Below are 144179 nucleotides of genomic sequence, written 5' to 3'. Positions count from 1 at the left end.
TAAATTTGCAATTTGCCAAAACCAGGTTTATGCTCATCACTTGTGCTGCAAGTGTTTGCGTCTGAATCAACGCAACAACATCCCCTTCCCCGGTGTCCTGGCCAACAATCCCCGAGATAAAATCGGTCACTCACTTCATGGCTGTTTATGGGATTTTGCTGTATCAAAATCGACATCTACAAAACACACAGTAACTGCGCTTTACAATAAAATCCTGTGAAGTGTTTTGAGATGTCTTGACAATGTGCTAAGGCGCTATATTAAACAAAAGGATTATTATTATGTACTTGCGCAATTGGTACCTTAAACTTTAAGGCAAAACTGTGATACTGGCTAAGACGAGGTGGAATTCTGGGTCTTGGTTGGATTCTCTTGCCTTAAGATTTAAATCATCTTTACTTTCCCACACTTATCTGTAGCAAGGCTTACAATTATAGATATGACAGCAGAACATTTAGCCTATTGAACCTTGGCTGAGGCTGTTCCTTCACTGCGTTTGTGCCAGAAGGTGGGTTTGGATGAAGAAGACCATTCAACCCATTTGACCTCATCAGCTCCAGAATCCCGTCCCCCCATCACATCACAGGCAGAGCCTGTGTTCTATAAGAGTTCCAGCATCCTGGGACTCTTACTCTCTCCGTAAAGAAACAGCTGTGAAGTAAGCAACTAATTTTATCCGGAGGGTTGTTGGCTCAGGCCAGCCCGAATAGGGAAACAAATAAATCCTGCACTAGGCTGCCTCCCACATCCCTCAGACAACCCCATACCACCCTGTCCACTCCTTCCGCTCAGCGGGCTCTGGCCTGCTCCATGCCCCCACCCATCGCTAAGGCCTTCAACACATCAACCACCCTTCCCCACCGCCAATCCATCCACCCGGCCATCAGCTACAGCACGGGTTAGAGACACAGTAAAGCTCCCTCTGCACTGTCTGTCTACACTCCCAGGTCAGGATTAGAGACAGAGTGAAGCTGCCTCTACACTGGTGTCTGTTCTGAAATTGCCCTTTGCAACCCTGAACCTGTATCCTCTTGCTCTATGGTCTCACTGTGTATTTTGTTCTGGGTTTAATTTTCAATCCCATTTACAATGTTACACACCTCTAGTCGTCTTCTCTCAAGGCTGAAGCACCCCCCACCCCAGCGTATCTAATCATAGCTCATCGCTCATTTCTCTAACACCGGGGATCATCCTTGTTGCCCTCCTAAGGCCTGAGCAACCCCTTATGTCATGGTGGTCAGAATGTGAACAGTATTCAAGGTGCAGCCTGACTAGACACTGTATGGTGTCTGGGGATCTCAACTCCAAATGGGAGATTTCCATTGTGTTGTACCATTAATGGGTCATCCTATCGCATCTCATGTCAGCTCACTGGGGTGCAGGAGCTGTGAGCTGTGACAGCAAAGACAAGGCTCTGATTAATGGAGACTTCACAATGCACAATGCCGACAGAAACAGAAACAAACTGATTTTAAACCCTCTGGAAATATATTAAAAAGAGAACTTCTATGTTTCAGGGCAAAGGTGAAGGGGGCTTCTGTCTTTCTCTGGAGGGTAAAACCACAAGCATTTCACACCCGGTTGTTCATTAACTACAGGCGTCTCTTACACCGTAACACAAAGTTATACAACAACAAAATTACGTTTATATAGCACCTTTCATGTCAGGAGGACATCCGAAGGCACTGGACAATCAGTGTTTCAGACCTGAGCTGGGGGTCGGGATCGGAGAGAATGGAGGGCAGGGGGGAAGGAGGCGAATGAAGACACGGTCGAAGAGGAGGGTCTTAAGACGGATCTTGAAGGAGGAAAGAGAGGGGGCAAGGCGGAGGGACTTCGGGATGAAGTTCCAGAGGATGGGCAGAGTAGCAGAAGGCCCACCCATTGATGGTGGGGCAGGCAAGGTGGGGGACATGAAGCAAGCCAGAGCCCACTGAGCAAAGGGAGCAGACAGGTTTGTAGGGGGCTAGGAGGTTGCACAAGTAGTGGAGCAAGTCCATGGAGGGCTTTGAAGGTGAGGACCAGGATCTTGAACTGTATCCTCTGAGTGGTGAGAAGCCAGTGGAGGATAGGAGTGATAGGTCACCGAGCCTGGTGCGGGAGAGAACACGGGCTGCAGAGTTCTGGATTATCTGTGGAGTGTGAAACCATGAATGGTGATGTTGTCAGCGCCTGAGATGAGGAGGCGCTGACGGGAGCCAATCAGGAGCCTCGGTCTTGTTGACATTCAACTGTAGAAAGTTCGCTCTCATCCAGGACTTGATGTCTGACAAATATTCTGTCAGCACAGAAGTGGTCCTGGAGTCGAGGGTGGAGGCAGAGAGATAGAGTTGGGTGTCATCTGCATTCATGTGGAAGTTGACCCCATGTCTGTGGATGATGTCACCAAGTGAGAGCAGATAAATATTGAAGAGGAGGGGACCAAGGACAGAGCCCTAAGGAACTTCACATGAGATGGTGCGGGGCCTAGAGGAGAAGCTATTTGTGGAGATGAAGTCTAGACGGTGTGAGAGGCAGGATCTGAACTATAAACACAGCCTGGCACCTCCCTACCTCTCCAACCTGCTTACTCCCCACTCCACCACCCAATGCCTCTGCTAGGCTGGCTCCACCCTCCTGTTTGTCCCTTGTCCCCTCCTGTCCACCATCGGCAGTCGTGCTTTCAGCCACTCTGCCCCAACCCTCTGGAACACTCTCCCTCAATCCCTCCACATCACCTTCCTCTTCTACCGTGCTTATGGTCACCTCCCCTCTCCCCCTGGCTCGGCGTCAGGCTCCGTCACTGTTAAGCACTCCGAGACGCTACACGAAGAGCGATATGTAAATGCAAGTTTTTGTTGTTGTAGAGTAACAAAAGTGACACACAGTTACACTGATTTGTTGAAGTTATGTTAAAGATCCCACAGTGCTATTGGAAAAGAGAGGGGAGTTTCTCTCTCTCTCCCCCAGTATCCCGGCCAACAATCCCCCAAGGTTAAAATCAGTCAGTCACTCCATGGCTGTTTGTGGGGATGTCGCTGTGCGCAAATTGGCTGCGTTCGCCCCCAAAACACAGTAAATAATGTGTCAAATGTTAATGCAAGGATCATTATCTCAAGATCACAAGATTGGTTTGGATGAAGAAGACCCTTCGGTCTATCTGATCTCATCCCCCACACGACACCTGCCTGACTGTCCCCTGCCTCATAGGATCGAGCTGCTTTTTAAGCAAGTCCCAGCGCCCTGGCCTCAACCCCGCTTCATGGTAACTCTACTACAGTCATTAATTAGCCTCTGGGCAAAGAAACACTTCCTGGTGTCTGTCCTGAAATTGCCCCTTTACTGCTCTAACCCTGTGTCCTCTTTTTCTGCATCTGATAATATTGATCTGGGTTTAATTTTCAATCCCATTTAAAATGTTATACACCTCTATAAGGTCCTCTCAGAGACACCTTTTCTGAAGACTGAAGAGCCTCCCCCCACCCCCCCAGCTTGTGTAACAGTTATATAATGAAGGAGGCTCGGCTATTAGGCTGGGTTAGAGGGGTCGGAGGTGCATTCCCGAGGCGGGTCTGCTCTAACAGGCACAGGTTTGCGATTTGAAAGCAGCGTAGCCTTTAGTGACAGAGCAGCCAGGAATCCATCTGTCTCACGTCAGATAGGAATGGAATTCATTATAAATAGCGCACAGCTCCTTGAAGTGTAGCGAATCATTAATTTTGTCTGCGTCTTTGACAGCAGAAGACCTGAAACGCTATCGTTTGGTGCCAGCGTGAACAGCAATTAAGAAATGTGTGCCTTTGACAAGATCAGCACATCCTTCTCTGAGCAGCTAAAGAATTTCTGAGCGGAAATAAAAGGAAACGTGTGTTTTTTTTCTTGCAACTTCTGTCTGGTTTGAGAATTGTTTAGTGGAACCTTGTCATTTTAATGTCTACCTTGAACGTTAGAAACCCACAGATATCAATCATATTTTATTTTATTGTGTTTTATTCGGTCGGCTGGGTGTCTGACACATGCACAAACGCATCATCGTGCTTAAGCGTCTCCAAACCAAGCTAAGAATTCTATCCATCCCACCTACACATGGAAATTCCCGTGTACTGTAATAGAATGGAATGCTCTCTTTCTCTCTTTGTCTCCTGCTTACCTAATCCCAGAGAGTGTAAGGCGCAGGTTGGGGAACCCAGAGAGTATGTGTTAGGGGGGAACTGCTAGACTGTAATCAGCTTACACTGCCCATTGAGAGATCACTAGCAAGATTTCCCCCGCTGGTTTTCCAGCTAGGAGCACCCAACCCGTCAGAACTTTGGTCATAGGGTTTAACGGGTGCCGTGTGGGCAACAATCAATCATTTTAAAGACAGACCGACGGAGAGACAGAGAGACAGATGGAGGGATAGATAGAGACAGATGAGAATGTGATCTCAAATCCCTGATATGCAACTTGAACCCACAATCTTCTGACTCCAAGGCGAGAGCGCTACCACTGTGCCAGGATGGTACCTTTCACCTTGTGACTGTATGAGACTATGAGTTGAGATGGGAGCGTATGGCTCTAGTCAGACACCAGTATAAAATTCCGCGGAATACAGTGACCTCCTTCTGTGCTGCAATTTTCTGGATTCTCTGATAAAGATGCGTGTCTCGCCTTTTGTTTTGTTAGAGAGAGAGAGAGAGAGAGAAATAGAGAGAGAGAGACCTGCTGAGTGATAGCCTAAGGGATTAAATGTAAACGCTGACAAGCTCCAACAATTCTGGCTTCAGAGAGGAGAAATCAGACAGTGGGTTTTGAAGTCTGTCTCAAAACACTTTCCTTTTTACTCAGCTTGATTGCACCGTCAGTTACAGGCATTCACTCTGTGCATTGTTCCTAAATCCATTTGTGGAGTCTCGTAGGGTAATGGTGAGCAGGCTCTCCTCCCAAGCGAGAGGACCCAGGTGGGGCGAAACCCCTTGGCAAGTTTCCTTACTCCATACATACACACGCCCCTGTTTACCTAGCAGTCAGTAGGAACCCGGTTGTTAGTAGATTGGCAGATCGCTTTCTGGGGTAATAATAATTTGATCACTCAACCTACGATTGTTTGTGGGGACATTGCTGTGCGCAATTGGCTGTCGCGTTTCGCCCACAAATATACAGTCAATTTATTTTACAGTATATTCTGTGAAGCTCTTTGAGACATCTAGAAGACGTGAAGAGCGCTATATCAAATGCAAGTATTATTATTATTAACGTGGGGGTATATGGGTTTGAACCGAGGATCTTCTGGCTCTGAGGCGAGAGAGTAAGCGACTGAGCCAGGCTGACCCCACGATTGACAGGAGTATATCAAAATAAAAGGTGTGGGACAGAGTGAAGGCTCGCTGGCCTTTATGTGGGAGCGGCCACAGTCACTGATGGGACTCTTAGGGCAGAAACAGTGGAGAATCCAAACAGCACTCACAGTCTAATTGTCAGGTTGCGTCAAAATGGCTGGAGACACTTCACAGGTAATTGCTGTCAGACCTTGTGGGTAATCGCTGCCAAACACACAGACTGCACACTGTGCTTTTTAGGCAAACGCGGTTGCTTTTCTGTGAGGCCTTTTAAAAAAAACTACGCAGGAGGTGAATGGGAAATGCTTACAGCAGCGTTTAGTGATGGAGTGATTGATACAGTATTGGACCGTGTGTCAGCCTGGTTCTGTCGATAAAGCTCTCGCCTTGCAGTCACAGGTTGTGGGTTCAAGTGGGTTCACGTCGGAGTTTTAAGCATAGTCTAAGCTGATGCTCCAGGGCAGTGCTGGGGGGAGCGCTGCATTGTTGGAGGTGCTGTCCTTGGGCTGAGACGATAAATTGAGTTCCCGTCTGTCCCTTGGATGTTAAAGATCCCGCGGCGCTATATGAAATAGAAGGGAGTTTCTCTCTCCCGGTGTCCTGACCAATACTCTCTCCCCACCCACTCTGAATAAAATTGGTCCTTGACTTCATGGTTGCTATGTGTATATTGGCAATGAGAGAGGGAGGGGAAAAAGAGAGAAAGCGAGAGAGGAGGAGAGAGAAATGAGGGAGAGAGAGAGGGGAAGGGGAAAAGAGAGGGAGAAGGGAAAGGAAGAGCGAGAAAGAGGAGTGAGAGGGAGAGCACGGGGAGAGGGATGGGGGAGGAGGGAGAGAGTGCATAAGTGAAGGGAGTGTTTGGCATGTAAATTCCATAAGGAAATTTTGAAGCATCTTGCCATAGGGTAATGTGACGTAATTTCACAGATTATTAATAGTTTCACAGATTTCTGTGTCAGTCAGAGACCCTGAAAATTAGCAACATGGTAGTAATCAAACAGAGCCTTATACCTGAGCGAGTTTTCAGATTCACTGTTAATCTGGAGTCCTGTGGCTCAGTGGTTAGAGCACTCGCTTTGCAAGTGAGAGACCTGAGTTCAATTCCAGGCAGAGGGCGAAACCTTGGGCAAGTTTCCTTACTCCACACAAAGCCTAATAATAATCCCTCCAAAAAAAATAAAAATAAATTGGTCATTTTCAATCTACGACTGTTTGTGGGACATTGCTGTGCAAAATTGGCTGCTGCGTTCGCCCACAAATATACAGTCAATTCACTTTACAGTGTGTTCTGTGAAGCGCTTTGGGACGTCCTCCCGACGTGAAAAGCGCTATATCAAATGCAAGGATTATTATTATTATTATCTCCGCCGCACAGTAAATTATTCAGCGCTAATATGACTGACCTTCAACCAATGTCACAGCCCAAGTAACCTGTGTGTCAGCCAGGCTCAATCACAGATAAAATTGGTTACTTAACATCCACCTGAACAGGGGGCACAGACAAGAGCTCAGTTTAACCTCTCATCCGAAGGACGGTATCTCTGACAATGCAGCGCTCCCCCAGCCGGTTAGACTATATGAGCTGAAACTCCCTGACGTGGGGCTACATGGGGATAGAGTGCTACCACTGAACGAGGCTGACATCAAACTGTTCCTACAGGAGTCCTGCTTGTACATATTGGGGGGGTTGGGGGGGGCGCAGGATGGGCGAATTGGAGGAGGGGAGCAGCGCAGTTTGTGCCTGGATTGATGGATGTATAAGCCTGGCTCCCTGTGATAGCGGCAACTTAATGGAGTGAGAATCTGATCTAGATTTAGATATCGTTGTGAATTCTCATTAAGTGGGAGGCAGTGGCAAGGCTGATGTTGACCTAATGATCAGTAACTGTTCCTCGGCTCCCAGTAATTACAGAATTTTCCCCTCCGCAGGCACAACAGGCTGGGCGCATAGGGCCTTGTCACAGCTTCTTATTCAAGTGGAAACCATACCAAACGTCTGCACTCTTCCCTTTGCGGGCACCCGCCTGCTTCCTGTGCCCACTGGTGACCAGGCATTCAGCCTATCTATCCTCCCCTCTCTGCAACTCCATCCCAGAGTCCCTCCCTCCCCACTCACTCACTCCCTCCCTCCCTAGCTCACCTCCTTCAAGGTCCATCATAAGACCTTCCTTTTTGATTGAACCCGGGTCCACTCACTTGCGAGGCAAGTTATAACCACTACACTACAGGACTCCAAACTTCTTCACACAGAGGACGCAAGAGTGTGGACCTCAATGCCGGGAGCTGTAGCTACAGCAGCAAGTGTCAAGTGTTTAAGAAGAAAGGAGAGTAGTAGAAGGGAATTGAGGGGCGTAGGAGAGGGGAATAGAGGGGTGTAGGAGAGGGGAATAGAGGGCTGTAGGAGAGGGGAATAGAGGGGTGTAGGAGAGGGGAAGAGGGATGGAGGAGAGGGGAAGAGGGATGGAGGAGAGGGGAAAAGAGCAGTATAGGAGCGGGGAATAGAGGGATGGAGGCTCGTGTAGAGAATGCCTTATTGTTCCGCGTTGCGTGACTCTGTCCGCTCCCTGGCGCCGGGACACAATGTAGGTGTCACAAAAATAAAAAGCAATGGAGTGAAAGTGGGAGGATTAATGAGGTATTAAAAAATAGTGCAGCACTGCTCGCTCTCTTGCTCGCTCTGCCAAACACAAGTTGCAATCATTCCACATATCTCCAATGCCAACTGAAAGCAGTGATCCACACTGACTCTAACACAGCACTGGGGGAGAGGCACAATGTCAGAGACATCGGCCTTCGGATAATAATCATTGCATTTGATAAAATCTTTCACTTGGTTCATGGCTATTTTGGGCGAGAATGTTGCTATTGCAGAAATAGCTGCCGCGTTCGACTACGAAATACACAGTCACTACACTTTACGCCAAGCTCTTGTTCTCTTTCCCCAGTAAATAACACAGAGTTTAAATTGGGATTTCTTTTGACAGGATCAGCCACCGCTTCCCTTCTTCCTATCTTGGCTCAGTTTCCCCCACAAGACTCAGTCTCTCTGCCAACTTAAAGCTATCTCGAGTGCTGTGGAGGTGTTATATATATATATATATATATACAGATACAGTACATATGAATAGCTCCCAGCTCTGATCGCTGCCTCAGTTCACTACTGCCTCTTGACATGATGAATGACAGTGAGGGATTTGCTGACTGCTGCGAAACAATAACCTTGTCATTGAATTGAATTGAACTGCGTAGGCAAACAATGCCTCTCCCCCCTCCCTCCCCACCCCTATATACATGAAAGCTATATACATGAGCGGCAGGTGAAAATACCATGGGGTGTGGTTAGGGAGTCGCTAAGAAACATCCAGTTAAAGGGGAGGTTCCCCTTTAAGACAGGTGAGCCATTGGCTTGACTGTCAGATTTGGATATGGGGTATGGTGGGCGGGTGGAGGTTGGCTGGTGTTTAACCGGTGCTTGGCTTATGAATGATATCAATGGAACCCAAACCGTCAGCACAGCTGCTCACACTTCACTGAGTTGCTATCGCCGCCAATGTTAAGTTGTTAAAATAACATTTGGAATACATTTCGCTCAACAATTTCTGGAAAGTCTTTCTCTCTTTCTTTGCACCTCAGAGCGAACCAAGCCAATGCCCTTTGACCTCAACACAATGACCTCTGACCCCAACAGCTTTTCAACTTATTGCCCACTTTATCGCGAGGCACAACCCAACGATACATCAGGAGTCATCCTCAAAGGCCTCAAAGCCACACTGTGCTATCGGCTAGCAAGGTTAGCATCATGTTATTACAACAACAACTTGAATTTACACAGCGCCCCTCACGCGGGTAACATCTGAGTGCTTAACAGTGATGGAACCTGACAATGAACCGGGGAGAGGAGAGAGGTGACTGAGGTCGAAGTGCAAACTGTTCAGGTGAAGATGGGCAAGGCGGAGAGTGACAGAGGTTCAGGGTGTAGTGACTGGCAGCATGGCCGCTGACGGTGGAGCAGAGGGGCCGAGATAAATGTAAAAATCTCTGAGACTGCTATTGGGGTTGTTGGGGTGAGAGAGAAGCTTGAAATGGGGTAAAATCAAGATAAAGAGATGCTGAAATATTATATGAGCAGCTGTTGGGACGCCAATGTACTGATTTAATAATGATGTAGGTTATTAACAGATTTCTCACAAGACTAATGGCTAATCCATTCCCCTATTAGAACTCTAGAAATTTACACACAGAAGAATGCCATTCGGCCCATCGTGTGAACTGATTAACAACCGCAAGGTTCCTAATTACTAGGCAAACAGAGGCATATGGAGTAAGGAAACGTTTCGCCCTGCCCGGGAATTGAGCCCAGGTCCTCTCTCTTGCGAGGTGAGTGCTCTAACCACTAACCTACAGGACTCCACTGTAGGGATGTAGGGACTGTGTGTTTTGTGGGGGACGGCAGGAGCCAATTTGCACAAAGCGACGTCCCACGAAAGGCTTCAGAGAGACAGTAACTGCTTGGTCTCTTTCAGATTCCTGCTTGGTGCGTTCTATCCCTGGGGAGAGTAGGATTTTAGTGGAACTATCCAGTGTCTGGGCTGATTCACTCCACACCACAAAAGAGCCTGGGACCTCACTGTCTCCCATTAGTTTTGATCCGAGCTGTCACCTGCTAACTGATCAACGTGAAGCAGCTAATCTGACAATGGGATTTCTTGGTCAATCCCTGGAGACTTGAAGAGGGTTCAGCTCCTCCTGTGGTTTCTGCCTGTCTTCCCAGTCCTATACGGAAACACTGACTCACGTCTCGATATAAGACTGAGCATGGCTTGCAAGATGAGCACTCTAACCATACGCTACAGGACTCCAGAGGTTAGGGCCACAGGGTGCGAGGAACGAGAAGGGCAGGGCAAAGGGCAATCACCTCGCTATGGAGAAATAATTTGACATTAACCGAGATCAAGTCACATTGAGCTGTGTGAATTAACAACAGACACGAGAGATGTTCTCAACCCAGCAGAGAATCATCAATTAAGCCAATAATTAAGGGTCCAACAGCCTCCCAATGACTCCACATCACTTGTGCAGTCAACAAGCGTGCAATTAAAGATCCTTTCAAGTAGGGCTTAATTCCTTCCGTCAGGAACAAAAATGCTGAGTCAGCAATCTGATCTACACAGCCGAGCCGCACATCCAAGTGATTTATTCAGCCCATTTGTGAGGCAGCAGCTCCACAATACAGTTATTCTCTCTCGTAAGGCCCAATAAGAGAGTGAGTCTGGTTTAAAGGACTGCTGTTATCACACTGTGAACACTGCGCTGGATTAGCATGTGAATGGCCAGATCATCAGGCCATGAATATAATAGCAACGTATTGTTACTCACTGACAATAAGTGTGCTCACAATGTGGGCTGCAAAGAGAGAGTGAGAGAAAGACAGAGAGAGAGAGATGGAGAGAGAGAAAGACGGGGAGAAAGGGGGTGAGCTGACAGGACTAGAGGGTTTGTTATAAAAAACACAAATCTTGCGACCAAGTTACAATAATCCTTGCCTTTGACAAAAAGTGCAATTGTCACTACACGAGCAGTGGCTGTGTGTTTTGTCACTCACTACAAACACACCTGTTTACCGGACAACACTACCACGTGACGTATGAATGGATGTGACTTTTCTTAGTATATTTGAGCGTCTTAAAATAGGTACTTTCTGCAGGAGATTGACATTTTGTTCACCAGGCATTTCCCCCCCAATGCTCGGGTCATGACCCAACTGTGCAGCGCCTTGGGACGTCCTCCTGACGTGAAAAGCGCTTTATAAATGGAATCTTGTTGTTGTTGTTGTATGTTGTCAGCAATTTCTGAATAGTCTTATTAACAGTCGCAGTTGCCCTGATGATTATAGGAACTATGTTTGTTTTATACTGGATTATAGAATATAGAAGAATTAGAGGGGATCTTACAGAAACCTTTAAGATCATCAAAGGCCATGATAGAGTAGATAGTGGGAGATTGTTTCCTCTGGTTGGAGAAACTAAAACCAGGGGTCACAACCTTAAAATCGAAGCCAATCCTTTCGCACTGAGTTGAGGAAGAACTTCTTCACTCAAAAGGTGGTGAATGTATGGAACTCACTACCCCAAAGGGTTGTTGATGCTCAGTCCTTGAACATATTCAAGACTGAGAGAGATATATTTCTTATTGCAAAAGGGATTAAGGGATATGGGGATAAGGCAGCGTCAGGTTATTAGCTGGAGTTAGATTAGAAGATGAGCCATGATTGAATGGCGGGGCAGAGGCTCGAAGGGCTGAATGCCTACTCCTGCTCCTACATGTTATGTTATGTTATACTACCACATTATAATAATTATTATTATTATCATTATTATTGAACCTGACAAAAATTATGTTGGAAAAACTGAAAGACCTTTCGCTGCTATGAAAACTCTCAGTTCTTTGTCCAGTTTATCTGCCAGTGACGTAACCCCTTCCCGTTTCCACTGCTTTTCCTCTCTGTATCATCACCCTCCTCGTCAGCTGTGACTTGCTCAAGAGACATTGTTTGTGGGCGGGGATGTGCTATAATCATCCATGTTCGTGGGCTGTTAGATTTATGGCAACCTATGCTGTTTTAGCTGGTTAAATTCCAGCAGTTATTCCAACACACAATCTGGGCTCCCCAAGCCTTGGCTCTTTCCAACCCGCGCCTAATACTTTCCGGAATTAGGTAAGCAGGATGCTTCCCTTCAGGGAGACAGTCTGCATTCCATTCCAACAATCTATCTCTGGGATTTCCACGTGTAGTTGGGATGGATGGAATTCTCAGTTTGGTTTGGAGACTCTTAAGCACAGTGATGGGTTTCTGGATAGCAGCTTCTGACTAGGCTTATTAACAGTTCCAGTTGCACCGATGATTATTATCATTGTTAACACTACATAAGTTTCAGATGAAAGTAATTAGCCTGGCTCAGTCAGTTGTACTCTCTCTTTTGGGTCAGAAGGTTCGGGGACTTTGAGCTAACAGGCTGGGAAGCCTTGCTGTCAAAGATGCCAACCTTCCGACGAGAGACCGAGAGAAACAGAGACCAGAAGTGAAGAATTACCTATCAAAACTGGATTCATATACATCAAGTTGTGTCAAAACACTTCACAGGTGACTGTGTATTTTTGTAGGCGAACGCGGCAGCCAATTTGTGCACAGCAGTGTCCCACAGACAGCCATGAAGTGAATGACCAATTTGTCTGGATGATTGTCAGCCAGGACACCGGGAGAGAGAGAAACTCCCTTCTCTTTTCATGTTGTGCCACAGGATCTTTAGCATCCGCCTGAACAGGCACAGATGGGGAGCTGGGTTTATACATCTCATCTGAAGAATGGATATTTCCAATCAATGGTGGAGGTGTTCCTCAAGCTTTGACCATTCCCAACATGAGCTGGGATTGGGAGAGCAGGGCTACTTCCCTCCAGGGAGAAAGAGAGAGCACTCCATGCTAGTTAAATAGAAATTTCCACATATCAGTCATTTAGTTTGGATATTCATAACATGGCGATGGGTGTCCATGTGTATCTGACAAACTGAGCTCCCCATCTGTGCCGTGTTCAGGTGGACATTAAAGATCCCGCGGCGCTGTTCAAAAAGGGAAGGAAGTTTCTCTCCCCTAGAATCCTGGCCGACAAACCCCCACAGAAAATAGGTCACTCACTCCATGCCTATTTGTGGGACATTTACTTTGTGCACAGTCACTACATTTTACAGTGTATCCTGTGAGGTACTTTGGGACGTCCTCCCGACATTATAAGGCGCTGTATCAAATGTAAGGATTATTATTATTAAGGACTCACTAACAAAGGCTTCAAAGAGAAAATTATTAATTTGCTGTAATTGGAGCAAAATCTGGTTAGTTTGGCAGGAAGTTTGCGATTTGTTGTCATGGCAACAGCAATGGACCAGGATCTTTGTATTGGTTCCCCCGCTCCGCCTGATTAACCAATGGAATTATCTTATTAATCTCAGCCAGGTAGTGCTGTCTCCATAGCAACAGAGAAAGATGCCAAAAATAAGCAAGAGGTCCCCATAGAAGCCAATCTAGCCTTAACCATTCCCAACAGTACCCGCCATTGTTTCTACCTTCTCTCCAACACACACCTACCCTCCTCCCCAATACATGGCAGTGTTTGGGCCTAAAGCCACCAGCAGGAAAGGTGATGCACTGGGTGGAACATACCATTTCCCGGGGTGGGGGGGAGTGGGGGCGAGGGATCCTTCCCACTCTGCTCCTGTTAACCCTGTAACCCAAAGCCCTGACGGGTAGGGTGGTCCGAGCTGGACAAGCAGCAGGAAAGCTTTGCCAGACAGCGCGCTCTCTCTCTCTCTCACTCAATGGCAAGCTGTGTGATTTTAGCTGGTTACACTCTAGCAGTTACCCCAACGCACACTCCGGGGTCCCGCCAAGCCAACCTGTATAGTTTATTATTATATATATGTGGAGCTACCATTTTGGTTTGTACCAGGCCTGATAGCTTTTTCCACTTGCCCATTCCCATTACTCCCTCCTATTGCCTCTCCCATTGCTCTCTTTTTGCCCACAATACAGTCATTCCATTTCACAGTAAATCCAGTGAAGCATTTTTCTCAATGACATGATAAGGCACTCTATCAAATGGGAGGATTATTAGTATTATGATTATTATTATTATAGTCACTGCACCCCAGGAAGGTCTTTTCCACATTCAGGATACCTGTATTCCAGTGGCAGAGGAGTCGGGAAAGAGGAAAGGGTTAAGGACGAACGGTGGGAATGGTCATACTGAGGTGAGTTGAGGAGCTTAACGTTTCACACCTAATGCTGGTTATTAGAGTCTTGCTGTCAGAGACTGTGGTTAACGGGCAGCACAAACAGGCCTTAATATTAATATTATTATTATTATTAACAACATGACCATTGTGAGCAGGAGGGGGACAGACAACCCGCTGCCTTCACTCAAGTGACTGGAACCGTTTCCACAATATTAATGTGGGTTTGATGAATCGTTTCCTGCTTTAGTTGGGGGCAAGTGAGTCGAGAGAGAGTAAGTTGAGAGAGAAAAGCTTTCTGCTGCAATTAATTCTTTCCTTTCTGAGTTTCACAAGCTCATGAGATGGGTTTGGATGAAGAAGACCCTTCGGCCCATCTGATCTCATCCCCCCACAACACCCGCTCCACCGTCCCCCCCATCACATCATCGAGCTGCTTTTTAAATGATTCCCAGCCTCCAGGCCTCAACTCCCCCCACCCGTTCTTGGTATCCCTGTTCCTGTCGTTAATTACCCTTGTTGCTTCCTAAAGTATACACATTGGGCAGAAATGGGCAGGAAGACACAGGAAGTAAAGTGAAATGTAAGTATGGTGGGTTAGTTTTAAGACAGAAAATGCAAAAGCAATAGTATTCACCATGTCCAGGCTTGATTACCCTTACTCCCTGCTTGCTGGACTTCCCAACTCTTCCCTCCACAAACGGAAGACTATTCAGAACTCGTGTGCTCTCCCACACCAGATTCCATGACCCTATCACCCCTACCTTGGCCCAGCTCCACTGGCTCCCCATCCTCTAGAGGATCGAGTTCTAGATCCTCGTCCTCACTTTTAAAGCCCTCCACGGTCTTGCTACTCCGTACCTCTGTGACCTACTAAACATTTACCAGACTGTTTGTTTCCTCTGCTCTTCAGGCTCTGGCCTGCACATGTCCCCCACACTGACCGCTCAACCATCGGCGGGCTGGCCTTCAGTTTCTCTGCCCCTATCCTCTGGAACTGCATTCTGGAGCCCCTGCGCCTCGCCCACTCCCTCACCTCCTTCAAGACCCTCTTCTTGTACTGTGCCTTCAGTCATCTTTACCCTTCTCAACACTCGGCCTCCACCCCGAGGTCAGCTGCAAAGTCTGAACTAACCAGCACCTTGGGCCAATGTGATAGACGCTGTGTAAATGTAAGTTTGTTGATGGTGTTGTTATTAACATTCTAATCGGTAGATTAATGGGGAGTTTAGGAGGAATTTCTTCGCACAGCGGCTGTGAGAGTGTGAAACTTACTGCCGGGAGCTGTGGTAAAAGCAGAAAGTGTCAATGTGTTTAAGAGGAAATGTAGTAATGAGAGAGAGAAGTGGGGTGTAGGTCAGGGAATAGAGGGGAGTCGGAGAGCGGAATAGAGGGGTGTACAAGAGGGGAATAGAATGGTGTGGGAGAAGGGAATAGAGGAGTGTGGGAGAAGCGAATATAGCGGTAGGAGAACAGAATATGCAGTAAAGCGCAGTGACTGTGTGTTTTGTGTTGTTGTAGTTGTTGTCTATCTGCACTGAAACGGCCATTTTATTTCAATATCATAAAGATCCCCATTAAGTTACACTGATTGACACTGTAACAGTTAAACTCCAGCTAAGTATACAAAGAGTTTCAGGGTCAATTGCTGGCTGCGGGAGGAAGTGCGTGGAGGTGAGCATTAAGTGGGTATTAGCTGGGGATTAACTGAGTCCAACTACAGAGTACGCTTTAATTGAAAGTTCTGACTTCTACATGCAAATGATAAGGTTAGCCGTGCCAGGCACACTCAGCTTTAATTCCCTGTTAATCCCAGCGTCAGTGAATCAATCAACTGTAATACGCTCCCTGTGCAACGGCAACACTCACTTGCTCTCCCATCGATAGCCTTCAAGACTAAGGCCATGTCAGGGACTTTCAGCTCACAGTCTGAGCTGACGCTCCAATGCAATGGTGGGGTGAGTGCCACGTTGATAGAGACGTTGTCCTTCGGCTGAGAAGTTAAACCAATCTCATCTCCGCCTGTGCCCTGTTCAGGTGGACATTAAACATCTATTGGAAAAGAGTTTGTCTCTCTCTCTCCCTTGTATCCTGCTAAACAATGGGTCACTCACTTTATGGCTGTTTGCAGGATGTTGCTGAGCATAAGTTGGGCTGCTGTGTTCACCAGGCAAAATATTTCATGATAATAATAACACGACCTACATTTGAGGTACAAGATGCCTCAAAGCGCTTCACAGGTTATACTGCAAAATACAGTGGCTATGATTTTGTGGGCAAACACGGCAGCCACCTTTCACACAGCAGTGTCCCACAAACATCCATGAAGTGAATGATTTTATCTGGGTGATTACCAGCCAGGACACCGAGAGAGAGAAAGAGAGAGAGAAAGGGGGAGAGAAATCCTCTTCTCTTTTCCAACAGCACCACAGGATCTTTAACATCCACCTGGATAGGGCACAGACGGGGAGTGAGGTTTAACGTCTCATCTGAAGTATGGCACCTCCATCAATGCAGTGCTCCCCTCAGTAATGCGCTGGAGTGACAGCCTGGACTAAATTTGTTTCCAAGTGCCGAGGCAGAGGTTTGAACTCACAAATTTATGACTCGGAAAGAAGAGTGCTAACTCCTGAGCCGGGCTGACAGCATTACATGGTCTGTCTTTACCCACTTGAGCATTGAGGAGTCATAAGCTTTAATTCTGCTCTTACTTATAGCTTCTGCTCGGAAGTGTGTAACCCCGATAAATGTATTAAAAGGAGCTAAAAATTCAGTTATACACTTAGTAGGAGTACACACTGTTACGAAAGCAGAGATAAGGTGTAATTTTGGATAACACTCTCTACAGAAACTGGATTAATATTCTCAGCACGTCACCTGTTAGTGTGTGAAGAAGCATCACGGTACAACTTTTATACGCTCCTATTGGGGAAAAAACTGACCTAAAAATGACTGTATACCACAAGGAAGCTGGTTTTGCCCTTAGCTCTCAGCCTTAAGTGCTTTTCACATCGAGCAGAGAGTGCAATACTCGAAAAGGGAAGGGAGTTTCTCTCTCCCGGTGTCCTGGCCAACATTCCGCCTCCCCACCCCACTCACTCTGTCCCATCTCCCCCCAGAAAAAAATCGCTCATTCACTTCACTAGTGTGTGCAAACGGCCCACAAAACACGCAGTCACTCCACTTTGCAGTGAATGCTGCAAAGCGCTTTGAGACATTCTCCCGACAAGATAAGCACTGTGTAAAATGCAAGGATTATTATTTATTATTAAAAGTATGTAGTCTTCTTTTGGAAGCAAATTTCTTTGTAATAACTGAGGAAAAATGACTGCGTTTCTAGAAATATTGGCAGAATATAATTTTTTTAAGACAATCATTTTAATTTTTTATGGCAACAAACATAAATTTTGAAGACAATAAAGTTACATATTTAAGAACATAAAATACACAATCAATTCACTTTACAGTGTATCCTTTGAAGAAGCGCTTTGAGATGTCTCAACAGCATGATAAGGCCCTACATCAAATGCAAGGATTATTATTATCATTGAGACAATAATCTTACATTTTAAACGCAAGAATCTTCCATTTTTAGGACATTAGTTGTAAATTTAACAGACAATTGACCGACAGCTTGATATTCCTGCTCTCTTTCTCTCTCTCTGGTTCTCGCTCTCTGGTTCTCTCGCTCTATCCCATCCTTCTTATTAAACCTGGCTTATCTCTGCCTCGCACTCCCCCATCACTCCCAGCTCTGTTCCCTTTGTTCCGTCCAGAGCTGACAATTTGCCAGGAAAACCGAGCACAAGTTCTAACAAAAAGCCCGTTTAATAAACGGCTTAGAAAATGTATTTCACAGCAGGAGTCTCATTAGTTACTTTCACCACCTAATCGCAAACTCTCATCATCAGCATTAATTCCCACTAAGAACTCATCAAACTCTGAAATATTATCTGCCTCCTGGCACTGCAGCTCACTCCTTGCCACAGAGAATGTGATTTTTTTTTTAATTTCATTTTTGCAATTTATTTTTACTTGAGGTAATGATACGAGGTGCAAATGGGTTTGATTTCCCCAAGACTTGTTTCTTATCGGTCGGGCTGGCACAGTCCACGGCAACGCTGGGGGGGGAAGAGGGGGCATTGCATTATTGGAGACGGCCTCATTCCAATGACGTTACACCAAGCTTCCAGTCTGTACCCTGTACAGGTGGTCACTAAAGATTTCCTGCAGCCAGGTTCAAAAAGAGAAGGGAGCTTCTTTCTCCCTTTGTGTCCTGGCTAGCAAGATAAAGATGTGCTGTCAGCAGCAGTGCCCTGGAGTACTGCGGACCCACCTGGCTCAGAAACCGGACTACTGACAACGAGAGAGTGAGAGAGAGATAGACTGCCACAGAGATGTAAAACATTTTGCAATACTATTGAAAAAGTAAACTCATAAATACTTTCAGGCACAGCAGAACAAGACGATGCAGGTTTAGTTGCAAAGGGGCAATTTCAGTACAGTCACCAGGAGGGACTCAGGTTTATATATTGTTGTAATTAATAATAATAATAATAATAATCCTTGCATTTGATATAGCGCTTTTCACGTCGGGAGGACGTCCCAAAGCGCTTCACAGAATAGACTGTAAAGTGAATTGACTGTATATTTGTGGGCGAACGCGGCAGCCAATTGCGCACAACAATGTCCCACAAACAGTCGTAGATTGAAAATGACCAATTTATTATTGTTTTATTTTGGAGGGATTATTATTACCCAAACTGTCACATGTATCAATGCTGTTGGGCTCTGTATGAAGCAGAGACTGGATGCTGGTATTTGGGAAGAAAGGAAATCAAATAGCCAATGAGCCATGATGAAGGAATAAATGACTGTAAAAGGGTTACTGGGAAGTGGGGGTTGAAGCCAGGATGCTGAGACTCATTTAAAAAGCAGCTTGATGCTGTGATGGGGGGAACAGGCAGGGGTTCTGGAGGTGATGAGATCAGATGGGCTGAAGAGTCTTCTTCATCCAAACCAATTTTGTGATCATGTAAGCAAGAGTCTAGATTGCTGACGCACGGGTTGAGCTCTGAGCATTTGAGACCCAGTTTCAAGAGTACTCCTGACTGAGCCAAAATGACATCAGTTAAAGAAGGAAGGGATAGGATCGAGCTGAGTTCAAGTGTGACTTGAGAGGCAACAAGGAATAATCAACAGCATTTTGGAGCTCATTCGCCCGCACACTTTAGTTAGCAAATCTTTACTGTGAGAGCACTTAATGTGGATTGACTAGATGCGTTTCAGAGGCTAAAATCTTAAACCTGTCTCAAAGCAATCAAAAACAAATTACTCAGTTTTCACGGAAATATCTTTGCCTTTACACTTGGTATAATATCCTGGAAAGCGACTCTCTCAACCAAAGGACTTGATTATCTTTAAGATAAAGCTATAAATCTCAATTTTACACACTGTTTCACCTGTCGAATCCCAGTCCTCAGTGCATTCTCCAACCAACCGTCACGGCCTTATTCAGAACAGGAGCCACTGCAATTGCTTTCTATCGAATTCAGATAATAATAACAATAATCATCCTCTCATTTTGTACAGCGCCATTCACGTCAGCAGGACGTCTCTAAACACTTCATAGGACTTTACTGTGAAGCGCAGTAACTGTGCGTTTGTGGGTGATCGCGGCAGCCAATTTGCGCACAATGACATCCCACAAACACCCATGGAGTGAATGAGTGATTTTACCTGGGGGATTGTCGGCCATGACACCGGGATTTGTTTAGAGCTATCGCGGTCTGGAATGCATTGCCTGAAATGATGGTGAAAGCAGATTTAATAATAGCTTTCAAAAGGGAATTGGATAGATATTTGAAAAGGAACAATTTGCAGTGCTATGGGGTAAGATCGGGGGAGTGGGAATGGTTGGTAGCTCTTACAAAGAGCCGGCACGATGGGCCGAATGGCCTCCTTCTGTGCTGTGAGATTCTATGAATCCTCTGTGGTGCTTTGGGATGTCCTCTCAAAGTGAAAGGTGATGTATCAAATGAAGTATTATTATTATCATTAATACTATGAAGCGCTGCATCTCTTTTGGGGGAAAGAGTCACATTTAGAGAAAGTCTTCCACTCGGTGCTGGGCCTTACAGCTCTATCATTGCTGCTAAATCAGGGCTGTGCTCCATTGCTCAGCTCCCTGGAGAAGTAAGGCAAATAACCAGTGGTGGGGAACAAACAGCCATTTTTATTATTAGCTTGGGCTTTTCAAATTGAAATCAATCAGGTCTGCGATGGAGCACTTTGGCTGAACTGTGTGCTTGCAGTTACTCAGCTAACTAGCAGCCCTGTGGAACCATGTTACGCTTGTCACAGGCAATCTGCCTCTGCATTGAAACAGAATGAAGTGCTTATTTTATTTATTTCCCATCCTTTACTATGTGTGTGTGAGCGCATATATAGATATATATATATAGATAGTTTAGTGCTCATTATTTGAGGCGAATAGTCGCTGTGTGTCAGTCTGCCTCGGTTGCTGTGTGCCCGCCTGGCTCAGTAATAGCGCTCTCCCCTGTGAGACAGAGGTTGTGGGTTCAAGCCCCCACGTTGGGTCTTGTAATTACACTGTTTAAGCTGACTCTGCAGTGCTAGGGCAACTCTGTGTTGTCAGAGGTGCCGGCTTCGGATGAGATGTTAAACCCAGCTTCCCCACTATGTGCCTGTTCAGGGGGATGGTAAAGATCCCAAGGCGCAATAGGCAAGGAGAAGGGACTTTCTCTCTCTCTCCCTCTCCCAGTGTCCTGGCCAACAATCCCACAGATAAAATTCAGTCACTCACTTCATGGCTGTTTGCAGGTCACTATTCGCTGTGTAGAAAATGTGCCTACCCATCCCCATTATTGCCCACAGAGAATAACCCTAAGCATTGCTGACAGTGAATGGCATGTTACTAGTGATGCTAATATAGTGACGATTCTCCCCCCGATAAAACGAAGCCCATGTGGTGCTGTATAATTGAGCAGAAGCCTGACAGGCAGCAGCGTGCTGGGCGATGGGTGTAATGGGAGTTGCGGAATGTACGATAATTATTGTCATTATTAATCACCCATTAGACCTGGAATCAATTAGAGCTGTAATTACAGGCTGATTGCTTAACACAGCCGCATGGCTCCCAGCTTCGCTGGGAGCTCAAACTCTCTCCGACCACTTCCCAGCGGCTGGATCTATGCTCACTGCCTCCCCTCCCAACCCCCCCAGGTTTCTATCTAAAACATGTCAGCCTGGCTCAGCCGGTCACTCTCTCGCCTCTGAGACAGGAACCTTTTGAGCTCATGGTCTAGGCTGAAGGACCAGTGCAGTGCTGGGGGGAGGGCTGCATTGTCAGAGATGCCGTCCATCGGTGAGACTTTAAACCAAGCTCTCCATCTGTGCCCTGTTCAGGTGGATGTTAAAGATCCCGTGATGCTGTTGGAAAAGAGAGAATGGAGTTTCTCTCTCTGGCACCTCTGACAATGCAATACTCTCCAGCGCTGCATTGGAGCGTCAGCTTAGACGATGTGATTCCAAGTCCTGAAGGGGGGCTCAAACTCACAACCTTCTGACTCAGAGGTGAGCGATCTACCAACTGAGCCAAGCTGAAACACAGCACTGTGACACTGTGCCTGCACAAAGTCACTGCCCTTCACAGCAACAACAACATTTGTGCAACACTTTGAGGCGGTTTGACCTTGTATATCAAATGCAAGTTGTACTTCAATTATTAACAGTGGAAACAATCTTTCCAACAGATTTGCTCCACTCTATCAGATAAAAGCACACACTGCACCTAATTGCCCTTTACTGAGGCTGTTAGAGTTTGTCTTGTCCGCTGAATGGAAATGTCACACGAAGCCAGGCGGAATATTGCAGCACTGAACTGAACAGGCTACTTAAAATCTGAATGTGCACTAATGATACCTCCCCCTCCCCACAGTGAAGCCACACATCTTAAAGGGCAATGCACACACACTTTCTCCTCAGTTTCGTTCCTCTCTGTTTTCCTTTCCTTAACCGTTCCTTAACTAAGCCCGAAAGCAGTGACTGGAGAGCTCTGAACATGGCTGTTCCTTAGGCGTCAGGACGGCTCAGCCGTTTCCTCTGGTGCCTCGAGAGCAGAAAATCAATTCCCACCCTGAGACTTTGAGCTCACAGTCCAGGCTGACGCTCCAGTGCAGAACTGAGGGAGCACTACATTGTCAGAGGCGCTGTCCTTCGCATGAGACATTAAACCAAGCTGCCCATCTGTGCCCTGATCAGGGGGACATTAAAGATCACGCGGCGCTGTTGGAAAAAAGGAGGGTATTTCTCTCTCCCGGCCGACAATCACCCCCACATAAAATCAGCCACTCACTTCAGTGTTGGGCACTAAATGGCTGTCATGTTCACCCACAAAAAGCCACAGGCATTCACTTTGTGGCTGTTTTTGACTGCCCTGTTCCTAACTCTTTGGAATTTGGTAAGCAGGACGCGTCCATCCAGGGAGAGGGAGAAGAAGAGAGACAGCCCAATCCATTCCAAACATGGGGAAATTGCCACAAGTAGTTGGCATACATGTGTAAGAACTCTCAGTCTGTTTTGATGCTCTTAAGCATCAAAAGTGTGTCAGACTTTATGTATGGCATAATATAATAACTGTTTTATAATTATATCAATACAATATTATTACACAATGATGATGATAATAACTATTATTTATCAATAATAATCCTTGCATTTGATGTAGCACCTTTATCACGTCGTCAAAACGACGCAAACGTCTTCACAGGATATATTATAAAAATTGAATGTGGGCGAAATTTGGTGGGATTGGAGATTGCAAACAAGAGAGCGAGAGAGAGAGAGAGAGAGATGGCTTCTTTACACTCAGCCTTACACCGCAGGTTTATCGGGTTGGGTCCATACACCACTTTGAGCTGTTAATCTAGGCTGACACTCCAATGAGGTGCTGAGGGACGGTTCCTGAAATAGCCTCCAGACATTTTTTCTCTTGTGTTTCCCTGCTGACATCAAAGCAGCAAATCAGTTTTTTTTTCTCCCCTTGCCACCTGCCTTGCTTCCTTCAAGGCCCATCTCAAGACCTTCTTCTTCGTCCATGCCTTCGGTCACCCTCCTACCCCCATCCCCAATGCCCTCCACTCTTTCTGGTCCCAATCCCCAGCTCGGGTGCCAACCCTTCACTGTCCAGCCCTATTCAGGTGGATTTTAAAAATCCTGCGGCACTATTGGAAAGAGTTTTCTGACTGAGAATCCCCCAGATAAAATCATTCACTGACTCACTCCATGGCGGTTTGCAGGACTTTGCTATATACATGATTGGCTGTCGCATTCATATGCTAAATACAAAGTCACTACACTTTACAGTATACGCTGTGGGGCTCACAGGGAAGACGATCCCTGTCACTTACAGCAGATAATGATTGGAACCATAGTCAATCAGAACAACAACAACAAGATTACATTTCTATAGCACCTTTCACATCGGGAGGACGTCCAAAGGCACAGAAAACTCTTAGGGTTAGGGTGATAGTAATAATAATCCCTGCATTTGATATAGTGCCTTATCACCCAAAGACGTGATAAGGCACTATATCAAATGCAGGGATTATTATTATTATGCTCATTGAGATAAGTGTGTAAATATAAAATATTGAAATAAGTGCGTAAATGTAAAATATACAATACTGAGATAAGTAAATAGAAATAGCTCCAAGTAGAAATCCAATGAATATGAGATATTAGGAGTGTTGGGTGAGCGCAGCTGTCTGGCTACGTGCGGTATAAAAGCTTCTCACTAAACCCCAATGCTGACTGAAGAAACCACTGCAATTTGTTAAAATCTAAAACTTCTCGACTCCCCATTCATCACACCTCCTGACTGACTCAGTGAGGAGCACTCTCACCTCGAGACAGAAGGTGTGGGTTTAAGCCTCCCCTACATGTTGGGGACTTTGAACACACACAGTCTAAACTGAACATCCAGCCCAGTGCTGGGGAAGAACTTGGTTGCCAGATGTCCTTCAGATTAAGCATTAAACCGAGCTTCCTGTTTAAAGATCCCGCCGCACTCTTTTTCTGAATAGCTCCACAAGATCTTTAACATCCACCGAGACGGGGAACAGATGGGGAGTGAGGTTTAACGTCTCATCTGAAGGTCGGCACCTCAAACAATGCAGTGGAGAGTCAGCTTAGACTATATGAGTTTCATGTATTGTATTGCATGTATTGGACTCACAACTTTCTGACTCAGAGGCAAGAGTGTAAGCGACTGAGCCGGGCTGACACATGCAATCCTTTGTGCACAGGATATAATTAAAGACTGTCTTGCATTTATTACTGGAGAAGCCCACACAGGGGGATTCAGACTCGAAACTCAATACTGAAAAGTCCCTGACATCTGCAAATTGCTTTTTTATTTGGTTTTAAATAAATTATTTGGAAACCCAAATATTTTTAATTTAAATTTTAATATATAGCGTCTACTTGCTAAATTAATTACATACCATGCCAGCCTTGGACTACTTGTAACTTAATTCATATTTTATGTGAATCTGAAAACCCCACACCCTCATTATACATCTGTTATATCCTCACTGTAACACTGTCTGTTACACCCCTCATTGTAACCCTCTCTCATACACCCCACACCACTCACGGTATCTCACATTGCTACCCCCAGCACTGCACTGGAACGTCAGCCTAGACTATGACATCAATGTCCCGGGGTGAAGGAGTGCTTATGCCCACGACCTTCTGACTCAGAGGCGAGAGCGCAACCTGTTGAGCCGGGCTGACACTAGGCTCCAGCAGAGGGAAGTGTGGATAGACAGACCTGTGAACAGCCGATTAGAGAGAAAGAGAGAGAGAGAGAACACCATCGCTTAGTTTCCATTACTTTAAACAGGTGCTGTTTGCAGAATTGCCATCAGCCGTTAAGTAATCCAGGTCACCCCGTGTAGCGCTCAGATGAAGGCCAGGGCAGCCACGTTTGACAAACAGCATTTACTGAATCAGACGAAGTTAACAAGTACCTAATGAATGTCTCAAACACTCTGAAAGGATTTGAGAAGATAAACGGTGAACAGTTCTGCCGGCTAGTTGGTGATCCTTTAACAAGAAAAACAAGCTCGGGAATCTTCCATTGGAAAGAGTTAATGGGGAGACTAGAGCAAATGTTTTCATCATAATAATCCTTACATTACAGCATCTTTCATTCCGGGAGGATTTAATCCTTGCATTTGATATAGCGCTTTTCACGTCGGGAGGACGTCCCAAAGCGCTTCACAGAACTCACTGTAAAGTGAATTGACTGTATATTTGTGGGCGAACACGGCAGCCAATTGCGCACAGCAATGTCCCACAAACAGCCATAGATTGAAAATGACCCAATTTATTATTGTTTTTGGTTTTTTGGAGGGATTATTATTAGGCTCTGTGTGGAGTAAGGAAACTTGCCCGAGGTTTCGCCCTCTGCCTGGAATTGAACTCAGGTCTCTCACTTGCAAAGCGAGTGCTCTAACCACTGAGCCACAGGACTCCACGAAGGATGTCACAAAGCGCCTCCTCACAGGATAATAATAATAATCCTTGTATTTGATGTAGCGCTTTTCACGTCTTCTACGCGTCTCAAAGCGTTCACAGAATATACTGTAAAGTGCAGTAACTGTGTGTGTTGTGAGTGAACGTGGCGCCAGTTTGTGCACAGCGATGACTACTTCCCCACCCACCACACACAACCTGGGAGGTTGAACCAATAACCTCTCAAGAAGCGAGAGCACTACCGAATGAGCCAGGTTGACACACAAGGAGTGTTTGGGAGGCAGGAGAGGGGAGATGGGGTGCTGATACTAAACCCGCTCTGGGATGCTACCCTGTGTGAAGGTGCTATATAAATACAAGTTGTTCAAATGCAAAAGCCTCCTTTTCAAATCTCTGCATCTCACCCAGACCATTCATCCAAATAACACACAGTCACTACACATTGCAGCAAATCCTATGAAGTGCTTTGAGATGTCCTCCTGCCGTGAAAGGCGATGTACCAAATGCAACAGATGATTATTACAATACAATAAAATACAAGGTTACATTTACTCATCGCCCTTCACGCAGGGCAGCATCTTGGAGTGCTTAATAATGGCGGAGCTGGGGAGAGGGAAGGTGACTGCCTGGCCACAGTTGAAGAAGAAAGTCTTCGGAAATGAAGAGCAGAACCAGATGAAAGAGATTTTCTCTCACTCTCTCACTCGCTCTCTCCCTCCCAACCTCCACCTCCTCGTCGCACAGCGACATGTAGGAAAGATGAAGATTGTAACGCATTGAAACAAAATGAAAAATTATAGAGCCAGAGAGAAGAAATTATAAGGATTTGGGGTCGAGAAAGGTTGTGTTTGCCAGGAGAAAGCAATAGGCTTTAATCTGCGCAGAGAGAAAAATAATACACCAGCGGAGGGCGAAGGGCAACTGCACAGATGTGGTAGATCAATAATAATATGAAGAGCTTGAAACACACATCAAGGCAAAGCTTCTCTGCTGTCGCAGCCTGTTTATTCTCGCTCTCGGTTCAAGTGTGCTTTTTGGAGAGCAGGAAAATACACAGTCGCTTGTGGGGGGGAGGGGGGAGACTTGAACCAGGAAGAGGGAGGTCGGAGGGGGGTGTGTGGTGGAGGCATAAAAATCTATGTCCTCCCGGCGTGAAAGGCGCTATATAAATGTAATGTTGTTGTTGCCGGCTTTCTGCTCCCACCTCTCTTCCATACGTCTGCTCTCACCTCTTCAATTCCACCACCTTACCTCGCCCCCTTCCGTCCATCTCCCTGCTCCCCTTCACACTTACCCATAGTGTAGTGGTTAGCGCACTTGAGAGGACCCAGGTTTGATTCCCTTGCGGGACAAAACCTTAGGCAAGTTTCCTTACTCCACAGGCCCTTTACCTCGGAACCCATGTTGTTAGTCGATTGGCCCATTGTGTCTGTGCCGGTTTCTTTAAGAGTAATCCTGTCAGTCCCATTTACCTGCCCTTTTCCTAATCCCTCCCTTTCTCCCTCCTTCTCCTCACTCCCTCCCTTCTCCTGTAGTTTACTTGTATCAAGTGCTGGGACAGGAGAAAGAAGCATTCATTCATTTTCTGTCCACTGACCCAGGGGCTTGAGTCTCAGAGTCGGGAGCTGCAGACTGAGCCAGGCTGTCTGTCCCTTGTGTTTGACCCCGGGTTGGAGAGTGAATTACATTTAAGGAATGACATGTGCTGTTTGCTCGTCAGGGCAGTGTTACAGTGATTGTGTAACCTCCAGAGAGATTGGATTATTTGAGGTTCGCTGAAGTGTATAATGATCAGTGAGTGAAAGGATCAGACCATGTAATTGAGTGGTGGTACCTGAGTCAACGGTAGCTAAACAAGCCCACACATTCTCCGCTTCACTTACACAGGTTAACTGTCAGCCTGGCTCCGTCACTAGCGCTCGCGCCTCTCAGTCAGAAAGTCATGGGTTCAAGACCCCACGTCGGGGACTCTGAGCTCACAGTCTAGGTTGACGCTCCTATGCAGTGCTTAGGGGGAATGCCACATTGACAGAGGTGCCATCGTTCGGATGAGACGTTAAACCAAACTCCCCCGTTTGTTCAGGCTGGTGTTAAAGATCCCGCGGAGAGGAAACAGGAGTCACTGTCCCCTGGTGACCTGTTTGATAATTTTCCCTAGATTAAAATTTGAATTTGAAAAGGCTGCCCACGAAATACACTTCACAATAATTCCTGAAAAGCGTTTTGAGACTTTAAAAGGTGCTGGATCAAATGCTTGCACATTCCATCCTGTACACAGTAGTCACCGTGCAAAACCTGTCTTATATCTCTCTCCGGTTTCCACTACTGCAACCCTACCCTCTGGAACTCTCTGCCTCAATCTCTCTAACTCGCCCCCTTTTATAATCATCTTCAGATCACGCCTGAATCTTATTGTTATTATTATTTGTTTCTGTGACAATAGTATTATTGTGCGCAATTGGGCTGCTGCGTTTCACCCACAAAATATGCAATCAACTCACTTTACAGATATTCTGTGAAGTGCTTTGAGACGTCTCAAAGACGTGATAAGGTACTATATCAAATGCAAGGATTATTATTATTATTCTCTTCAACCGTGCCTACAGTCACCTCCCCTCTCTATTCCCCCCCGGCTCGGCGTCAGGCACTTCTAAGCTCTCCAAGACGTTACCCCGCGTGAAGAGTGCAGTGTAAATGCAAGTTGTTGTTGTTTTAAAAGGTTCCATCACAACTCCTCTTATTTTGTTACGTCAAAAAGCTCACCCCACAAGTTAACAATTAAATGTATTTATAGATGTAAATTGGACCCAATTAGTTCCATTCACCGCTTCCTACAGACCATTCTGCAAGCACAGAAATTTACAGGTTTGCTATTAGGTGAGAATGGTATTTTGGAGCAAAAGTAATTTGTAAATGGGATTAGGTCCAATTAATATAATTAATTAAGCAGGGTGACTGAGATAGCTGAGATACAAGGCGGATATAATAATAAATAATAATCCTTGTATTTGATATGGTGTTTTATCAAATGGTCGATACGTCTCAAAGAGCTTCACAAGATAAACTGTAAAATGTAGTGACTGTGTATTTTGTGGGCGAAATGTGGCAGCCAATTGTGCACAGCAGTGTGCCACAAGCAATCATGGATTGAGTCAATTTACTTTACAGTATATTCTGTGAAGTGCTTTGTGATGCCAGAAGACGTGAAAAGCGCTATATCAAATTCAAGGATTATTATTATTATTATCAAATACAAGGATTATAAGGGAGAGAACGTGAGAGAGACTCACAGCCACCAATAACCTCCTGCAGTGAGCGCCACCCCCCAACCGGAGGAAACAGCCACACAGGAAAGCTCAGTGGACAAGGGAAGATTAATTGGGTGGAATTGATAAAAAAAGAGAAAGCATTTTATCAGATGGAAAATTAGCAACCTGATGCCTAGATTGGGGAAGGTGGCAGCGTTCCCCGTGTCTGAATCGCGTTTCCATTGAGATCCTCCACTCCCCGGCTGCTGACAAGGCAGTAATTACCCTCCTCCCCCTCCACCCACCTCAAACTCCTTGCCACGCGAGATTACAGCGGCTGCTAAAGCACTCAGGAGAGGCCTGGGGGATCAACTGTGTGAGTGAGCAGCAGCTCGATGGTACGATGAGGGTACGGGCAGGTGGGTTTCTGGAAGTGATGAGAACAGATGGGCCAGAGGGTCTTGTTCATCCAAACCCCATCTAGGGATCAAGTGAGTTTCTCTCCGATTTTAAAACGCTGCAGTTCTCGTAATCTTACTATTTATTTTATTTTTAGACCAACGGGGAAGCGTTTACACAAAGCACTTCAGATGTGTCTGCATTAAACCACTTCACATGGTGCTGAAGGCCAGAGGGTTATTCACAGTTTCTTATCTGTCTTCGCAGCTCACTTTTAATCCAAACCTTTGTTGGGTCCCACTCTTATCAAATCCAGTCTGACATTCCTATGCAGTGCTGGGGGGAGCACCACATTGTCAGAGGTACCGTCCTTTGGTTGAGACGTTAAACCGAGCTCCCCATCTGCGCCCTGTTCTGGTGGATGTTAAAGATCCTGCAGCGCTAATTGATAAAGGATTGTGATTCCAAGTGCGGACATGGGGCTTGAGCTCACAACCTTCTGACTCAGTTGCGAGAATGCTACCCACTGTGCCAAGCTGACATGCCAAGCCAATATTTGTGGTTCCCAACAACAACAAAAAATTACATTTACATCGAGAGGATGTCACAAGGTGCTGCACAGTCAGGGATTTGCACCCAAGCTGGGGGTTGTGATCAGAAGGGATAGAGGGCGGGGAGTGTGGGGGTAAAAGGGTGGCTGAAGGCGCGATCAAAGAGGAAGGTCTTCAGATGAGCCTTGAAGGAGGCAAGGGAGGGCGCGAGGCAAAGGGACTGTGGGATAGAGTTCCAGAGGACGGGGGCAGAGAGGCTGAAGGCCTGACTGCCGATGGTGGGGGGTGGGCGGTGAGGGGCGCAGGCGACATGAAGCAAGTTACAGGGAGGAGCAAGGTCGTGGAGGGTTTTGTAAGCGAAGATGAGGATTTTGAACTCTATCCTTTGGGGAGCCAGTAGAGCTGGGCAAGGATAGAGGTGATAGGGTCACGGAGGCTGGTGCATAGACACAGCAAAGCTCAGCAGTATTCCTCCAGTAAGTGGAAAGGATCTTATTTGAGTCTGTGTAGCGGAAACTCATTAATTGTAATAATATTTAGCCCTGATAATGATTGAGCAAAATCTGCATTTAATATCCTGATTAAGAGTTGTAGATAATTTGCTCACGCTGAGTAGCAGAGGAGCAACTTTTGTTCTGTGCTGTTAGCTAATTACAGCCTTTTCCCTCTGTATAATTGTGACATTTCGTCTGTGGCTGTGGAGATACCACATTAGCTCAGGGCTGAGTATGTGTATATGTGTGTATCAGACTGGTGTTGTTGGAGCTCAGAGTCAGAAGTTTATGAGTTCAAACCCCTCGTCGGGACTTGGAACTCACATCTCCAGGCTGAAGCTTCAGCACAGTGCTGGGGGGGGGGGTGTCAAATTGTGGGAGGTGCCGTCCTTCGGATGAGATGTTATATCGAGCTCCTCGTCTGTGCTCTGTTCAGGTGGACGTTAAAGATCCCTTGTTGCTGTTGGAAAATGGAAAGCAGTTTCCCTCTCTCTCCCGGTGTCCTGGCTAATAATCCCCCAGCTGAAACTAATCGTTTATTTGACACTTACATTTGAAACAGCAGTGACGACATTCAAACATTTCACAGCGCCTCACAGGATTTACTGTAAAGCACAGTGACTGTGTATTTTGTAGGTGAATATAGCAGCCAATTTGTGCACAGCGATGTTCCACAAACAGCCATAAAGCCATAAAGAGATTTTATTCGGGGATTATCAGCCAGGACACCAGGAGAGAGAGAAACTCCCTTCTCTTTTCCAATAACCCCACGGGATTTTTAACGTTCTCCTGAAGAGGGCACAGACAGGGAGAGCTTAAACTATATGAGTTCCAAATCACGATGTGGGGGTGGGGGGGAAGGGGTTTGAACCCACATCCTTCTGTCTCTGAGCCGAGAGTGTGTGAGTTCTAACAAAATAAAAGTCTTTGAGTCACTTTCAAAAGGTGTTTCGCAAATGCATCACTCCCAACGACCCAAAGGTTCATTTTGTTGCGAAACAGGAGAGCAGATTATCGAGGGTTACATTAGGTTAATTAGTAATGGATTATCTCCCCTCTTGTCGACGAGCCAGTTAAGAGGAGACAGTTTGAGAGTTTGAGATAATCACAAAATGAATTAAAGGGGACAGGGTCTCGGTTCCGAGGACGCTTGGAATGCGGAATTCTCTGCCACAAACCTTGATCATAGATTCACACACCGTACAGCTCAGAAACCGCTGGTGTTTATACCCCACACGACTGCCCATCCTCAATGCTATCCCTCGTCCCATATCCCAGGTTTCCCCCACATCCCTCGAATTATTGTTATTCTATCAGTGAAGAGAGCTCCAACCCAGAACACCCCGGCACTCACAAGACTACAAGATTGGTTTGGATTAAAAAGGCCCTTCTGCCCGTCTTATCTCATCCTAAAACGAAATGCGGAGAAATGTAAGAGAGAGGGGGAAGGAGAGTTGCAGAAATTTAGATCTTGTAGCTTTGGAGGGGAAAGTGAAATGATTGCGGAGGGACTGACAGGGATAAGCCCTGATGATGAATGGCTGTAAAGAAACATAGGCTGCTGCACCTTTAATTTGACTCTCACAATGTCACTTAAGCAATCTGCATGTTCCTCATTGTCAGCTCTGAGCTGTGTTGTTACATGTGAAACATAAAGGTTACTGTTATGTAGCAATGCCGTTGTCAGCTAACACAGGCCTTTCACGCACACACCCCCAGACCCCCTCTCCCTCCACACCACCATACTTTCAGCCGCTAAGCTCCCAACCTCTGCAACTCCCTGCCTCTACCCCTTCCTTCCCACCCCCTCTTTACCTGTCTTTAAATCCCACTGTGGGGCTCTCAGAAATTAGGTAAGCAAAGAGAGTTTGCATATTCCATTCCAATACACACGAATCTATCGGCGGGACACATGAAACTCTCAGTCTGGTTTGGATACTCTTAAGTAATGGTGATGGGTCTCGGCATGTCAGACAACCAGGTGACCGAAAAAAAGCACAAGCGTTAAAATAAGTAAGTAATCCCTTTTATTCCAATCCAACTGCACATGGTGCGTGGACTGAAAAACGTGTCTCAAGGTTTCTCAACTCAGTTAATGAGCTACTGGATAAAATGGTAGCGCAGCCTATTTAAATTGAAACAATAAATCATTTGAGATCCAAGCTTGCACATTGCGGTGTGACAGCTGACATTTTTTTTCTCTCTCTGACTCTTTCTCTCTCTCTCCCTCCCTCTCTCTGACTCTCTTTCTCTGTCTCAAGGTATTTTTGGGTGCTCATTGTTTGAGAGAAAGAAAACGTCAAGTTTTCGTCAAAAAGAGGTCCGTCCTTGTGACGGCACTGAATTCACAACCTGTTTGCTTCTTGTTTAAACAAAGGATAAAGTGCTACATGAGTTACTGTGGTCCCACTCGTGTGTCAGCCCGGCTCAGTGGGAAGCATTCTTGCCTACAAGTCAGAAGGTTGAGGGTTCAAGACCCCACGTCAGGGATTTTGAACAGAGTACATGTTGACACTCCAGTGAAGTGCCTGAGCTCCCAGTCTGCCTGTTCAGTGGGATGTTAACAATCCCGTGATGCTGTTGAAGAACAGAAGGGCGTTTTTCTCCTTCTCCTGGTGTAGCTGAGTGAAGGCGGGTTACAATTGGAGTAGGAGCAGGTCAGAGAGGGGTAGGGAGGTGCTGGAGCGTGAAGGGGGGGGGGAAGGATCTTGAAGTCAATCCTTTTGGAGATAGTGAACCAGTGGAGCCCTTGCAGGCAAGGTTTGGGGCAATGGATGTGCGGAGTTTGGTGCTAGTGAGGAATTTTGGATTAGTGGGTGTTTATGGAGGGGGTGCCTTGGAGAAGACAAAGGCTGTTAAGTCTTTATTCGGGGATAATAATAATAATCCTTGCAATTGATATAGCGCCAACATCATTGAGACATCTCAAAGCGCTCCACAGTATATAGCGTGGAGTGGAGTGACTGTGGATTTTATGAGCGAAATGTGGTAGCCAATTGCGCACAGCAGTGTCCCACAAACAGTCATGGAGTAAGTGGCCAATTTTATTTGGGGGATTGTTGGCCAGGACATCAGGAGAGAAAATCTCTCTTCTCTTTTTGAATTTTTAACGTGACCTGAATAGGCAGAAAGGACCTTGGTTTAACGTCTCATCCGAAGGATGTGCTTGAAGCCCAAGTTAGCTAAGGAGGGGGAGTGGGGAGGAAGAGGATGGATGGGGGAGGTTGGTTGGCAAGTGGAGGAGAATGGTGAGATAAAGAGATGGGAGAGAATGGATGGATTTCTCGGTGAGGCTTCAAATCCTAGCTATAACCTGCACCAAGGCTGGCGATGATAACACTCATTATCTCTCTGGTTGTCTCGAGATTTCAGGATCTTTTAATATTTCATATTTCCCTAAGCTCTGTGGGTCAGGAGCTGAACAGCTAACTGCGTGTTCTATCATTTATTCAACGGGGGAGGGGTTGAGAGTGAGATTGCGTGTGTGGTGGGAGGGGCAGAAGTCCTGATTTTCTTTCTCCAGTTACTTTCATAACCAGATTAGATATAATACCCTGTGGTCAAGGCACTGTGCAGAGGGAGGGAGTTATTAATAGTTAATAATAACTAGTCAATGTTAAGGTAGAAAGTTTCATTGTATTTAAGAGAATGAAATAGAGGGGGGGGAGAGGGGAATAGAGGGGTGTAGGAGAGGGGACTAGAGGGATGGAGGAGAGGGTAATAGAGGGGTGTAGGAGAGGGGAATAGAGGGATGGGGGAGAGGATAATAGAGGGGTGTGGGAGAGGGGAATAGAGGGGTGTAGGAGAGGGGAATATAGGGGTGTGTGTCCGGTTCCCATCCTCAGGTGAGTGAAGAGAAAGCCTTTTGAGTTGGGCTCCATGTCTTGCTGATTCCAGCCCACTGTTTCCCAGGGAAGCACAGAGGTAGACTGCCCTCTAGGGCTATTGGTTTGTAAGTAGAGATTGAACCTTGCTAACCCAGCTCACTGAATCTCAGAGCTCCTAGCGAGCTTACATTTATAGAACCATAGAAATCTACAGCACAGAAGAAAACCATTTGACCCATCATGTCTGTTCCGCCTCTTTTATACAGCAATCCTTTTAGTTCTACTTACCTTGTGGAACCTTTTGAGCCAATCACCCCTATCCTCACCGGGTCCACTGTTCCCCCACTTTTAAAACCTTCCACTGACCTTTATCCTCCCTACCTCTGTGACCTATTAATACCATATCAACCTGTCAGCTCCCTCCGTTCGGCTGGCACTGGCCTGCTCTATGTTCCCCGCCCTGCTCGCTACACCATTGACGGTTGGGCCTTCAGCCTTTTTGCCTCCACCCTCTGGAACTCCCTGAGCCTTGCTGCCTTGCCTCGCCCATTCCCTTGCCCCCTTCAAGGCTCGTCTCAAGACCTTCCTCTTCGACCACACCTACGGTCACCCGCCCACCCTCCCCTGATCTCAACCCCCAGCTCAGTAGAAAAACCCTTCCCTGTCCAGTGCCTTGGGACATCCTCCCGATGTGAAAGGTGCTAGGTAAATGTATTTTGTTGTTGTACTTGAACACATGCTTATCCTCTTCCCCTCTCCTTTGCTCGGAGTGCAGCCCCAATCCTGTGAAGTGCTCCGAGACGTTATCCTAAGTGAAGGCCCCTGCATAAATGCAAGATGTTGTTTTGCCTACAAATATATAGAAAATCCTGTGAAATGACATCCGGATGACAAGACAAGGCACTGGCTGTATAATCAGCCTGGCTCATTCAGTCGTACTCTGGCATCTGAGTCAGATGTTGTGGGTTCAAACCCGACATCAAGACTCGTGACCAGGTAGTCCAGGCTGACACTTAAAGGTTTTAGGGGAAAAGAGAAGGGAGTTTCTCTCTCCCAGTGTCTTGGCCAACAATCCCTCAGATAAAATCATTCACTCATTTCAAGGCTGTTTGTGGGACACTGCTGTGCGCAAATTGGTTGCCGCGTTTCGCCCACAAAATACAGTCAGTACACTTTACAATAAAATCCTGTCAAGCGCTTTGAGATGCCTCGATGACGTGATAAGGCACTGTATCAAATGCAAGGATTATTATATTACTATGAAAGCCGCCTTGGTGATGGCAATGTTTTGAGACATCAATATTGAACGAATCAACCGCCCGGGAGTTTCCTTTGCAAAAATTCTTCCTAAAAAAATATTCTTTATTGGATGTGACAATTGTTTTGAGATATAAAGAGAAATGTTCTCCTACTACATGAAATAAAATGCGTCGCTCACTTCATGGCTGTTGCGGAGGAGACGTTACTGTGCACAAATTGGCTGCCGCATTTCACCCACAAAACACACAGTCAATGCATTTTGCAGTGTATCCTGTGAAGGGCTTTGAGACGTCTTCCCAAAATGAAAGGTGTTGTACCACGATTATAATTAGTAGTATTATTATCCTTGCATTTAATATAGCAGTTTTCGATATTGTCAATTATTAATTATTATTATGATTGTCAGTTTCCTTAAAGAATAAATTCAACAACAACAACATCAACTTGAATTTTACAGCTCCCTTCATGCAGGGTAGAGTCTCGGAGCAACTTAAAAAAAGCACACAGCATTCAGAAATGGAGCTGAAATCTGCTTTGTGTTCAAAAAAAAGTCATTACATTATGTTACATTCAAGAGTGTCATTGCTTCTGAGAAGTGGTTGGCTCTTGTAAAACTGGTTACGTTGCTAATTATGCTTGTTCATTCTATGAATACGTTTCATATTTCTTACCTGATGCTTTTCTCTGTGGAAATCCAACCCAAGTCCTTCCGACTTGCTCACTCGTTCCCTCACCTCATTCAGGGTCCATCTCAAGACCTTCCTCTTTGGCCCTGCCATCAGTCATCCTCATCCATCCAACATTTAGGGAATTGTTGGCCAGGACACTGGGAGAGAGAAACTCCCTTCTCTTTTCGAACAGCGGCACTGTGTCTTTAACGTCCACCTGAACAGGACAATAGTGGGGGAGCTCAGTTTAACGTCTCTTCCCAAGGGCAGCACCTCCCACAACACAGCGCTTCCCCCAGCACCACACTGGAACGTCAGCCTGGAGCTTGTGTGAATGCCAAGTCTCGCGACACATGTGCATGTGGAGGGGGGGAGGGAATCAAAACTGCCTCTTTGCCTTAGAGGCTGAAATGCTATCAACCAAGCCAGACTACTACCCTGAAAGGGTTAAAGTCTGCGGAACAGAAGGGAGGAATATCGGAACTGCACTTTAATTCACCCCTCTTTAAATTGCAGTCAATAAGAAATTCATGAGACACCCTTTAACGTGTTCCTATTTGGTCACATTGCTTTCTCAGTGAACAGTTTCTTTTATTGATGAACCCAACTGATTTGCACTGTCCACAAGGATTGCACTGGCCGTAAGGAATGAGAGCTACTGTGTGGAGATAGTGGGTGACCTACTTGGGTTCAGTCAGAACCACCTCTCCTCCCCTGTACTCCTTACATTTTGACACAGCAATTTTCACGTCAGGCGGACGTCTCAAAGCGCTTAACAGGATTTTACTGTCGAGCGCAGTGACTGTGTGTTTTGTAGGTGGACGAGGCAACCAATTTGTGCATGGCGAACAGCCGTGAAGTGATTGACTGATTTAATTTTGGGGCGTAAGAGAGAGGGAGACAGTAAACCAGATAGAAAGAGTGAGAGATAATAAGGGATGGTGTGAGAGATAGAGTGAGAGAGACAGTTACAGAGAGACTTGAGAGAAAGGGTGAGAGCACGAGTGAGAGAAATAGAGGCAAAGAGAAAGAATTGGAGATATAGAGACTAACAGAGAGAGAGAGACTGGGAGAAAGAGACAAAGACAGAGAGAGACAAAGAAAAATAGAGAGAAAAAGAAATAAAGAGAATGAGAGAGACAGAGAGACCAAGAGAGATAGAGACTAACAGAGAGGGAGAAAGTCACACAGAGAGACTTGAGAGGAGATAATGAGAGTCGGCGACAGAGAGACTGAGAGAGAGAGCAATGGAGCGAGAGCACTTAACTCCTCTCTCCGTGGTGGGGTTTGCGTTGCTGTTAGAGGGGGAACGTTCTGTTCAGAGGGAGTTGGCACAATATCCCATTGGTGGCCTCGCAGTTGCTGACTCAACCTCTTGTGGTGCTGCTGCTGACCCAGGCTGCGAATTACCACAGACAACACAAAGTACACACGCTTTGAACTATCTTCCTCTCTTAGTCTGTCACTTGGCATCTGTCACTCTCTCCATCTGCCCCTCTCTCTGTCTCTTTGTCTTTCACGCTCTCTTTCTCTCTCTCACTCTCTCTCTCTCTATCTTTTTCTCTTTGTCTCTCACGAGCTCTCTTTTTCTCTCTCTTTGTTTCTTTTTCTTTCTCTTCTCTATTTCTCTCTCGCTTTCTCTCTCTCTCTACCTCCCTTTCCATCAGTCTCTCCCCCTCTCACTCTCCCGGTCTCTTTTTCTAATTTTCTTTCTTTTTCTCCTCCTATGGGACGATCTCCTGACAGAAGGTTGAGGGTTCAAGCGCCCCCACCGAGGGACTTTGAGCTCACAGTCTAGGCTGATGCTTCAGTGCAATGATGTGGGGAGTGAAGCATTATTGGAGGTGCCGTCGCCGCTCAAACCAAGCATTAAGTCTCGGTCCCATCGGCATGGGTGTGTTGCGTAAGCTGTTGCCAGGAAGTGTAATGATTGTGTATTTTGCAGGGGAAGATGGCCAAATAGAACTGTATTCTGCAATTACTGTTCTGTAAAGGTTCAATGTAATTCTGTTGTGCGGACAGGCAACTGGGAGAAAAAACAGCCAGCTGAGGCCTAGCTATCCACCTAAAGCCTAACTACCACACAACAAGTCTCCTGGAATACAATTGACCATTTCACCGATAAATACCTTATCTACGTCTCTGCAATTTGCAAATGGTGCCGTAGTGAACTTCACAAGACCCAATGTTCTCAGTTTATGTGACTAAACTGACAATTTCTGGTTAATATTTAACAGTTTCTAAATTATTCATAACCCGCCACAGCTCTGACAGGCCTGGGAGAGGGGAGCTCCTATTTTCAGAGCTGGGTTGGAATAAAGTTAATTCGGCCAGTCTAAGGGAAAAGAAAAGACACAAGCATTTTTTTTCCCTCTCATTAATAAACAAGCGAGCTCAGTGTGATATGACAAGCTGTCTGTTTTCCCTTGGCATGGGTAGCAAGGACGCAATCATTGCCAGCTTCTAAGAACCAGTAGCTTGTATCTCTGTCTCCCTTCTCTCCTGTAAACATGTCAGCCTGGCTCAGTCGGTAGAGCTCTCTCTTTGCCACTGAAGGTTATGGGTTCAATTCTTGCGATGGGCCTTTGAACATTGAAGTCATATGGTCCAGGCTGATGCTCCAGTGCAGCGCTCGGGGGAGCGCTGCATTGTCAGAGACGCAGTCCTTCAGATAAGACGTGAAACTAAGCTCCTGATCTGAGCCTTGTTCAGGCAATGTTAAAGATCCCGTGGCACAATCTTACAAACTAGAATTGGCCAGAATTGATGAACTATAGGGTACCTTATTTTTGAGTTTTAGGCTCAGTTTCTATGCAACCAACCAACACAATGTGGTTAAAGGTTAAGTGGTTTCTACCCTCAATGTGCTGACAGTGAAACTGTTTACACCGTCTCCTACTCTGACTCATTCCAGTTCCATGTTGCTTTTTACCATGACTTGTGATTTCAACACAGTGGACTTCACAGTGTTAGACAACAGCAGCAGCAACAACAGCTTGCATTTATATAATGGGCTTCACAAACACAGTTGACACTCCAGCGCAGGGCTGGGGAAGCGCTGCATTGTCGGAGTCATCAGATAAGACATTAAACCGAGCTCCCCATCTGTGCTTGTTCAGGTAGATGTTAAAGATCCCGCAACGCTGTTGGAAAAGAGAAGGGAGTTTCACTGGAACTCCCTGCCTTTCCCCTCCACCTCACCCCTCTTTGACGGTGATTACGGTTGTCATCGTCGTCCCCCTCCCTTGCTCGGTGGTCTGATTCTGCCACCGTGTAGTGTCTGAGATGCTACCCTACATGAAAGCCGCTGTGTAAATATGTAAGGTGTTGCTATGGTTTCCCACCAAACTGAAGGGTTAGGCTTGGGAGACTGTGCATGCGTGAGGGCAGTGGGTGGAGAGGGAAGTGGGGGGGAGAAGAGATATCACGTGGTTCCATTTGTCTCAGTATCTGGTGTATGCTCAGCACGGTTATTCCCTGCCCTGGGTTTACTCTCACTAACACTAACACACACAGTGAACTCTCGCCAGTCCCAATGTGACAAGCTCTGAAAGCTTTGTTGCACAGAGATAGAAATGTAAAAAAAAAGGTCAGTTTTCGTTCTTTCTTTAAGTTTACAAGATCCCTGTCTGCTCTGTGCCAAAAGCTGCCTACAGTCTGCCTTTTCTGATGCTCACTCGGGAGGCAACAGCCTCATTTTGTTCAGCTCAGAGCAGTGGGGGGGAAAAAGAAAGACAGGGAGCAGGAAGGAAATGGAAATAGGACATTTAATGTAAGTTATTCCTTCTCTGAAAAGTCATTGCAAGGCCTCATCACCAGCGGGTTTGGGAATCAAGATTGACTCAAGCTCTCACATCTCTAACCAGCTCCATCGCTTTTTTCCCCAGATATATTCTCTTTCTCTCAGAAATTCTGTCACTCTGTGGTTCCAACAATCTCCAGTTCTCTCGCTCAGTCTCTTTCTCACTCTCTCCATTATTTCCAATTTCTCTCACCCTATCTCTCACATTCTTTTGCTCAGCCTTTGAAAACCTTCTCTCCTGCATTTCCAATGTCTCCCTCATTCTACCTTTTCCCTCCCTCTCCTTTCTCTCCTTCTCTTGCTCGTCTCTTTCTCATTCTCTCCTCCATTTCCAGTGTCTCATTCCCTTCCTCTCTCTTCTCTCTCGTTCTCGTACTCAGCCTCTGTCATGCTCTCTCCTTCATTTCCTATGGTGCGTTCCTTCTCTTCTCTTTCTCTTCCTCTCTCCAATTCTATTGCTCAGCCACTTGCTCATTCACTCTATTTTCAGTGTCCTACTATCTCCCCCCACCCCCATCTCTCCTTTTGTCTCTCTTTCTCTCTCTCTGCTTTGTCTTTCTCTCTCATTCTCTCATTTTCACAAGAGCCATGCACAGAGAATTCCAGGTTACAGCTCTCACCGTGGGGAAACAAGGCAGGGAATGGGAAAGGGCTCCATACATATTTATTAAGCTCAGTTCAACAACAGGTCACCCAACCAGCAGATAAACTCAAGCATTAAAATCATTACTGGTGCAATAAATAATAAATAGACTCTGGAAATAATTTCTGTACACACACGAGAATAACAGCGATTGTATACTCAGTTGGATTGGTGACATTGAGATGATTTCCTCAACTCACAACCATTAACCCTTTCAGACCCTACACCTCAGTGCTGCCTGTAGTTTTGGATCCTGGGGCGCTAGCGGAAAAAGAGAAGAGTTTCTCTCTCCAAGTGTCCTGGCGGACAATCCACACCGACAAAGTTGGTCACTCAATGGCTGTTTGGGGACATTGCTAAGTGCAAATGCCCACAAAAAAACACAGTCAGTACTTTAAAGTAAATCCTGTGAAGCGCTTTAGTGTGTCCTTCCAGAGCGAATGTAATTATTAATCTACTGGGGAGAAGGGGAGCTAGTGGAGCCTGGCGAGGGTGGGGTCACGGAGAGCGGGGGGGGGGAATGCAAGAGAAGGAAATAAAAACACGCTGAGGGGAAGGAAATAAAAACACGCAGACACGTTTATGAAATATTGCTCGCTGCAATAACAATGGGAATTCTGTCGAGAAGCTTTTATCCAGTTAAAGTGGAAATTATTCATAAGAAAGAGCATAGCGATTTTTCTGCCAAGCCTCAAAAGATGAGGGATTTCACAGGTCCCCCACTCTGAGAGACGCTGGTTCAGAACGCCTGAGGAACTGAATAAATGAATAGAGAATGTGTCCTCACTGCCTCGTACCTTGCACTGCTGAGTCTGGAAATATAACTGCAATAAGGCACATTGCCTGTTACATTAATAATAATCCTTGAATTTGATACAGTGCCTTACCAAGTCCCCAATCTCGAAAGATTTTACTGTAAAGTGCAGTGACTGTATATTTTGTAGGTAGCCTAATGTGCGCACAGCAATCTCCTCCAAACAGCTATGAGTTGAGCTATGACCGATTTTATCTCGGGGATTGTCGGCCGGGGAGAGAGAGAGAAACTCCCTACAATTCTTTGACTAGTCCCAGGGATCTTTAACATCCACCTGAAAAGGGCACGGATGGGGAGCTTGGTTTAACATCTCATCCGAAGGACAGCACCTCCAACAATGCGGCGCTCCCCGCAGCACTGCATTGGAGCATCAGTTTAGACTATGCAATTCCACAATCTTCTGACTCAGAGGCCACAGCGTAACCGACTGAGTCAGACAGAGGTATAAACCTATCACTAATGGCTTCTACTCAGTTTCACTCTCTACTTGTTTCTGCCCATAAGTAGATTCATGAATTCTCTCACAGGAATGCACAATTGTCAACATTTCATTTCCAATCTGCATGTTATTCCTCAGCCTTCTGCATAAGCCAAGGAGGCACATGAGACAAGTCAGTTTGAGATACAATAGGAATGAGCTCAACTTCATCTCTTCTGTAGCATCAAAGCCTTGAAAGTCCAGAGGCTTGTAGCACAAGGTGTCAGCTGGCTCAGTCAGAAGCGCTCTCACCTCTGAGTCAGAAGGTTGTGGGTTCAAATCCCACGTCAGGACTTTGACTTCACAGTCTAAGCTGACGCCGCAATGCAGTGCTGGGGGGAGCGCTGCATTGTCAGAGGCGCCATCCTTCGCATAAGACAATGAGCCAAGGTCCCGTCCGCCTATTCAGGTGGATGTTAAAGATCCCGCCAACTATTCAAAAAGAGAAGGGAGTTGCTCTTGCCCGGCGTCCTGGCCAATAATCCCTTAAATAAAATTTAAGATGTCTCAACAACGTGATAAGGTGCTATAGCAAATGTAAAGATTATTATTATTTATCAAAACTGGTCACTCACTTCATGGCGGTCGGTGGGATGTCGCTGGGCACAAATTGGCTGCTGTGTTTACCTACAAAATACACCACAAAGTCACTGCACTGTACAATGAAATCCCATAGCGCTTTGAGACATTTCGACTACATGATAAGGCACGGTATCAATTTTATGAGGGTCAGCTGAGTGTCTGACACACGCAGAAACCCATCACCATGCCTATCCAAACCAAGCTGAGAATTCCATGCATCCCACCGACACATGGAAATCCCAGAGATAGATTGTTGGAATGGAATGCGCTCTCTCTCTCTCTCTCTCTCCCTGGAGGGACGTACCCTGCTTACCTAATTCCGGAAAGTATTAGGCGCAGTTGGCAAGAGCCAAGGTTTGGGGCATCAAACTTGCGCAATATCAAACTGCAAGGATTGTTACAAACAGCAATGAAAGACCTTGAGAGAGGAGCCACTGACCCACTGAGATGAAAGTCTCTGATGATCACAAGTGATAATTGGAATATCAAACACTGCAAATTGCGCCCCACCCATAGAGGTAAGGGCATTGTATTAATTGCATGAGGTAATTAGATAGCAATGAACTATTTTGGGAACAGGAAAATAAATGAGAAATGTCACATCGGTTTCAGTATAGAATGCAACCAATGACTGTAACGGCAACAATTTAGATATGAGTTCATCCACCTATCAGCCTGGCTCAGTCACTAGCGCTCTTGAACCCACAAACTTCTGACTCAGAAGTTTGTGGGTTCGTGCCCCCACTTCGGAGGCTTTGAATTCAGAGTTCAGGCTGATACTCCAATGAGGTGTATTTATTTGGGAGATTGTTGGCCAGGGAGACGCTCCCTTCTTGAATAATGCCTTTTGGGATCTTTCTAACACCCAACTTCCATTTCCACAGAACCCTTCCCAAAGTGGGGGTATGACACCCACAGCTTTATGACTCAGAGGCTTAGTGCTATCCACTGAGCCAGGCTGGCATTTTATTAAGTGTGCCATTCATTAATTCAAAGAGCCAACAGCATGGGCTGGAGAGTCCCAGTCAACTTGCTCAGTCCGGAAATGCTTACTAGCGTAGAACCTAATAGTGTTCTTAATAAGCTGCTTAATTGACCCGTTTGCTCTGAGTAACAGTACCAGGGGAAAGGGAGAAGGATTTAATGAGGGATTCAGAGTGGGTTCAGTGCCATTCCACAATTCTACATCCAACCAAACAACATTGTTAATCAAAACCCAACGCGTCAGCGGAAAAAAAAGCAATTTGCATATTTTCTTCCGTTCCGATTATCGGTTTGAATTTCCTTTCTTCTCGTGATTCTGCTAATTACCAGTGTAGTATTCAACAATTATTTAATATATTATATTATTATAATTGTTGAATATTACCCCGACCCACACCTGTCCGCCAAGACATGACTGTTGATGTCTAGTTCGGGAGGGGGAAGGGTGGGAGGAGGTAAGGGGGGAACGGAGTAAGGGGGGGAAGGGAGAGGGGGAGGGAAGGGGAGAGGGAGAGGGAAGGGGAGAGAGGGAGGGAAGGGGGAGGTGGAAGGGGGGAACGGAAGGGGGGAGAAAGGGAAGAAGGGAAGGGGGGGGAGATGGAGGGGAGGGAAAAGGAAAGGTGGGAAGGGAAGGGGCGACGGAAAGGGGGTGGGGGAATGTCACTCCAGCCTGGCTCAGTCAATAGCGCTCTCGCCTCTGAGGCAGAAGGTTGTGGGTTCAAGCCCCCACATTGTGACTCTGAGCTCACAGGTTAGGCTGACGCTCCAATGCAGTGCTGGGGGAGTGTTGCATTGTCGGAGGCGCCATCCTTCGGATGAGAAATTAAACCAAGCTCCTTGTCAGTGCTTGTCCAGCCGGCCGTTAAAGATCCCGTGGAGCTACTCAGCTTTCTCTCTCCTGGTGTCTTAGAGACAATCTCCCTGATAAAATTGCGCGTTTACTTCATGGCTGTTTGCGGGATGTTGCTGTGCCCAAGTTGGCTGCCGTGTCCACCCACAGAACATAGTCACTCCACTTTACAGTGTATCCTGTGAAGCGCTTTGAGACGTCCCCCCGACATGGAAGGAGCTGCATCAAATGTAAAGAGTATTATTATTATACAGTTTGGTTTGGAAACGATGGGTTTCCGCGCGCGTCAGACACCCGGCTGACAAAAAAATAAAGAAGGATTTTTAAAGGAGCACGGAATTCCCTTGTCGGGAGAGACGGAACTTTTTGACAAACGTGGACTTGTGTCAGGTCATTAAATAGAGACGCTTTTTATTCTAACAAATGTGCCTTTAATGGTGAGATATTGCCATCTCTGGCCTGAGATCCCAGGGGGCTGTTTAAGCCCAGCTCCAGGCCTGGTCTGACTGTTAAGAAGCTACCAACAACTCAGTCAAAGGGCTCGATTAAGTAACCCACAAGACGCACACAGAGAGTAATGAACATCGCGGGGTAATGTCACGATAGAGACAAATTGTTCACTGAGAAGGTGCAAGGTTTCCTCTGCTGTAATTACACTTGGCTCAGTAGGTAGCGCTCTCGCCTGTGAGTCAGAAGGTTGTGGGTTTGAGAAGCACAGTACAGGCTGACACTCCAGTGCAGATGCTGGGGGAACAGTTCATTGTCAGAGACACCGTCCTTCAGATGAGACATTAAACCAAGGGTGGAGTATTGCGTTGTCAAACCGAGCTCCCCCGTCTGTGCCCTGTTCAGGTGGATGTTAAAACCGCACAGCGCTGTTGGAAAAGAGAAGAGAGCTTCCCTCTCCTGGTCGACAATGCCCCCAGATAAACAAATCATTTCCTGCCTGTTTGTGGGAAATTGGTTGCCGCATTCACCTACAAATATGTGGTCAGATTTTATTTGAGGGATTGTCGGCCAGGACACCTGGAGAGATAAACTCATTGTTCTTTTTTCGAATAGGGCTGTGAGATCTTTAAACATCCACCTGAACAGGGCACAGACGGGGAGCTCAGTTTACCAATGCAACATTCCCCCAGAACCATATTGGAGCGTCAGCCTGTGATCTTCAAGTCCTGACATGCGACATGAACTCCCAACCTTCTGACCCATAGGCCAGAGTGCTACCAACTGAGCTGGAATCTTTGCAATGGAAATGACGAGTGAGGAACAGACTATCTACTCATTCCTACCGACAGCTTAGCCATGCATGTAAAACCCTGGATAGAATATTTCAGCGATTAATGAGGTGTTTGTCTATCGCTGTGAGAAAACACATCCTTAATTTGTAACTGATAAATATTTTAGTGCGATCAATAGATTTTCACCAAATCTATAACAAGTCATATTTAGGTTCTTAAAAAAGAATGGTAATATAAATGATTAATGCGATCCTGAAAATAAATTAATGTGCAAATTTTCCATTAAAATTGCAAACCCCAAAGGTGACAGGCTGGCTCAGTCGTTGTATGTTATCCTGGCTCAGTCGCTGTGTGTCAGCCTGGCTCAGTTGGTAGCGCTCTTGAGTCTGAGTCAGAAGGTCGTGGGTTCAAGCCCCATGTCAGACTTTGAGCTCACAGCCTAGCCTGACGCTCCAGTGTAGTGCTGGGGAAGCACTGCATTATCAGAGGCTTCATCCTTTCAATGAGACACTCCCATCTTAGAATTTACGGGTTGCGCCGGCTACAGCCGGGTTAAACAATGAGTCGTCCTCAAAGGCAGAAATTTCAGAATGTAGAATATTAATAATCCTTGTGTTTGATACTGCGATTTATCACGTCAAGATACCTTAAAACGCTTCCCAAGATTTACTGTAAAGTGCAGTGATTGTGTGCATTTGGGGCAACTGCTTGCCATTGATATTGCTGTCTGACAAGCTGCCCCCTGCTAGTCCAGCTCGGACCAACCTACCCACTGGGGTTGGGTCTCTCAGGATCAAATTGGCAAAACACGAGCCAGTTTGACCAGAAGCCCCGGGAGTGAGTAACACTGAGCATTAAACAGCTTTGCACTTTGCTCGAAGCCAAGCACATTTTTCTAGTAATTGAGCTCTGTTTATTTATAGTTGAATTCTGCATTCTCCAGGAAGCCTTGCTTCCCGGGTGACCTTGTTAGGTTTGTTGTGTCAAATGTATCTTTTATTGCTTCTCTCTCTCTCGCGCTGCCTGTGAAATGATCGTGTAAANTTTTTTCTCAGCTCGTGTTTCCCCCCAGATTAGAGACCTTTCGAGCTGCTGCCCTCAGCCAACACTTGTGTCGGTCTGACTCTCGCTCTCTCACTTGCTCGCCTTAGGGTCAGAAATAGTTGGTTTCAAGCCTCAGGTGGCGACTCAAGCTCACAGTCTAGGCTGGCCCTCCAGCACAGACACGATGGGGAACGAGGCTGGGAATAGAGCTCTCTACTCTAATCCCATTCCCTGCTCTCTCCCCATCGTGTCTGTTCTGGTGCTCACTGGAATTCTCTACTCTAAAATCAATTTCCCAATATTCTGCCCAATGCAAGTCTCTCCTTGTTGCACCAAGTAATTTCCTGCACCAGCCGTCACCACTGCTCTGTGAATGAGATTGCCAATTTAATACCACATTGGGGGGCAGTTTGTGCAGTAGAAAGCGCATGACCCTCCAAGCCCATTTTACACAGCAAACTTACATCCAACAAACAGAGCTGACTTTCATCCCATCATTCAGACCTGGGTCCCTGTGGTGTGCTCACCCACCATATTACCCACTCTGCCATATGTGGAATAATCATTAACAACACAAATAGTGCAAGACACATTGTTCTGGCTTTTTTCCAATGAGGCAGGAACTCTGCAATAGCCATCGCCAGCGTACACTGATACACAGCCTTACGTGAGACACAAATGACGCAGAGCAAATAAGATGATATTTAATATGGACCGCAATTAATATATGGCGATAATGTATCAAGTTCCCTGTCTGTGCCCTGCTCGGGTGGATGTTAAAGATCTTGGGGCGCTAGACAAAAAGAGAAAACAATTCACTTTACATTATATTCTGTGAAGCACTTTGAGACGTCTCGAAGATGTGATAAGGCACTATATCAAATGCAAGAATTATTATTATTATAAAAAGGTAAAACTCAGCACTCTGTTGCCGTTTCCATTCTTTTCTGCTTATTAATAGCAGACTATTAATTACAAACAGAGTTATTTTTCATTCAGCCCGATTAACATCAGATGGCAGCTACACTTGAACGGATGCAATTAATACAGGAAAGATATGTTTTAATGCCCAAAAAGGCTGAACTTACAATATCATTTTACTTTAATTCACTCCAATTGTGACTTGTTGCAACAAGGCACTGAAATGCGTGTGTCTCTGAAATATATACCGCATGCATCGCTGTAATATACATGGTTGCAATTTCAATAAGTCTCATACCTGGTCTTTGAATTTAAAGTCTAGGCTGGCGCACCAGGGCTTTGCTGGGGGTTGTTACATTGCCAGAGGTGCCAGTGTCCTGGCCGACAATCCCCCCCCCACCCCCAACCATAAAATTGGTCGCTCACTTCATGGCTGGTTTGGGATGTGGCTGTGTGCAAATTGGCTACCGCATTTGCCAATAAAACACCCAGTCACTACACTTTACAGAAAATCCTTTGAAGCACTTTGAGACAAACTCCTGGCGTGATAAGGTGCTGTATCAGGATTATTATTATTCTCACTCTCTGGAACACTAGCTTGGAGACCATCTGCCTCGACCCTTCTTAAAACTTTATCTCTTTGACTTGCCGTCATTGAGACATCTCCCCCTGCTCCCCCCCACAGCCCAGCCAGCTGTGTGAACAGCTTCAAGGCATCCTCCCAACACGGAGTAAATGCGAATTCTTTTAACGCCAGAGTTTGGTGTGTTGGTATGTTGGTGGTTTTAATGCCAGAGTTTAATTAACAGATCGCTCGCTGCAATTTTCACACCTCCAAGACCGTGGCTCTGATGCACAGTGTTTACTCTGCACAGCCAGAACATCCAGACTCCAAACAACTCTGTGTCCTTCAGCCAAGGTCAAACCATCAACACAGGCCACAGGAATGTCTTCCCAACAACGCAACAAAACTCACCCTGATTCATGACCACGGACAGCTCCAGCACTAAAATAATAACAACGCTGCAGGAATCTGTAACCAGAACAAGACACAGACTGGGAGCTCGGTTTAACGTCGCATTCATTGGACGGGGCCTCAGATTATGCAGAGCTCCCCCATCCCACCCCATCTCTAACACACAGCACTGCATTGGAGCATCAGCCGAGACTGTGTAAACTCAAACCCACACACTTGGCTACAAACTACACAGTCGCAACACTCTACAAGAAGGTGTCGACACAGTTTAGAGAGAGGTCAGTCATTCATGCCTCTCCCTAACCACACAGGCCCTTTATTTACATGGGAGCAAAGTGTTTCCTGGCTCATGTTCACATGTGTTCAGTGTCTTGATTATTGATCGTCTCCGGATGTGGTCCAGCCCCCACATCCCTGTCCTCCCTTCTCGCCCCATCCCTCATCCTGTGTGTCAGCCTGGCTCAGTGGGTAGCAATGCCACTTCTGAGTCAGAAGGTTGTGGGTTGAAGGCCCCACATCAGGACTTGGAATCACATAGTTTAAGCTGACACTCCAATACAGCACTTGGGTGTGTTGTATTGTCGGAGGTGCCGCCCGTCAGATGAGACGTTAAACCGATGTCTGGTTGGCCTGTTCAGGTGAATGTTAAAGATCCCATGAAAAGAGAAGTGAGTTTCTCTCTTTACTCTCTCCACGGCTGTTTGTGGCATGTCACTATGCAGAACTGGCTGCTGTGTTTTGCACACAAAACATACAGTCACTATGCTTTGTAGTGAATCCTGTGAAGTGCTTTGAGGTGTCTCAATGACCTGATAAGGAGCTATATCAAATGCAAGGACACTGCTATCGTAATTGGCTGCCGCGTTTCGCCCACCAATATACAGTCAATTCTGTGAAGCACTTTGAGGCGTCTAGAAGACATGAAAAGCGCTATATCAAATGCAAGGATTATTATTATTATTATTAAGGATGATTACTATTGTTATATCCACCAATTCCTCATTCTCTCTCCTCCATCCCACTCCCTTCCCCCATCCCAAGCCTCCCTCTCCAACTCCTCTGCATCCCCCATTATCCCCTCTCCCCTTCCCCCATCTGCCCCCCATCTGTGTCACCTCTCCTCATCTGCACCACAAGGAGAAAGGCTCTTTGTATGCAGTACAACAAAGCAACAGTGCCATGTAGTGGCAGCACTCTGGTATTACAGCAGTATATATTCCCTGGTTTTGAGTTCCTGAAATATATGACCACGTTATAACACTAACAACCCTTGCGATAAAGCGCCTTTCACGTCGGGATGATATCTCAAAGTGCTTCACAGCATTTTATTACAAATTGTAATTACTGTGTGTTTGGTCGGCAAATGCGGCAGCCAGTTGCACACAGCGACGTCCTGCAAACAGCCATGAAGTGAGTGACGATTTTATTTGGGTGATTGTCGACAAGGAGAGAGAAACTCCCTTCTCTTTTCCAATAGCGCTGTGGGATCTTTAATGTCTATCTCAACAGGGCATAAATGGGGAGCTCATTTCTCCCACAAAACAACAACAACAATAAGATTCCATTTATAGAGCGCCTTTCCTGTCGGGAGGACGTCCCAAGGCGCTGAAAATATAGTCAATTCACTCGGAGTCCTGTAGCTCAGTGGTTAGAGCACTCGCTTTGCAAGCGAGACACCTGAGTTCAATTCCCGGCAGAGGGCGAAACCTTGGGCAAGTTTCCTCACTCCACACAGAGCCTAATAATAGTCCCTCCAAAAACCAAAACAATAATAAATTGGTCATTTTCAATCTACGACTGTTTGTGGGACATTGCTGTGCGCAATTGGCTGCCGCGTTCGCCCACAAATATACAGTCAATTCACTTTACAGTGTGTTCTGTGAAGCGCTTTGGGTCGTCCTCCCGACGTGAAAATGCCAGGATTATTATTATTAGTAGTATTTACAGTATATTCCGTGAAGCACTTTGCGACATCTCGAAGATTTGATAAGCGCTATTTCAAATGCAAGAATTATCATTATTATATATCGTCTCTCCGAATTGACAGTGCTGGCGCTAACACACTGTCGCGGCCACCTACAAAATACACAGTCACTACGTTTCGCAGTAAAATCCTGTGAAGCGCTTTAAGACAGCTTGACGATGTGATGAGGAGTTACATCAAATATAAGGATTATTACTGATTAAATGAAAGCCAGGCAATGTCAGGGGTTCTGGTGGAAGTGAGGGTGGGGGGGGGGGGGGGGGAGAGAGATATTGGACAGATATTGATTGAGAATTGGATGAGGGAGAAAGGACAGTGTCTGACTATGAGATAACGATCTAATTCCCAGTCGCATTCCTCCAAGAGCCAAATATACCTAAGAGCATGACCCAGAGAATAAATTATTCAAAACAGAAAATTAAGTTAATTTTTTGTTTAATGTAAGGATCTCTGAGCTAATAATAGTTGTCATTTGCATTTGGTGTGGGACGTTGCTAATTTATATTCATGAATTTCCAACAGCCGTGAATACAGGAGTGGGTCAGAGCATCTCATCTCATCCTCACAGAAGATTTTTAACCCTGTTTGACATCTCATGAAATCAAAGAGGCACCAATGCAGGGCGGTTCATTGAAAATAGTTCTTCGTGTCTACACTGGTGGATGAATACACTCGTCCTCAGGGCGTCTCACACACCCGCCGGTATTTGTTAGGTCAAAGTATCAAGGGATATGAGGCAGGTAATTGGAGTTGAGATACAGATCAGCCATGATCTTATAGAATGACAGAATAGGTTTGAGGGGCTGAATAGCCTCCTCCAATTTCTGTTTCCATGGTATCACTCACCAACCTACCCCTTACAACAACAACAACAACAACAAGATTCCATTTATAGAGCGCCTTTCACGTCAGGAGGACGTCCCAAGGCGCTGCACAGTTGGGTCATGACCCGAGCATTGGGGGGAAATGGTCAGGGTGAGGGGAGGGAAGGGAGGGAGCGAGGAGGGGGGAAATGGTCAGGGTGAGGGGAGGGAAGGGAGGGAGAGAGGAGGAGGAAGAGAGTCGAGAGGGGAGCTGAAGGCACGGTCAAAGAGAAAGGTTTTGAGACCGGCCTTGAAGGAGGAAAGGGAGGAAGCAAGGCGAAGGCACTGGGGGATGGAGTTCCAGAGCCTCGGGGCTGAGAGGCTGAAGGCCCGACCACCGATAGTAGGGCGGTTGGGGCGGGGGACGTGGAGCAGACCGGAGCCAGAGGAACGGAGGGTACGGGCAGGTAGGTAGGGGATAGTAGGTTGGAGAGGTAGGAGGGAGCAAGGCCGTGAATGGCCTTGTAGGTGAGGATGAGGATCTTGAAATCAATCCTCTGGGGGATGGGGAGCCAGTGGAGGCGAGCGAGGGTAGGAGTGATGTGGTCCCGAAGCCTGGTGCGGGACAGTACACGAGCTGCAGAGTTCTGAATGACCTGCAGCTTGTGGAGGGAGGTGCCGGGAAGGCCGGCGAGGAGAGAGTTCCCATAGTGAACTTACCCATATCACTCACCAACCTACCCCTTACCCATATCACTCACCAACCTACCCCTTACCCATATCACTCACCAACCTACCCCTGCCTATATAACAATAATATAGCTTACATTTGAAATAGCGCCTTTCATGTCAGGAGGACCTCTCAAGGCGCTTCACAGGATTTACTGTAAAATGAAAGCACTGTGTTTTTTGCAGGCAAACAAGGCAGCCAATTTGAAGAGTGCTTGGAGTAGCACTCTCACCTCTGAGTCAGACGTTTATGGGTTCAAGGCCTCACATTGGGACTTGGAATTTGTGTAGTCCAGGCTGCTGCTCCAGTGCAGTGCTGAGGGGAGCTCTGTATTGTTGGAGAAGCCGTCCTTCAGATGAGACGTTAAATCAAGTTCCCTGTCTGTGTGCAGTCCAGGCGGATGCTGCTGGAAAAGAGGAAATTCTCTCTCCCTGTGTCCTGGCCGACAATCTCTCAGATAGAATTAGAGTCATTCACTTCACGGCTGTTTGTGGGGACGTCATTTTGTGCAAAGTGCCTGTTGCTTCCACCTACAAATAGGGTAGGAGGTGAAAGAGATAGGAGGTGCCAGGCAGCAGATGGATCGGTCAGTGAGAGTGAGTAGCTTGAAATTGATCCACAGGGAGCCAGTGGAGCCTGGTGAGGACTGGGGTGATGGGGGTGCGGAGATTGGTGCATGTGAGGATTTGGGCGAGGGAGTTTGGGATGAGAGGGGAGACTGGCAAGGAGAGCATTGGAAAGGACCAAGGGTGTTAAGTCTTTAAGTCTTTACCTTGCTGCACAGTTCGATAGGGCAGAAAGAGCGTGAGAAACTCCAAAACATTCCTCATCGACCAAGGTTTTTTATATAATTCACAGATTAACAAAAGCGAAAAGCCCAAATCTTCGCCCCACTGACCATTGACTCAGCAAATCAATACCAGGAGTAGGAAATTCTCTGCAGATTAACCCCAAAGTGATTATATTTCTCAAATGCTTTGCATGTCTGCAAAAAAGTTATAATAATCCTCATATTTGATACAGCACCTTATCACATCGCCGAGACGGCGTCTCCAACAATCACAGGATTTTACTGTAAAGTGCAGTGACTGTGTATTTTGTAGGTAAATGCAGAAGCCAATTTGCGCACAGTTACGTCCCATAAAAGCCATGAAGGGAATGAATGATTTGACTTCAGGGATTGTTGGCCAGGACACTGGGAGAGAGGAACTCACTTCACTCTTTGAATAGCACCGTGGGATCTTTAATATTCCCCTAGATGGGCACAGGTTGGGAGATCAGTTTAACATCTCATCTGAAAGACTGTATCTCCGACAATTTATCACAGCCCCAGAGCTACACTGGATCCAAGACTTTGAGCTCCCAAAGTGGCACAAAACAAAAATACACATATACATACAAACACACACATACATATAAATACACGCCTCCGACAATGTGGCAATCCCCTCAGCACTGTCCTGAAGCATCAGCCTAGACTGTGATCTCAAAGTTGCTGATACAGGAACAGGGAGGGGAGAGGGAGGTGGGGCTCGAGTCCACAACCTCCTGACCCAGTGGCTAGGGTACTAGCAGCCTTAAAGGAAGGGACGCATCTCAGAGAGAGAGGCCACGGTGTCAGTGTGGCTGCTCAAAGTCAACCTGCGTGGAGCCCTCAGCGAGTGCTCTCATTTTAAACCACACCACTCTTCATGTTAATACAATTTAATACCAAGCCTCATCAGTCACAGACTGCATTCTAATCCCTATGAGAGGAAGGGATTTATATGCAGAGAGGAAAACACTTTTCCGTGGTTCTAGGTTTGGTTGATGGTTCATTTTATTGTTGTTCAGCCGAGTGTGTAACACATGTGGAAACCCGTCACCATGATCAGTGTCCTTGGCCTCAACCCCCTCCCCCACTTCCTGACACTCCTGTTCCCTCTAGGTAAAGAAAAACTTCCCGGTGTCTGTCCTGTAATGGAGCGTCAGCATGGACTATGTGCTGAAAGGGAACTCTTCAATGTCCACCTGAATAGGGCGCAGACAGGGAGCTCGGTTTAATGTCTCATCCGAAGGACAGCGCCTCCAACATTGCAGCTCTCCCCCCAGCACTGCACTGGAGCTTCAGCCAAGCTCAAAATTGCAGACATGGGGAGAAGAGGGGGAAGAGGGGGACTCGAACCCACAACCTCCTGACCCAGCGCCAGGGTGCAACTGGCTGAGCCAGGCTGACACAGACAGTTTGGCAGAAATTAAAAGGCAAGCGCATCAACTGATTTTATCTGGGGGATCGTTGGCCAGGCCACCTTTTCCAATAGCGCCCATAGAATCTTTAACATCTACATGACCAGGCACAGACACATGGAGCTCAGTTTAACGTCTCATCCAAAGGATGATAGCAATGGGAAGGTAAAGGTGGAGCGCTCAAATACAGAGTGAAGCAGGTTGTCTAATGTCACATATAAGCTCAATCCTCATTCGTTTTGTAAAATATTAATGGTGTGAAGTTTGACAGGCAACTCCTGTCATTACAAATAACCATGTCTCCGTCAGTGCCCTATCTGTGTGTCAGCCGGGTACAGCGGTAGCACTCTCAGAAGGAGGTGTCAAGTGTTATGTATTTTGTCAGAAGGTTATGGATTCAAGTCCCACGTCGGGACTTAGAATCATAGAGTCTAAGCTAACGTTCTAGTGTAGTGCTGGGAGGGGTTGTTGTATTGTTGACGGTACTATCCTTCAGATGAGATGTCAAAGAGAAGCCAGTTTCTCCCTCCTGATGTTTTGGCCAACAACCAACCCCAAAAAAACTAGTTACTCATTGCGGTTTGTGGAACATTACTATGTGCAAACTGGCTGCTGCATTTTGACCACAAAATGCAACATCCTCTTTCACATCCTCTTGAATATTTAAATGCGTCCGGTCAGGGACGTCATCCACAGGCATGTGATCAACTCTATCTCTCTGCCTTCACCCTCGACTCCAGGACCACTGCTGTCCTGGCGGATTGTCTATCAGACATCAAGTCCTGGATGAGAATTAACTTTCTCATATTGATTGTTGACAAGATGGAGGCTCCCATCAGAGCCTCAGCATCTCAGGTGCTGACAGCATCACTATTCATGGATGCCCTCCCCACCTGACTGAGCCAGTGAGCGACAAGTTCAACTGTCCTTCAAACCTCACATTCATGCCCTATTCTGCTTCGCCCACCTCCTCCCCTGCCTCTCCCCTCAGGCCACCAAGATGCTCATTTATGCATTCATCACATCTAGGCTTGATAATGCTAACTCCCTGATCATTGGATATCCCAATTCTTTCCTACACAAGCTGCAAATTATTCAGAACTCTGCAGTTCATGACCTCTCACGTGAACACCCCCGTCCTCACCTGGATTCACTAGCTCCCCATCCCCCAGAGTTCCAGATCCTCATCCTTATCTTTAAAGCCCTCCATGATTGTGCTCCACCGTATCTCTGTGACCTATTAACACCTTACCAATCTATCCACTTCCTACGCTTGGTGGGGACTTGTCTCCTGCCCTCCCCACTCTACCATTGGAGGTCCAGCCTTCAGCGTTTCTGCCCCCAGCCTCTGGAACTCCATCCTGCAATCCCGGTCTCGACCCCTCTGGTTTCCTTCAAGACCCGTCTTAAGACTGTCCTCTTTGACTGTGCCTTCCTCTTTGAACATACCCTCCACTCCTCTTGATTCCAACTCCCAGCTCAGGTGCAAACCCCCCTGACTGTCCAGCCCTTGGGATGTCTTTCCAATGTGAAAGACATTATATAAATGCAATTTATTGTTGTTATCAGGAGAACGGCTCAAAGGGTTTCATAGGATTTACTATCAAACTGAGCTAGAAAGCGAGGAGATGTGACCAAAGGCATGGGCGAAGAGGAAAGTATTCAGGTGTATAATTTGAAGACGGGCAAAGGGGGGGCAAGATAGAGGGATTGAGGCAGGGAGTTCCAAAGAGAAGGCGGAGTATTAAAGACAAGGCTATTTTTGCAGCAGTTTGGAATTTAAAGTACATAGAACTTAACACCTCCGATTGCACTGTCTGTATATCTATTATGCAGAAGATCACCTATTTAAATCCTAATTACATCATTGGTGACATTTATAAGGTAAGTGTAATGTAATTACTTTCTCAATCAATGAACATTTCATCTCATTGCTGGAAAATCAATGGAACTAGACAGTCCTTTGTACATTTGCACATCAGTGCCCCAGCGCTTGGCATAGTGGACTGCCAGAGACAGGGACTAACCAGGCAAGGAGATGTCTCGTAGAACCACTGCCCTCCCAGAGGTCACTGACTTTCACTTGGGAGAAAGAGCCTACACACAGTGAGCAGGAAGTAGATTGCTGGAGTCTCTGGTAAGTAAACCTCCCGATTATCAGGAAGGCATCCTTGTGCATCTACAATAACTTATACAGCACCCTTCAAGAGGGGTAGCATCTCAGAACAGTTAAAGTGACGGAGATTGACTCTTAGCCGGAGAAGGGAGGTGACCGGGGTCTTGGTCAAAAAGGAATGTCTTTAGGTGCGATCTGAAGACAGGCAAAGAGGGGGCGAGGCAGGGGAATTGAGTTAGGGAGTTCAAGAGGTTTGGGGTGTAGTGGTTGAAAGCACGGCCAATGGTGGAATGGAGGGGACGAGGAACCAGCTAATCAAAGGGTATGGGGATAGTGGGGTGTGAGCAGGTTATAGATGCTGGGGAATTAAGTGATTTTCCTCGTAACGTAACAATAATAATTCTTACATTTACCATAGTGCCTTTCACATCAGGAGGAAGTCTCAAAGTGCTTTTACTTTGAAGTGCAGTGACTGTGTACTTTATTGGCGAACGTGGCAGCCAATTTGAGCACAGCAACATACCACAAACAGCCATGAAGACTGATTTTATCTGGGGATTGTTGGCCGGGAATCAGTTGCTCTCAAGACTGAAGAACCTTAATTTGTTTAATCGTTGTTCATAGCTCATTCCTCGAACACTGGAGATCATCCTTGTTGTTCTGCTCTGAACTGTCTCTAGGGCAGGGGTGGGCGAAATACGGCCATCGGGCCATATCCGGTTTGCCAAATGATTCTATCCGGCCCATCATTGTGTCTAGCAATAGAAAAAATTAGAGTTCATTCAGTCCCAGAAAGTCCCACAAATTTCGCATTTGAATCTGACCGGGAACATCAGCCAATCACATTGCTTAGTTGTGTGCACGCTCCCTTAAGTGTTGAATCAGACTGATGTCATAAATATACGGATCGGCAAGTTTTCAAATACGCACGCGCGGCAACCGGGGCAATACATTTCACTGAAGAGGACGTTAATTCAAAATGAGTTTATCAAAGAAGCGGACTTAGAAGGTGGAATATTCAACAAAGAATGGACTTCTAAATTTTTTTTTACCATGGTGGGTGGAAAAGCTGTGTGCTTAATTTGCAAAAAAACTGTGGCAGTGCTCAAAGACTATAACCTGAATCCCATTTTAAGAGCAAACATGCTTGGCAATATAAGAATGTTTCTGCTGAAGAAAAAGGAAAAAAAGCTGATGAGATGGTTGTTCGAATGCAAAAAGAGCAAAGCATTTTCACAAAACAATTTGCGTCCCAGGATGAGATTACAAGAGTGAGTTACGTGATTGCACACAAAATCACCAAGAACAGCAAACCATTCTCTGAAGGAGAATTTATTAAAGAAAGTATGGTTGACTCTGCCTCTATTTTATGCTCAAACAAGAAAAAACAGTTTGAGAACATTAGCTTGTCAAGGCAAATTATTGTGAGACGTATCAAGGATATCTCTGAGAACCTGGATCTTCAGTTAAAAAATAAAGTAAGCAATTTTGCATGTTTTTCACTGGCACTCGATGAGAGTTGTGATGTCAAAGACACAGCCCAGTTGATCATTTTTATTCGAGGTATCACCAAACATTTTGAGCTCACAGAAGAATTGCAGTCAATGAAACTTACGACAACTGGAGAAGACTTTTTGGAGGCAATAAATAAGTGTATCTTAAAATTAGGAGTGGAGTTGAAAATATTGGTGAATGTGACCACCAAGCCCAAATCTGACAGGCAAAAATGTTGAGTTACTGAAAAGAATTCAAGATCAAGTCAAAGAAACAAACCCAGAAAAGAATATTGTTTTTCTACACTGCATTATCCACCAAGAGGTCCTCTGTAAGTGTTCTAAAACTAAGCAATGTCGTGGATACAGTTACGAAAGTGGTCAACTATATTCGAGCAAGAGGATTAAACCACAGGCAATTTATAACTCTGCTTGAGGAATTGGAATCCGAGCACACGGATGCTCTGTATCAGACGAATGTAAGATGGCTTAGTTTAGGAAAGGTCTTGAAGAGTGTGGGAACTGAGAACAGAGAATTGGCTCTCTGATTGCGCATTTGCCGTTGATATCATGGGCCACATGAATGAACTGAATTCAAAACTGCAACAGAAGGTGGCCTTTATGCACGATTTGTATTGCAGTGTCAAGTTATTATGACAAAATTATTTTATCGCATCAGATAGGAAACAGGCAGTTTCCAGCTTTGCAGCAGATTACTGTTTCCGATAAAACCCTTAAAAAGTATATTTCGTCACTATTTGACTTACATGCCGAATTTTCTCACCAATTCCAGGATTTCAGGTTTCTACTGCACGTGTGACCCAGGGTATGTCTCCAACACGGGAGAAGCTACTTTCAACACCACAACAACTCGCTGTGAAGGTAAAGGTTTGACTCTCCCTCTAGTCAATCCCAGAGCAATGGCACACATGGCCACGGGGGGAGAAAATTAGAAATGAATTGGACACTTTTTTAATTGCAAATATTAACCCATAGCACATTCGTTCTTTGGATGAAATATTAAACCAAGGTTCTGTCTATGCCTGTTCAGATGGATATTAATGATCCCGCGGCACTATGGGAAAAGAGAAGGGAGTTTCTCTCTCCCAGTGTCCTGGCTGACAATCCATTCGATAAAACTGGTCATTCATTCCAATGGTTGTTTGTCGTACACCAATCAGCTGCCGCATTCATCCACAAAACACATAGTCACTGCACTTTACAGTAATTAAGTGAAGCTCTTTGAGATCAATGACGTGATTAACTATAAATGAAATGCAAGAATTACTATTATTATGATTATCATTAAATTGTATGATTTTTCATATGAATATGATTTTATTTTTAAGCTTTTTGACATATTTCAAGCCTATGTATATCAGTTGTGTGCAATGGCTAAATTAACTTCTGGGTTAAAATCAGCCCAAAGGTTGCAGTTCCTTGTCCCTCTCCAGCACCCTCTACTGGTTAGTATGTGTACAGCAGCCAAACAAGGGGAGGTCATGCTGAGCCTTTGCATGTTAGAACAACAACAAAATTACATTTGTATAGCGCCTTTCATGTCAGGAGGACGTCCCAAGGCGCTTGATAGTCAGTGTTACTGACCTGAGCTGGGGGTCAGGATTGGGGAGGGTGGAGGGCAGGGTGGGAGGAGGGTGATAGAAGAAAGGACGCACATTACAATATTTATTATTTCAATTTCAGAAGTCAATTTTAAACGCTTCTTTGACTTCAATTTTCCAAACATCTCCAACCTGTCGGTGAACAATTCTTTATCAGTAAGTTATGATCCACAAGCGACATTAGACAAGCTAGGGGGTTCTTCACCCTTCAGAGGAGTCATTATAGAGTGGACAACATTTTTTATGGGATGAAAGAGTAAACCCAGAACGATGTTTTCAGAGACAATAAGTTACAACATTTCAGCTGGTTACGCCACGTCAAGGCATGGGGAAAAGGCAAGTAAATGGTACTGAAACGATTGACAGTAATATTAGTTATGATAGGTACACTGCAATTATACGAAGTGTACTCCAGTTATATTTGTTATAATAGTTATACTAGTTATATTAATTATACTCCACATCGGAATTGGAACTCACACTCCAATACAGTGCTGAGTTGCTGTAGGTGCCTTCCTTCGGATGAGACGTTAAAACAAGCGTGTGCCTGTTCAGGGGGGACGTTAAGAATCCCGCATCACTACATGAAAAGAAAAGGGAGTTTCTCCCACTGGAGTCCTGGCCAACAATGCCCCCAAATAATATCAGCCATTCACTTCACGGCTATTTGCGGGGATATTGCTGAGCTCAAATTGACTGGCGCTTTCGCCCACAAAACACAGTCACCGCATTTTACAGTAAACTCTGTGAAGCACTGTGAGCCAGCCTCCTGACGTGAAAGGCACAAGGATTATTATAATTATTTCATCACTTCAAGCTGCAGTCTAATGCTATGTCATTCCAGACAGTCACTCACTCTCTTCTCATCCACAGGGTAATGTGAAGTCGGCAGACCAGATTGTGAGCAGCAGGGAGCATTGGGAGCCATTAGATCCCAGAGCAGACAGACTAAAGCCTCAGCTTTCCTGGACGCAGTGGCAAGCTTTGTGATGTCAATTTTCAATGCATCCAATGGAAGAGTGTCAAAAATATCCCAAATATAGGTAAATACACACAATCACTACGCTCTACAATATATACAATACGCTCTGAGACATTACCCCTTCCAAAGGCACTGTATGTTGTTTTTTCAATAATCTTTATAATTCTTATCGTCACAATGGAAGGCCGTCCCAAAGCACTTCACGGGATATACTGTAAAGTGTAGTGACTGTGTATTTTGTGGGTTAACGCGGCAGCCAATGTCATTTACAACTTGTGATTCCAAATCCCTAATATGGGAGCTTGAACGCAGAACCTAATGACTCAGAGGCGAGAGTGCTACCACTGAGCCAGGCTGACACACTTGGTGTTTGGGAGGGGATTACAGAGTTTATTAGGGGAAAGCCAATTGACCCCCATTTTCTGTTCACTTTGCCAGATATTGAACTGCGGGTTGCTCCAAAGAATGTCTCTCTGAATGAGTTGCTAACATTGAACGTGAAAGACATTGCAATGAGCATTTTTGGAGGACTCTAACTGCAGGGAACCAATCTGGTAATGTATCTGTGGCTTGACTACACCAACTCACTGTTTGCCAGACTTCCCAGCTCTTCCCTACACAAGCTGCACACCATCCAGAACTCTAGAAATCTAGAAATCCGGAACTCTAGAAATCCAGCCCATGTCCCCCATCACCCCCATCTTCGCTTGGCTCCACTGGCTCCCCCAACAACCCAGCAGATTTTAGGGCTTTCGCTAGCAGTTAACAAAAAACGAGTGAGAAGAATCCCTGCTCCCAAAGACTAGATGTTGCTAATGGCACTTCTTTCAATGTATATCTCTTTATGATAGACAACCCTGCTGTTGGATTCATTCCCTACAGCAACATGGAAAGCATTCTGGATGGGTCTTTTGATGACGGAGAGAATGAAATATCAGCAAAATATCAGCTAAACTCAAGAGTAGTAACAATCGTAAGCAATAAGAACGTAACTGAGCTCACAGAACCCCTCAACTTTACTTTGGAGCTCAAAGAGGTCAGTTTACGGCAACTTGCATTTACACAGTGCCCTTCATGCAGGGTAACATCTTGGAGCGCTTAACAGTGGCAGCGCTGCCTTGTTTAGAGGTGCCGTTTTTTAGATGAGATGACTTCCCTGTCTGTATCTGTCCCGGAGCTATTTGAAAATAAATAGGAGTTTCTCCCTGTGTGCCGGCCAACAATCCTACAGTCAAATCAGTTACTCACTGCCTGGCTGTTTGTTGGATGCCGCAAATTGGCTGTCACGTTCGCCTACAAAACACAGTCAATGCACTTTACAGTTTATCTTGTGAAATGCTTTGGGACATCCTTCCGACTTGGAAGGCACTGTATCAAATCCAAGCACTATTATTAATTTTATTTTTTTTCTTTGAGAAAGGAAAGGGATCGGAACAGAAAGCCATGGTGTGTCATGTCCAAGGGACACGGCTGGTCTACGATGGGCTGCCGAGTGATAAACTCCACTAACAAACACAGCTCGTGTGGCTGCACTCGGCCGGGGAGCTTCGCCATTCTCATGACACGTGGAGGTGAGGCGCGTTCGTACGTCAGCGCCTTGGGACACTGTCGGGAAAGGTGCTATAGAAATGTCACTTGTTGTTGTTGTCTCAGCCCAGAACATTGACAACCACATTCTGCTTCACTCACCATCGCTCTCACCTCTGAGTCTAAACCTTGTGGGTTCAGTTCTCACGGCGGCATTTGGAATCCATTTAGACGGGGCTGACGCTCCCGAGCGGCGCTGGGGGTCGGGGGGCGAACTGCCCTTCGGATGAGATGTTAAACCTCACTCCCGGTCCGCGGCTGTTCAGGTGGATGTTGAAGCTCCGGAGGCCCTGTTGGAAAACACAAGGGAGTCTCTCTCTCTCTCTCTCTCTCTCCGGGTGTCCTCGCCGACAATCCCCCAAATAAAATTGATCAGACACTTTGTGATAGAATATTTATACTCACCGAATAGCCTTCCTAACAGCCGTTGCGGCCGCGACACAGCGCGTGAGGTGAGGGCGGGCGGTCGGTCGGTCACAGTGACTCTCACCGCCTGAGGGAGTGAAGGCGGCGGAGCTCCAAATGAGCGGGAAAGCGCGCGGGGCAACGGACAGCTCCAGCGGCGCGAGGCTGCGGGCGGTGCGCATGCGCGGGGGGACCAGGACCGCGCGGGAGAGGGAGAAGCGCCTCGAAGCTCTGCTTCGCTCACGTGTCTCGCAATCTCCGTCCTCACCTGTTCTGCCGAATGACTCAGAGGGAAACCCGCACAATCCACGTGAACCTGTCTGTGAGCCGTTCCTGACAGAGCTGCTGTTCCTAACAGGAATATCCCGGACTAGCAACAAGGCATGTGTGTGGGTCTGTGTGATTGTGTGTGTAGTGGTGTGTGTGTGTGCCTAAAACTTTTAAATAATTTAATGCGTTTAAATCTTTCCCTTCACAGGAGGTCGTGTCTCAGATACTTAACAATAATAATAATAATAGTAATCCTTGCATTTGTTATAGTGCCATATCACAACTTTGAAACGTCTCAAAGCACTTCACAGAATATCCTGTAGAGTTAATTGACTATACACCTGACTGTCCTGATGTGAAAGGTGTTATACAATTGTAATTCGTTGTTGTTGTATATTTGTTGGCATAATGTGTCTTTGTGTGTGTTCAGGAATGTGTGTTGAGAAACATGGAATTAGGAATGGGTGGAAGTGCGTTTGACCGACACAAACATGACAGATGTATGACTTGCAAAGTTCTCTTTCAGACCAGATGTGGGATCATTGCCTGAGCCTTACATTACCTGTTCCTAGTGGCTTTCACTTGGATGTTGCTGGATGGGCTGCAGCTCTTCCTCCTGGTTAGAAACCTGAGCAGAGTGAAGGTTTCGCGGAGCCTCACAGCTAGAGAGATGGGTCTCTACGCCTTTGGTTACGGACTCCCTGCTGTCATTGTGGGCATTTCTGCAGCTGTGAACCCCGGAGGCTTTGGGTCTGGGTGAACCTTTAATGCCCATCTGAACAGGGCACAGACGCAGAGCTCGGTTTAAGGTCTCATCCAAAAGATTACACATCTGACAATACAGCATTCAGGACTTCACTGAAGTGTCAGCCAAGACTGAGCTCAAATTTGCACCTTTCTGATCCAGAGGTGAACACACTACCCAGCCAGGCTGACAAAGTACGCGGACAATTCCCTCCTCTAATTGGAGGGAGAGAGAGCACATTCCATTCCAGACACAGGGAAATTTCCAAGCACAGTGTGGTTTGGATAATCTTAAGCATGGCGATGGGTTCGCGCTAATATACACACACACAAACACATACACACACACAGGGGAAGAAAGAAAAGAATGTGTGCTTTGGGAATGTGGGGCAGCATTTCGGGTATATGGAAAGGGAACCCACAATCCATTTCGCGAGGGAAAGGCCAAAAAAGACATTCAGAGGCTGTTTGAGTTTCTGGAAAAAAACAATGTAAACAACGTAAAGGTTGGGAGAGTCGAAATCTGGGATATGAAGGGGTTGTTGGGAAAGTGAGGATAAGGAAAAGATGGAAGGGATACAAGAGAAGTCGGGTGGGCGTGCGTGGGACAATGGGCTCACAGAAGGATTTGGTGTGGATAGAGATAGATAACTGCCTCCCTGGCAGAAGTTTTCTGTGCAAAAGGAAGTTGGTGTTGGTGGGAACCTGCTTGAGAGGAGCCTGCGAACAGGAAGAAATGGCCGCGTATGTGTTGCAGGAGTGCACATAGGCACAGAAGGTGTGGACGAGGTTGGGAGACTTTCTGGAAAAATTTGTAGGAGCTGACTGGATGGCCAAAGAGGACATCATTTGGGAGCGCGAGGAAGCTCTGCCTCGCTCTCTATCACGTGAGATAGAGAGAGATCGTAATATAGAGGGACAGAGTGCGACAGAGAAGTGTGTGACATAGTGAGAAATAGTGTGAAAGGGCGAGAGAGAGGGAGGGAGACCAAGATAAAGAGTGACAGAGTAAGAGAGTGACAAAGTGATAGAGTCAGAGAGTGATAGAGAGAGAACGCGTTGACAGAGGGAGAGCGTGAGAGAGTGACAGTGTGTGATGGAGAGAGAGAGAGAAGGAATGCGACAACAGAGTAAGTGCGAAAGAGTGACAGAGCACGAGTACAACATGGCGAGAGTGATGGAGAGATCGCGACCCCTCCCCCTTCTCTGTGTGACAGTTGGTTGCGCGCGCCGCCTCAGTCAGGCGCTCGAGCGGGTGGACGGGCGGGCAATTGGCGCGCGCTGCGTTCCGATTGGTCGCGGCCCTCGCACCACGTGCCGACTGTCGGCCAACCCTTAGCCCGGGGTGGCGGGAAGCCTATAAAAGAGGCCGGCGGCGGCGGCTCGGCGTTCAGTCAGCGGGGGAGGCCGTCAGCTGTGTGGTCTGTTATCTCTCTGTCTCTGTTGGACGGAGCTTTACAGCGGCCTCTTTCTGTATTGTACCGTCTCCCTCCTTCTCCTGCCGCCGCCGCCACCACCACCACCGAGCGTCCTCGACAACCTCCCCTCAGCCCCGCCGAGCAGGTCTCACACACACACACAAGAGGCCTCTCCTCTCCACAGCCAGCGCGGCTAGGCCTCAGGCCTCCCTCTCTTTATCCAGGGCCTCGGCCTTACCCCCTCTCCCGCCCGCCCTCCCTCCCTCGCGGCCCAGGAGGCTTCCCCGCCGGGGCCATGGCCAAGGTGCAGGTGCTGAACGTGGTGGTGCTCGACAACCCGTCGCCCTTCAACAATCCCTTCCAGTTCGAGATCACCTTCGAGTGCATCGAGGACCTGCCGGACGGTGAGTGACTGAGGGGGAGAGAGAGGGGGGGAGCCCGGGGGGGGGGTCGCCGGTGGGGGAGGAGGGGCCCCGGGGGGGAGTTTATGAGGAGAGAGAGAGAGAAAGAGGCCATTTATTATCATGTGGCGACTCGGGGCCGCGCGCGGGAACCGCTCACCTTCTTGTTGAGCGGGTTTTTTTGGCGCGTTTGTACCGCCCCCTCTGTCCGTCTGTCAATCACCCCGTGGGTGGGGGTGGGTGGGGGGTGGGTGGTTATTTGGGGGGTTAGAGGACCTGGTTGGCTGAGGGGAGCTGGGGGCATAGTACACTGTTTATATATATATATATATATATATATATGTCTAAGTGTGTGTGGGGGGCGTTGGTGCAGAGAGGGAGGTGGGAGATGTCATATTGTGTAGATTGGCTGCTGCATTCAGCTACACACCAAGTTTACCATCTTGGGCCTCTGGCAGCAATCATTTGTTTTCCCTCATTTGCAACTGTTGGAAAGAGGAGGGAATTTCTCCCCAGCAGACAGTCCTCATTGTAAAGGTGGTAAACTTCATTGGCGGTTTGTGCAACGTTATGCACAAATTCACAAATGTGATGTTTTCGAAGTGCTCAATCAATTGCAAAGGTAGTGGGGCTAGTATTCGCTCAGAGCGATCATAATATAAATCATCTTTGCATTTGATATGGCACCTTTTGTGTCTCGAAGTATTTGTAGGCATACACAACTGCCTGTTTGCAATCCTTGTATTTGATATAGCTCCCTTCGTGTTGGAAGGATGTCTCTGAGCACTTCACAGGATTTCCTTGCAAGTGTCGTGACTATCAGTGCAGGGGGAGTACTGAGGTCCTGTTGACTAAGGTTCTGTTTTTCAAATAAAACATCAAAATTGGGGTCCTGTTTAGGTGGAGGTTGATGTGAGGTGGATATTGCATGACACAAGTCAGTTTCTCATGCTATCCTAACCCAGCAACAACAACAAGATTCCATTTATTGAGCGCCTTTCATGTCGGGAGGACGTCCCAAGGCGCTGTACAGTTGGGTCAGGACCCGAGCAGGGGGGAAATGGTCAGGGTGAGGGGAGGGAAGGGAGGGAGCGAGGAGGGGGTAGAGAGTCGAGAGGGGAGCTGAAGGCACTCCATTATATTCATTTATCTTGTAGTCGTGTGTGAAGAGCACTATATAAATGCAAGTTGATCTTGTTTGTGTTTTGCCCACAAAACTTTAGACGTGCTTAGTTTTCCTATTTTGTGCAGTTCTGTTTAAAGAAGTAGCATGGATGAAAGAAGACTTGAGGAGTTTTTAACTGTCCCCTTTGTAAAAGTTAAATAAATCCATGACCCTGCGGTGAAGTAACAACTGACACAAATCTTCAATCAGTTAATGTTTATCAATATAAGTTAGTTAAATAATGCATATCAAAGCTATACGTTTAATTAAATCAAAGACATGCTCACAATAGGTTAGTAAAGTTCACTGCAGTGAATTGATCAGACCAAATAAAGTGGCTTTGATGAGGAATTGCCTTGTTAATCCATGTTGATTGTAGTATATCCCTCTTTTCTCTATTATTGACTGTTAGGTACTCCATTTCCAAAACTGGCCATCAGCTCCTTGTAAATATCTTTTGTCAATCTTCTCCTGTTACCAATATCCAATAATTGTCAACATTCCTCACCTTTATCAAGATTCCAGCAGTTTGTTTTAAACATCTGAGAAAGTCCATTTTGTAGCCAACAACAGTCTTATCAATGATGATGTTGAAGCTTTGTGTTCTGTAAACATGCTCTCATGTTCCACAGCTGCAGTTTTTCTGAAGAAACAGGTCCATGAACCTTTGCAATTTTTCTTTGGTCAACTCAAGCAACTCAGAATTCTGGCTTGCTTACACCGTTGTGTTTTGCAAAGCTAACCCCTTCAGCTCTGAATATGATTACTTAGTGCATTGAGACATTTTGATGGGTGCTAAGAATGCTCTTTGGCCATTGATAGCTTTGCCACAACATGGATTTAAATGAATCTTTACTATTTTTCTTTTCAGATCTGGAGTGGAAAATCATCTATGTTGGTTCTGCTGAGAGCGAGGAGCATGACCAGGTGTTGGACTCGGTGCTGGTGGGACCTGTCCCTGCTGGCCGCCATATGTTTGTGTTTCAGGTCAGGCACATTCCTAGCAAATTAAAGCGGGTGGGCACAGACTTTAGTTGAGTCATTTAAACAGTTCTTGAAATAAATGTAACAGTGATTAGAGTTATTGATTAGATTGTTTTGATCTAATTGTGAAATGTCACTGGCATGGAGTTTTGCTATTGTACGATGCCATTGAAGGAAACAGCATCTGTGTGAAGTGAGATTTGAAAAGTTCTAGACAGTGGGTTTGAATTTGAGTGCTTTTACTGCCCTCCTTGTGGTCCATAAAGCTAATCCCCTCAGTGCTTAATAGGCAAGTCCTGCTGTCTTGAGCCTTTGAAAAGCCTGTGAGGTCCTTTTGGTGCTATGATAGCAATGTTGGACTTCGTCTTTCTGGTCTGAACATCATGATCACTTAGCATTGATTAACATTTTTTTGAAGGGATTCACCCACAAAATATAGTCCGTTCACTGTACAGTATATTTTATGAAGCGCTTTGAGACGTCTTGAAGACGCAATGGGGTGCTAGGTTGAATGCAAGGATTATTATTGTTGTTCCCTGACCTCTAAACTGGTTGTTTTTGGATATTCCAGGCTGATGCCCCGAATGCAGTGTTGATTCCCGATGCAGATGCAGTGGGTGTGACTGTGGTGCTGATCACCTGCACGTACAGAGGCCAGGAGTTTATCCGGGTGGGATATTATGTGAATAATGAGTACACCGATCCCGAGCTAAAGGAGAATCCACCAATGAAACCAGATTATGCCAAGGTAGTCAAATTGACCAAATGCATTTGTAATATTTTCAGATGCTTCAGGTGACAGATGAATTTCAATATGAAGAAATGCGAGGTAATGCATTTTGGTAGAAAGAATGAGCGGAGGCAATATAGGCTTGTAATACAATCTAAAGGGGGGTAAAAGAACAGAGAGACCTGGGGGTGCAGGTAAATGAATCCTTGAAGGTGGAAGGACAGGTAGATAAGGCTGTAAAAAGGGCATATGGGATACTCGGCTTTATAAATAGGGGCATAGAGTACAAGAGTCAGGAGGTTATGATTAACCTATATAAAACACTGGTTAGGCTTTAGTTAGAATACTGCCCAGTTCTGGGCACCACACTATAGGAAGGATGTTAAGGCATTGGAAAGGGTGCAGAGGAGATTTACGAGGATGGTACCAGGAATGAGGGACCGTGATGATGAGGAGAGGCCGGGATTATTGTCATTGGAGCAGAGAAGGTTACGAGGAGATCTAATAGAGGTCTTCAAAATCATGAGGGGATTTGATGGGTTAGAAAGGGACAAACTGTTTCCACTGATGGGTGTATCGGTGACTCGAGGCCACAGATTCAAAATAGTCTCTAAAAGAAGCTGAGGGGAGGTGAGAAGAATTTTTTTCACGCAGTGAGTTGTTCGAATCTGGAACGCATCGCTTGAAAGGGCAGTCGAGGCTGATTCAATAACTACTTTTAAAAATGCGGTGGATGGGTATTTGAGGAGGACGAGTTTGCAGAGTTATGGGGAAAGGGCCGGGGAGTGGGACTGACATTAATTGCTCTATTCAAAGAGCCGCACAGACTCGATGGGCCGAATGGCCTCTTTTTGTGCTGTACGATTCTATGATTCAATGAATATCTGATACTTTGGGTGATGTTTATGGCATTTGGTCATAGCTGAAACGGCACAGACACCACGTGTATGTCACAATGCTTTTGTTCTGTCTGTTGCATTTTGTTTCTACCCAAATAGAAATGCCACATCAGTGTACATACAGCTGATACAATCCAGATGTATCATACCTGCATTTACATTTGGAGATTATGTTTGAATTTACATTTATAATGCTATTATGTGAAGCATTTGTAAGATTATAGAACATTTGTATTCAAATGCACTGAAATCTGCTGAACATTGTTGCAAATTGCAATATTTTCAATGGATGGCAGTGTCGGTATAAAGATCTCACAGATTACATATTGATTGGATTAGATGTGTGCACCGCTGATGCTCTGTCACGATAATTGGCGATAAAGGTGTCTCACCCCCAGTGGTGACTTCCAAATGCTGTATCAAATGCAAGTATTATAAACTGCATTGAATTCTAAACCATGGCTTTTTGTGAGACATTGCTGTGTACAATTAGGCTGCTCCATTTGCCCTAGAAATACTTTGGTACATCCTCCTGATATGAAAGGCAATTTCCAAATGCAAACATGATCATTATTATTCTCTACTTTCAGCTTCAGCGGAACATTCTGGCCTCCAATCCCAGAGTTACCAGGTTCCACATCAACTGGGACAGCACAGGCGAGAAGACGGAAGATATTGAGAACGTTGACCCCAGCACAAATTCCATGCTTCCTCCAACCTGTACTCCCCTCAAAGGCCACGGAATGGCAGGAAACGCCCTGAACATTGTTCCTGAAAATTCAATGGACTGCATGTGAAACTGGATTTAAAAAGGCTTGCGTTTCTGGAGAATGACCTAGGGGGAAAAAACATATCCAGAATTTAAACTTTTCAAGTTGTAATTCTGCAGGGTTAATTTTGAGTTTTCATCTTCAGAATTGCATAATTCTCAGGAGGCATTAAATCAGTGAGGGGGGGGGGGGTCGGAGAAGAGCAAAGGGAGGTCAAGGTGACAGCATTGCAACTAAGGGCCACACCAGCCACGATGGCCCCCGACTCTCAGATGCACTTGATGTCTGTTCAGGTGGGTTGTTTGCCCAACGTGAGCAATAATGATGCTTATTATCAGTAAACATTCTGGGATTACAAAACCAGTTGGTGCCTATTGTAAACTAGCCACAAGTACGAGGTGTAACTTGGGATGTATGTTGTTTTGTAGATTGTGTGTTTTCGCTAGGTTGTGGTTAATTCCAGCAGGTGGGTGTGCTGGAAATCCAGTTTGTGTTTGTTTCTGGACAACGCCTTTCAACCTCTCACTGGTCCAGCTCTCTGCAACTTCCAACATTCGGCCACTTGGAATAATCACGGCAGCAAGATGGGCAACAAGTCCCTTGGTAACTAAGCCTGCGGAAACAAGTATCCACATGGCACTGGGAGAGGGATTTTTCACTTTGAAGAACTAGCCAGCAGTCTGAACATTCCACTGTACCACTCTGCCAGGTTCAAACAGGGAAACAATGAGGTTTATTGTCACCGTGTCAGCTGTTTGAACATCAGTACTCTGTGCAGCTGTCCAGTTTTCAAGATTAATGCAAAGTGTTGTGACTTTATATCGGTGGTATTTTGTAAATCGTAATTTAAAACCGAATGGTGTTGAGTTTTGAGGAATAAGGGTGGGATAATGTTTACAAATTATCTGCCTTTTATAAAGTCTAAATCCAAGCTCATCTGTTCAGAGTAGTATTTGTTTAAAAAAAACTTCCCCGCTCAGTTTTATAAATGTTAAAATTTACCTAGATTAGTATCGTTTTTGCGATTTGTGAATAAAAGCACTTGTAAATGTAGTTGTGTGATCATTATTTCTCCTGTAATATTGAGCCCTTGCCAGAGCTGGTGTGGGCTATCTTACAGTGTCCTAAAATGCTTCATAGGTTTTATTATGAAATAACTATTTGTCATATCATTGTCCAACAAACAGCCATGCAGTCAACAACCAATTTTTCAAAGAGTGTGATTTTTTCATCTACATAAACAGGCAGAAAAGAAATGGACCTTTTTTAACACCTCACGTGAAGGACAGCACCTCCAACAGAGTAACATCAATTCATTCCCTAAAACAAATTTTCTTGATATATGGCATGAATCAAGAAGAGACTGGAAACGTGCTGTTGGTGGCACATGGATTTACTGAATTGTGCCAATAATAATCCTTGCAGTTTTTGATACAGCGCCTTATGTTGTTGAGGCGTTTTAAAGCACTTCACAGAATATACTGTAAACTGAGTTGACTGTTCTGTGGATGAAATGTGGCGGACAGTCACGTACGGAAGTACCACAGACAGTGGTGGATCAAGTGATCAAATTACTACTTTTTGGAGATTATGACTCCTGGAAAGTGCAACCGGGTTCTGACTTACTGCCGTGTAAACAGGTATGTGGGGTAAGGTTTTGCCCGGCCTGGGACCCACCCCACACCCCCTCCCCCCCACCACACTGCCTGCCCCACACCCACTAACCCCCCCACACATCGCCCTCCCCCCCACCCCCCAAGCTCTCACTGTCAGGGATTGTGTCCCTGAGTCTGTGGCTTATTTGTGATTGTAATGAGGGCCACTCGCCAATAGGGAGCGAGGAGCGCGTCAATCAGTGGGGGCGGGACGTTGGGGCGAGTGGACCAATGAGGAGGAAGAGCAGCGCGTCAATCGTAAGGAGGGCGGAACGTTAGGGTGATTGGACCAATGAGGAGGAAGAATAGTGCGTCAATCATAGGGAGGGCGGGGCGTTCGCCCCATCTAACCAATAAGCTGAGAGGAGGCGGGGCGACGTGACGCGGGGCTGTTGCTCAGTCTGAGGAGAGAGGGAGAGGGGGAGGAGCGGTGACCGGTTCCGGCGCCCAATCAGCGGTGAGTTGGCGGTACCTCGGGCCGTGTGAAGGCCCCGCGGGATTGGGCGGGAAACGGGCCTCGGGCCGCGAGGTGGGGGAGAGGCCTGTCAGCTACGTCACTCACTCGGAGCCTGAGGCTCAGTTAGCAGCGGTTCCTCACTCAGAGACACCCCGACACCCCCACATACACCCCCCCGTGACCCCCCCCACATACACCCCACCCCCGACACCCCCACATATACCCCCCCCCCCGACACCCGACACTACTCCCCCACATACACCCCACCCCCCACAGACACCCCCCACGGACGCTCCCCCCCCCCCCCCACCGACAGTCTCTCCCGCCCACCCTTTGATTGACGCACTATCCGTGCTCCCTATTCGTTAAGCGGCTAAAAGAGGGCGGGAGCTATGCGCCACGGTCTCGCCCCCATCAGTGATTGACCAATCGCAGCCGCGAGCCGCCCGTCCATCAACCGCCGCCACCCAATAGCGAACGTCACCAGGAGCGTCAATCAGCCGGCGCTGACCAACCGTGGGTGGGAGGCGGGACTTCCTGTTTGTGGTGAGGGGGCGGGACCGGCCGTAGTGTCTGAGGCGCCGCTGGTGTGAGAGGCGGAGAGTCACCGGCGGGAGCTCGCGGGCCGGGAACGGGAGCCAAGCCTCGCCCCCCCCCGGCACCGCCCCCCCGGCACCGCCCCAACCCAACCCTACCGAGCCCCCGCCTCGCCCCCGGCCCCGGCCATGGGCAACGCCGCCACCGCCAGGAAGGGCGGCGAAGTGGACAGCGGTGAGTGTCCACCAACAGCCATCACTGGGGCATCACACACACACACCACACCCCCCCCCCCACACACCCCCCCCCACACACACACACACATCCCCCCCCACACACACACACACACCCCCCCCCACACCCCCCCCACACCCCCCCCCCCACACACCCCCCCACACACCCCCCCCCCCCCACACACACACACCACACACCCCCCCCACACACACACCCCCCCACACACACACACACACACACATCCCCCAACACACACACACCCCCCACACCCACACACACACCCCACACCCCCCCCCACACACACACCCCCACACACACCCACACATACACACACACACCCCGACACACACCCACACACACACATCCCCCACACCCCCCCCCACACACACCCCCACACACCCCCACACACACCCTACACACACACACACACACCCCCCCCCCACACACACCACACACCCCCCCACACCCCCCACACACACACCCCCCACACACACACATCCCCCCACACACACACACCCCCACACCCACACCACACCCCCCCCACCCCCCCCACACACCCCCCCCACACCACACACACACACCCCCCCCACACCCCCCCCACACACCCCCCACACACCCCCCCCCCCACACACACACACCCCCCCCACACACACACACCCCACACCCCCCACACCCCCCCCCACCCCCACACCCCCCCCCCCCCACACACACCCCCCCACACCCACACCCCCCCCACACACACACCCCACACACACACACACCCCCCCCCACACACACACACCCCCACACACACACACACCCACACCCACCCCCCCACACACACACCCCCCACACACACACCCCCCCCACACACACACCCCCACACACACCCCCACACACACCCTCACACACACACCCTACACACACACCCCCCCCCACACCCCCACACACCCACACCCCCCCACCCCCACACACACTCACACCCCACCCCCACACACACGCACACCCACACACACGCACACCCCCCCCCCACACACACCCCCACACACACACCCCCACACACATCCTCACACACACACACCCTACACACACACACCCACACACACCCCCACGCACACACACCCCCACACACACACACTCCCACACCCCACACACACACCCCCCACACACACACAGCCCCCACACCCCCCACACACACCCACCCACCCACACACATACCCCCACACACACACCCCCACACACCCCCACACACACACCCCCATACACACACACACCCACACACACCCCACACACACCCCCCACACACACCCACCCACACACACACACCACACACACTGCCACACACACCCACCCACCCCACACACACACACCCCCACACACCCCCACACACGCACCCCACACACATATCCCTCCAACCACCACACACATCCCCCAACCACACAGCGTTTCGCCCACAAAACATACACTCATCTACATTTTACAGTGTATCCTGTGAAGCGCTTTGAGACATCTCAAAGACGTGGTGAGTCCCTGTATCAAATGCAAGGATTATTATTATATACACACACCCCAACAGACCTGGAGAGGGGGAGGAGCTCTTCACCTATCACCCCTGGGGTTGGAGAATGAGGGGCTTCTCATTACACCTATCCCCCCCCATACATACATACATACATACATACTCTGGGGTGAGAAGTCACTCTTTGGGGGTGGGGTTAGAGTGACCATGGTTGCGATGTGTAAGTCACTTGTGTGCAGTGACTGGGGTTTTTGACGTGTGCATCGCACTCTTGGAGTATTGGAGTGATGTGTATGTCAATTTGGGAGTATCAAAGTGATAGGTTTGGGTATATGTAGGTACTCCACACTCTTGGAATATTGGAGCGATTTGGGTTTGTGATGTATAAGTCACTGATATATACGTGTGTAGTGACTGGGGTTTGGGATGTGCAAGTCATTCTAAGACTATTGTAGATCGTTGGGGTTTGGGATGTGTAATACAATCCAATGATACAAAACTGTGCAACGAGAGGTGGGAAATTTAGTGTAATTTTGGTGCAAACAATCTTATTATATATAATTTACCTCCTTCAAGACCCTCCTCTTCGACCGTGCCTTCAATCACCCTCCTTCCCACCCCGCCCAATCCCGACCCCCAGCTCGGGTCCGAAACACTGACTGTCTAGCACCTTGGGACGTCCTCCTGACGTGAAAGGTGCTATACAAATATAATTTTGTTGCTGTTGTTGATTGCCTCTATTGTAAGCTCAATTTTAGTTTGTGGAGAATAGCACAGTGAATACAGAATGACTGGGCGTAGCAGGGTGGGCTGATCATAAATAAATCTGATTGGGGTGGATATGTATGTTGGCTGAGTAAGTTGATCAGCCCTGAAATAACAGCCTTGGTACAGGTCTTGATTGAGAGCCAGTGAGAGCGGTGAGCAATGGATAGGAGTAGATCTGTACACTTTAGAGACCACTGTGCAGTTGGTATCCTGTTGGAAAAGAGTTCATGTTTTCTGTTAAAAAATCACGCTGTCTCGGTTTTGCCCAAGATCCAAGAAAGTGGGTCAGACGATGTCTTGCATGTGGTGTTTGGTCTGTGGGCAATGACTGAGAGGTTAACTTGTGATTTGAAGAACTAATTGTTTGTTTGCTAATGTTTGTTGTGACCAGAGGCTGCAGTGAGCCTTTGAGGGTCAGATCTAAAGCTGCCTGTGTCCCATGGGTACCCGGATGTTACTGTATGCCGGCACACGGGACGCAGAGCCATTTACCTGATGAGTTTGTTTATTGCCCACCTGATGGGCATTTGCACGCTGCTTGCTGGTTTAATGATGTGTGACTGTCTGTCTCAGCCTCCCTGAAAGTTTTGAAGAACTTTGTTGCATAATCTTGTTTTGCTTTAATGAATTGATTGGAAGGCACATGGTGGAGAGGTAATGAGATCATGTTTGAACTGGGGAGGTGTGCTAAAATAGAGAACAGAGTCTATTTATTTATTCATCCTCAGTTGAATCAATATTTAGGTTGTAAAACTTGTTAAGGGATCAAACAAAGAGCAAAAAACTTTTTCACGCTCGTGATTGTTGTGCCACTCAAAGTGTGCTGTGATACTTTTAACGCTGAGACCTATCTTTAACACTATTTAGGAAACTTGAATTACACAGCCAAGAATTGTGTGTGTTGGATTAAGTGTTGCAAGTGATCATGACTATGTACTGCTTTCAAATAATGTTACTTCTTCCAGTGAATCTTTTCAATTTTGAGAAATACTGGTGCTAAGGAACGGGACATTTTCCAGTTTTTGCACTGATTTAAAGCCCCCCCACCCCCCTCCCCGCCATGAGGCATTCCCACTGCATGTACAGCAATGGCCAGATGCTGTCCCACAAAATACTCCCAGGTCAGGTAGTATAAGAGGCAGAGAGAGAGTGATTCTGTACTAACTCATCCTAAACTCACGATGCTGGATGAAGTGTCCCATTGCTGGAGTTAATATAACCCTGTCTTGAAGTGCAGAGAAAATCTTCTGTTTTCATGTCTAATTCACTAATCGCAGATGACGTTTTTTTCCCTAATCGGTTATAACTCTCAGATATGAGGCAGGATTGGATTGGTGTTGCCTGGGTCTGTATTCTGTGATAGTTGTGTCCACACCTGCTCAATGCCATCATCAAAGTTGATCAGTCATTTGAGAACTGGGTTTGTGGAAACTTTATCGATAATGGTGCGTTGTCCACTCTACACTCTGTTAACTCGACTTAATCACAGCCCATAATCTATTTAATGTCAGAGTTGTTTGTTTTCCCGTGCCTGAAGCTGGTATCCTCTGGGCGTGATTGCTGGGTTGCTGTCATTTAAAGCTAAATTAGTCACTTCCAGGTAAACTTACCTGATAGTCAACAGGATACATTTCACTGTCTCCATGAGGTTCAAACAAACATTGGTTTATCTCTGTAACAAGTTTCCAACGCTGACTTGTATCATGGTAACATTTTCATGGTTACAGGCCATTGGCGGCCCAGTTTACCCATTCATCGAGGCAAAGAGCTGCTGCATGGATTTCCAGATTTACCACCCAAAGCAGCCACCTCCAATGTAAGAACTTTTAGGAACTGGAAGGGGCTTTGTTTGGGTCCATCAATTTGATCCTCTTTTCAGTTTCAACCACAACTTTGTCAAAAGCGTCCATAAGTCTTGAAAGTATTGATTAGATTCCGTGCACAGTGTACATAGTAGTAATAAATATTAATGCTTGCATTAGAAATGTCAATGGCTCAATGCACTTGACAGGTTACCCGCCAAGTGTAGTGACAGTTTTGTAGCGCTCTGAGACGTGACCTTGCGTGAGGGGCGCTATATAAGTTGTTGTTCTAGGCAGTCCAATACCTGCAATTCAGATCTCACTTAATGCCACAGTTGGTGTTCGATTGATTGATTGAGTGAGGGAGGGAGGGAGGGATGGATCGATCGATCTGCTTATAGAATCATAATGCCTTGAGCAACTTTCTATACCAGTCTACGCCATAAACAATAAGCATTTAGGTACCAGAGCAGAATGAGCAGGTTCATTACCAGTTCCTATAGTTACCTTTTAATTCCTTACTCCCTCCGTCTCACCAGCACCTACCCATCTACTGCTCTGTGCAAATTCTCCTGCAAACCCTTTGCCTTGCTGCTTCTCTTCCAAAACCTTTTTGAATATCTTGGATCATGTGTTTGGTCAAATATCCTCAGTGCCCATTGACTGTGTGAAGCGCTTTGGGGTATTAGTCCCATGTGAGTGGCAGTGTCGAGCTGCCAGTGGTCGTGGATGGGGCACCATTTTACAGGAAACCATGACTTGATGAACGTGGGTGTTAAACTGAAAAGCCATGAGGATCCCTGCGGGAAGGTTTGAGTGAGTCAGCTCGGAGGCTCAGCAGCACAAAAGATGAAAGGCAGGCACTGCAGAGCGGAATTCACAGGCTATCCTCTCTGAAAGAGATGTTGCAGGAATATTTCATGTGGCAGATATTCTTGTGAAAAAAAGCATTGCCCAAACCACTGAAATATTCCAAGAGTTTGTAATTGGATGTGGTGCACAACAAATGCACATCGTATCAAGGAACATAAAGAAATGCAAATAATTTGAGCCAAATCTCAGCAAAAGCAGTTATAGAAGCAATAATAACAATAATAATCCTTGCATTTGATACATCATGTCTTCGAGACGTCTTAAAGCGCTTCACACAATATACTGTAAAGTGGATTGACTGTAGGTTTTGTGTCCCACAAACAGTCGTGGATTGAGTGACCACGTTATTATTTATATAAATAGGCCGCATTTTATGGAAACAGATATTTGAAATTCACCATTCCAGACTTATTCTGTAGACTTACTATCACTGAGGCTGTTGACTGTTCGAAACCCAAACAAACGGTACAAGGTTTGGGAATTGGGGTCGAAAGCGGTCATTTGTAGAACAGTGTGTTCCAATCAGAAAATAACCGTGATCCATCAGTGGTACCTTGACACAAAGCCTGACGTCACGTTGCTCTCAATGTTGTCAAGATTTGGCCCTGGCAGCCTGCTATTGTTTCACATGCTGCTGCTACATTTTCAAGGCATGAGATTGGTATTATTGCCTGCCTGAAAAAGGTCAATGAAACCTTCTATTTCTTGAAGGAAGCAGTAGGAAAATCACAAGACTTCAGCTGGTGATCACCCACTTAGAAATGCAGGTGAAGAACTGCAAACCTTGTTTGCCTATGAAACTCACAGGCAATGGCTAAGCTCATGTAATGGAGTCATCTAAGCTTCTACACTGGTGCGATGTATCGGTTCATGCAAGGTCTGAAATACTTGGATTTACTGAGCAAAGAAATTCTTGAATTGGACAATTCAGGACACTTATTATTCCAGGGTCTTGCCCGCTAGTTCCAGCCGGCGATATGACAGAATTAGGGTGAATGTTCCCTCAGATCATTGCTTTCGAGCCCCTCGAGTGGACTTATATCTTTGTGTACCTTGTTGAACAACTTCCAAGCATTTTGCGATTTAGAGCAAATCCAGGACCTTTCTGGATAAGCCCATTTCTGAACAGACCTGCACATTTGTTTGTACCTACTGTCACCGACGCCCCCCCCCCCCCCGTTCGGCATCAGGCTCTGCCACTGATAAGCGCTCTGAGACGCTCCCCCGAGTTGTGAAGGGCATTGTGTAAATGGAAGTTGTTGTTAGTGGGGTTACGGACTGCCTGTATCCTCAGTGTTTGTTGCTGGGCATTTTCCGTTTACGTTTCTCCTGTCCCAAGACTCGCTCTGGAATGTCCTACTCCTTATTGTTGTGGAGGCTGAACAGTCATCATGTTTGACACCGCAGCAGGAGAGGAGTAAGCAATTCAGCCCGTGGAGCCGGCAATATTTCATTAGGTCAGGGGAGATTTTTATCCTCCTAATCCCTGACCACCCTCTGTTCCCGAACCTAAACCAATTACAGTTGCTGTCACTAATGTGAAAGGCAGGAATCCGACTCCGGTTAACCTCCTATACTGTACCATCAATTGCTGTACAAAAGGCCTTTTGGAATCAAATCTGTCCGCCTCCTTTTTTGATTTAATCTTTATATGTCCATGGCCCTTGATGTAAGTCACAAATCCCATTCTATATCAAATGTCATACTCTTTTCATGTTTCCTCTGCCTCTTGTCCATTTTATTACTAACCTACTGGCCGCTAAACCAGACAGTTTTAGCACCGTACTTAGTATAATGACTGAGGTAAAGAGTCACAAGATGGTGCAACGATAAGAAATGTTCTGATAATCTTAAGTGTGTAACACGTTGGATCCATCTTGGTAACCTGCTCCAACCTGGGCTGTCTTGAATCGGTGGTGAGTGTTTTTTCAGAGTGACACGGGGAGCATTTGCTCTGTGTGAACCAGTGGGTGAACCACAAAAAGAGACTGGCTCTTCGTTTTGTCCTTTCAAAACTCTTTGAAGTTCGCAGGAGCCATCCTGAATCCATTGCTGCTTTTACTAGAAGCTGCTGTCTACAAAATGCTCTCTACACAGTTTCTAGCTGAATCCTCAGAGCACTGTATTGCCGTATTACCCGTCCGGGGCACTGTGCTACTGTTTGCTTTCTGGATAATGTTCATTGTTGACTGGCACTGTACTGAGAAATGATGTGTGTGTGTGTGACCTCTAGCTACAAGTCTATAAATCCACTACGTGCTTCCACTAAACGAAGTACCTACCTCAGAAATATGGAAGCACTCAAGATATGAACCCACGGTACTACTTTGAAAGTGTGTATACATGTGATTGTTCACTCACCCATCGGGAGAGGAGAGCGAGCAGCAATCTGGTATGAGCACAACTGCTCGAATTTCCGAATCGTGCTCTTCCTGCGTGAAGCCTGTTGTGAGGCTGAGAACCTCTCAATGTCATAGAGTCTGTTCTGCGCCTTGGGACGTCCTCCCAACGTTCCCTCGTCGTGCAAATATAAAATTGTTGTTGTTCTGTGGTTAATCCTGTGGCAATGTATAACCTGAAACTCCTTTACAGATTGAGGCATGAAGTTTGAAAGTTAATTACTGTGGGCTTGGAGATGTATATTCCAGCTGTGTGTGTTTGTGTGTGTGTGTGACTGTGAGTGTGTGATCTATTCTGAAAGGATTTGGCAATGAGTAATGATTTTGGAAATTGTTTTCAAAAATAGCTAGTGACTGGTGGTGGCAGGGGAATGTTTAATATTGTGCTCCCAAGGATTTGAAGAAGCTATTTTGGGTCCAGCTTCCTTCTAACCAGTTATGTTTATATCTTACTCATTGTCCTGGCCTTCCACTCCCTCCACACTCAGCACAGCTTCTTCTTAATGAAACGTCTCAAATGAATTGATAAAACGTAGTGTGGACACCAAGCAGGGAAGTAAAGATTTAAAGGTGTTGATCAAAAACGCAGTCAACATTGTGTCTTTGTAAGATGGTTTGGGATGGAGGGAGGCAAAGTGGTTTTGGAAGAGAGCTCAGTAGCGGGAAGGAGACAAGGAAATGTAAGATTTTTTTTGTGGGTGTGGGTGAGTGCGCACTGCTTTTTTGTAAAGCTCGGTTTGAATATTTTTTTGCTTTTCCCCTCTTACCCGGTCTGCCTGTTCGGGTTTGTCAAACTGGGAATTCCATGCAGCTCACCAGAGGGAAGTCCCAGAGGTAGATTGTTGGAATGGAATGTGCACTCTCTCTCTCCCTCTCTCCCTCTCCCTGAAGGCAAGCATCCTGCTTACCTAATTCTGGAGAGTAATAGGCTCAGGTTGGCCAGAGCCAAGGCTTGGTGGGAGCCCAGAGTGTCTGTTGGGGTAACTGTTGGCGTCCAGCCTTAGCTGGACTTTACAGTTGGACAGTTGTGAGCTGGTTAAGTGTAACTGGCGTATTGTCCAACAGGTGGTGCATGTGTTCAGTTGAGGGAGGGACAGAGCTTCTCGTTTGACTGAACCAATCCGCTGGGTGGAGGATATTGAAATGAAATCCGTATAAAGTTCAGCAAATGCTACTTTTTCGTTTCAAAAACCTCCTCGAAAAGAGAAGCGAGGAAACCTCAGAGCAGGTTCAGGCAGAAGGAAAATATTGTTCCGTTCTGTGGTAAATCTTACTGTGCGCCCGACTTTGAAAGACATGTGTAACTGTCCAGTCTCCCAGGTCACTAGATTTACTTGCTGGGATCAGGATTATTTACTGGCTGACGTGTTTGTGGCTTTGCTGTTGTTGCTATCTTCCCTGTAGTTAATAACCTGCCACCAAAGTGTCTGCTGAGCTCTGGTTTAGGAAAGAACTATGCTACTGGTAGCTGGTTTAGCCAACGAGATAAATACCTCTCGATTGTCCATTTGTCATCTCTCCCGAGATGAGTAAGAATCGTCCTCCTGTGTATGTGCGTGAGGCTGGCATTTAACTGTTTGAGACCCCAACACACTGGTATTGTCACCGACGGAGCGTGGGTGCTGTGTCTTACGTAAAGCTGCTCGTTTAGCATGGAATAGACAGAAGGGATGATTCAAGCTGAACGTGCTCTCAGCTCAATTGTAATTTGAAGTGAAACTAGGACGTGAGGATGGGGAGAATGATTCTGGAGGAAGCTCGGGTTTGGATACTGGTTTGATCTGCTGTGGATTTGCAGCTTCTGCTCTCTCCTCATTATCCTGACAGAATAGACCCAGTGTATGTTGGAGGGCAGTGTCAGAGCCCCTAATCCGTAATTAAAGGAAATGAATAGGAACGTGCCTCTTGACACAGGCTGGGTTGACAAGGAAGCATTGAAGTTGAAGTGGATGCAAAAGCTTGCCAGTCACTGAAATGCCAGCAGCCTGCTCAGGATGACTGTGGAGTTTATCGCTTGCCTTTGCCAGTAGGTGGAGGACCTGCCTGGGGTTCTGATTGATGGAGTAAAGATGCGGCACTTCAACGTGAGGACTTGTGAGCCCCGTTTGCTGCTCTTAATCAAGAGGCCCCTCAATTGGTTAACGTTTTGCCTGCGTTAGGGGCAATGTACATGTCCTCGCTGTGTATCGTGTCTCATTGTGGCATTTGCTAGGGAATTGCTGTCAATTGTACTGACTGTGTATTTGTAAACAGCCATTTTGGCACAAAGGTCCCACAAACAGCCGTGAGGTCAACCTCCATTTTATATGAATTGGAGGACAGGATTCCTGGAGGAATTATCATCCTAGGATCTTTAATGTCCACCCGAACACAGTTAGCCGGGGCCTCGGTTTAATGTCTCATTTGAACGTTGGCACCTGGAGTGTCAGCCTGGACCGTGAGAACAAGTCCAAACTGCTGAGGCCTGAAGCCACAACCTTCTGACCCAAATTTGTGTGTTGATTACTTCTCTTCCTACCCCGGCAGAGCGTGTAGATCAGTGAGCCGGACCGGGCTGAAGCAAAGCCCAGTGACTGCGATGTTAGTGGCTCGTCTGTCTGTGGAAACTGCCTGACTGATCACACACTTGTAGGCCAGCTGCTTGCTTTGCTGTGAAAGTGACTGTGTTTGAGAGGCTCTGAGCTATTTTTAACGTCGGTTGCTGTGCCTTTGATGTTTTAGCTTTTGCCCAATGAAAAGGCAGCAGTTTCTGACTGTTTAGATGTTAATCTTCAAACCAGGCTGAGGTGGTGAAGATGTAGCTGGTTAGGCTGCATTGTGCTTGCGTTTCAAAACTGAAGACTTGTGGTTTGACAAAATGGTGGTTGTTGGACTGGGTGGGGTAACCAGGGTGTTACAGCTCAGTGGGGGGTGGGGGAGGAGAGGGGGCAACCGTAAAAATGCCAGCTACCTAGCGATGTATGTTGTGCTTCCTCAGTGAGGTTCAGCACGCAGACCTTTCCCCCACCCACTCCATCCCGATAGTTTTGATCTACGGAGAATCGTTGCGTGTTTCTGACTCGCTAATCCCCCCAAGAGGAGAGGGTTCAAAATCCTTGGCCTTGCTTTCAAAGCCCTTACTCCTCCCTATTTCTGCGACCTGCTAACTCTATACCAATCTGTCGCTGCCTCTGCCCATCGGGCTACAGCCTGCTCCGTGTGTCACCCACCATCGGCGTAGGGCCTTCAGCCTTCCTGCCACCTCCCTTTGGAACTCCGGCCCTCTATCTGTCTCATTTGTATTTGAATAAATTTTCCCCTGAATTCTGGTGATTAGCCTCTACAGCTAAGAGGATGTTTGTTGTGTTCCTGACCATTAGTTGTTTGTGGTTCACAGCTGAGAAGACAGACGCCCACTTATCTTGTGACACCAGATGATCATTATTGCAACACTTCCCTCAGCAACAGCACCATGATGAGGGGGGAGCAACAATAATCCTGGCAATTGATCCAGACGTCTCAATGCGCTTCACAGGGTTTTATTGTGAAGTGTAGTGACTGTGTTTTGTGAGTGACTTTGGGAAGAGGGAAGCGGGGGATACTTGGCCTACCAAAGCCTGGCAAAGATTTAGTGCCGTTGCTTGGTGGTCTCTTAATAGTGGCTCAGTGTCTGAGCTGCTGCCTTGATCAGTGGCTGTAGCTGGACTGGATTCCGTGTGGAGGGCGCTATATAAATACAAATTGTTGTTGTTGTAGCTGACATGGACGTTTTGCTTCTTGGCTATTACCTGGATTGATTGGTCCCTGTAGCTCAACACGGGCTTCCTGAAGCTGACACTACCCCTGCCAATCCTCCCTCTCCACAGACAGCTGCTCCCTGTCTGAGGCAGACGCCCACCTTGCATTCAGCCCCATTAGGTGTCGTCTCTCTGTAACTGCAACGCTGAAATGGCACTGCAGTGAACTCAGGGGCCTTTGTACTGTGAGGTGCAGTCGGTCACAACAAATCAGGCCCCATAAAACCTGGTGTGCTCTCGCTGCTGGTCTCAGGTGCTGAGTGCAATGACATCGATTATTGATGAGTTTCTTTACAAAGGACCGTTGCGAGGGTGAAGGTTTCCCTTTCTACTCTCCCAATAACTCAGGCGAGTTTGTGTTTGTTGTTCCACATCCCCTGAAGGCTGGACCGAGTCATGGCGGGGGTGCAGTACCTGCTGTGAACTCTAGTGGCTTTCCATCATTTTGCCAAAGTGGCCGTTCCTAATCATGGGTGATCCCTGTGACTGTTTGGCAGGAACAGGTTGAACAGTTTAAAGTTCCTGTTCTTGCCCAACACCCACACGCGAAACTGATTGTTTCTCTCACTTTCGCTCTCCCTCTTTTTCACTTCCTACCTCCTCGTAGCCCAGCAACACTGAAGACCGTTCGAATGGTATCAGTGGTTGAGATCGGCCAAGGCAGGATACATTGGCCCTGAGAATTTGCTGGTCCGTGTGGCTGAGTTTTCCATTGAGCTCTGACTTCAATCAGCATTTAGCAAGGAGAGATCCTCAAACATGCATTTTGATGTGAATCTGGAGATAATAATATAATAATAATCCTGGCATTTGATACAGCGCTTTATCACATCTTCAAGATATCTCAAAGCGCTTCTCAGGATACGCTGTAAAGTGAATTGATTGAGTATTTGTGGGCGAAACCAAATTAAAGCTATTCACCTCAACCTAAAGTGTGGTTAGCAGAAGTCAATACTCTGCTCGTCTGTTGATGGAATAGTATCACTTGTCACAATCGTGCATTCAGGGCTATGGGATGGCATTGATGCAGGTGGATTTGCATGTGTAATTGGAGAAAAGTCTCTGTTTTCAGTAAACGGAGGAGTGCATAGTCAGAGGTTCCATCCTTTGGATGAGACATTAAACCCAAGTCCTGTCTGCCTGTTCAGGTGAATGTTTAAGATTCCACAGCACTATTTGCTCACACAATACGTAGTCAATTCACTTTATTCTGTGAAGCACTTTGATACGTCTCGAAGACGTGATAAGGCGCTATAATCAAGTACAAGGATTACTATTATATTATTTTCACTGGCACTCCTGTGTCACTGAGTGGGTGTCGGGGTAGTGGGGGGCGGGGGTGGAGGTGGTTTGGCGGACCTTTGCCACGGTGGGGGGGAAGAGAAGAGAGAGAGAGAAAAGGTTAAGGAGTTAGTTCTGTGCTCTATCTCCAGTGAATGCATGTTAGCTATCAGTTACTCTCATCATGATTTGCTTTTAAAGGCAAGATTGAAAAGCCATTATTTAATATGCACTTCCTCTCGGCTGACATTGACTGATACACACCACTTTACTGGAAGAACGAGATTGCAGCGTTCAACTCTTTCATCCACTGGTGTTTGCCAGGATATTGTGCATTAGAAAATCTCTCCTTGAGCACTGCACCATGGAGAATAGACAGACACTCAGCGAGGTGTAACGGCAGAAGGTTGTGCTTCCAAGTGTGTGTGTGTGTGTGTGTCCACCCTCTTCTCCTGTCCCACTCTGGACTCTGGGACGCTACCCTGCTTTAGGGGCGCTATATAAATGCAAATTGTTGTTGTTGGACTCTCTCTGTGCGTATCTAGGCAGCCATTTGAAGGGCAGAATCTGGCTCAGTTGCCTCCAGGGATCACTTGTCACCCAGTAGCGCAGTGAATAATGTTGCCAGGTATGTTTGTGTGGTTCAGTCCCATGGTTGGCAATGTGTCTATAGCTTGAGTCGTAAGGGATTAATTTGGGGTGGAGGTGGATAGAAACTGTACAGCCCATGTTCCTCTCTACCCTCCCTGTGCTTCTTTCTTTTCGAGGATTTAGTGACTAGAGCAAACATACCGAGCTTGTTGCCCTAATTCGCACCCTATTTCACAGTGAGTGATGGCAGTAACGGGGGGTAGTGACTTGGGAGTACTTAATTAGCCCAAGAACTCCGGTTAGGGAGATCTCAGTTTCCAATATTTGCATGTTTGTTTCAGAAGCCGTCTGTCCCTGACTAGTTTGGGAGGGGCCGAGTGGCTAATTTTGCTTATTGACTGCTCTGTTCCAGTAATGGAGTTTCCAACTGGTCCTCGGATAGCTGATGTGTGTGTGCGTGGGTGGGTGGGTGTGGTGTGTGTGTGTATGTGCGTGGGTGGGTGTGGTGCGTGTGTGTGTGTATGTGCGTGGGTGGGTGGGGAGGGTGTGTCATGGGTGTGTGTGTTTGTTTGTGTGTGTGTGTATGTGTGTGTCAACCTGGCTCAGTCACTGTGTGTCCACTTCCCAGTGGCCCTGGACCAGAGCTCCCAGTCTCTCTCTCTCTGCGAAATGGTTATATAAAAAAATATAGTCACTCAATCCACGACTGTGTGTGCCCGACACTGCTGTGGCCAATTGGCTGCTGTATTTCGTCCACAAAATACACAGTCACAACACTTTACAGTGTATCTTGTGAAGCGCTTTGAGACGTCTCAAAAGACGTGATGAGGTGCTGGGTCAAATGCCATGAATATTATAATTATAAGGCATGTATGTATTTGAAAGGTGCACATATCTGTTTACTGAGTACAGGTTGACACGTTTGTCATTCTCGGTTGGTTTACTGCCTCGGTTTTTTGCGTGTTGCCTGTCCTTGCTTGCCTTGCCTGGCCTGCCTGTCAGCTGCCTGTTCTGTCACTGGCAGTGTGGAGAGGTGGTGGGGAAGAGTTTCGCACTGGCGCATGAGCTGCCTGAGTTTCCAACAGCTTATTAGAGGGTGACAAGACTGAAGCTATCAAATCGTTGGCTCCCAGCCAAAAAGTTTTTTTTTGTGTGTGTGTGTGCACGTGTTTGCCTTTGTGAAGTAACCTAGGAGTCAGCTGGAAGGAATGCACGGTGTATCAGTGTCTGTATCAGCGCTGTTGTGGGCTGCTCCTATTTTAATGTGCATTAGTTACTAGGAAGGTGTGTGCGGTTTAACTGCAGAACGCCTCAGACGCCCTGTGCGTTAGTTGCACCGACCGCTGAACGACGGCAGGATGTTGTCTGAATCTCACGGATAAAATTAGCTGCTTTTTCTCTCTCTCTCTAACCCTTGTTTGTAACTGTTGGAGCCAAAGGCTGAAGAAAAAAAATCCCATGGGTTTGAGACCCAGGGAGTTGTTTTAAAATCATGAGTCAGTGTTCAGAGGTGACCTGCCAACTCACTGCTGATCAGAAAGGGTCGAAGATGTCCGCGGCTTTGCAAAAACTTGAGAACTTTGCGATCAGACTGTTCAACAGAGGTGGAGGTGGGAGGGGATCCTCCCAGGACACTGAGGCAGGTTTGGAAAGTGATGACTATATCGAGGACTCGGAATTTTGTTCGGCCTGGAAGTCGCACAGTGAGTGTTTTCTGCCTTTTGTGTGGACGCTATTATACAGTAACTGCTGGTGTGCTCCTCCCCCCGACCCCGGTTAATTGCTCTCCAACATGGTTTCCATTCGGAGTGGTGGTGCGGTTGAATAGCTGCTTGTTGCTGAATGGCTTTGAAGTGTAATGGAAGAGCTTTGAATCGGGAATGCTTTTTGGCGATGAATTATTTGCTGTGTTGGTGGAGCGGCATTTCGATAAGCGAGTCAGCCTGCCCTCACCTTGGCATCTAAGTGCAGGTGTGTGTACAGCCCCTCGTGCTGGGCTGAGGAGCCAGAGAGCTCTCTATCACTGGCTCGTGTGTATCTGAATAACACGTTAGACACAAGCTTCTCTCTCACTAACTCAGTCCTGCCTAACTTTTATGGTCGGCCGACAAAATACATTTTCTTGATTGAACGTTTAAAATAAATAATTAATAATTTGGTCACTTAATCCACGGCGGTTTGTGGGACTTCACTGTGCGCAATCGGCTGTCGCCCACAAAACTACGCAGTCACTACACTTTACAGTATATCCTGTGAAGCGCTTTGAGACATCTTGAAGATGTGATAATGCGCTGTATCAGATGCAAGGATTGTTAGTATTATAAAATTTGTTTTATGGCATAAATCAAGAAATATTCAATCAAGAAAAATTGAAAACACCCTACAGTACTACCAATCAAACACGGACTTACCTGGACTCTTGCGGGTGTTTGGTGGGGGGGAGAGGGAGGGAGAAGGTTTCTTGACTTCAGTTACTGTTGAGCATAAGCGGAAGAAAGCATGTGGGGCAGCGCAGTGGGTTAGGTTAACACACCGCCTCTCACTTCTGGCGCCTGCTTTACTTCCTCCACCACATCATCTCCATTTCAAATCCAGTTCCTCCGTACAGTAGAACTGGTTCCAATCCAGCACTAAATCCAGTAGTAATGGTTTGATCTTTCTCAAGAGCGCTTTATCTACACCCCCACCCCCCCCCCTCCCCTCCCCCGCCCCCCCAACCGAGACTTAACCCAGAGCAGTCACCAGTTATTTCCATAACCCATTGAAACCATTTCTGGACCAAGATCAAATTGCTGAACTCCTGGCAGGGTTTGGTGAGAGGCTGCTTGCTGCACCAGTAAACCACGCAGTCCCACACATCTCTGCTCACTGAACCACGACTGGAGCAACGGTTTTGAGAGAGACTCATTTCTGATGCATTTCCCAGTGAAAATCTGCCAAGTGATCCCAGTAACTGATTATACTGTTGGCCTTTGTCAGGCTTCCAACTCTGCTTCCTGCAAAGCTCAATTCTGTAGAGATATCAACTAAAAACATGCAATTTAATAATAATAATAATAGTAAATCCTTGCATTTGGTACAGCTCCTTTCATGTCGGGAGGAGGTACCAAGGAGCTTTGTAGGAGTTACTGTGAAGTGGAGTGACTGTGAATTTGTGGAGTAACGCAGGCAGCCAATTTACGCACAGAAACGTCCCATCAACGCAGTGAAGTGAACGAGGGATTTTATTTGAGGGTGATGTACGTTTCTGTAGCTCTATGCACGGCGGCTGTTGGAGAGGTGAACGCACTGTTGTGACCTGTGCAATTTCAGGTTATTTCCTCTTATTCGGATCCCTTGTCCACCTCAATCATCCCACTCCTTCATCTGCCCAGAATATACCGTAAAGTGAATTGACTGTATATTTTGTGGGTGAAACACGGCAGCCATTTGCGCCCGGCAGCGTCCCGCAAACAGTGGGTTGAAGTGACCAATTTATTATTATTTTTTGCATGTATTATTACCCCCTGGAAAAGCGATCCACCAATCAACTAACAACCGGGTTCCTATTTACTGCTAGGTAAACGGAGGCGTGTGGAGTAAGGAAACTTGCTCAACATTTCGCCCGGCTGGGAATCGAAGATCAAGTTTGCATGGGATCCATTTACTATTCCTAGAAGGTTGCCTTACAGAAAGAAATCATTGGGTCCTTCAGGTCTGCACTGGTGTTTTTCACCAACACCAGCTCCCAGTCTAGTCTTGTCTCCCTCTCCTCCTTGTGATTTCCTTTACTCCAAGGGATTGTTTTTCTTTGTGCAGAAGTTAATCAGCTAGAACAGGGTTATTATTATTATTATTATTATAGAGCAGGGTTGGCAGGAAGGGTGGTAGAGGCCAGGACACTGGGACTCATAGTAAAAAAAACAGCTCGATTCTAATAGGGTGAGTAATCCTCTGGACTGAAGGGCCTTCTTCCAAACCACTTTGTGATCTTCTTCCGCAGGCCCTTTAATATTCATCATCAAACATTCCATTTAAAATTTATGGACACTTCCTCGGGAGTTTTGGGGCAGAGAAATTGTTTTGAAATACTCTGGAATTTGTACCCAGTTTTTATGGAACTCTCTTCCGAACTTTCAGCCTCTGATGAGAGGGAGGATAAGGAGGTATAGAACCCCAACTCTTCTAAGCAGTGACTGACTCACTGACTGATCACAGCACCTCCAGTGTCTCTATTGGTTCCTGTGTGGAGAATGGAAAATCTGGTAATCAAGAGAACGGAGATGGATGTAAATAGAGTGTCTGCATACATAATACTGTGAACGCAGTGCGATCTGTAACCAGTGTGAAATTTGAGGAAGCCAGCGTTTGTCATCTGTTTCCAAAGGATCTTAATTGAGGTCTTCAAAATCCTGAAGGGATTTGACAGACCAGATAGTGAGGGATTATTCACGTGTTGGTAAATTGATAACTCTTGTTTATACAGCGCCCTTCATGTCGGATTGTGTCTCGGAGCGTTGCACAATAACGGGGCTGGACACTGAGCAAAGGAGAAGAGGGAGGTGACCAAAGGCATGGTGGAAGTAGGTCTTAAAATCATTAGGAACAGGAGAAAGATATTTGGCCCATTGAACCAGTTTCATTGACCACAGTGAATAGCGTTGAGTGTTCTGAGCTGCTACCCAAGTGAAGGGCACTATATAAATACAAGTTGTTGCAACATTTAAGAGGGAATTAGATAAGCATTTGCAGAGGGCACTGGGTAAGAGCAGGGAATTATCCTGCGTGAAGAGTACTATATATAAATATATATATATACTAGTTGTTATTTCTCAAGTTGTTGATTAGCGGATCGCTTTTCCAGGGGTAATATGCCCTTCAAAATAAATAAATGAAATGATAATAATTTGGTCACTCAGTCCACAACTGTTTGCGGGACCATGCTGTGTGCAATTGGCTGCCACGTTTTTCCAACAAAATATTCAGTCAATTCAATTTACGGTATAATCTGAGCAGATTAAGGTATGGGTTGATTGAGGTGGACGCGACTAGGCCAGGTACATGGATTGCATAAGTTGGCTGGTCGGAGAGTCTCACTAGAAGGCATGTGTTTAAGACGACAAAAAGAATTAAAGGAGAGGTTAGACTTTTTTTTATACACAGTGAAACCTGTTCAAACAACCACCTCCATTCAGCAACCACCACCCTGGAACAGCCCGGCCTAATTCTACACGTCACCAACGAAACCTTACTCCAAGGCCACCTTTACATAAGGGTCACTTTTAAAATAAACTGTTTTAAACGCCATGATTGTAAAAAGAAAATATTAAAGGCTGTGAGGAATGAGTAAGAGCAAGGAGATTACACACAGTCGCTCGAGGGGGGGGAAGACATGGCGATGAGAACCTGATGGGCTGATTGGCCTCTTTCTGCTCTGCGATGGTTAGTGATTGTGTGATCTTCGCTGATGGTTCTCCCAGAGAGCGACTTCAGTATGAGATCAACAGACAACTCAGGGATGATATGGGAACCATTGGTTGACCTTGTGATCATATGTTTGTTTATTTTTAGGTCAGAGTGAAGTCATCCCATGTTCCTCCGCGCTGCTTGTTTGGGAGGATTTTGCTGAACGAACGAACCAAGTCAGTGGTTGACAGTTGTGTATGTGTGTATACATATGTATACGTATGTGTAAGGGCGCATGCTCGCACATGTTTGTAGAGGTGTGTGTGTGCGTGCGTGTAAACAGTCCCCTTGAGATACACACCCTTTTTACTTGTAAAGCAGTCATTTATACACGAGACATGTCAGCAAATGGTGCTTGTCATTTGTGAAACGTCTGAAGTTTAGTGCGAGTAATAATAGAAAAATCCTCACATTTGATACAGAGCCTTATCACGTCTTTGAGACGTCTCAAAGCGCTTCACAGGATACACTGTAAAGTGGAGTGACTGTATGATTTGTAGAAGAAACGCAGCAGCCAATCGTGCACAGCAGCATCCCGCAAACAGTCATGGATTGAGTGACCAAATTATTATTATTTTTCATTTTTTTCCAAGGGATTATTACCTTCGGAAAAGCGATCCGCCAGTCAACTCACAATGTAGATTATAGGCTTCCAGTTAACTTTGCCAGATGACATCACTTGTTAAGCGACGTATGTCTAGATATAAATAGTTGCCCACACTGTGAGCAGTTGTGATCTGTGGCAGAGGGCAGGGGGTGCTATAATCCATGCTATTAGCTGCGTTAGCTCCAGCTGAAACTAAAACCTCCGCACTTTCAAATCCCACCTCCACACCTTCCTTTTTGATCGTGCTTACGGTCCCCTCCCTCTCCCCCCGGCTCGGTGTCAGACTCCACCACTGAGGAGCGCTACGGGCCGTTCCCCCCCACCCATCCCGAAGGGCACTGTAGATGTAAGTTGTTGTGGTTGTGCTGGAAGCCTGGAGTTCCACTCGCTTGTACAAACTGACAGCAATTTGGCTGGAAAAGTGTCTGTTGTCTGAACCGTTCGAGAGGAAGCATTGATGTGAAGTCAGCAAAAGCTGTGTAGGGGCGGGGGCTCTGTGGCGAGTGTGTGTCATCTTTCTGCTTCAATCTCAAGAACAATCTGAAGTGCAAGCAAGATTTTATTTTGTAGTATGTTCACCAAAACGTCCCAGGCAGTTTCCCACACCACACACACATGCACGCGCACACATGCATACGCACACACGCGCCACAATGTCTGCCACCTTACAGCACGAGTTCTGCGCAAGCTCACAATGCATGTGATTGGGATCATACACTGACCTGATCTGCTCTACAACCCCCGCCTTGCCCATCCCTCCATTAGCCTCTCTGCCCTCACCCTTTGGAACTCCACCCCATAGTCCTTCCATCTCGCTCCCTCCTTTGCCTCCTTCGAGGCAGGTCTCAAGACTCTCCTCTTCGATCGCGCCTGCGGCCAACCTCCCCCCTCCCACCCCCCCCACGATCCCAACCCCAAGCTCGGGTCCAAATCCTCCCCATGTACGATGTGAAGGCGCTGGGTAAATGTCATTTGTTGTTGTAGTTTAAGGGCTGTTTAGTAGCAATGAGTCTTTGACTTTGGAGATCTGACTCCTTACTGAGTGACCAAGGCCTTGCCCCCCCACTATTCCAGGGAGGCGGGAATTGTCAGTAATTTGCTAATATATTAAAAAAAACCTTCACAAATGGTTTGCAATTTGTAACTGGAGCCACGAATCGAGTGGAGTGAGATGCTCCGATTTACAATCTATCGCACTGCGAAGGCAAAGGATAAAGGAAGATTTATGTGGACGTAACTGGGTAATGTAGGTGTGTGTTCCCCGAGATCTCAGACCCAGTCCTCCCAACCATCAATGGGATTTTAATTTAGTCTGGGTGTAGTCATACTTGGAATTCTTTTGTGCAGTTGCATTGTGTTTTGTGTGATGACTGGGCTGCACGTTGAGAGGGTGTGTCGTGTTGGTTTATTGCCGCGCGAAGCTGGATTGTGAATCACTTTATTCTGCACGGAGTAACAACAACAATTTGTATTTACATAGCGCCTCTCACGCAGGGTGTCGTCCGGAGCGCTTAACGTGAGGAGCATGAACAAACGATTACTGAACCTTCTGCCCATTGACAACACTAATAATAAATAGTAATAAATGGTACAGTCTTATCCTGATTGGATTAAAAACAGACGTGGCTGGGAACACTCTGCAGGTCAGGCAGCATCCATGGAGAGGGGGAAGGGAGTTAACATTTCAGGTCGATGACTTGATCCTGATAGATTGCGTGAGGTGACCAGAGATACAATGACTGTCCTTTGTTGAGTTACAGGAGCAGCAGAGGGTTTTCAAGCTCATTTTCCCTCCTAAGACAAGGCAGATGTGACGTGTCGTTATAGGTCAGGAGATCACCCGCCTTTGAGGACTATAATCCCACGCCTGTTGTGCCTATAATCTGACCATCTGTTGGTGGATTTTACACATCCAGTGATAGCATTTGAAAAGAGGAGAAGCTTCCAGTGTCCCCGTGAATTGTCCTTCAAATAAATTGGTCAGTCATTTGTCTGGGGCTGTTTTTCGGGAAGTTGCCACGTTTGTTAACAAAAGTGGGATTTGAACCCACAACTTTCTGGCAGTTACAAAAAAAGGAAGTTGCGTTTTCATAGTGCCTGAAATGTCTGAAAGTGTTTACAGTAAATACAGTGACGTGTAGTGACTGTTTTATGTGACGGTCATGTGGAAGGCGCTGTGTTAAATGTGAGAATTGTTGTTATTTATTACAAGCGGTCATAATAATGATAATAATCCTGGCATTTGATATAGTGCCTGATCACGTCTTTGAGACATCTCAAAGTGCTTCACAGGACACACTGTAAAGTGAATTGACTGTATTTTGTGGGTGAAACGCGGCAGTCGATTGTGCACAGCAGCGTCCCACAAACAGCCGTAGTTTGAGTGACCAAATTATTATTATTATTATTTTTCAAGAGGGGTGGGAGGGTGACCAAAGTCACGGTCGAAGAGGAGGGTTTTGAGACGTGTCTTGAAGGAGGCGAGGGAGGGAGTGAGGTGGAGGGGCTGTGGGATGGAGTTCCAGAGGGTGGGGACAGAAAGTGATCTGAGACTCTCACAGCCTGGGCAGGGCAGTCACCGCTCGGCTGCATCGTGAGCTGCCAAGATGTAAGAGAATTCTACTTGAGGGAATATGTCCTTTTTTCCTGGAACCATTTCCCTGTATGTAACGAGAGCCGGTGCTTTTGTGATGTTACGATACGAAGTGGTGTGTGTGTGGGAGGGGGGTTTGTGGGGAGTGGGTGTGGGGGGTGGGGGTGGATGTGGGTGTGGGAGTGTGGTGGGGGTGGATGAGTGGGTGGGGGTGGGAGGGTGTGGGGGTGGATGGGTGTGTGTGGGGGGGTGGATGGATGTGTGTGTGTGTGTGTGTGAGGGGCTGGATGGATGTGTGGGTAGGGGAGTAGGTGGATGGGTGTGTGTGGGGGTTGGATGGGTGTGTGGGGGTGGATGGGTGTGTGGGGGGGGTGGATGGGTGTGTGTGTGTGGGGGAGTGGGTGTGTGTGAGGGAGTGGGTGTGTGGGGGAGTGGGTGTGTGTGGGGGAGTGTGTGTGTGTGGGGGAGTGGGTGTGTGTGAGGGAGTGTGTGTGTGTGGGGGAGTGGGTGGGTGTGTGGGTGGGGTGGGGTAGGTGGATATGTGGGTGGATGTGTGTGTGGGGGGGAGTGGGTGTGTGGGGGAGTGGGTGGATGTGTGTGTGTGTGTGTGGGGGGGGGGGGGGTGGCGGGCTGGCTCTGTCTGAGCTCCCCTGTCCTGTCTCTTCGCTGCTGTTCTTGACCCGTGGTCAGCATGTGAAGCCGGCAGAGCCAGGGTGTCCAGTGTAAATATAGTCACTCTCAGGGTTGCCATGTGAATACCCGCACAGCTTGCGGAGGATAGAGGGAGGGGTTGATGTTCTTTGGGTGACTGTCACGTGCTACACTCTATGTGGTAAGCAGCAGAGTCTGTGTTGTGACAGTTCTCTGCTCTCTCTCTCTCTCTCCCTCTCTCTTCGCTGTGTATGTTGTGCTGACCCTGCTCTAGTCTCCCAACGAAAGCCATTCAGAGGAGATATGCGACTGTCTGAGCTGTTGCTGTTGTTCCCCTCTCTCTGGGCACTTCGCTCCCTGATCTGATTGCGTTTGGGAAAGTTGGAAGCAGTTGATTGCAGAGATTGCTGCCGTGACCTGGGGCCGGATTGTGCTGGGTTTCCAGGCGTGATCCGCGGAGTGACCGGGTGTGAGCTGCACACACATCAATGTTTACACTGTTGTGGGGCAAAGTCTCACTCACAGCCGAGGCGCTGAACATGCTGTAGAGCGGGCGGCCGGGCATCGTACAGGAGCCAAGAGGAGGAGGAGGAGGGGTGGCATCGCTTCACAAGTCGCCCTAAAGGAACGGGATGGCTGAAAGCACCGTGAACGGTAAGAAGGAACTGGGTCGTCAGTGTCGCCGCCTGCAGCTTCCCTCACTTTTGACTCGTTGTGTGTGGGTTAGTACAGCGGGGGCTCCGTCAGGGGAGCTTCACTGTGGGCATGTTTTGAGGAGAAGCATTTGCTGGTGCATTCTGTATCTTAACTCCTGTAGAGTAGTGGTTAGAGCGCTTGCCTCGCAAGCGAGAGGACCCGGGTCAGGGAGAAACCTTAGGCAAGCTTCCTTACTCCACTCATACACACGCCACTGTTTATCCAGCAATAAGTAGGAACCTGTTTGTTGGTCGATTGGTGGATCGCTTTCCGGGGGTAATCCCTCAAAGAAAAATAATAATTTGGTCACTCAATCCACGAGTGTTTGTGGGACGCTGCTGTGCGCAATTGGCTGCCGTGTTTCACCCACAAAATACAGTTAATTCACTTTACAGTGTATCCTGTGAAGCGCTTTGAGACGTCTCAACGAAGTGATAAGGCACTGTAATCAAATGCCAGGATTATTATATACACGCATATATATAATAAACGCTCCGAGATGCTGTCCGTCGAGAAGGGCGCTGTATAAATCAACTTGTTATTGTATTATATCGTAATTTGCTTCCATCTAAAATGGCTGTGAGTGACACTCTGTATGTGACAATCCACATCCCAGCTGAAGATTAGTGTGGAAACGTACTGAGGTCTGGGGTGTGGAGGATGGGTGGGTTCACAATGACAGAGAGGCCATTGAGTGTGTCAGCCTGCGGTGGGTCTGTGAGCTGATATGATAACATGTTATCTGTACCTCGTGTCTTGGCGTTTCGGAGGCAGTGGTTTGTGGAATGTCTTTTTTAAGTTGTCTCTTTGCATTTTTACTCCTGTTCTTGGAAACAGATTCAATAACAACTTTGAAAAGGGAATTGGATAGGTACTTGAAAAGGATAAACTTGCAAGGAGCAGGGGAGTGGGACTGATTGGAAAGCTTTTCCAAAGAACCGGCACAGGCACAATGGTCTGAATGGCCTCCTCCTGTGGTGTAATATTCTCTGATTCTTGGGGGAGGCGTGGGTGTATTAAATTGGATCAGAGGTTGGCATTAATGATTACAGCAGTATGTGTGAATGTTTGCTCGTGTAGTTGGTTTAGTTTTGAGTCTGGCTCCTTTTTATTCCTGAAGAGATTGAGAGGGGGAGCGGACACAACGACAAGTCTACATGGCCGGTAACACCTTTAATACCTCCCTCCCTCTCTCTGTCCATTACCGTAACTCAAACAATCCAATGCACTTACAGTGTTTAAGTGAATTTAAATTCACTTACAGTGGATACCTCTAGGTATAGAAATCTATAGTGTGATTACAGATCTGCAAACAGTCACTGTCTTTGGATTTGTCCTACGCTCCACCATCGGTGGCCGTGCCTTCAGCCCCGAAACTCTGGAATCTCTCCCTCAAACCCTCCACCTTTACCCCTCCCTCAGACTCCACCACTATCGAGCACTCTGGGACGTCAACACATATGAAGGGCTCTGTATAAATGCAAATTTTTGTTGTGCTTTTTCGTAGTGGAGACCAGATGGGGTGGGATATCACCTCACAGTCACATCACACCATTTTGAAGGCAGCGTTGGGTGTCAGTGTCAATGTACTGGGAAAGGTGAGGAGGAGGGAGGCAGAGGGAGATGAGATGAAGTGAAGGTAGACACGGCAACTAATTAACCCCAGCATCGATCCCAGGGATTTGATGGAACACCCATTGCAAACACCTTTAGTTGTTAACAGCAAGCTCACGATTCTCTCTAGTACAGCCACAGTATCCTGTTTTACCAGTTTGCCTGAGGAGACCCTGGGGTATTACTGATTATCTATCACTCTCGGACTTGCAGGCCTTTAATCCAAATACTGTTCCTCCCTCAGCAGTCTCCCAACTGACGCTATCTATCAATAGATTTCCTTCTGGTTATACAGGCTTCTCATTCCCTCCTCATCCAGATTTCACCCCAAATTCACATTCATTCATTTGATGGACTGTTCATCCCATTGTTTAGGGATTGGATCGTTGTTGGGTGCAATTAGTTGCCATGATTACATGAACATGCACTTTATCTCCCTGTAACTTTCTCCTCCCCTGGTGAACAATCAGTCTTTGTTTACCCCCCCCCCCCCCACCGCTCAATGCCACTAACAGATATCATCAATCTCTCTTTGCCCACTGGCACTGTTCCCAACTCCCTGAAAAACAGTCATCATCGCCCCCATCCTCAAAAAATGTATACAGTCAATTCACTTCATAGTGTATTCTGTGAAGCGCTTTGAGACGTCTCGAAGACACGATCAGGCACTGTATCAAATTCAAGGATTATTAGTCTCTTGGCCCATCTCTGTTCTCTAACTATCGTGCTATCTCCAACCTTCCTTTCTCTCAAGGTCCTGGAACAAGTCGTTGCTTCCCAGCTTCGCTCTTCCCTCTCCTGCCATTCCCTCTCGATCTCTGCTGCCTTCAACACTGCTGACCATTGTATTCTCCACCATCTTTCCTCTCAGCTCCACTTTCATGGTTTTATGTTTGCCTGGTTTCACTTTTAACCTCATCACCAACAACAACAACACATGGCATTTACACAGAGCCTTTCATGTTGGAAGGACGTCCCAAGGTGCTGGACTTTGAAGGGTTTGCACCTGAGCTGGGAGTTGAGGTCAGGAGGGGTGGAGGGCAGTGGGGGGTGTGAGGATGACCGAAGGTGTGGTTGAAGAGGAAGGTCTTCAGACGCGCCTTGAAGGTGGCGAGGGAGGGGGAGTGTGAGCTGGAGGGGCACCAGGGATAGAGTTTCAGTGTGTGGGGGCAGAAAGGCTGACCTTTTTCGGGGGACGGGGAGCCAGTGAAGCCAGGAAAGGAGGGGAGAGGGAGATAGGCTAAAGGCTGTTCTTACATTCCAGTGAATCCGCGATGGGTTTGTGTGGCCGTCTCTAGCAGGATTCTTTAATGAGGAATCCCAGAAGAGATTCCTAGCAACAGGAAGTGTCACATTGACCTGACTGAACTTCGCTGTGAAAGTAGATCAGATCAGAGCAAAGTTGCCATGGATCAGTGGCTGAGGTTCTGTCACTGTCTGACCACAGGGTGTAATGGGAGGATAAACCACACCATGTATAAGGTATTAATAAGGCCACCAATACTGACATTTTACTGTAAGTGCTTTTTAACCTCTTGCAAAACCCTCACAAATGTTTTATATATTTATTTATACACGACAGACTGATGTAATCCAGAGGTGAGATGGTGCCACAATCTGAGAGCAAAACTTGAGGAAATATGAGTGAGTTAAAGCTTTTAGTTTCCCTTTCATATAGTTGTTTGACAGAATATATATGTTCCCTCCTCAGTTAGTTAAGTCTTCCAAGTAAATAAGAAATGTGCATCGGCTGACAGAATCCTGGGTATTAGTGATTCTCATGAACAGGGCCAATTAGTTTACAATTATTTTAATATGTTAATTGTTAAGTTTATTTTAGTGACTTGTAGTGAAGGGAGTTAGTTTATTCAGTTTATTCAATTTAATTGAATTATGACAAGTTTTAAGAGCATTTTATGTTCGATTGATTCACAGCCTTTCCCATGAGGAGGAAGTCCCAAGGCGCTGGACAGTCAGGGATCCACACCCAAGCTGGGAATTGGGATCAGGAGGAATGGAGGGTGGGGTGGATGGGGGTAGGAGGGTGACCGAAGGCAGGGTCGAAGAGGGGGAGGGTCTTGAGACGGGACTTGAAGGAGGCAAGGGAGGGGGTGAGGCAGAGGGACTACAGGATGGAGTTCCAGAGGGTGGGGGCAGAGAGGTTGAAGATCCACCCGTCCATGGTGGTGTGGGCAGGGCTGGGGAACGTGAAGCAGATCAGAGCATGCTGAGCGGAGGGAGTGGGCAGGTTGGTGGGTTAGGAGATCACAGTTAGGTGGTTATATAAAGTGGGATTTTGTTGGGATTCCTTAGTGAAGAAGCTGGAAGTATATCCCACCGGCTGGCGGGGACGGAACGTGGCTTCGGTAAAATCTGTTTGTGTTGTGGACGTGGAGCTTGATGTCATCCTAACTGGAGTCATTCAATCACTAGAATTCCCGTGGCCTCATGGCCTCATGCCTTTGCTAATCAGTGTCTCCAACATTCCTCTCGCTCTGTGCCAGTAGGCACTTTCACTGTGCTTAAGGCTATTGCTTAATTTTCAAACCAAGAGAGAGAGCCCCACTAACAGATGGCCGTCCATAAGAGGTTGATCTCTCATCTGGACTCTGCTTTACCTCTCCTCAGGGCTGTGTAACTGCTAGCCAGAGCTGTGTGCTATAAATTGTTTGCCTCCAATCCTTTCCCTCTCAAAGTTTTTATTTGTTTTGTATGGTCCATTCCTCTCGTGTCAATGACCTCTTCCTGATCAATGCCACGTTGGTAGCTTTTAATGAAATGTTTTGCCGTTTGCCACTGAGGCGGGAATCTGCCTCGTATTGATCAGTGCTTCGAGGCTACACGCGATCGATCACACATTGTCACCATGTGAGAACCAAGGCTTTTCTGACATTTTGTTCTCCACAACGGCCCAGTAGAGGTTACAATTGGTGTCGTTTTTTTTAAAACAAAAATCCTGCCATTTGATATCTATCTGATAGTGTCAGGGCTCTCTCCAGGTAAGTGCTGTCAAGTGTAGTGATGTAGCAATCCATTCCATCAGTGTCCAAAACACACAGTCACTACACTTTATAGTGTATTCTGTGAAGTGTTTTGAGACGTCTCGACTACATGATGTGGCGCCGTATCAAATGCAAGGTTTATTATTATTATTATCATCGATGGCTGGCTTACACCAGCTGGTGGAATGCTTGCCTCTGAGTCAGAAGGTATTTGGGTTCAAGCCCCACATTGGGACTTGAACTCACACAGTCTGTCTCTTTCTAGGCTCATGTGGCAGCCCATTTCCGTACAGCGGGTGCCACAAATGACCAATTATCTGGGTGTTTGTTGGCCAGGACAACCGTAGAAACTCCCTTTTTGTTTTAATTTCCACATAAACGGGTAAGCGAGACCTAGGTTAATGTCTTGTCCAAAGGGATACCATGAGAGGTAGTGACACTTTTTATTTATATATATATATATATATATATATTCTGTGAAGTGCTTTAACATGTCTCGACGATGTGATAAGCCATTATATCAAATGCAAGGATTATTATTGTTGTTGTTTTACGGAATTTCTGCAGCCGTCCTCTGGAGTGTGGATCAGTGTCATTTTCTTGCCTCTGATGAAATTGATGCCTTGATCTGTGTTCACACTGTGCAGCCACTGATAGAATTCATTAGACAACATTTGCAGAATTTCTGAACAATTTGATGTCTCGCGCCTGTTATAGCGACCCTTCTGTAGGTCGAATACATTCGAGCGTTTGACACAATTTGCAAGGAGAAGGGAGTTTCTCCCGGTGTTCTAGCCAAAAATTCTCCAGATTAATGTGAGTCCTGCATGTCAGCCTGGCTCAGTTGTTGGCAACATTTGCCTCAAAGTCACAGGTTCTGGGTTCAAGCCTCACATCATTTCCTTACTCCGCACACACAGAGACACAGACACAGACACACACACGGAGACACACAGAGAAACACAGACACACACATTCCAGAGACACACACACACAGACCCCTCTGTTTATCAGCAGCAAGTAGGAACCCGCTTGTTAGTCGATTGACCGATTGCTTTTCCAGGGGTAATAATCCCTTCAAAAAAATAATAATAAATTGGTCACACACTCCACGTCTGTTGTGGGACGCTGCTGTGCGCAATTGGCTGCCACGTTTCGCCCACAAAATACAGTCACTACACTTTACAGTATATCCTATGAAGCGCTTTGAGACGTCTTGCAGACCTGATAAGGCGCTGTATCAAATGCCAGGATTATTATTATACAGCGCCTTTGTTGAGATATCTCAAAGCACCTCTCAGAGTATACTGTCAAGGGTAGTGACTGTATACCTTGTGGGCGAAACACGGCAGCCAATTGCGCCCAGCAGCGTCCCACAAACAGCGGTGGATTGAGTGATCCTTTGAGAATCTCCACAGACTTGTGAACGTTCCCTGCAAGTCTGTTCTAATGAACTATCTATCACTCGGATGCAGTGAGCTGGCTGTCGTGCTCCGGCTGTAAATTGATGTCGGTGATGTGATGTGAGATCCAGGCTGGGTTGGCTGGCTAGAGGCCTGCTATGTATTAGCAATGTTGGGAACTGTTTCTGGAGCTGGAGAATTTTGGACGGATTTCAGTTCAAACGGTCTAATTTTAGCTTCCCCACCGTGACCTCTCTTAATGGTCTGTTGTGAATGTCTCTGTGATCCCCACTGCTTTGCTGATCAAATGCTGCAACAGTTCAAAACCCCATCGTAAGTCACGTGAGATCACTTCCAAGAGAGCGCAAGTGGGCAGGAGATGGGCTAACCTTTCCCTGACCATTCTCTCGGGCTTCACTCCCAGTCCTGTACATCCCGCAGAGCGGGTCGGAGCCAATACAGCTCTTTGTTGCTGGGACATTCACCCACAATCCCTCCACTTTGTTTGCCCCCTGCTGAAGGCCTTCCTCTTCGTCCGTGTACGGTCACCTCCCCCCACCCCGGCTTTGTGTCGTGCTCCGTCACTATCGAGCACTCTGCCGCGCTGTATCAACGTTCTGGGCCAGATCACAGCATTCATTCACTGAGGCCCCATGTCTGGATACATGTTCCCTGAAGCACCCCGCCCCACATGCACACACTCTCACACACAACCATGCACTCTCACGCACACACTCGCGCCCGCACACACACACACTCTCGTACCCGCACACACACACTCTCGCGCACACGCACATACACTCGCACGCGCACACACTCACTCTTTGGCGCATGCACAGACACATTCACACACCCTCACAAACATACACTCGCGCACACACACGCACTCTTTCGCGCACACACACATTCACACACACATACACTGACACATGCACAGTCTCACAGTAACATACACACACTCACTCTCTCACACATTCACACAGTCTCTCTCACACACACACACACACACACACACACACGCTGCTGCTAACATTCATGTCTTTGGCACGTTTTCAGATGCTCTTTTCACCAGTCCTCTTAGTCTCACTGTCAGTAAATCCTGCAGCTCGTGTTCTCTCCTGCTCTAGGGTCCACACAGCTGTTTCTCCCAACCTCTCTAAGCTCTGCTGGCTCCCATTACCCCAGCAAATTGACTTTAAGATCCTCGTCCTTGCCTTCAAATCCCATCAAGGTCTCTCGGCCTTTCTTATGTAATCTCTCCCAGCCCGACTCTCTTCTCCTGCCCACAACTTTGCTCTTCTGGCTGGGTTTGTTTTTCACTGGTTCCTTACTCCATCTATCCACCATTGATTGCTTAACCTTCAGCCATTCTACCTTTGACCCCTAGAACGTTCTTCCAGAATCAAACCCTTTTAGGAACATATCTCTTCAACCGTGGTCAATGTACTTAAATCTCCCTTTTCCCTCCTTGTCCCTCCCAGTTATATCTGCAAATTGATGTGTTCATCTTAACTAGTCTGGAGTTCTATAGCGAAGTGGTTAGAGCACTCGCCTCGCAAGCGAGAGGACCTGGGCAAGTTGTTGTTGTTGTAGCTGTTGACCTCCTAAAAGGCCCAATGTAAATACTTGTATTGGAGCCTGAGCTGAAAGGTACCTTTTAGATGACATTCTTTCCAGGGTGTCATTCACTGAAGGACAGTATTGATTGCACCAGATATACACATTATTGATCGCATTGTAATTAATGTATCTGAATTCCAATGGTCAGTCACAAGATGTTTGTGTGACTGACTCCCCACGTACACAGTGCTGCCGTGTTCACACAGTCCATGTGCTCCGTCAGGCACCTGTGTCTCATTCACCACTGACTCCCTCCCCCAATAGGCTGTGGATTATGGCTGGACCCATTCACATTGTCCAGACTGAGGTGGATAGATGTTTGTTAGGTCAGGGGATCAAGGGATACGGGGCAAAGGCAGGTAATTGGACTTGAGGTACAGATCAGCCATGATATTATAGAATGGCGCAACAGGTTTGAGGGGCTGAATGGCCTCCTACTGTTCCTATATTGTAATAATAATAATAATCCTTGCATTTGATACAGGTCTTATCACGTATTTGAGACGTCCCAAAGCATTTCACAGAATATACTGTAAAGTGAGTTTTGATCTTGAATTTTGTGGGCGAAAGTAGCAATCACTTGAAATTGCTGTGGTTATGCTGGTTATCCCCCGCAGATGGAAGCCATACATATTGGGACTTTCAGTGGTTTGGTTTGGACACTGTTAAACATGGCGGGCGGTGTACACATCAGATACCTGGCTGACCCCAAAAAGGTACATATTATTGTGTTTTCTGACATCCAGGACCTGTTGTGAGTAAATTACGTGGAGCTACTGCAGGACATCAGAATTTTGAGAGCCGTTTGGTTTGGGGGAAATCGGATGCAGTGCCCTTCACGTCAAGAGGTCGTCCCAAAGCACTTCACTGGAGTTGCTGTGAAGTGCTGTGACTGTAGTTTGTAGGCAAACATGATAGCCAATTTGACCCATGAACCAGCTTCACAATTATACTATTCTTTCAGATCTTTCAACTTTCTGATGCCAGAGCTGTGTAATCCCAATTCCCTGATCTTCCCTTACAGACAATCTTCTTATATTTGTGTTTCTCCTGGAGGGGAGGAGAGAGAGAGTGGGTGCATACCACAGTAGGATAGACATGTCTGGCTGTAGTAGAAATGGGCTCAATGGCCTCTCTCCTCTCACTGTCTGGAGCAAAGCCATCGAGGTGTACTTACACTCTTAATGACGGACCAGCAATGCAGGGGTTAATGTGTCCTGCCCGCACATGGCTGTTTCCCTGCCTAAAGCACTGAGATTGATCAGCCCCCTTCCTCTCTCTCGCTCTCTCTCTCTCTCACTCCGCGGGTGTGAATCCCCAGCACAGACTCTTATATCTGCAACGCCAGAATGTGCAAACGCAATGAGGGGACTCTCGGGAGAGGACTATCAGCTCAAATCACCTGCACAGTGACTGTAGGAGTGGCATCTCTTCACAGTCTTCTCTTCACAGTAAGAGTTTGTGCTGGAGTTTGTGGGCGTGCAAAACAGTTCTCCTGATCATGGACTGATCCACTCTGACTTGCACACTGCCATAGAGTGTCAGCTTGACCAGGCTCGGCCTGTGTCACATTCCCTCGAGAGTTAGACCACAAACTGGATGGAGAACTTGTCTCTCTCTTGTCCCTTTGGCTAGTCTTGGCAGCAAAGTAAAAATCGGTGGTTTAAAGACCAGTTTTGATACAGACCGTGTTTCCTCCTCATCCCAGTCACATATTCTTACCTTTTGATATTTACTTAAGAAAATTCCTTTGGACTACATCGATAGCCTAGACCTGGGGGGGACCAACCTTTTGGCTGCTGGGGTGGGGGCTGCATTGGTAGAGCCATGGTTAGAGGGTGGGAAGTTAAATTGAGGTCCTGTCTGCCTGTTTGGGTGAACTCTGTACAAGGTACTTTGTCTCTGGTTGCATGGCGAGGCATTCCTGAAGTTCTGATGTACGTTTAATGGTCACTGGGTGTAGTTGAGGATGAAAGCGGGCGCTCAGATGCTGAAGTTTTTCTGTTCTTGTGTTACAGTGAAAGAATTCTTAGAGAAAGCCAAAGAGGAGTTCTTACGGAAATGGGAGAGTCCGACACAGGTAGGTCATGCCTTTCCCCCAGAGAGATACAGCAGCAACACGTGTGGTAATGTGTGGTACATAGACATACATCCTGATATACAATAACAACAACTTGCATTTATACAGCGCCCTCCATGCAGGGTCGAGTCTCAGAGAGCTTAACAGTGGCGGAGCCTGACTCCAAGCCAGGGGGAGGAGGAGGTGGTTAAATGGGTTAAATGCAAGGATTATTGGTGTCTGCTTCACCATGCATTTGTTCTTATTACATTTCAATACTTAATGGTTTTCATTAATAATAACAGTCCTGGCATTTGAGCCTTATCATGTCTTCGAGAAGCACTTCACAGGATACACTTTCAAGTGTAGTGACTGTATTTTGTGGGCAAAACGCAGCAGCCAATTGCGCTCAGAAACGTCCAACAAACAGTCGTGGATTGAGTGACCAAATTATAATTATTATTTTTTTTAAAGTTATTATTACTCCCAGAAAAATGATAACCCGTTCCTCCTTCGGACTCTACTCTGTTGCCTGTTCCACGCTCTGTCTGTCTCCTTCCGTGATGGAGCTTTTCAGCTTCTGCACCCACAGTCTCTGGAGCTGTGCCGTTGTTTCCGTTCTCGGCGTCTTTGTTCCACTTTCCTTCAGGCACAGCAACTACACTCTATACTGATGCCACTTGTCCTCCGCTGACCCAGCCAAGTGCTTGTTTCTTAATTTAGAAACTGACGACTCTTCACTCTGTTAGCGCCAAGTTATATCTGGTTTCCAGAACCACATGAATAATATTAATTATTAGCGCTCTGAGACGCCGTTCGGTATGAAGGCCACTATATAAATGCAAGTTGTTGTTCTTATTATAATAATAATCCTTGCATTTGATACAGTGCCTTATCACGTCGTCGAGACGTCTCAAAGCGCTTCACAGAATAAAGTACAAAGTGGAGACTGTGTGTTTTGTGGGTGAAACGCAGCAGCCGATTGAGCACAACGACACCCCGCAAACAGCCGTGAAATAACAATCAATTTTATTTGGGGGAATTCTTGGCCTCCACACCAGGAGAGAGAAGAGAAACTGACTTCTCTTTGCGAATAGATTATTTAACGACCACCTGAGCAGGCAGATAGTTTAACATCTTATCCGAAGGACGGCACCTCCCACAATGCAGGGCACCCCCAAGTGGCACAAAACATACAATCCATTCGCTCGACAGTGTATCGTGTGAAGCGCTTTGAGACGTCTCGACAACGTGATGAGGCGCTGTGTCAAATGCCAGGATTATTATTATTATTATTATTATTATGTGAGTTCAAATCCTGACCTGGTGCTTGAACCCACAACTATCTGATTCAAGAGGTGGGAGTGCTACCCACTGAGCCAGGCTGATGGCGGGGGGGGGGGAATGGAAAAGGGAGCATCGGGTTTGAAGACGTGCGGCATTACTGTGTGAATAAATGATGGCAGTCTTATCTCTTGCAGAACACGGCGAATCTGGAAGATTTTGAAAGAACAAAAACCCTGGGCACAGGGTCGTTTGGCCGAGTGATGCTGGTGAAGCACAAAGTCACACAGCAGCATTACGCCATGAAGATCCTCGACAAACAGAAGGTCAGAGGATGGGATTTAACAGCATTTGACAATAGATTTAATATGGAACCTCACCACAGCGGCAGCGCCCCTTGCTGGAGATCCCCGCTCACCTCACACTGGCCAAAGTGTACGTTGGTCTTTAAGAAGCCACTGCCTTTGCCTGAACCTCTCATCCTGCCTAATAATAATAGCAATACTGGCATTTGATACAGCGCCTCATCACATCTTCGAGCCGTCTCAAAGCGCTTCACAGGATTCACGGTAAAGTGAATGGACTGTGTGTGTTTTGTGGGCGAAACGTGGCAGCCAATTGTGCCCAGCGATGTCCCCACAGACCGTGACCAATTTATTATTAATTTTTTTTTGAGGGAGAAGCAGAAGCGAGATCATGGCAGGAGGGAAAGGAGATGGTAACTTTATGAGAGGGAGGGAGGAAGAGTTCCGCAGTGTTAACTTTGTTCTGAGATGTAATTGCGTCCAGTCTTGGCTGACTTGTGTCTTTGCGCCACAGGTGGTAAAACTGAAGCAGATTGAACACACGCTGAATGAGAAAAGGATTCTTCAGGCTGTCAATTTCCCTTTCCTGGTGAGGCTAGAGTACTCGTTCAAGGTGAGATTTCAGCGGCCCACACGCCTACATTTCTGTCTTGTATCCCCTGTGTGGACTAATCTTTGGTATCTTGCGAGCTGATAGGACATTTCCTGTGCCGCAGTTCCTCTCTCTAACTTTATCTAGAGGTCACGGTCGTCAAGAGAAGTTTGCAGCATTGTAAAATAATAATAATAATAATCCTTGTGTTTGATTCAGTGCCTTATCATGTCCTCAAGACATCTCAAAGCGCTTCACAGAATATACAATATAACTTGTTCAGTCACTACACTTTGCAGTGGATCCTAAAATAAACTCCACATTATATGGCGTTCGGCCGCACAGCAGACAGAGCCGTGTTATTGGTTGTTTTCTAAAAAAAAGAAAAAACACATCCTGTTAATAACAAACGAGTGGAATGACATTTGGCCGCTCGCTGGTTGCTGCAGGTCAGAGAGATGTGATTTATGGGTCAGAAAGATGCCCTGCTGGAGACTGAGGCCGCCCATCTTATAGACTGTGACTGTGACTGCGAAACACCTGATTTCTGTTTGAGGCGATCGAAACAGAGAGAGAGAGAGAAAGAGAGTGCCGTTTACACAGAGTAAACACTTTCCTATAGAATAACAATATCCAACATTCCCATTTCACCCACAAGATACACAGTCAATGCCCACAACAACGTCCCACAAAACAGCCATGGAGTGAATGACCAACGACAACATACATGGCACCCCTCATGTTGGGAGGATGACCCGAGGCACTCAAAGCACTTCACAGGATACATTGTAAAGTCTAGTGACTGTATATTTTGCAGGCGAAACATTCCCCTTTTTTCCCTGCTGCCTTTGAGAAGCACTTTGATGCTGTTCCTCTGTGTCAGTGTGTTTATCGTCTCTTGTTTTGTTCCCTCTCCTCCAGGATAACTCTAATTTATATATGGTGATGGAATACGTTTCAGGAGGAGAGATGTTTTCACATTTAAGGAGAATCGGGAGGTTCAGGTTAGCATGTGTGTGTGGGGGTGTGTGTGTAACATAACTCTGGCATTTCATACAGCGCCTTATCACGTCTTCGAATCGACTCAAAGCGCTTCATGGAATAATAATAATAATCCTGGCATTTGATATAGCGCTTTTCACGTCGGGAGGAGGTCCCAAAGCGCTTCACAGAACACACTGTAAAGTGAATTGACTATATTTGTGGGCGAACGCGGCAGCCAATTGCGCACAGCAATGTCCCACAAACAGTCGTAGATTGAAAATGACCAATTTATTATTGTTTTTTTTTGGAGGGATTATTATTAGGCTCTGTGTGGAGTAAGGGAACTTGCCCAAGGTTTCGCCCTCTGCCTGGGCTTGAACTCAGGTCTCTCACTCGCAAAGCGAGTGCTCTAACCACTGAGCTACAGGAATATACTGTAAAGTGTAGTGACTGTGTATTTTGTGTAGTCTCTGGTGCACGTGTCTGAGTGACAGGACCAAACAGCACAACCAGAGGACACAGCCTGTGATTGAAGTGGGGGGAATCAATTCAAAACAAACATGTGCGAGCTGTAAACGTGTGGAATAGGCTCGCCAGGGAGGGAGGGAGACACCGATCGACCGACCGACGATGGAAGCAGAAAGTGTCGATTTTTGAACAAACAAGATTGATTTCTGTTGGGAGATAATATCTGGGGCTTCAGGGTATAGTTTGGGGCACAACATGTCAAGCGACTGCCAGGATGGTGGAAGACGAGCTGGATAGACCTTGTTCATCTTTCATCAGGTAGATTCTTATGTTGATTTCAGTCACTGAGCAGTTTGCTCTCAAATTAATATTCAACACTCGACCAACCAAGTGTCTAGCACTTCAGGACGATACGAGGAAAGTAGTCAAGGGAGAGAGTGGGGTGGAGGGGAGACAGTGGAACTCTCTGCCTCAATCCCTCCGCCTTCCCCCCCCCCCCGCCTCTCCTCTTTGAGTGAAGGATGCTGTGTAAGTGCACGCTGTTGTTGTTGATTACATTTCTCTTGTTTCTAGTGAACCTCACGCACGGTTTTACGCATCACAGATCGTCCTTGCCTTCGAATACCTCCACTCACTCGACCTCGTCTACAGAGACCTGAAGCCTGAAAACATACTGATCGACCAATATGGATACATCCAGGTACAGAACACATACATACCACATGCGCGCACACACACACACGCATACCAAATACACACATACACACCAAATACACACACACCACATACTCACTCACACACTCACAAACAAACTCACATTCACACACACACAATTACACACACCACTAATACACGCATACTCGCACACCACTGACACATACACAACGCACACACGCACACCACTGACACATACACACTCACTCACACACATCACTGACACACACACGACACAGACTCACATGCACAACTGACACATACACACTCAGTCACACACACCACACTAGACACACACACACCACACACATGTGCCCCTTCTGTTATTTCTGTGCTCAGACTGTTATTTCTCAACATGGTAGGTGACAGATTTTGGCTTTGCCAAGAGAGTAAAGGGCAGAACTTGGACGCTATGTGGGACTCCCGAATACCTGGCTCCTGAGATCATCCTCAGCAAGGTAAGAGCTTCCCACAGCGTAAAGCTTCCCATCCACATCAGCCTCCCCCACACCTCAGCCCTCATTCTTAACATGTAAAACCCGCAGCATTGTGGAAAACTTTTACACATTCTTACACTTGGCTGTCAATTTAGAAGCCGCTTTTTCCGCCGTTCATGAAGAAGAATCAGCTTCCAAATTCAGACTCAATTTAAGAATTCTCCCACAATCTGCACAATTTTTAAGACAAACTGGTGTCAAAAAGCTTGAGAAGCACACAGTCACTGAACTCTATAGTATATCCTGTGAAGCGCTTTGAGATGTTTCAAAGACGTGATCAGGCGCTGTATCAAATGCCAGGATTATTATTGTTGTTGTTGTTATTTCCAGTGCCTCCGATCACTTCACAAATAATATGAAGGTGGTTTGGTTTGTGACTCTCCCGGGAGGTGAAGGGTTCACAGAGTGTCCGCGTGTTCCATTTGCTACACGTGCACAGCTCTGTGTCCCTGTCTGTCCGACTGAATAGCTGCGCTTATGTCTTTTACGTCCTTTCTCACCATCTGTCGCTCCATAAAGCTTTCAATACCAATACGATTGAGATTTGCACAGCGCCTTTCACGTCAGGAGGACGTCTCAAAGTGCTTGATAATGGGCACCCGAGCTGTGGGGCGAGAGGTGACCAAAAACACAGTCAAACAACAACAAATGATACTTGTATAGAACCTTTCACTGTCGCAAAGATGCCCCAGGACAGTTTGAGACTGACCTTGAATAAGGGGAGGGAGGGAGACGGGGGGCCTCTGGGATGGTTTTCAGTGGTGTATTTGTTTAATCCATGGTTTCTTTCTCAGGGCTACAACAAAGCTGTGGATTGGTGGGCGTTAGGGGTCCTCATTTACGAAATGGCTGCTGGTTACCCCCCATTTTTTGCAGACCAGCCTATTCAGATTTATGAGAAGATAGTCTCTGGGAAGGTAAGCAAAACAACTCACAGCAAAACTGTACGTTTCACATCGGGAGGACATGTTCTGACGAATGGCTTCCCATCCCCACACTACTAGGTCGCACTCTTGAGGGAATGACACAACAACACTTTCACCACATGACACTGACACGGCGCCTTTCACGTCGGGAGGACGTCCCAAGGTGCTGGACAGTCAGGGATCTGCACTCGAGCTGGTGGTTGGGATCAGGAGGGGTAATAACAACAACAAGATTACATTTGTATAGCGCCTTTCACGTCGTGAGGAGGCGGGTAAGAGGGTAAGACACAGACACGATGGGCCAAATGGCCTTGAATCTCTAGACTTCGGTCTTGCTTACGGAAGGTGTTTGATCTTGACCAGAGCTGGTGTGAGGCACCATGTGCAAGCGAGCAGGGCACAAGTAACAAGTTCTTCCTTTTAATCCCTTCAGGTCCGGTTTCCGTCTCATTTCAGCTCAGACCTGAAGGACCTGCTGCGAAACCTGCTGCAGGTTGACCTGACCAAACGGTTCGGGAATCTCAAGAACGGCGTCAACGACATCAAGAACCACAAGTGGTTTGCCATCACAGACTGGATCGCCATCTACCAGAAAAAGGTACAACAGCTCCAGGCTCAGAAGGCACAATCGAAGAGGAAGGTCTTTAGACAGGACTTGAAGGAGGCAAGAACACTCCAATGCAGTGCTGAGGGAACAGTGTATTGCCAGATCCCGTCTGCCTGCGTTTTCCCGTCGTGTCACAAAATCTTTGACGTCCACATGAATTTGTAGGTGAACACAGCAGCAAAGTAGCCACAAACTGATTGTGTTTGGGGGATTGCGGTTTCCTGGCTGCCAATCCCCCAAACAAAATCAGTCGTTCACTCTGTGGCTGTGTCGCTCCAGGCCAGTTGGCTTTAATGTTCACCTACAAATGGGTTTAGAGTTGTGATAATAATAATGAGCTATAACGGTGCAATATCAGGACAGATACCAGGAAGTGTTTCTTTAACAGGAGGGTAATTAACGACTGGAACAGGTTGCCAGGAAAGGGGTGGGGGCTAGCGTGCTGGGACTCATTGATGCTGTGATGTGGAGATGGAGGAGTGGAGCGTCTTGAAGGATGAGATCAAATGGGCCGAACGGCCTTGTTCATCTGAGCTGATCTGGTGCTTTGTTGACTGGTGTGTTGAGTCGTCACAACATCAACATCAGCCAACGACATTTACACAGCACTGGCCTTTCATGTCAGGAGGGCGTCCCAAGGCGTTGGACAGTCAGGGATCTGCACCCGAGCTGGGGGTTGGGATCAGGAGGGACTGGAGGGCGGGGAGAGTGTGGGTAGGAGGGTGACTGAAGGCAAGGTCGAAGAGGAGGGTCATGAAGGAGGCGAGGGAGGGGTTGGGGACATGTATTGTCGCTGTCGGAGCTGTGGTGGGATTAGTGTCAGCATCACGATGGGGAGGGAGTTAGGTACATTACTACGTGACATGGTTTTAACTGGATTCTCTACCTCTCTCTCTCTACAGGTTGAACCTCCTTTTATACCAAAGTACAAAGGTCCCGGCGACTCCAGCAACTTTGACGACTATGAAGAAGAGGAGGTCCGAGTGTCTGTCACCAACAAATGTTCCAAGGAATTTCTGGACTTCTAGAGAATGCCATGTGATTAAAAAGTGACTGGGATATCTTAATACTTGGCCGAGACAAGACAAGCACTGGTTGGATGGGAGCCCACACCATTGTATTTATTGAAAGCGTTTATGTTAAATCTGTGCATTCCACTGGATGGGAGTCCCGTCTTGCTGTGACTTCTCCCATACACGCAGACTTGCTCCACACCCCCTCCTACACCCCCCTCACACATACTCACACACACACCCACACACACCCCCATGGCCCTACAGATTATCACTAATACGCCCACACACTAAACTTCTCTTTTTTTTGCCACCTTTGGATAAATGTTTGTATCTCTTGTGTCTGAACATTACTTATGTTTTGTGTTTTAAAAGACATTTTACTTACAAATTAAAAGCCCTTTAGTTTTTTTTCTAAATGCATTTGTGAGTTGGAGGAAGCACTTTTCCTGGTATGTTTTGTGTCTTTGTGTCTTTGTGTGGGTGGTGTGTGGGTGGTGAGACTTTGCTGACTGTGTGCTGGGAGCCCTGTGATGTATGTAAGACAGGGTAGTGAGTGCTATCATAGCCACCACTCCTTATTGCCCTACTGCGTTGTGGAGATTATTTCATTCAGTCCTAACTAAAGGTTCAGTATTTATTATAATAATTCTTGCATTTGAGGATACAGCACATTATCACGTCTTTGGGACGTCTCAAAGGGCTTCACAAAATATACTATAAAGTGAATTGACTATATATTTTGTAGGCAATGTCCCATAAATAGTCATCGATCTGAAATGTTAACTCACTTTCCTCTCTCCGTAGATGCTGCCTGACCTGCTGAGTGTTCCCAGCAACTTCTGTTTTTATTTCCCACAAACAGTCGTGGATTGAGTGACCAAATTATTATTTATTTTTTATTGTTTGAAGGATTACCACCGGAAAAGCAATCTGCCAATCGACTTACAACCGGGTTCCTATTTACTGCTAGGTAAACAGAGGGATGTGGAGTAAGGAAACTTTCTCAGCGTTTTGCATCCCACTTACACATGGAAATCCCAAAAGTAGATTGTCAAAATGGAATATGCTCTCTTTCTCTCTCTGGAGGGAAGCATCAGCTATCTGGGGGGCATTGCCTTCAGTGTGGGGGGAGGGAGGACCTTTACAGGACAGCTTGTGACGTGCAGCCACCTTAATGTTCTCAAGTCCAAGTCCAATGCCGGGTATCAGGCTTACTCCTGTTTACATCAGCTGCTTAATCCCTAGAGGGAGAGGGAGAGAGAGGTGGGGAGACCTTCACATGCAGAGAGAGATAGAGTGAGAGACCACAGAGAAAGGGAGAGAGAGAGAGACAGGTGGTGTGGTATCTGACTATTGGGAGTTTTATTTAGCATTACTGTTATAAAGCTATCATACCTTGGGAGGTCCATCCTCCCGATGCTTAAGGCGCTTCACAAATGTGATTATTGTGTTTATTGTACAGAGAGATCTCAGCAGGCAATGTTCTCAGAGGAGATCATTTTGGTTCATTTCCATTTTCAGATCACTGCTCAGCGACCCATTCGTTCCTCTCGCAGATCGCGGTCTTCTTCAAGTGACAGGGAATGTCATTCCATTTGCCTGTGGTTGCGAGGCAAGCGCAGTCTTCGGCATTGTTGCTATCGTTGGGTTCTCCAGCTTTCCAGTGCCTTTTAAAGACCGAGAACAATGTTCATTATTTTTTTTGGGGGAGGGGTCAGTTTCTGACACAGACAGAAACCCATCACCGTGCGTACAAATCTCCAAACCAGACTGAGAATTCCCGGCATCCCACCCACCCATGGAAATCCCAGAGATAAGTTGTTGGAATGGAATGTTCTCTCTCCTCCTGGAGGGAAGCATCCTGGTTACCTAATTCCAGAAAGTATTAGGTGCAGGTTACCAAGAGCCAAGGCTGGGTGGGGGAGTTCAGAGCATGCGATGGGGTAACTGCTCGAGTCTAACCAAGTAAAACCACATGACTTGCTATTGATATTCGCTGTCTGGCCAGCTTTCCCACTGCTTGTCCAGCTAGGACCACCCTACTTGTTAGTTAGAGCTTTGGCTGCGGGGTTAACAGGAGCTGAGGGAGAGGATTCCCTGCCCCCAGTGTCTGGTCGGCCCTTCCAGGTCCTGCCAATGAGCCAGGCCGGGCTGTGTTGTTATCAGCATCAGATTGAACCCAATCTTCTGACTGGGAGATGAGAGCATTACCCACTGAGCCAGGCTGACAACCCACTGATAGATCAAATGTAAGAATTACTATAATTGTCAGCTGAGCAATGAGCAGTCATCAATAACAATATAATAATACTTCCATTTGATATAGCGCCTTATCACGTCTTCAAGACATCTCAAAGAGCTTCTAACAACCAAGTTCCTACTTACTGCTAGGTAAACAGAGGCGTGTGTGTGGAGTAAGGAAACTTGCCCAGTATTTCGTCCTGGAATCAAACCCAGGTATCGCGCTTGCGATGCGAATGGATTAACCACTGAGCTACAGGACTGCACAGTACCACAGACTCTCGTGTTCCTTACTTGGGTGTCAACTCGTAACTTGTGCCGTCGACCCATTGCCATTGACCTTCCTTTTCAATGTCACTCAGCCCGATCCAGTTTTCACGGGAGTTGCCTAAGCTTAAAAATAGCTGCAAAGATGGTATTTAAAAGGTTAGAGAATAAATGAGAAACCTTTTTTTATCCTGAAAAGTATCTAGAAAGTTGTAATTTTTGGTTTTACATTTTTCTACCTGTGACAAGTGTGACAAGACGCAGGAATGCGGTGAGGAATTGGTGTCACATCGACTCTTCTACTGTAGGACTTGGAATCACACAGTAGACTCTAAGCTGATGCTCCAATGCAGTGCTCAGGATGGGCCGGGCCGGGCCGGGCTGGCATCAGCAGTGAGTGCCCTGGAATACTGCTGGCTCAGGAACCGGACTAGAGACCGCCACAGAGGGGGGGGGCTCAATTCCCACTTTCCATTGCCAGTTCAGCTCCGAGGAGACCCTGCTTACCTCCCACCCTCCTCTTCCCCCATCTTCCCAAGGGTGAAGTGTAACCATATTCCTTACCTGTTCAGCGATATTGTTGATTACGACGAGGTGTGCCTGCTTCCCAGAACAAGTGTCCTTTGCGTTTTCCCAGGTAAGCGAATTGTTTAGGAAATAATAACACTTTTTATTGAAATTCAGCCAGGCCTTGGGGCACAGCTGCTTTATCAATCCTGGGAATCGGGAATCAAGGGAAAAAATGCTGTACAATCTTTTAAAATATGTCTTATAACACAGTTTGTGCACGTGTGTGTGTGTGTTTGTCTGTATGCGTCAGCCTAGATCAGTTGGTAGCACTCTCGCCCCCAAGTCAGCTGTTTGAGGGTTAAACCCTCATGTCATGCCTTTGAACTCATACAGTCTAAGCTGATGCTCCAAAGCAGAGCCGGGGGGGTGTTGCATTGTCAGAGGTGCCGTCCTTTGGATGAGATGTTAAACTGAGCTCCTCGTCTGCCTGTTCAGGTGGACGTTAAAGATCCTGCGATGCTATTAGAAAGGAGAAGAGGAGTTTCTCTAAAAGTAGTAGTGCGTGTGTGTGTGGAGTATGGAAACTTGCCTTAGGCTGTGCCCTGCCCGGGACCTCTCGCTTGCGAGGCAAGTGCTGTAACCACTGAGCTATAGGACTCCACAATATCAGTAATTGTGCCCTCTCTGTTGCCAGCATCTCCTCGCAGTAACACAGTCACCAGAGCTGTATGCAGTACTCCAGGTCCAGCCTGACCTGCCCTGACATTTGACACCAACACACACAACCTAGGACTGTCCACTGTCCTTACCTGCGTCTTTCATCTCAGACATAACATCCATGAGGTTATTCTGGTGTCTTTTCAACTGTGCGCTGACTGGGAAGTGAAAGGGATCCACATTAACAGGGAGGTCAACAACAACAACAAATTAAGTATGAAGGGAAAGTGTTGCAGAGCTATAATAATGATAATAATATTAATTAAAACAAACATAGTTTCTATAACCATCGGTACAACACGGCAGCCAATTGCGCTCAGACATTGAATGTATGACCAGAGAGTTGCATTCTCACCGTTTCTGATATGAGAAACTTCCTCCATTAAATCAACGTTGATCTGTTTCATCTGTGTGGAAATGGCTGAAACTGAGAAACCAGCGATTAACCAGAGGGTCAGAGGCTTATTTAATAATAATAATAATAATCCTTGCAATTGATATAGCGCTTTTCACGTCGGGAGGACGTCCCAAAGCGCTTCACAGAACTCACTGTAAAGTGAATTGACTGTATATTTGTGGGCGAACGCGGCAGCCAATTGCGCACAGCAATGTCCCACAAACAGTCGTAGATTGAAAATGACCAATTTATTATTGTTTTTGGATTTGGAGGGATTATTATTAGGCTCTGTGTGGAGTAAGGAAACTTGCCCGAGGTTTGGCCCTCTGCCTGGAATTGAACTCCGGTCTCTCACTTGCAAAGTGAGTGCTCTAACCACTGAGCTACAGGACTGCACTATTTCAACAGATTCTTAGATGAAAGGACAGAGCCATAGAGGAGAGGAGAGGATCAGTGCTGGGATGGAGAAAGATCAAGGTATGGTGTTTAATTGTGGGGGGATGGGGAGGGAGGGAGGGGGTCTGCAGACTTTAGAGAGAACAGAAGGCTGAGGGAGGTCAGGTTTGGGCTCCTGACAAACTAGTTCACCATCATTCTCACCGAGACCCACGACCAGAAACTGTCGACACTCCTTACCCATGTCTTTCACCTTAGACAGTTCACCCACGAAGTTACTTTGGTGCATCTCCAACTGTGCAGTTACTGTGAAGTGAAAGGGTTTAACATTACAATAATGATAAATAATAATATTCCTTGTATTGGATACAGCGCCTTATCACGTCTTCGAGACGTCTCAAAGTGCTTCACAGGATATAAGGTCATGTGTAGTGACTGTGTGGTTTGTGGGCGAAACGCAGCAGCCAATTGCGCACAGTAGTGTCCAACAAACCATCTTGGATTAAGTGACCAAATTATTATTATTATCGACTGCACCTTCAGCCAACTTAACCCTCCTACCCTCCACGATCCCTACCTCGGGTTCAAATCCCTGACTACAGTGCCTGGGTACGTCTTCCCAACATGAAAGGCGCTGTGTGAATGTCATTTTGTATTGTATTTTTCTTATATTAACAGGGAGGTCAATAATTTACAAATTTACATTGTATAACGTCTTTCTCTCCATTGTTTCTGATCTGAGGAAGTTCCTCCATTAAATGAGTTTCGCGCCATTCATTTGTGTGACATCGGTGAAACTGCGAAACTAGAGATTAGCTCATATATAACAATAATAATCCTTTTATTTGATATCGCGCCTTATCATGTCATCAGGATTCACTCACAGTTTGATTGTATCTGAGAGTCTCTGGTCATCGACTCAAACCCCATCTTCTGTGTCTGCAACATCGTGGCTGAAACTGAAAAGATCATTGATGTGATGGCTGTGAGGACAAGGTTACAGGAGCTTTAATAGTCTCAGTTGGTCACTGACTGAGAGCTGAGCTAGTGATAACGATAATAATAATGCTTGCTTTTGGTACAGTGCTTTATCATGTCTCAAAGCGCTTCACAGCATATACTGTAAAGTAAAATGACTATATTTGTGGGCGAACGCGGCAGCCAATTGCGCACAGCAATGTCCCACAAACAATCGTAGATTGAAAATGACCAATTTATTATTGTTTTGGGTTTTGGAGGGTTTATTATTAGGCTCTGTGTGGAGTAAGGAAACTTGCCCAAGGTTTGGCCCTGACCCCCCGGGGATTGAACTCAGGTCTCTCACTTGCAAAGTGAGTGCTCTAACCACTGAGCTACAGGACTGCACTATTTCAACAGATTCTTAGATAAAAGGACAGAGCCATAGAGGAGAGGAGACGATCAGTGCTGGGATGGAGAAAGATCAAGGTATGGTGTTTAATTGTGGGGGATGGGGAGGGAGGGAGGGGGTCTGCAGACTTTAGAGAGAACAGAAGGCTGAGGGAGGTCAGGTTTGGGCTCCTGACAAACTAGTTCACCATCATTCTCACCGAGACCCACGACCAGAAACTGTCGACACTCCTTACCCATGTCTTTCACCTTAGACAGTTCACCCACGAAGTTACTTTGGTGCATCTCCAACTGTGCAGTTACTGTGAAGTGAAAGGGTTTAACATTACAATAATGATAAATAATAATATTCCTTGTATTGGATACAGCGCCTTATCACGTCTTCGAGACGTCTCAAAGTGCTTCACAGGATATAAGGTCATGTGTAGTGACTGTGTGGTTTGTGGCGAAACGCACCAGCCAATTGCGCACAGTAGTGTCCAACAAACCATCTTGGATTAAGTGACCAAATTATTATTATTATCGACTGCACCTTCAGCCAACTTAACCCTCCTACCCTCCACGATCCCTACCTCGGGTTCAAATCCCTGACTACAGTGCCTGGGTACGTCTTCCCAACATGAAAGGCGCTGTGTGAATGTCATTTTGTATTGTATTTTTCTTATATTAACAGGGAGGTCAATAATTTACAAATTTACATTGTATAACGTCTTTCTCTCCATTGTTTCTGATCTGAGAAAGTTCCTCCGTTGAATGAGTTTCGCGCCATTCATTTGTGTGACATCGCTGAAACTGCGAAACTAGAGATTAGCTCATATATAACAATAATAATCCTTTTATTTGATATCGCGCCTTATCATGTCATCAGGATTCACTCACAGTTTGATTGTATCTGAGAGTCTCTGGTCATCGACTCAAACCCCTTCTGTGTCTGCAACATCGTGGCTGAAACTGAAAAGATCATTGATGTGATGGCTGTGAGGACAAGGTTACAGGAGCTTTAATAGTCTCAGTTGGTCACTGACTGAGAGCTGAGCTAGTGATAACGATAATAATAATGCTTGCTTTTGGTACAGTGCTTTATCATGTCTCAAAGCGCTTCACAGCATATACTGTAAAGTGAAATGACTATATTTTGTGGGCGAAATGTGGCAGCCAATTGCGCACAGCAGCGTCCCCACAAAACAGTAATTGAGTAATCAATTTATTATTTTTTTGAAGGAATTATTACCCCCAGAAAAGCGATCTGCCAATCGACTAACAACCGGGTTCCTACTTACTGCTGGTAAACAGAGGCGCGTGTGTGGAGTAAGGAAACTATCCCAACATTTTGCCCTGACCGGGAATCGAACCCAGGTCTCTCACTGTGAGGCGAGTGGACTAACCACTGAGCTACAGGACTCCTTGGGAATGATGGGAATACAGCTGCTTACTCTGTACTGCTCCCACTATCAGAATGAGCAGGACCAGAGAAACTCCGAGACCCAGCATGGTCCAGAGAAACAGAGAGGTCTTCCTGTCACTGATCATCCTCCCGGTGAAATCTTGTGAAAGAAAGAAAGGCTGAGGTTAACCTGGACTCTGGTAAACATAACCACAACAATAACTAGAACAACGACAACATACTACATTTACACAGCGCCGTTCACAGCAGGAGGATGTCCCAAGTCACTGAACAGTCAGGCATCCACACCTGAGCTGTAGGTTGGGATCAAGGAGGGGAGGAGGGCGGGGAGGGTTGGGGTAGGAGGGTGGCTGAAGACGCGGTCGAAGAGGAAAGGCTTGAGATGTACCTTGAAGGAGGCAAGGAAGGCCTCGAGGGACTGTGAGATGGAGTTCCAAAGGGTGGGCAGAGAGGCTGAAATCCAGACTGCTGATGGTGGGCTGGGTCAGGCAGGGAATATGGAGCAGGCCAAGTCCATGTGGAGTTAGCTGGTTACAGAGGTAGGGAGAAGCAAGACCGTGGAGGGCTTTGAAAGTCAGGATGAACCCAGGTCCTCTGACTTGCAAGGTGAGTGCTCTAACCACTAAGCTACAGGACTCTTTCTCTGCGGTAAATGTTATGATTCTATAACTACGTGACAGGTTAGTAAAGAGAGCGAGAGGCAAAGAGATGACAGTAAAGAACAAGATATGAGCCCACTCCAAAGCTTGTGTTTTAGAGACAAATCACTCACTTCTCTTCCTGCTGGGGCTGTGGTCATATTCCTCTTCCAGCTTGTCCATCCTCATGATTTCTGCAGGACACAAACAAACGGCAGATTATAAAGTGATCAGAACAATAATAGTGATAATAATTCTTGCATTTGATATAGCGTCTTATCACGTCTTCAAAGAGCTTCACAGAATACACTGTAAAGTGAATTGACTGTATATTTTGTGGTCGAAACCGACTAACAAGTGAACTAACTTCTAGGTAAACGGAGGCGTGTGTGTGGAGTAAGGAAACTTGCCAAAGGTTTTGTCCTGATCCATCTGGGCATCTAACCCAGGTCCTTTCGCTTGCGAGGCGACCACTCTAACCACTGAGATACAGGACTCCACAACTCCACATTGTACTTTCTGATTTATTAATAATAATCCTTGCATTTGATATAGCGCTTTGCACGTCGGGAGGACATCCCAAAGCGCTTCACAGAACACACTGTAAAGTGAATTGACTGTATATTTGTGGGATTTAGTGTTTGCTCTGTGTGCATGAGCCGCTTTTTGTATCCTGTGAAGCGCTTTGAGACGTCTCGAAGACGCGATGAGACGCTCTATCAAGTGCAAGGATTATATTATTATGATAGCTCAATAATCTGCCGTTTGCTTGTGTGTGTGTATCTCGGTGTGCATCTGTGTGTGTGTGTTGTGTGGTATGTGGTGTGTGAGTGTGTGTGTTTGTGTCTGTGTCTGCACAAACTTGTATTTTCTTGGCAATTTGGATTTCCATTCTTTTCCCCCTGATGTGAGCAAAAGTTTTGCACGTTTGCGTAGATACTGTCCTGGGACATGGTGAATGCTCTAAGCCTCTTGGCTGCTCTGGCTACTTTATCCTCCTCTGCGCTGTCGTGGAATAAACTCAATCTGCAGGCGGTGGTGTGCGGGTTACTTGTTTAACAGGAGGTCAGTGATGGGTGAATATGCGCTGACACCCAATTAGACTGGGGTGTATGCATGGCTGACAGGGCAAGGGGAACTCACAAGGGTAAGGGGAAGCTGGCAATCTTTATTTCGCAGCTCACTGTTTGTTCCCCATTCACTGAACTGTTGAAGGTGCAACTTTCAGCTGTGACCTGACCTGGGATTGATGCCCTTGGTGACTGGGGCTGAGACAGTGTGTGACCACAATCATTGCAAACAACGCATTACATTGACACAGCGCCTGTCTTTCATGTCGGGAGGATATCCCAAGGTGCTGGATGGACAGTCGGATCTGCAAGTGAGAGTATGTTTTCTGTGTTTACTGTTTACTGACTATGGGAACTCTCTCCTCGCCGGCCTTCCCGCCACCTCCCTCCACACTGCAGGTCATTCAGAACTCTGCAGCTCGTGTACTGTCCCGCACCAGACACCGCGACCACACCACACCCACCCTCGCTCGCCTCCACTGGCTCCCCATCCCCCAGAGGATCGAATTCAGCATCCTCATCCTCACCTATAAGGCCATCCACAGCCTCGCTCCCTCCTACCTATCCAACCTACTATCCCCCTACCTACCTGCCCGTACCCTCCGTTCCTCTGGCTCCGGTCTGCTCCACGTCCCCCGCCCCAATCGCCCTAACATCGGTGGTCGGGCCTTCAGTCTCTCAGCCCCCAGGCTCTGGAACTCCATCCCCAGTGCCTTCGCCACTTCCTCCCTCTCCTCCTTCAAGGCCGGTCTCAAAACCTTTTTCTTTGACCGAGCCTTCAACTCCCCTCTCGACTCTCTTCCCCCTCCTCGCTCCCTCCCTTCCCTCCCCTCACCCTGACCATTTCCCCCAATGCTCCGGTCCTGACCCAACTGTGCAGCGCCTTGGGACGTCCTCCTGACGTGAAAGGCGCTTTATAAATGGAATCTTGTTGTTGTTGTTGTTGAAGCGCTTTGAGACTTCTCCAAGACGTGACGAGGCGCTACATCAAATTCAAGGATTATTATATTATTACAATTATATAGAATCATAGAATCTTACAGCACAGAAGGAGGTCATTCGACCCATCGTGTGCAATTATTATATTATAACTATATTACTATTATATAATCATTACAATTATACTATTATATTATTATATTATAGTATTACTATATTATTATATTATTACTATATTGTAACTATCATTACTATATTATAATACCTGCGGATTCTCGGCACTTTTGGTTTCTTCTTTTTCCCGCTGATCCTGGGACCTGCTGAGAGCTCTGGGGGGCTCTGGCTTCTCAGGGCTCTTTAATACTCCCCACCCTGACTCCCACCCTCCACGGGGTGGGAGGGGGGTGGGGGAGGGAGGGAGGAGTTTGTGTAGGAGCCGCTCCATCACCATCTGTTTTTATGGAATCGAAACTGGTTACATTGGCAGTTTTGGAGGATGTTTATTTCTCAAGAGAAGCTGGTGACCGGCATCTGGCAGGATCTAGCTGGGATCTAAATATAGCGCGATGGCTGTCGGGCAAGTCTTGTTCCTGATCTCACTGTGTGTGATTGTTGAGATGATTATAAAGGCCTCCAGTCTTGATGTGTGCTGTAGTCCTATAGCTCAGTGGGTAGAGCAAGCGAGGCGAGTGCTCTACCCTCACCTACAAATCCCTTTAAGGAGGGTCTTGAGACCGGCCTTGAAGGAGGCAAGGGAGGAAGCGAGACGAAGGGATTGTGGGATGGAGTTCCAGAGTGTGGCGGCAGAGAGGCTGAAAGCTTGGTCACCGATGGTAGGGCGGGTCGGGTGGGAGATGTGGAGCAGGCCGGAGCCCACTGAATGAAGGGAGTGGGCAGGCAGGTGCTGTGTCAATGTCATGTGTTGTTTGCAATGATTGTGGTCACACACTGTCTCAGCCCCAGTCACCAAGGGCATCAATCCCAGGTCAGGTCACAGCTGAAAGTTGCACCTTCAACAGTTCAGTGAATGGGGAACAAACAGTGAGCTGCGAAATAAAGATTGCCAGCTTCCCCTTACCCTTGTGAGTTCCCCTTGCCCTGTCCGCTATGCGTACACCCCAGTCTAATTGGGTGTCAACACATATTCACCCATCACTGACCTCCTGTTAAACAAGTAACCCGCACACCACCACCTGCAGATTGAGGTTATTCCACGACAGCGCGGAGGCTGAACCGGTCTGCACCTCTGCACCTCCTGCGCTGGCAGCATCAGCATCCACAGCTGCACAGTGAACCTCACTAAGCCAGTCAGGAACCTGGGTATCTTGTTCGACCCTGAACTGTCTTTTCTTCCCCACATCTGTGCCATGACCGGCACTGCCTACCACCACCTCCACAACGTTGCCAGACTCCGCCATTGCCTCACCCCTCACGCTGCTGAAACCCACACCCACGCATTCATCATATCAAGGCTCGATTATGGGAACTCCCTCCTCATCGGCCTTCCCAACTCTTCCCTTCACAAGCTGCAGATCATCGAAAACTCTGCAGCTCGTGTACTCTCGTGCACCAGTCTCCGTGACCCCATCACTCCACCCTCACCCGACTCCACTGGCTCCCCATCCCCAGGGGATCAAATTCAAGATTCTCGTCCATGGCCTTGCCCCCTCCTACATTTCTGACCTGCTGACTCCCTAGGAGCCTGCCCGCTCCCTCTGTTCAGCGGGCTGGGGTCTGCTCCATGTCTCCTGCCCTACCATCGGTGGCCGGGCTTTCAGCCTCTCTGACCCCACACTCAGGAACTCTATCCCACAGTCCCTTTGCCTCGCTTCCTCCCTCACCTCCTTCAAGGCTGGTCTCAAGACCCTTCTCTTCGACTGTGCCTTTGGTCTCCCTCCCACCTCTCTGCCTTCCCTCACCCCTCCCCCATGCTCGGCCCCCAACACCTGACTGTTCAGCGCTTTGGGACGTCCTCCCGACATGAAAGGCGCTCTATACATGTCATTTTGTTGTTGTTGTTGAGGGGGATAAAATAGCGCAGAGAAGTTGAAGAGGCTCAGAGCTCTTGCCATGCCCCAGGACATTCTCTCCTTAAACTCCCAGATGTTCTCCTCGGATCAGCGGGAAGGGGAAGGAAACCCAATGTGCAGAGAGGCTGCAATGCCCTGGAATACTGCCCGGCTCAGGACTCGGGATAGAGACCGTCATAGAGGACTGGCTCCATTCCCACATTGTGCAGTGAGTGCTGGGTGTTGCTGTAGAGTTTCTTGGCTACAGGGGGCGCTGTTGCTTTATTTTTTACAAGGTGGGGGGGGGTCTGAAATCTACTCGACAGTGTCACCTGCTGGTGGAGACTGGGTACTGCACATTATCATAATAACGAGCCTTGCATTTGATGTAGTGCCTTATCACGTCTTCGAGACGCCTCAAAGCGCTTTCTTAGTGGGATTAAAAATCATGTTTGACTTTCACTGGAGTGCGATATTGTGCTATATCCTCCTCAGAGACTTTGTAAAGTCAGGGTGAGACCTGAGGCAAGTTTCCTTACTCCAAACACACGCCTCTGTTGACCGAGGCATCAGTGGGAACCTGCTCGATAGTCAATTGGCAGATCATCTTTGTGGGGATAATAAACCTTCAAAAAAACTAATAAATTGGTCACTCAATCCACAGCTGTTTGTGGGGACGCTGCTATACACCATTGGCTGCCGCGTTTCACCCACAAATTATACAGTCAGTTCACTTTACAGTGTATCCTGTAAATCGCATTGAGACGTGATAAGGCACTGTATCAAATGCAAGGATTATTATCATCATTGTGTGCGCACGTGTGTATGTGTGTTATGCGTGAATGTAAGTGTGTGCTTATGTGTGCGCGCATATGTGTGTGACCATGTGTATATGCGCGTGCGTGCGCGACCGTGTGTGTGTATATGTGTGCGCGTGTGTGTGACCGTGTGTGTGTATATGTGTGTGCGTGCTCGTTCGGATTTGGATTACAAAGTGTTGGGGCACTGGTATGTTTGGGATGCTGGGGTTTCCATGGCGACATTATAACGCTCTGTGTGGCAGGACCGGAGCCAGACGGTGACACAAAGCAAAGCCGGTGTTTAATGACACATTGACAGTAACGGCTTTCTCTCAGCTGCCGGAGTATAATCAGCCTCTGTGTCTCGCTCAGAAGTCTCTTTATGGCTGTTTGCCGCTCCCCGTCTTGCCCGCTCTCCCTCCCAGTCTGTAATTATCAGCCATCTGTCATTTACAATCAATCTCATCCCCCACAAAGATAAGCCGAGCAGCTCCGAGTGTGTGTCCCTGTCACATCCGGGCCTCGTTGCCTCGGGAAAAGGTTTTTCCCAGAGCCGGAAACTTCCTCTCCCTCTCTCCCACTCCAGCATGAACTTCCCAACTGTGTCCGGGCAAAGCAACGTCACCATGAGAATATAATGATAATAATCATAATAAACCTTGCATTTGATTTGGCGCCTTGTCATTGAAACGTCTCAAAGCACTTCACAGAATAGACTGTGGAGTGGATTGACTGTATTTTGTGGGTGAAACGCGGCATCCAATTACGCACAGCAGCGTCCCACAAACAGGCAGCTGCATTGGAACATCAGGTTTAGACTGTGTGATTCCACGTCCTCCTGATGTGGGGGCTTGAACTGAGTGAGCCAGGCTCACAAACAGCGACTGAGCCGGGCTGACCCACAGCGACTGAGCCAGGCTGACCCACAGCGACTGAGCCAGGCTAACCCACACAGCGACTGAGCCAGGCTGACCCACACAGCGACTGAGCCAGGCTGACCCACACAGCGACTGAGCCAGGCTGACCCACACAGAGACTGAGCCAGGCTGACCCACAGCGACTGAGTCAGACTGACACAAGGAGCAGGAAATAGAACAAGGTCTCCTGGGGTCATGAGATGAAAATCATTCCACATTAATCACGTATACAGGATGGCTTTTACAGATGTCATGTGACTGACCCCGTGTGTGAGACAGAAAAGAGAGACGCAGAGCGAGAGACCTGACAGTGACACGAGCCTCTCGACTCAAATGCTTGGCTTTTACATATAGAACCGTCAGCAGTGAGTGCCCTGGACTCCTGCATACCTCCCGGGCTCAGAAACCTGACTAGATACTGTCACAGAGGGCTGGCTCCATTCCCAGACTCCTGTGAAGCGCTTTGAGACGTCTCAACAATGTGACAAGCTGCTTTATCAAATGCAAGGATAATTATTATTATTACCTCTGTGTTGATCTAAGCTTGGGGACCCCAGAGTGTGTGTTGGGGTAACTGCTGGAATCTAACCAGCTAAAACTGCGTAACTTGCCCGTTGGTATCTCTGTCAGGCCCAGCTTTCCCGCTGCTTGTCCAGCTAGAACCATCCTACCCATTAGGGCTTTGACTTGCAGGGTTAACAGGGTTAACTGCCCCCCATGACTGGTCTGCCCTTCCAGTTTTGAGACTTTTCAAACCGAATCACAGATGTCCTGTGGCTCAGTGGTTAGAGCCCTCGCCTCGCAAACGAGAGGACCTGGTCGGGGCAAAAAAAATGCAGTCACTCAATCCACAACTGTTTGTGGGGATGTCATTTGGCACAACTGGCTGCTGCGTTTCACTCACAAAATACAAATACACAATCAATTCACTTTACAGGTATCCTGGGAAGCGCTTTGAGGCGTCTCGATGACGTGATCAGGCGCTGTATCAAATGCAAGGATTATTATTATTATTATGAAACAAACAGTTCGATTGTGAGTGAACAGACCCTGTCCCCACTTGACAACAGCTGAGGCTATGTCTCGGGCTCGGGTTGGGCTGGTGCCACAGCTGCTGTGAATTACAATGACCTTAGAGAAAGAGATAGGGTGAGGAGGCAGAGAGAGGGGGGGAAAGGGAGGTGGGGAGAAGGGGTGTGGGCTCCAGTTGTATTGTATTGTTCTCTCAGTACAGCCTGTGGTCCACAGTCAGGGCTGAGGCTATTGGCTGATCAGGTTGTGGGAGTGATACAGCATCAACTCTCCCTCACACACACACACACCTGTACACACAGTGGAGTCCTGTAGCTCAGTGGTTAGAGCACTCGCCTCACAAGCGAGACACATGTGTTCGATTCCCGGCAGGTCAGGGTGAAACCTTGGGCAAGTTTCCTCACTCCACACACAGCCTAATAATAATCCCTCCAAGACAAAATAATAATGAATTGGTCACTTCAATCCATGACTGTTTGTGGGACACCGCTGTGCCCAACTGGATGCCACGTTTCACCCACAAATACACAGTCAATCGACTTTACAGTATATTCTGTGAAGTACTTTGAGACGTCTCGAAGACGTGGAAAGCGCTATATCAAATGCAAGGATTATTATTATATATTGTAGCTCTCCCCCTCACATACACACACACAGCATCAAAGGGAAATTTAGGGAAATTTTCATTTCATTAGTAGAGAATTGGTGCTGGGAAACTGTTAGCACTAAAAAGTGACAGATCCCCCCGGTCCGGACGGCTTACATCCCAGGGCTTTAAAAGAGGAGCTTATGAGATAGTGAAGGCCTTGTGTCTGATCGTCCAAAATTCCTTGGATTCTGGAACAGTCCCCATGGATTGGAAGATCGCAAATGTCACACCACTATTTTAAAAAGGTGGAAAGGAAAAGATGGGGAACTATAGGCCAATTAGTCTCACATCAGTGATAGGAAACATTTTAGAATCATTGATTAAGGACGTGGTGCGGTATTTAGGGCACAATATAATTAGACCAAGTCAACGTGGCTTTACTAAAGGGAAGTCATGTTTGACAAATCTCATAGTTTTTTGAGGATATTTCCAGTAAACTCGATAAGTGAATCAGTGGATGTGGTCTATTTGGACTTCCAGAAGGCATTCAATAAGGTGCCGTACAAAAGGTGGTGAATGTATGGAACTCACTACCCCAAAGGGCTGTTGACGCTCAGTCCTTGAACATATTCAAGACTGAGATAGATATATTTCTTATTGCAAAAGGGAGTAAGGGATATGGGGATAAGGCAGCGTCAGGTTATTAGCTGGAGTTAGATTAGATCAGCTATGATTGAATGGTGGAGCAGAGGCTCGAAGAACCGAATGGCCTCCTCCTGCTCCTACATGTTATGTTATCAACTCTTCCCTCCCCCTCACACACACACACACACACACATGAACTCTCCCCCTCACACACACACACATGAACTCTCCCCCTCACACACACATGAACTCTCCCCCTCACACACATGAACTCTCCCCCTCACACACACGAACTCTCCCCCTCACACACACATGAACTCTCCCCCTCACACACACATGAACTCTCCCCCTCACACACACATGAACTCTCCCCCTCACACACACATGAACTCTCCCCCTCACACACACATGAACTCTCCCCCTCACACACACATGAACTCTCCCCCTCACACACACATGAACTCTCCCCCTCACACACACATGAACTCTCCCCCTCACACACACATGAACTCTCCCCCTCACACACACATGAACTCTCCCCCTCACACACACACAGCCTCTGTCTGATTACAGGTTGTGTGTCTCACACACACACACACACACAGAGCCAACCTCCCGCATTATATAGTCCCCCCACACCCCCCACTCCCCCCACACCCCCTCCCTCTGCCTCTCACACAGTGCAGCTGCAGCCCCGCGAGGAGAGCCTCAGACACAGGTGAGTTAGTGACTGTGTCTGTGTCTGTCTGTGTCTGTGTGTGTCTGTGTCTGTGTGTCTGTGCCTCTCTAACCCTCTGTCTCTCACTCTAATCTCCTCTCTGTCTCTCCTTCTCTCTGTCTCTCCCCCTTCTCTCCCTCTTTCCCCCCATCTCTGTCTCTGTCTCTCTTCCTCTCTGTGTCTCCCCCTTCTCTCTCTGTCTCCCCCTTCTCTCTGTGTCTCCCCCTTCTCTCTGTCTCCCCCTTCTCTCGTGCCCCCCATGTCTCCCCCCCCCCATGTCTCTCTTCCCCCCTCTCCCCCTCTCTCTCTCTCTGTAGTCACTCCCCGCGCAGCGGATGGTGTAAAATCAGATTTTATTGTGAAGCTGATGTTAGTGTTAGAGCTGATGTGTGGGGGGGGGGGGGGAGGTGGGGGGGGGGGGGAAGGGAGGTGGGGGTCAGTGAGGTGAGTGGGGTGGGAGGTGTGTGGGGGGGGTTCAGTGAGGGGTGGGGGGGGTCAATGAGGGGAAGTTTCCTTACTTTACTCCACACAGAGCCTAATAATAATCCCTCCAAAACAATAATAAATTGGTCATTTTCAATCTACGACTGTTTGTGGACATTGCTGTGTGCAATTGGCTGCCGCGTTCGCCCACAAATATACAGTCAATTCACTTTACAGTCTATTCTGTGAAGCGCTTTGAGATGTCGAGAAGACGTGAAAAGCACTATATCAAATGCAAGGATTATTATTATTGTGCTCTGCTTCTCTCTGTGTATATTTATTATGTGGAGGGTGGGGAGAGGGGGGTATAAAGAGAGAGCGAGAGAGAGAAACTCCCTTCTCTGGATTGACGTCCACCACGTGTGTGTGTGGGTAGAGGGTTGAACCCACAATCTTCTGACTTGGAGGCGAGAGGGCTACCACTGAGCCAGGCTGGCACACAGAGCTCTTAATAAAACCTCGACATCCTCTGCAGTGGAGGGTGGTGTCTCGCTCCCTCCGAACCCGCCCCACCACCCCGGTTTATTAACCATCAGCCATCTGCCTTGTTCTGCTCCCTCCTCTGCCTTCGTTAGTTACGGTGCACAGATGACTGCCTGGCACAGGAAAGTTGGCACAAGTGTTTGTTGTGTGTCATTGTCTCTGCTGGAGACCCGAGTCTGGCTGGTTAACCCCGGCTCACTCTTACTTTGTCTCTGGTGCAGTGGTTACAGTCCTCGCCTCGCAAGTGACCTGGAGAAACATAGACAAGTTTCTTTACTCCACACACAGACACAGTCACACACACAGACCCAGTCACACACACACAGACAGTCACACACAGACAGACACAGTCAGACAGTCACACACACACACGCACGCCTCTATTTACCAGCAGTGAGTAGGAACCAGATTGTTAGTCGATTGGCGGATCGTTTTCTGGGGGTAATAATCCCTTCAAAAATAAACAACAATAAAAACAATTTGTTCACTCAACCCACGCTTGTTTGTGGCGACGTCGCGTTTCACCCACAAAACACAAAGTCACGACGCTTTACAGTATATCCTGTGAAGCGCTTTGAGACATCTCGGGATATATGATGAGGCGCTGTATCTAATGCAAAGATTATTGTTATTATTATTATTACTTCAAAGCCTGGTTGAATTATGGATTTGTTTCCGTTCCGTTTCAAAGTGTGTGGAGCCAAGCGATCATCTGGTTCTATTGATTCTTCTCCCTCTGGCTCTGCTGTGCTGAGACTGAGCTCTAAGCTCCCAGGGGACAGACGCTGATCTGGCCTGGCCTCGCTGACTGGCTCTGTCTCCGGTTATAAATGAGACATCAAATGCTTTTCGATTGAACCGATTGGAGATGCCTTGTAGGATTACAGGAGGCTCGATCGCCAGAGAGAGAGGCAACAGAGGGGAGATCGTGTGTCTGAGGGGAATGGAGACACTCAGCACCTCTCGTGTATTGTAATTTCACTCTTGTTCTTGATGAGTTTGCGACTCGAATCGCTTTGTGATAAACAGACACCTGTCAGGGCAACAGGCACCAGCGACAGGTGGGACCCCGATACTGACCTGAGCAGCCTGGCTCAGTCGCTGTGGGTCAGCCTGGCTCAGTATTAGCGCTCTCGTCTCTGAGGCAGAAGGTTGTGAGTTTGAGCCTCACGTCAGGACTTGGAATCACACTCTCTCTGTGACTCACCCCGGAATCTCCTCCTCCGTACTATACAGTCTGTGCGTGTTTCTCTCTCTGCCTGTGTGTGTAAAGCCCCCTTGGGTGAGAATTCTCTCTGTTTATTACAGCCATTAACTACTGATCTCATCCAGTAAAACCAACATCAGCTACTGAGTCAAACAGGCCACAGGTGAACCTCATTCAATCAGCAGGAGCTGAGTGTTAGCTCCAGGTGAACTAACCAGATAATCTCTGGGGCCGTTTAGTGTTAACCTGGCAGTCACACGCTGAGCTTGGCTCAGTCGCTATGTGTGTGTGTCAGCCTGGCTCAGCTGGTCAATCTGGAGGGAGAAAAGAATCCCAGACTGTATGCACTGTAACACTGAACATGTGGGCACTGTGAGCCCTGTTAGAGCTGTAGACCAGCGAACAGCCAGTGACAAGCTGACCCCAATCCCTCCTCACATCCAGATCAGATAAGCCTCGGAAAAACCAGGCCAAACACAGATCAGCTCCGGCCCCTCCTGCTACCCCCCACCTTATGTGGGAGTAATGGAGGGCAGGAGAGTGGCGCTCCGAGTTGGCAGGTGATTAATACAAAGTAGTGCAAAGAAATCTGAAAACTGGGACTCGGGTGTGGAGACCTGTAGTGGTTACAGCACTATTTGAAGGTGGGCAAAGAGGGGGCAAGGCTGGCACAGTGAAGTAACGCAAGGTTCAGCTGATGCACTGATTTTACAGGCCACGGGGAAAGATAATAGTTTGTATTTTTTTTTAACGGCAGTTTATCTCATCAAACCGTTTGAAAAGTGCTGTCGCTCGTCCGGTCTAACCACTGCTGTTGTTGGCAAACGTAGATTGTGCAAACAGAGCATACGGAGAGGTTAATCTGGAGGATTCGTTGCCTAAAACACAGTGAATCTCACTTATTTTCCCCAATTGCAGGGTTGGGCGGTTCTTTAACCTACATGGACTTGGGGGGGGGTGGGGGGGAGCTCGGTTTAACGTCTCATCTAAAGAATGGCACCTCCGACAATTGGCTGCTGTGTTTCACCCACAAAATACAAAGTCAATTTACTTTACAATATATTCTGTGAAGTGCTTTGTGAAGTCTTGAAGACATGATATGGCTCGGTATCAAATACAAGGAGGAGGATTATTATTATTATTATCCCAGGTCCCTGTTGGGAAGAGAAGAGAGTTTGTGTGGCAAATGTAGTGGAGTGGAGATGGAGATGTTAAAGATGGAGCTGTTCACGCTGCGCTAAAGGGATTCAGGAGATAATGGCTGACAATTCTGCAGATTAATTGGCCGTGGATGTTTGTGGGACTTCGCTGAGCGCACAAAGGCTGCTTTGTCTCTCCTCCCCTCCCCTCCCCCCCGCCCCACACAAAGGGTTGATCATGTTCGTATTTATTGTAAAATGATTGTATTAATCAACCACCAATGGTCTCCCCACCCTTCCCTCCCTCCCCAAACCGCTCAGTATCTAACCTGCCAACTCTGCCGTGCTGTTGACGGGTACAATATGAATAGTTGCAGGATAAATATTTTGGGATGGGTTTGGATGAAAAAGTCCCTGATCCCATTCAGTTACTCGGATCCCTGACTGTCCAGCGCCTTGGGAGGTCCTTCCGACATGAAAGGAGCTGCGTGAATGTGATGTGTTGTTGTTGTTCACTGTTTCCACACTAATAAGATTATAATAATAATAATAATCCTGGCATTTGACACAGCCTTATCACGTCTTCGAGACGTCTCAAAGCGCTTCGCAGAATAGACTGTAAAGTGGAGTGACTGTGTATTTTGTGGGCGAAATGTGGCGGCCAATTTGCTCACAGTTTTATTTGTGGGGCGATTGTTGGCCAGGACACCGGGGGGCGCGGGGGGTGGGGAGGGAGACTCTTTTCCAACAGAGTCGCGGGATCTTTAGGGTCAGCCAAGACTATGTGGTCTTGACGTGGGGCTCGAACCCACAACCTTCTGACTATGAGGCGAGAACGATACCACTGAGCCAGGCTGAGTGACTGTTTTGTGGTTAAATGCAGCAGCCAATTTGCGCTGAGCAAAACAGCCACGAAGTGAATGACCATTATTATTGGGGTGGGGTGAGAGGGGAGACTGATGTGGCGGGGGGGGGGGGGGGAGAGACAGCGACTGGAGGTGCTAACAAACCAGATTAATGACCAGATGCTCCTTTCGTTGGCTTTTCCTCTGTAATTAACTGACGGGGGGGGGGGGGGGACCTGTTGGTGTTTGTAACTTGACAAAGGCACCAGTTTGTGGACTTTGAGCTCCGTTGACACTCAGTGGACGATTGGGGAGGGAGAGGAGTGGCTGGCGGAGGGAGAGGAGGGGTTGGGGGAGGGAGAGGAGTGGCTGGCGGAGGGAGAGGAGGGGTTGGGGAGGGAGAGGAGGGGTTGGGGGAGGGAGAGGAGGGGTTGGGGGAGGGAGAGGAGTGGCTGGCGGAGGGAGAGGAGGGGTTGGGGGAGGGAGAGGAGGGGTTGGGGGAGGGAGAGGAGTGGCTGGCGGAGGGAGAGGAGGGGTTGGGGGAGGGAGAGGAGGGGTTGGGGGAGGGAGAGGAGTGGCTGGCGGAGGGAGAGGAGGGGTTGGGGGAGGGAGAGGAGGGGTTGGGGGAGGATGCTTCCCTTGTCACAGACACAAACTATCCCCCAGATACAACTCTTGTGTCTGTATGATTGTCCCCGGCAGCGACTGCACCACAATCAGATGTTCTGGGGATCGAAGCCCAGGTCCTGTCACCCGTGAGGCCATCTCTCCAAACCCCTACACAACAGCGACAACAATCAGTGATGGAGGGAGTGTCTGGCTGATGATTCTCTCCCTCTCTCCCCAGCCCCGACTGCTGTGCTGACAGGAGGTGACTTTGCCGTTGAGTTTGCGGCTCAGGTTGTGATGAGCTACGAGGGTCTCGGTGTTGGTGCTGGGGCCGAGATGATGGGAGACCCCCGCACTGGGGAGAACAGAGGAGAAGGGGAGCTGGGAAGTGAGCAGCGANGGGGGGCTGGAGCCGGAACAAGGCCGGGAGTGAGGAGCGGAGGCGCTGGTCAGACCCGAGCTTTGCCAGTCGGTGACAGGAAGACGCTTGGCAAACAACCGCAGCCGACACAGGCCCCCAGGGGGTCAGGCACGGCCAGGAGGACCCCTGACCCCGAGCCCAGAGCCCAGGGGCCCAAACCCGGCCAAAGAGCAGCTGCGACCGCAACAGCTAAACCCGGGGAGAGGAGAGCTCCCGGCCGGGACAAGGACAAGGACAAGCCGAGCCTGAACTGGCTGCCCGCGGGCCGGGTGCACAACTCCCACCCGGGTTGTGGGGGCGGCAGAGGGGCTGCAGACACCAGAGCCCTACCATCCAGCAACAGAGACCTCAAGGGCAAACCCACAGCAAACTCCTCAGGTTGGTGTCGGTGAGGGTCGAGCAGAGAGGCCCTGAGCTGCTTTTCTGCGTCTGTGTTTTTAATAATAATAATAATAATCCCGGCGTTTGACTCGGCGCCTGATCACGTCCTCGAGACGTCTCAAAGCGCTTCACGGGGATACACCGTCAAGTGTAGTGACTGTGTGTGTTTTTGTGGGAGGAACTTGGAAGCCAGTTGTGCCCAACGACGTGCCTACAAACAGTTGCATCTCTCTCTTGCTCTCTCTCGCTCTCTCTGGCTCTGTGTGTGTGACGCTATCTGTGATGGGGCTCGATGGTTAGTTTAATCGGCCGAGTTGTTGGCTATTTAGTGTCTCATCTCATGCGTTTGTCCTTCAGCCCAGCTCCGAGCCGGAGCCAAACCCTCGTTCCAGTTTTTTTTAAAAAAAGAGATAAAATAAACATTGACCTCGCGCAGAAATGCAGATATTTACAGCACGGAAAGAGGCCATTTGCTCCATCCATTAAGCTGTTGAGTCCCACAACTTGGTGGTGAGAGCTCGCGCCCCACAAACAAGAGGACCCGGGTTCGATTCCTGGGGGCGAAACACGAGAGAAGTTTACCCCACACGCTCGACTGTTGCGTTTCACCCACAAAATCCACAGTCGATTCACTTTACAATGTGTCCTGGAAAACGAAGACGTGATAAGGCGCTCAGTCAAACGCCAGAATTATTATCTTTCCTGAAATGAGGTGCCCATAACTGGACACAATCGGGGAGGGAGCGGGAGGGAGCAGAAGGGGGGGAGGGAGGGAGGAGGAGGGGTGGGGGAGATGAAGGTTGGCGGGGGAACAAGACAGAGCAGGTGGGACATGAACTAGATGCTGCAGTAACCGCTTCTGACGCTGGTAAATGGCAATCTGTGTTTTTCAGCCACAGCAGCGAGCAGCTCAGTGACCAAGAGACGAGGACCGGTCAAGCCACTGGGGGCCGGTGTGAAGCAGGACAAGCCAACAACGGTGGCAACACAGAGGTGGGTCAGTGCCGGCCGGACCGTGCCGTGGGGAGCCCAGTGTCAGGCTCAGTCACCACCGGCACGTTCTCAGCACAGTCTGTGGGTCTGGGTCTGTTCAGTGTAGTGACTGTGTATTTTGTAGGAGGATGAGAGGATTCTGGCTGTCTCTGTGGAGTCCTGAGGCTCAGGGTTTAGACCCCTCACCTCGCACGCCAGAGGACTCGGGTTCAATTCCCGGGCGGGTCAGGTCTGGGCGAAACGTTTGACAAGTTTCCTTACTCCACAGACAGACACACACACAGACACACATATTCTGTTTCCCAACTGTCAGTAGGAACCCGCTTGTTAGTTGATTGGGGGATCACTTTCCGGGGGAAATAATCCCTGTATAACAATAATAATTTGGTCCCTAAATCCACGACTATTTGTGAGACGCTGCTGTGTGCAATTGGCACAAGGAAACTTGCCCAACGTTTCTCCTCGCCCGGGAATCGAACACTTCACAAATTCTCTGAGCTCTAACATCTGGATGTAGGTCAGGCAAGTGGAGCAGGTCAGTGTGTGTGAAGAATAGCTGTGAAACTGTGTCACTGCAGGTTGGTTGTGTGCGTCTGGGTGTGCGTGCGCGTGTGTGTGGGTCTGTGTGTGTGTGTGGGTCTGTGTGTGTGTGTGGGTCTGTGCGTGTGTGCCTGGCTTTGTCTGTGTCTGGCTTTGTGTGTGTCTATTTGTAGGGTATTGCTGTCCGTAATTGGCTGCCGTGTTTCGCTGACAAAATGCACAGTCACTACACTTTATAGTATATCCCGTGAAGCGCTTTGAGACGTCTCGACGACGTGATGAGGCACTGGGTCAAAAGCCAAGGTTATTATTATTATTATTATTATTATCGAGCTTGACCTGCAGTGACTGAGGGTCTTGTTGTATCCTTGAAGGCCGGGCACAGCCGGTGGCCTGTCGACCAGACCCCTGCCCGCGGCGGCTGTGTGGAAGACGATGGTGAACTCGACCCCACCTCGCGGCGCGGCGCCAACAGCCGCTCAGCCAGGCCGGACCTCGGCAAAGACCGGCCTCCAACAAGCCAAAGTCACCCCAGCTCCGGGCCAACCAGGTGAGGCCTGCAGTGACACTGCGCTTCCAGTTACCAGCTCGACGGCCGGTTGGACACTCAATAAATACATCAACCGGATATAATGACAGAGCAACGGTTCACATCTCACACACCTCACAGGGTTTGGGGAGAGGAGCAATGGCATCGTCAACAACAATCACAACAACAACAAATTACCATTGTAAAGCCCCCTCCCTTCACGTCAGAAAGATCTCCCAGAGCCCTGGGCAGTCAGGGATTTTTTAGAGCCAAGCTGGGAGTTGGTGGTTTAACATCCACCTAAACAGACAGACGGGACCTCGGCCTAATGTCCTGTCCAGAGGACAGCGTCTCCAACAATGCAACCACCTTCTCCCCGCCCCCCACACCAAACTCCCCTCTTCGACCACGCCTTTAGCCACCTTCCTAAGCGTATCCTCCCCGCCCTCCAAATCCTCCTGACCCCAACCCCCAGCTCGGGTCCAAATCCCTGGCTGTCCAGCGCCTTGGGACATCCTTCCAACATGAAAGGGTCTGTGTAAACGTCATTTATTGATGTTGTTAATAATATAACAGTAACTGACTCTAGTGGCCAACTTGAGTTGAATGGTTTGGGTCGAGGCCTCTTCACTAAATGTTGTTGTTGTTGTTGACAGAGTGGAATCAGCTGAAGAAAGTGAGATCTGTCACTGAGACGAGCCGAGGACCGTCCGCTGCCAAACCGGCCCGAGCCAGGCCCGAGAGCAGCTCAACAGACAGGGAAACGGACGTGAATCCCAAAGGCCAGGGGCCCAAAGCCAGGCTGAGGGGCCACCCAGGCCACATCACCACCAGGGGCTCTGCACCAGACAAGGCCCCCTGGGCTTGGAGCTCCAGAGTGGCCACCAAGAGACCCCTGGCTCCCAGTAACAGGCCACCCAGAGACCCTGGCCTCCAGCCTCCGCCCTACCCTGTGGCCATCGTTCAGCCTCAGGGCAAGGCCCCGCCCACAGCCCCGCCCATCAGAGAAAGCAATGAGGCTCCGCCCTCAGCACTGCCCATTGGTGAAGCTCCGCCCTCATTGCCCAGCAATGAGGCTCCGCCCTCAGCACTGCCCATTGGTGAAGCTCCGCCCTCATTGCCCATCAATGAGGCTTCGCCCTCGGCACTGCCCATTGGTGAAGCTCCGCCCTCATTGCCCATCAATGAGGCTTTGCCCTCGGCACTGCCCATTGGTGAAGCTCCGCCCTCATTGCCCATCAATGAGGCTTCGCCCTCGGCACTGCCCATTGGTGAAGCTCCAACCTCATTGCCCAGCAATGAGGCTCCGCCCTCAGCACTGCCCATTGGTGAAGCTCCGCCCTCATTGTCGACCTACAATGAGGCTCTGCCCCCTTTCCTGACTGTTGTTGAGCCTTTGCTCACGTGGGTCCCAGTGGCTGAGGCGTTGGAGTGGGAGAAGTTGGGGGGGGAATGGGAGAACGAAGCCTCGACCAACTTGAATCAAAAAGAGAACGAAGCCAAGCAGGACAGCCTCGTGGCCGACCAGATCCAGGGAGAGCCCCCCACCGAGCCCATAGAGTCCTCGGGAGAGACTTCGGGAGAAGATGAGATGGAGGAGGAGGAGGAGGAGGAGAGTCTGGCTCCTGGGGTGACCCAGACCCAGCGATGGCTCGAAGGCATCGACAACCCGGTGTTTGAAGACAAGGCGGTGACGGAGATATCCGACTGTTCTGCCCCACCGCCCAGCCCCGCACTCTCCAAGTCCTCAGCCCTCCTGCTTCACTGTGTGTCAGAAGCTGAGGAACTTGATCTTCGTTTGGCCCCGTCCCCCCTCCCCGTCGCTGCCGCCCCTCCACCAGCCCCCGACACGGAGACAGACACCCCCGACTCCCAACCCATCCTCACTCCCCGCCCAGACACAGCCCCTGGTCAGCAACAGGAGGAGCAGATTCCCGCTGATGAGCAGCCCCCAGACGACGGACGATCCTCTCCTGCCATTGGCGATCCCCGCAACGACGGCCCCCGGGATCTCGAGGACAACCCGTCCCCACCGGACATTTTGATGGAATTCCTGGAAACCTCGCTGGGGTCGGGGCGCGAGTCTGACCTCCTGGACCACAGCTGTGGAGATGGCTTGAGCGGCCCTCAGCACAACCCTCGTCAAGCGGGAGATGGTCCCCACCAGCCCCTGGCCGAGGACTGGCCTGACCGGAACGAGGACCTCAGTGAACGGGTGGAGGGAGAGGGCGCGGAGGCGGGCGACATCTCTGTGTGCGAAGAGAACCGTAGCTCCCTGACAGGTAAAGCCTGAACAAAACCTGACCGTTTCCCATCCAAACACACGGCCGGCAAAGCAATTGGGGGGTGAAGTGAAGTGTGTAAGTGCAATAAGGTGATCGGATTAAAACATAAACATGTTGACCTGGACCTGTGAGAGTGTGAGAGTGTGTGTGTGTGTGTGTGAGAGGAGTGTGTGTGTGTATGTGAATGTGTATGTGAGTGAGCGTGTATGTGTGTGAGTGTGTGTGACTGAGTGAGTGTGTGTGTATGTGAGTGTGTGTATATGTGAGTGTGTATGTGAGTGAGTGTGTGTGTGTGAGTGAGTGAGTGAGTGAGTGAGTGAGAGTGTATGTGAGTGAGTGTGTATGTGAGTGTGTGTATGTGAGTGAGTGTGTATGTGAGTGTGTGTGTGTATATGTGAGTGTGTATGTGAGTGAGTGTGTGTGTGTGAGTGAGAGAGTGTATGTGAGTGTGTGTATGTGAGTGAGTGTGTGTGAGTGTGTAACAGGCGTGAGCTGCACACAGGGCTGGGTTGTGGTTGTGGGAAAATCCTGTTGTTTGTGCAATGGCTGAGGTGGATAATCATTATTATCATTTTTTTTGTATTTGTTCACGACCAAAACAATGTGACTCTAGAGCGTGTGGGGGTGGGTATAGGTGTTTGTGTGGGTGTGGGTTGTGTCTTTGTGGGGGGGGGGGGAGGTGCGCGTGCGTGTGTGTGAGGGGGGGTGCGAGTGTGTGTGGGGGGTGTGCGTGGGGGTGTATGTGGTGGGGTGTGTGTGGGGGTGCACGTGGGGTGTGTGCGTGGGGGGGTTTATGTGGGGGTGTGCGTGGGGGGGTTTATGTGAGGGTGTGCGTGGGGGGTTTATGTGGGGGTGTGCGTGGGGGGGTTTATGTGGGGGGTGTGTGGGGGTATAACTCACTTTCCCCCCTTTCCTCTTGTTGAGGTTTGTCTAATAAACACAATGTGCTTTTCTAACCTGAGGCACCAGCCAATCTCATGGTGGATTTTCTTCGAGGGGGGCAGAAACATTTGGGGTGTGGGGGGAGGGCCTGTTGGACAGTGTGGTTGGGTTAGTTGCTGTCATAACCGACCCCCCTCTTCCCCCCCCCCCCCCCCACCTCTCCCCCACTCAATAATAATGGAGGGGGAGAGTGGGGATGGCAGGAGTGATTCTCATACTTTATCGAGTTGTACAGGGCAACGTGGGGGGGCGGGGAATTGGAGTTGAGGTGCAGATCAGCCATGATCTTATAGAATAGAATGGTGGAACAGGCTCCAGGGGCTGGATGGCCTCCTCCTGTTCCTACGTGTTTAGAAACTGTGCAGATACTCACAGAGTAAAAAAAATCACAGAACAAAAATATTTACAAAAGAGCAAACAGACAAACAATAATAAATGGCAATTTACACAACGACTTTCACGTCAGGAGGACATCTCGATGGTGCTGGGCAGAGAAGGGTTTGAGTGACACAGGGTCTGCATTGGGCAACTCCATCAAAGGGGGTAGATATAAAAATGGGGCACATTTATGGGGAGGGGGAAGGAGAAGGGGGTTTAATCTCGATCACTTTGATGTGTTAGTTATTTGCTGAGAAGCATCTCACTCCGATGCGATTCGTGAGGTAACTTGTTAACGTGTTGAATTTAATGGTTGCCCTTCACTGTCTGCCAACGTCACTGAGTTCTCCCCAGTCTCAGCCTGGAGATCCCTGCAGTGAGCGTGTGCGAAGATGTTATAATAATCTGAGGCATTTGACCCGGCGTCTTATCACATCTTCGAGCCGTCTCCAAGCGCTTCACAGGACACGCTGTGAAGTGTAGTGACTGTGTATTTTGTGGGCGAATTGTGGTGGGATTTCCCTACTATTGCAGGAAACGTGGCACTTATTGATCATTAGTAATAAGTGACTGATACTAATTAATAACTTATCCTTACATTTGATACTGTTCAAGGACATCTCAAAGAGCTTCATGGTATTTACTATGAGATGGAGTGACTGTGTATTTGTAGGCAAGTGCGTCAACCCAATTGTATATAGAAGTGTCCCACAAACAGGCGTGGATTGAGTGACTAGTTTTATCTGGAGGATTGTTGGCCTGGATATGGGGGAAGGGGGGGAGAGAAACTGCCTTCTCTAATACCCAACACTTGCCAGAAATGTTGCTGTTTATTGTCTTAAAATGTTAAGATTGTGGAAAAATCAGCAAAGAATCAACTTCCTGTTTGAAACTTCTAATGTATATATATTTATTTATATAACATATATTTTTTAATTTCTGCAGACCTCTTAAATTGTAAACCCAAGTGGACTCTCAGGAAAAGCCTGGAATAATAATAATGATGACAATAATAATCCTTGCTTTTGACAAGGCGCCTCATCACTTCTTCGAGGCGTCTCAAAGCGCTTCACAGGATGTACTGTAAAGCATTGTGACTGTGTGTTTTGTGGCCGAAACACACAGCGAAGTCCCCACAAACAGCCGTGGATGGAAGTGACCAATTTTAGATGAGGGGGTGGGATTGTTGCCAGGAGAGAGGGAGAGACAGAAACTCACTTCTCTTTTCAAATAGCACTGCAAGATCTTTAACGTCCACCTGGCTTCATAGACGGGACCTCGGTTTAAGGTGTCATCCAAAAACTGGCATCTACTATAATCCCCCCCCAACCCCACCACCCACATTCCAACCCCCAAAAAAGGACAGAGGAGAAATATGTATTTGCTGTTGGAGTGAGTCCCAGACTGTGACCTAAAGCAGTGTCTCCCCAGTTTGGTGATTGATGTTCCCGGAGCCTGGATGAAACGCCCAATTTTAGATTGAGGTCCTTTGTGTCTCAAGACGCTGCATAATTAAATTGAACTTTATTTTATTTCTGAATAAAAAGAGCAAAGGAACATCTAAATTTAACAGGGACCTAGATTTCCATCACTTTTACCTCTTGTTACCACAGGCCTGAGCGTGGAGTTTAGATTTGAATTAAGGAATGGGTGGGTTTGGGGTGAAGGTTGGAGGTTTGGGGTTTATGTGATGAGAAGAGATAATTATAATTCAGTGGATTAGATCTGACACACACGGAAACCCAGTGTCCTCGGGTTAACGACCCACCCGCCAGTGGGAATAGTTTCTCCTTGTTTATCCTATTGAATCCCTCATAATTTTGAAAACTTCTATTAAGTCTCCTCTTAACCTTCTCTGCTCCAAGGAGAAAAATTCTGGCTTTTCTCGCCTCTCCTGGTAACTGAAGCCCCTCATTCCTGGTACCATACTGGTCAATCTCCTTTGCACCCTCTCCAATGCCTTGACATCCTTCCCAAAGTGAACTGAACAGTCTCTCGCTGAGGCCTAACCAGTGTTTTATATAAAGGTTAATCATGATGGGAGTTTTGGGGTTTTTTATTTGCTTCTCTTTGGAAATGCTGCCTCTGTGTCGTGCTGCCTGCTGTCTGGTCTGGGCTGGTCTGGGGTTAGTCAGGGGGTCTCTAGACTTGCATGAAAACCATGTGAAACGCTTCCTCCTGACAAACGTGTAAAACCTTGAGGTGCTGTGGACTGTTTCAGGCGACTTAAGTGAGGGTGAGAGGGAGCGGCAGCCACAGTGTGGGGCGCGGAGAACATCGGGCCTTCCCCACATCCTCGCCACCATCTACGAGAGCGGGGAGGAGCTGGGGCTTCACCAGGACTGGCCAGACCTGGACCTCTGCCCGGACCCCAAGCCCAAAGGCCTGAGCCTCCAGATCGAGCCGGTGGCTGTGGTCCAGCAGATCATTAACCAGACGTTGTTGCTCTCTGGGGAGGCCCTCAAGCTTCACAGCAAGGTCATGGTGGACAAGGCGGAGCTGAGCAAGTGGACCGAACTCCTCTCTCCTCTGGACGATTCCACGGCCAGTGTGACGTCAGTCACCAGCGTCTCTCCTGAGGACCTGGCGTCTCCGCAGGGAGAGTGGATGGTGGTGGAGCTGGAAACCTATCACTGAAGGCAGCGCGGCAACACTCCCAATCCCCGGATCGGGAACGCTCGGAACCTGCACTATGCTGCCATCACACCCCCCACCCACCACCACCGCTGACAATTCCCCGTCTTGTGCATTGATGCCACACGTCGCCTCGAGCCATCGAGCCTCAGGTGACAGACACTGAACACAGACATTGTGAATGAGGACGTTTCCTTGTCACTCCTCGTGTTCGCGTGTTAAAGAACCCCCTCTCTCCCCCCGCCCCGCCCCTGGAATGGCCTCGCACACCACCCACTGACCGCTCGTTTGCACACTGGCTGCTCTCTCTCTCGCATGACTTCACTATTGCCTTTCTCTGTCGATGAAGAATCTCGAGGGCCGAGACTCAAAGCCGCTGTCCTCGCGCTCAGGACACCAAGCGAGCGAGTGAGAAGCTCATCACATCGCAAACTCTTCACCGCAACGCGAACGCTGGCTGGAATTGGCTGGATTGCTGTCTCCTGTTCTGTTGTCGGACAGTCCTACTGTTTACCGTGACTTGAATGACTTGTGCCTCTGCTTGTGACTCACTTCCGCACAGTGTGACTGACCTCCTGCCTTCCCGACGTTCCTCAGTGTGGCCTCAACAAGTGTCCTCCAAACACAGAGGCCCAGTCAAAGAGCCTTCATCCTGTTTCACCTCATTCCTGGGACCTCCCTGTTCCACTCATTAAAACTCCCCTGGAAATGCCCCCTCACCACTCCCGAACCCCCGCCTTCTTGCCCTGTGGCTCAGGAAGGGGTTTAGTTTATCGCGTTCCCCTGTAAGGTCCCTGATTGTTCAGGGGGAAGAACTCCAGTTCTCTCATCTCATCGGGCCTGAGCCTCGCTAACATCAGTGCTGGCACATTAATACCCCTAAATCGGAAGCTAACAGCAGAGTTTGAGTGAGGATGTGCAAGTGTCTGCAAATCAATTGGGGAG

At 47.5% G+C, this 144179-nt stretch overlaps 4 protein-coding genes across 14 annotated transcripts in view; 3 read left to right on the top strand and 1 right to left on the bottom strand.

Moving 5' to 3' along the window:
• Positions 1 to 64780: 64780 nt before the first annotated feature.
• Positions 64781 to 70806, top strand: LOC103189095 (histone chaperone asf1b-B). The gene is made up of 4 exons (XM_007909376.2): positions 64781 to 65208; positions 67242 to 67357; positions 67926 to 68102; positions 69574 to 70806. Exons 1-4 carry the CDS (start codon positions 65100 to 65102, stop codon positions 69778 to 69780), a joined length of 609 nt encoding a protein of 202 aa, XP_007907567.1. The 5' UTR covers positions 64781 to 65099; the 3' UTR covers positions 69781 to 70806.
• Positions 70807 to 71795: 989 nt separating this feature from the next.
• On the top strand, positions 71796 to 113127 carry LOC103189096 (cAMP-dependent protein kinase catalytic subunit beta). 10 transcript variants are annotated; one of them, XM_042344667.1, is made up of 12 exons: positions 71805 to 71865; positions 91175 to 91245; positions 98813 to 98874; positions 105274 to 105335; positions 106781 to 106924; positions 107418 to 107516; positions 108417 to 108499; positions 109521 to 109647; positions 110024 to 110119; positions 110953 to 111075; positions 111518 to 111682; positions 112594 to 113127. In XM_042344667.1, the coding sequence occupies exons 3-12, from the start codon at positions 98871 to 98873 to the stop codon at positions 112717 to 112719; spliced, it is 1029 nt and encodes a 342-aa protein (XP_042200601.1). In that variant the 5' UTR covers positions 71805 to 71865; positions 91175 to 91245; positions 98813 to 98870; the 3' UTR covers positions 112720 to 113127. The 10 variants fall into 10 exon arrangements, with proteins under 10 accessions (XP_042200600.1, XP_042200602.1, XP_042200601.1 ...); XM_042344666.1 differs by lacking the exon at positions 91175 to 91245 and having other exon boundaries at positions 71796 to 71865; XM_042344668.1 differs by lacking the exon at positions 98813 to 98874 and having other exon boundaries at positions 71804 to 71865.
• A 491-nt stretch (positions 113128 to 113618) lies between these two features.
• Positions 113619 to 123036, bottom strand: LOC103189097 (C-type lectin domain family 4 member E). 2 transcript variants are annotated; one of them, XM_042344715.1, is made up of 12 exons: positions 122921 to 123036; positions 120781 to 120840; positions 120037 to 120147; positions 119483 to 119554; positions 118840 to 118905; positions 118120 to 118194; positions 117476 to 117541; positions 116798 to 116869; positions 116535 to 116600; positions 115780 to 115931; positions 115243 to 115352; positions 113619 to 114374 (listed from the first exon to the last, which is right to left on the bottom strand). In XM_042344715.1, the coding sequence occupies exons 2-12, from the start codon at positions 120833 to 120835 to the stop codon at positions 114230 to 114232; spliced, it is 990 nt and encodes a 329-aa protein (XP_042200649.1). In that variant the 5' UTR covers positions 120836 to 120840; positions 122921 to 123036; the 3' UTR covers positions 113619 to 114229. The 2 variants fall into 2 exon arrangements, with proteins under 2 accessions (XP_042200649.1, XP_042200650.1); XM_042344716.1 differs by lacking the exon at positions 120037 to 120147.
• A 13865-nt stretch (positions 123037 to 136901) lies between these two features.
• LOC103189103 (proline-rich protein 36-like) overlaps positions 136902 to 144179 on the top strand; it is a 7312-nt gene continuing 34 nt past the window's right edge. Inside the window, exons 1-3 of the mRNA XM_042344637.1 lie at positions 136902 to 137016; positions 137652 to 139277; positions 142822 to 144179. The exon at positions 142822 to 144179 is cut by the window's right edge and continues 34 nt beyond it. Of these exons, the coding sequence (XP_042200571.1) occupies positions 136902 to 137016; positions 137652 to 139277; positions 142822 to 143237 (2157 nt within the window). The 3' untranslated portion in view covers positions 143238 to 144179. The remainder of the gene's footprint in view (positions 137017 to 137651; positions 139278 to 142821) is intronic.

The sequence above is a fragment of the Callorhinchus milii genome, unplaced genomic scaffold (genome assembly GCF_018977255.1).
Source record: "Callorhinchus milii isolate IMCB2004 unplaced genomic scaffold, IMCB_Cmil_1.0 Scaffold29, whole genome shotgun sequence".
Lineage (NCBI taxonomy): Eukaryota > Metazoa > Chordata > Chondrichthyes > Chimaeriformes > Callorhinchidae > Callorhinchus > Callorhinchus milii.
This window is presented reverse-complemented; position numbering and strand designations above follow the sequence as displayed.

Bases quoted from the DNA above. Each gene is read 5' to 3' on its own strand.
- LOC103189095 (XM_007909376.2), top strand. From the start codon at position 65,100: ATGGCCAAGGTGCAGGTGCTGAACGTGGTGGTGCTCGACAACCCGTCG. The intron at 65,209-67,241 runs GTGAGTGACTGA...TTTTCTTTTCAG, and splicing joins CATCGAGGACCTGCCGGACG to ATCTGGAGTGGAAAATCATC. The intron at 68,103-69,573 runs GTAGTCAAATTG...CTCTACTTTCAG, and splicing joins TGAAACCAGATTATGCCAAG to CTTCAGCGGAACATTCTGGC.
- LOC103189096 (XM_007909377.2), top strand. From the start codon at position 87,117: ATGAGTCAGTGTTCAGAGGTGACCTGCCAACTCACTGCTGATCAGAAA. The intron at 87,328-105,273 runs GTGAGTGTTTTC...CTTGTGTTACAG, and splicing joins TTCGGCCTGGAAGTCGCACA to TGAAAGAATTCTTAGAGAAA. The intron at 111,683-112,593 runs GTACAACAGCTC...CTCTCTCTACAG, and splicing joins TCGCCATCTACCAGAAAAAG to GTTGAACCTCCTTTTATACC.
- LOC103189097 (XM_042344715.1), bottom strand. From the start codon at position 120,835: ATGAGGATGGACAAGCTGGAAGAGGAATATGACCACAGCCCCAGCAGG. The intron at 118,906-119,482 runs GTGAGTGAATCC...TTCACTTCACAG, and splicing joins CTCTCAGATACAATCAAACT to TAACTGCACAGTTGGAGATG. The intron at 116,870-117,475 runs GTAAGGAGTGTC...CTGGTTTCTCAG, and splicing joins GTCTAAGGTGAAAGACATGG to TTTCAGCCATTTCCACACAG.